General features: G+C 38.6%; 2 protein-coding genes and 1 pseudogene across 2 annotated transcripts; 1 reads left to right on the top strand and 2 right to left on the bottom strand.

Annotated features, from left to right (window-relative positions):
* Nucleotides 1–28,286: 28,286 nt before the first annotated feature.
* LOC119523725 (eukaryotic translation initiation factor 2 subunit 3, X-linked-like) lies at nt 28,287–65,852 on the bottom strand. Its single transcript, XM_037822542.1, has 12 exons — nt 65,784–65,852; nt 65,137–65,200; nt 64,038–64,165; nt 63,820–63,941; nt 54,341–54,435; nt 52,900–53,058; nt 51,353–51,487; nt 49,991–50,085; nt 49,279–49,423; nt 39,872–40,041; nt 37,813–37,985; nt 28,287–28,359 (listed from the first exon to the last, which is right to left on the bottom strand). The coding sequence occupies exons 1-12, from the start codon at nt 65,850–65,852 to the stop codon at nt 28,296–28,298; spliced, it is 1,419 nt and encodes a 472-aa protein (XP_037678470.1). The 3' UTR covers nt 28,287–28,295.
* A 15,133-nt stretch (nt 65,853–80,985) lies between these two features.
* On the top strand, nt 80,986–119,907 carry LOC119523373 (kelch-like protein 15). The gene is given in 5 exon segments (XM_037822126.1): nt 80,986–81,654; nt 81,743–81,836; nt 91,918–92,618; nt 118,799–119,459; nt 119,462–119,907. Coding segments are annotated over 5 exon segments (2,571 nt in total).
* LOC119523874 lies at nt 105,368–105,466 on the bottom strand (annotated as a pseudogene).
* Nucleotides 119,908–144,179: the final 24,272 nt, after the last annotated feature.

The raw sequence follows: 144,179 nt of genomic DNA, 5'->3' as shown, positions 1-144,179 counted from the left end.
GATGACTGTATGGTATGTGAATATATCTCAATAAAACTAAATTTGATTAAAAAATTCTAAACAAAATAAAAACATGTGCTTTAAGATGCAGTTAAAGGATTTTTGTTTGTTTGTTTGTTTTTGGTCTTAGTGGTAATTTATGGCTTTTCTGATTTATGGCCTCACACTCTACCCCTCAAAAAACCCACTCTTACCTTCTACACACCCTTCTTCCATGAATATCCCTGAGCAGTAATTGAGAGGCACCTCTGGAGGCACAATCCACAACACTGGTACAATAATAGGTATAATATTATTATTTATTATTATATATACCAATAGGTATAATAATACCTATGTCTGCTAATGTAAAGAGAAAAAGTAGTAAAGCAGATACTCAAACCCCACTCTGTTAGGTTAAAAGGCAATATTGTCCAAGACATTTCATTTCCAGCAGAGGTTGGCAAATGTCCACACACCCAGCAGTCAGTCCAGTTATGAGTTGCAGCCATTTCAGCTGTCCATTTCAAGAATTTGTTTCCTTCTGTTTTAAAAACCAGAAACATCAACCTAGTGACAAAATACAAGATGCTTATTAGGAACTAACATGGGGAGGTCATGGTGCAAGTTACAGTTACATCTCCTGACAAGAAAGCTCCCACCACTGGTTTCTCTCCCTAGGAGGAATACCAAACTTTAGCCTCCAAGGGTTCTGTGGCATTGGGTAGGACATTTTATAAAGGAGTCTGTGTATTAAGCCATAATAGGACTGCAACTTCTGCCCTGACTTCTATAGAGGAGGCTGTCTGTAAACTAGAACAATGGGGACATTCTACATATAAAATAGGAGTCAGAGTTACTGCCAATTTCTTTCCCCAAAGAATAAGAATACTTTCCCAGCATAAGCTCCACCAAATTTTGTGGGTGCCTTTGTGTATGGTCTGTGTCAATGTCAGTACAAGTCTCTGTTTTAATCGGAGGAATACCTTGTTCTGAAGTTACTTCTATTCTTATTGCTGAAGGAGTGGACATCGGGGTCCTGAAATGCTCATATGCTGAGGTTTGTCCAGTGTCAGTGCACTATTTATTAGCCTAATTGCTTCCTGTAAATGAGGTGCCCACCCATCCAATGAGTGGTTGGAGATAACTGTTGTAGCTGTTGTTTTAAAATACCATTCTTGCTTTCTATAAGGCCTGAGGCCTGGAGGTTGTATGGCAGAGGAAAATGCCAGGCAATTTCTCTTTCTTGCACTCAGTGTTGGACTTGGTGACCTGCCTTGGTCACTGTCAATGTGTTGTAGGTACCCATACACACAGGGAAGTTTCTCGAGTCCTTGTATTGTTGAAGCTTGATTTGCTTGGTGACCTTCAAAAGCCTGCAGAATGCCTGAAGCAGTATCTACACAGGTTAGTGCATACTTTTGCCGTCTGACAAAAGAAGGGGCCCTATATGGTCTATTTGCCAGCGTTGCCCGGCCTGCATTCCCCACGCTATGTGCCCCATATTACAGGGTAGGGGGCCCCGCTGTCACGTGCATATTGAACAGGACTCACAGGCCATAAAGCACATTGCTATATTTCAAAGGGAGAGGTAACATTTTACATAATTCCCATATAGTCTTAGGACCCTTAAGTCCTGATTTACAGTGTAGCCAATCTGCTTGTCATGGTTTTCATCAACCCATCTAATTTTAACTAAGGTGTCAGCTTCCAAATTGCCCAGAGGTGTGTGTGAAGTATGGGATAGAATGTGCCAGATTGTTATTTTGGTATTGGGGCTTTGTGCCTTAAATCAGATGTCTTCCCATCTGATGGCCCATTTCTCCTATTGCCACTGTCCCATTCAGAGAGTCAGACCACAATACACAGCCCAGCTGTCAGTGCCTATGGAGATTGGCAGAGGCTCATGAACTAAAACCATCCAAACAGCCAGTAGCTCAGCCCATTTACTGCTGTGATGTTCTCCTTCATCCATCCATATGGTGACTGTAACTATTTGAACTGCTATTGTGCGCCATTGGGGGTTTGTCCTCTGGTATACCATCAGTATACCAGGCATCTTCTGATGGGGCTCCTATACCCTCTATTATTGATACTACTTTCTCTATCGATGGATGGTGTAGGGGAGTTCGGATTCTCTACATACGTAACTGGCCCCAAGAATTTATGTAACTCAGTGGACTAGTAAGGAGAGATCTCCAATGTTGTAAATAAGCATGCCATTTTTGTAGTGTGCTAGCCTGTGTGCAAGCACTTTTGGGTGGATTACAAGTGTCTTTGACCCATCCACTTATTGGTAAAGACATTCACACAGTTATTGGCAAAGTCATTATTTTAGGCTTAGTTTGCATTAGAGCAAGTTACACTGCTAACAGCTGTTTTTCAATAGGACTATATCATTGTTCTATTCTTTTGCATAGCTGGGACCAGAAACCAAGGGGTACTCACTTCCAGTTTTGTTTTTGCCATAGGCCTCACCTGAATGAACCCTTCTGGGTAGCTGGCAACATCCAATTCACAAGCTTGCCCTGCTATTAAAGTACCTAGAGACTGGATTTGTTTTACAACTATTTCTGCTTGTTGAGATGCTTGCTCAGCCTTAGTGTCCCAGCACCAATGAGCTCCTTTATTTTTTCTTATCAATCTATATATTGATCAAAGTATTTGAGCTAGGAGAGTTATAAAGGGTCTCCAGTAAATTAATAAGCCTTTACAGTGCAGGGAGTTGGACACATTTGTACTGTATCTATGACCACTGCCAGAACGACCTTGACCAAACCATCCCTAGGAACTTTACAGACTGTCTGGGCCCCTGGATCTTGGCATCATTGATGACCCATCCTTGGCTCAATAAAAGGCACTGTAATGGTGGGGCTGCTGTTTCTAGAAATGTAATACTATCAGAAGTAAGCATATCTTCAATATAGTAACATTTGGTGGCTTTTCCTTTCTTGCTAGATCAGCATTCTGTGGCAGATGGTGGGGCTATGTAGGTGCCCTTGTGGCAAAACCTGAAAGCCCATTGCTGACCTCCCCACATGAATGCAAACTGATCTTGGCTATCTTCAGCTAGTGGGATACTGAAAAAGGCATTAGCTAAGTCTAATACATAATAGAACTCTCTTAATTTGGGCTGATAAGTTATTAAGAAGCATTGCAATATTTGGCACTTCTGCATGAATAGGAGGAAAAACCTTATTCAGTTCTCAATAACCACTCAGACCAGCTGCTGTGGCATCCTTCATCCATGCATTTTTACAACTTTATATGCCATTACTTCCAATCGTCCCTCTTGGGTCTGTGCCTTTTTTGCTAATACATTAGCATTGTCGAAACATGCTAATCTGATATCCTTTTCTGGAGTTAAAGCCTCTTCAGATCTGTTTACTTCAGACTCTTGTTTTTTAATCAGGCTTCAGTGGCATATCTAACAGCCCATAAGAATGGCCACGTGGTGGCTGCAAATGCTTCTTTTCCTTGTGATTTCCATTTGTCCCCCAGGTTCTCCTGCAGAACAAATAATACTCCTGGCTGGCGTTCTCAGGGCATCGCAATACCTCATGCACTGGGCCAAACTGTTTTAAAAAATGGGCTACCCCCACCCCACATGCTGGAAGTTGGCCACCCTGGGATTTCCCCTGGTGGATTCCTGTTTCCCTCAGCTTGTTTTGTTTTCAGTTTCCTGGCTGGCTCACCAATTGTCTGGCTGTGAACCTACAGAACAGGTTCCGCCAAAGTTCGTTGGGCACTTAAAACTGAAAACAAAGCAGGCCACTCCATATAGCAAAATAGTAACAGTTTATTAGGGAACTTATTATATTGGCAAAACAATGAAGGCACAGAATTGGTATTTGCAAGATAGTAAACATGTTTCTTTGAAGTTACTGATATGTAGCAGGAATAGTTTAGTACAGATAACTATTGCACTTAGGAATGTGCACATGTGCTTTAAGATGCACTTACAGGTTTGTTTGGTTTTTTTTTTTTTTTTGCTTTGTTTTGTTTTTTTGTCTTATCTAGCAATTTATGGCTTCTCTGGTTTATGGCCTCTTGGTCTATTTTATCTGATATTAGTTTAGCTACCCCAGCTGTCGTTTGATTAGTATTTGCATGGAATTTTTTTTTCCATCTTTTCACTTCCAACCTACTTATGTCTTTGAATTTAAGGTGGGTCTCTTATAAAGAGCATTTAGCTGTGTCATGCTTTTTTATCCATTCTGCCAATCTCTGCCTTTTGACCAGAGAGTTTAATTCATTTACATTAAAGTAACTACTGATAATGTTGGACTTTCTTCTGCCATGTTGTTGTTTACTCTTTGTAAGTCTTGTACCTTTTTTGAATCTTAATCCTTCCATTAATGCCTTTCTTCATATCTATTTGCTTTTTTGTATTTTTAAAACATTTTGTTGTGAAATATATACATACAGAAAAGTGATAACTTTCAAAAGTATGGTTTAAGGAGTAGTTATAGAGCAAATGTCAAAGTATGGTATGGGTTAGAGTTCCACAATTTCATTTATTTTCTTCTAGCTGTTATAATATACTAGAGACTAAAAAGAAATATCTATATAATGATTCAGTAGTCATAATCTTTTGTTAAATCCTATCTTGTCTGTTGCTACTCCTCCCCCTCATTTGATCGCTGTCTTAATCTTCGGGGATATCTATGCAATGACCCCTCTAACTTGTTCATATTGAAAAGAGGTGTAGACATTATGGGGAAGGGGGATGCAGCTAGTTGATGTTCTTGAAGAGGCTGATGCCTCAGGGTTTGGGGACATATCTGGCCTAGGAACAACCTGGAGGTTTTAAGTTTCTGAAGAATTTACTTAGTGAGTGAAACTTTTAGAGTCTCTGATAGGGACCTGGGTATTCTTTCAAGTTTTAGGGAATACTGTTGGTTGGAGCTTGGCATACTGTGGTAATTTGCAATATCTACCTGAAATTTGCATAAAAGTAACCCCCAGAACAGCCTCTCAACTCTATTTGAATTCTCTTAGCCACTGAAACCTTATTTCGTTACCTTTCTTTTCCCCCTTTTGGTCAAGAAGGCCTTCTCAATCCTATGATGACAGGGCCAGGCTCATCCCTTGGAGTCATGACCCATGTTGCCAGGGTGACTTACACACCTGGGAGTCATGTCCCACGTAGAGGGGAGGACAATGAATTTATTTGCAGAGTTGGGCTTAGAGAGAGAAAGGCCGCATCAGAGCAACAAAAGAGGTTCTCTGAAGTGACCCTTAGGCATAATTATAAGTAGGCTTAGACTCCCCTTTACAAAAGTAAGTTTCATGAGAGCAAGCCTCAAGATTGAGGGCTTGACTTATCAAGTAGAGAGTCCCTAATTTAATATCACATATATTCTATCTAAAATAAACAATCAATGTCTCACATCATCCTCACTTAGTTGTATAATCATCTCTCTCAATTTTAGACAATTATCATAACCCAAAACACCACCATAACTCTTATCCACCCCCCAATTATTTACCTCTAGTATTGGTGTGGTACTAGTAAGGTATTCCTATTGAATATAGTTCATAGCATGAAATGGGTAGTTTTACCCATGTACCACTCTGTTGTTAACTCTTTGTACAAGTGTAATACCTTTGAAGCAGATCATGCAGGAACTTATTTATATTTGTAGTGCTAATCTGTGAGATACGTGACATTAAACCCCTTTCCAATCATGTTCACTTTCAATACAGCACTGCTTCTTATAATCTCATTAATGAACTATCATCACCACTGTCCATTCCTATGCCTTTAAGTCCAACCTCATTAACAAGTCTGTACATATTAGGTAACTGCTCCCCCTTCTCCAGCTTCTATCTCTAGGTCCCCTATATTCTATACTTTAAGACTCTGATTTTACATTATCTAAGGGGTTCATATTAGTGAAATCATAAAATACCTCTCCTTTTGTGTCTGACTTATTTCATTCAGCATTAGGTCTTCAAGGTTCATCCATGTTGTCACATGTTTCAGGACCTCATTCCTTCTTACTGCTGCATAATATTCCATCGTATGTATATACCACATTTTGTTTATCCACTCTTATGTTGAAGGACACTTGGATTGTTTCCATCTTTTGGCAATTGTGAATAATACTGCTATGAACATCAGTGTGCAAACGTCTGTTCTTGTCCCTGCATTCAGATCTTCTGGGTATATATTGAGTAGTAGAATTGACAGGTCATAGGGCAAATCAATATTTAGTTTTCTGAGGAACCACCAAACTGTCTTCCACAGCAGCTGTAACATTATACATTCCCACCAGCCACAGATAAGTGCTCCAATTTCTCCACAACCTCTCCAGTATTTATAATTTCTTGTTTGCTTCATGGCTGCCATTCTTATAGGTATGAGATGATATCTCATTGTGGTTTTGATTTGCATTTCCCTAACAGAAAATGACGATGAACATTTTTAATGTGCTTTTTAGCCATTTCTATTTCCTCTCCAGAAAACTGTCCATTCGTATCTTTTGCCCATTTTATAATTGGGTTGTTTGTATTCTTATCATTGAGTTGTAAGATTTCTTTATATATACTGGGTATCAATCCTTTATCAGATATATGGTTTCCACATCTTTTCTCCCATTGAGTTGGCTGCCTCTTCACCTTTTTGACAAAGTCCTTTGAAGGACTTTTTGTATGTTTTGTATTGAGTACCTTTCCATTTCTTTTGGACGTATGTTTCATATATTTTCTTTGTGGTTACCATGGGGCTAAGATTTGACATCCTAAATATATAACAATCATTTTTTATTTGATACCAAGTTAACTTTAATAGTATACACATACACTATTCTTATACCCCTCCATCTCCCACCTTTTTTGTACTTGTTACAAATTATATCTTTGTACATTGTATGTCCAAATCAATAGATTTATCATTGATAATGCATTTTTCCGTATTTACTTTTTTATGCATTTGCATTTTAGCACCTGTAAGAAGTAAGATGTGGAATTACATAACAAAAAATATAATACTGGCGTATTATCCATATGGTAACCTTTACCAGAGGTCTTCCTTTCTTTATGCCACTTCAGTCCACTGTCTAGTGTCCTTTCCTTTCAATCTGAAGAACTCCCTTTATCACAGCTTGTAGGGCATATATAGTGGTAAAGAATGCCCTCAGTTTTTGTTTATCTGGGAATGTCTTAATCTTCCCTCATTTTTGAAAGAGAGTATCAATGGATATAAAATTCTTGGTTGGCTATTGTTTTATCTCAGCACTTTAACTATTTCATCATGCTGCCTTCTTGCATCCATGGTTCTGATGAGAAATTGGCAGGTAATCTAATTGGGACTCCCTTGTACACAACACATTGCTTTTCTCTTGCAGCTTTCTGAACTCTCTCCTTGTCCTCTGCATTCGACAGTTGGATTACTATGTGTCTGGGAGTATTTCTTCTCAAGTTTATCCTGTTTGGTGTTCATTAAGCTCCATACTCCCCTGGGGAAGGGCCAGCAAAGGTGTCAAGAGCTTCTCCTATTGCTCTTTGAAGCTGTGTTTTCTTGATTTAACTCTTGCCCAGTAAATGCAACACTTTAACTGCTTTCCATACTTTTGAGGAAGGGTAACTTTAAGACTCCTCTGCCACTTTTGCCTGAGGTTGGTTGGAACAATGTCTGCCCCCGGAATTAGGTCCCCAGTGCTCTGAAGTAGCTAATCAAAAGCAGTGATCAGCAATCAGAATGCACACCCCAGGATCTTGGAGAACCAGGTCTTTACATCCCACCCTGACACCAGCAAGTTGCACCAGGAGCCAGAGTTGAGGCCCTACGGCTGCCCACCACAAGTCTGGGGGATGGACAATGATAGCTACTGCACAGAGTGAAATTCACCAGTTTTTACTACAATTTATCAGCCTCTTCTTTCCACTTTTCCCTGTTGCTGCACAGTGTCCTACTAGACTCCAGTTTCCAAATAGTTGATTCAGACATTTCCTCTCTGTTAAGTAGTTGTTATGGTGGAGGGACTGATTCCTGGAGCTTAGTACTCCACCGTCTTCCCACAATCCTTCTGGCATGCATTTTTAATACAGTTAGACATTTTGTCACACTTTGCATTCCCTCTGGGATCACTGACATTCTGGTTGCATTTTTTAATTTGCATACAGTAAAGTTCACTCTTTGTGATGTACTATTCTGTGAGTTTTGACAATTGTAGAGTCATGTATCCACCATCACTCTTGTACAGACCATTAAGTACTCAACTCCTCCCTCTCCCAAAAGCCCTGGAAACCACTGCTGTTTTCTGTCCCATTGTAAGCTCAATAATGACCCCACAAAGATGTCCATGTCCTAATGTCTGAAACCTGTAAAAGTTACCTTATATGGCAAAAGAGACTTTGCAAATGTGATTGTTAAGGTTCTTGAAATAAGGAGTTGTGAGAATGAGATTAAGTTTAGCTTTTACATAGGACAGGTGTGCCTAGCAGGGTGGGGCAGTTAAGGAATTGGTAGAAGGTTAAAAAGACAAACTGTAATCCACAGTCAGTCCCCCTGCTTATCCGCCCACTATCCACAGTCAGTCCCCCTGTTTATCCGCCCACTATCTACTATCCTTGCAGGGTGGAGCCTCGGAATAGAGGTTCTCAAAATAGCCTCATAACTTGTTAACCAAACTAGCCCCCACTGGCTCTAAAGAGGTCTGGGGTGGGGATTGTTCCAACCACTCCTAATGTTGCAAATTTGTGCAGGAAAGGTATTTCAAATGTTTCCAATTTGGGTGGGCTAGTTGGGTTTGTTGAATAGAATGTAACCTCTGGAGTATCCAGCCAATGGAGAAACAGGGGAGGGACTTGCGGTTAGGTTTAGGGGATAAATAATGCTGAATCTATTGTTCTGCGCGCCAACCCCCACATTTTGGTTGGCTGTCCGTTCTTGCAAGACCGTGAATAAATTCTTTTCTTCTCCACAATCGGGTAAGCATTTATTCCTTTTTAGGAATAGTGCTTGTTTCTCACAGGAGTCACAAGCCAAAAATGCAAATGTTCTCCAGAAACTAGAAAAAGCAAGGAAACAGATCCACCCCTAGAGTCTCCAGAAGTAACCAGCTGTGCAAACACTGTAACTTTAGCCTAGTGAAATTGATTTAGGATTTATGGCCTCCCGAATTGTAAGAGAATAAATCTGTGTTGTTTTAAGCCAATAAATTCGTGGTAATTTGTTACAGCAGCAATAGGAAGCTAATATACATCTATATAGTTTTGCCTTTTTCAAAATGTCATATACATAGAATCATATAGTATAGCCTTTGGTCTGGCTGCCTTCAGTTGGCAAAACACATTTAAGATTCATCCATGTTGTTGTATGAATCAATGGAACATTCCTCTTTTATCAGTGACTAGTATTCCACTGTGTGCATGTAACATAGTTTGTTTATCCATTCACCTGTTGAAGAACATCTTGATTGTTTCCAGTATTTGGCAATTATTTGCATACAGGCTTTTGCGTACAGAAATTTTCAATTCACTTGGCTATTAAAAAAACTCATAGCTTTTAGGGCATGGAAATGTCAATTTAAATATCATTACCAAAGAAACATATTATTAAGTAATACAATTAAAAAGAATTACAGGCCATTTAAGGGCAAGGTTACTTTCACAGACCAAGCCAAAAGCTTTGGCTTCCAAATGTTTTATAAGATCCCTTTGTTAGAAGTAACATTTTCAAGGACATTTTAAGGGACTAGAAAGTCATCTTCTTTTTCTGTTGATGGGATTTCTTACACCTCCATTAGGAAAGGCCTGTAGTCTTCAAGACCAAATGCTGGAATTTCATTACTTAGAATTGAGAGAAACTAAGATCCAAGAAGCTTCAAATTTATTATGAAAAGGAAAGAGGCAAAATAGGATTAAAAACAACTGGAATAGAGGTATGTAATTTTTCCACCTACAATATGAATAGAAAAAATGATGACAAATAGTTGAATTTCTGAATTGTTATATTGGCAATCCATTTACCCCCAGTCCTTAGTGCTCTTTGCTATGAAATTTTGCCAAATAGTTTCGTGAAACCATTAAAATGTACCTATTTTATCCAAAAGATGTGCAGTGATGCCTCTAATACACCAATGGAGTTTTGCCTAAACAAAGAAAAAAATCATTCAAGTACAAAAGTGGCAAATGTTGTCCCTAAAGGGAGAAAAGGAACCAAAACCACAGAAGAGTAATTCAGAGTTGCATCTCTAAGTGCAAAACAAGACATAAATCACATAATGTCCAAAAGCTTGCAAAACCAACCGCAAAGTATATAACAAATATTTGTCGGGGTCTGGGATTTTCCACTAATCATAAGCTAACAAGTTAGCCTGTTACCATTTCATGGATGCTCGTAGCACAACGAGCAGCATGAACAACAATATATTTGTGTTCATTACCCCATCCCCAAGTCTCACAAAAGGCCATGCAGAAGAGCCCAAGTGGATGCTATGCACGCAGTGTGTTTTTGTGTCACAGCCGAGGAACACTGGTCGTGGGCTTGTCACATCCTTTACAGCAAGTCTGCTCTTTGTCCCAGAAGGAGATATTACTTCATCCCTCAAGGCAGCTGGCTCTCTACAATTGCAGCCCTGAGAACTGGTCCAGGTACAGGGTAGTCAGAGGCTTGCTTCCTTGGCATACCCACAAGAACACTCAGGAATGCTCAAGACCTTGGAAGACTGCATATCCCAACAACATTATACCCAGAGAGAAAACATCTCTCTCCTTCCATGTGAAGTGGACAAGCTGTACTGCCCAAAGTTTTGCCTCTAGGAATATTGTCCTTCACCACTGTCATTCAGGAGCTAAAATACAGCTACAATCCACTTTTAGCTGTTGCAGCAAACTGTCCATGAACCAGGCCTGCGATTTTTCTAACTGGTCATAGGGAATTCTCCAGGAAGCCATAGATGTGGTTAAGGGAGCGGTAAAGCAGTAGGAGCAAGTACCATGGGAGTCTGAGCCACCTCTTCATGCAGTTTACTTGTGCTTTCTAACCATCATGGCCTTATCTCATATACAGCATTATCATTTTATAGTGGAAAACTGCTGTGCACAACCAATTTCATATTACCACTAATCAAATAACACCTTGTTCCTGGTGGTCATTTCAAATGGTAAATCTCACACTCCTTCCATCTTCCAGCTCTCCTGCCTATGCTTTCCATTGAGTGAACGCACCCAGAAGGTGGAGGGCCAAGAACCTGTTGTTATAGTACCCTTGTATGGCACAGAGCATGTGGAGAAAGGTAAAGCATGAATCTGGAAGGTCAAATGGAAGATATTCAGCATAGCCCATAAATGGCATTGATATAAGCTGTGTGATATACTAAAACACTAAACTATTCTTGGCAAAGTTCCAAACAAAATAACACACAAGCCTCTTAATTTATACAGTAGTTTCTTTCCTGGAAAATTGGAATTGCTGTCATACGGTAATTCTATGTTAACTTTCTGAGGAAACACCCCACTGCTATCCATAGCAGCTGTACCATTTTACATTCCACCAGCAATGTACCAGGGTTCCTATTTCTCCACATCTTTAACAGCACTTGTTATTTTCTGTATTTTTTTAACAGCCATTCTAGTGGGTGTGATGCAGTATCTCATCATGGACTTGATTTGCATTTCCCTAATGGCTAATGATGTTGAACATCTGTTAGTGTGCTTGTTGGCCATTCATATATGTTGTTTAGAGAAATATTTATTCAAGTCCTTTGCCCAACTTTTAATTGGGTTGTTTGTTTTTTTGTTATTGAGTTGTAGGATTTCTCTATATATTCTGGATATTAAATTCTTATCAGACATGTGATTTCCAAATATTTTCTCTCATTCTGTAGGTTGTCTTTTCACTCTCTTGATAACGTCCTTTGATGCACAAAAGCTTTTAATTTTGAATAGATCCAATTTATCTGTTTTTTCTTTTGTTTCTCGTGCTTTTGGTGACTTATCAAAGAATGCATTGTCTTAATAGCAGTTCCTGAAGATATCCCCCTATTTCTTTAGGGGTTTTATCATTTAGTTCTGAAATTTAGGTCCTTAATCCTACAAATAAGTTTTTCATGTACATGACTGCCTAGAGGGAGACCTAAAAGTTATGTAAAATGTAGAAAAATTCTTCCTTGCAAGAATGTCACATACATTGAAGGACATATAACAATCTGACCTCCTGCCCACTAAATGCCAGGAGGGCCCTACCAGGAGATTCCTGTAATCACTGTAACAATCAGAATAGCCTCCCTTTCTTCAAAACACACCTTCAGGTGGTACTGCCCACAGTAAGTCCCATTCTCTTAAAGTAAAACATTCAACTTTGTGGAATTTGAGTGTGATACTTCATCTACTTAGTGTCTTGGTGCAGCACTAAATGTAAGAAATGACTTCTAAATTTGTCAGTCCATGTTCAAACCAATATACAGAACTCTCAGACCTGGCCACAAAACACTTGGCTGCCATTTCTGATGATATATAATTGTGAATTGAATTTTGATTTAGTATAAATAAAAAACAATAAAATGACTGGATGTGAAGCTATCTATCAAGCCAGACAAGTTTACAAACAACCTAATTTCATGTCACTTGATAGTAGACCGTAAAATTTAAAAATTTTTAATTAATACATGTTCATTACATAAAAATTCAAAATGTTGATGCAAAAACTAAAAAAATAAAAACACTACATTCTGTGATAGACAGAATAATGCACCCCCCCAAAAAAATACCCATATCCTAATCTCTGGAACCTTTTACAAGGAAAAGGTTTGCACATGTGATTAAGTTAAGGTTTTGAGATGGGGAGATTATCCTGCATTATCCAGGTTGGCCTAATGTAACCACAATGGTCCTTATAAAAGGGAAACAGGGAACCAGAAGGCAGAGGTGGTTATGTGATGATGGAAGCAAAGACTGGAGGGACGCAGCCATGAGCCAAGGAATGTCAGCAGCCTCTGGAAACCAAAGAAGCTAGAATGGGTTCTCCCTTGCAGACTACAGAAGGAACTAGTCCTGTCAACACCTTCATTTTGGCTCTGGAATATTAATTTTGTACTTCTGATCTCCAGAACTGTAAGAGGAAAATTTTGTGTTGTTGTAAGCCACTATATTTGTGGTAATTTTTTATGGCAGCAATAGGAAATGGTTTTAGTTTCCTAGCTGCTAAGATGAATACCATACAATGGGTTGGCTTAACAATGGGAATTTATTGGCTCACACTTTCAGAGACTAGAAGGCTTGCTTCCTTTTGGGGTTGATGTCTTCTGATTGGCTGGCAATCTTTGGGGTTCCCTGGCATTTCCATCACATTACAAAGCACATGGCAGAATCTTCTCTTTTCTCTTCCAGATTGTGTTGACTTCCAGCTTCTGGCTGCTCCCCATGGCTTCTCTCTCCATCTGACTCTCATTCTGCTGATAAAGGACTCCAGTAATCTGGATTAAAGCCTAACCTGATTAAGTTGGGACACCCCTTAACTGAAGTGACATCTTGAACAGATCTTACTTACAACGGATCCAGAGTCACCAGAATATGGATCAAGAACAAGAACATGTCAAATCTGTGGTACACTGTTCAATCCACCACAAAAACTAATACACATTCCCACCACCCAGAGATCCACCATTACTAACACTTACTATTTGTACTTCCAGATATTTTCCTATACTGTTACACACACACACACATGTATGCGTTCATGTCCACATTTTTTGCCAAATGGATCATAATGTACACACTATTTTATTTTAGTCAACAAACTCCATCTTCCCAATTTATCAAATACCTAGGCTATATTCAAAATTTCCCAAAGGGCACAAAAATGCCCTTAATATATGTTTGGTCCAAAACCTGTTTCAGGACTACACACTGCATCTGATTGTTAGGTCTCTTTTGTTATGATGTTGACTATTGAAATGATTATCCTACAGTTGTTCCGAGGAGTGTGCCACCTTCTGGGTTTATTTAGTCACTACGTCTTGGTAGTGTTCAGTTTCTTCTTCTATCTCCTGTACTTCCCATAAAATTTTTATTAAACATTTTTGACTAGAATATTCTATAGGTGAGAGGCATTTGTGTTGAATCACATGAGAAGACACTTAACATATGGTTAGTTCATTAATGATAAGAATGACTACTAGAATTCCGGGAAGATGGTGGAGTAGGTGAGGTGGAATGGGCTTCTCCTCCATGAAAGAAACTAGAAAGGGGCCGGAGGATGCCCAGTACTGTGGTTTCAGGGTGTGACCAGCCATAGAGGGTCCCCCAAGCACGTGGAGGGAATGCCAACAAAAACTGCGAGAGACAGTGGTTCCAGGGACGGGGTGAGTTTGTTCCCATTGGGTCTGCCTTCCAGTTGCCAGCAGCGAGACCACCACTGGGCAAGGCTCTCCACTCCCGCGCACCTACCTTGACAATTGGCTGGGGGGTGATCCTCCACAGTCAGATGGCAGGGAGCTCCCTAAGGGAACCCGGCAGCTAGCATTTACTCTCCTCCCACAGAAGGGGGGGGTGCACTGGCAAGAAGTGGGGAAGGGAGAGGCACCATACTGATGATCAGGAGCCCCTCCCACACCCCAGAGACTCGCAGGTGCAAGGCAGGCAGGAAGCTGGCAGGCAGGGCACACATTCAGTATGTGGGTTACCCTTGAACAGACCCTCTGCCTACCTGCTCAGGGCCCACATGGCAACCAAAGGGCAGGCAGTCCCTAGAGCACAGGAAGAACCAGTGCACTGATTGGTTCCACCCAGTTTGGACTCCACCCAGCACACAGGAGTTCAGGGAAGACTGGCTTGAGTACGCCACCTGCTGGTAGGTTGGGAAACTGCACACCAGCAAGCTGTACTTCAAGTGTGCCACCTGCTGGTAGGATTGGGAATCTGTACTCCAGCAAGCTGTAGCTTTACCAAATTACATGCTCAAATAAGCCTGTATTTCCCAAAATAATCTTATCAAGACAAGTAAATGCCAGGAAATGAACAGAAAACTACAAAGCACATGAAGAATCTAAAAGATATGGACAAGCCAAAAGAACAAATTAAAAATCCAGAAGACACACAAAATTTGGAGCAATTAAAGTAGAAATAAAATTTCAAAAGAACTTCAACGAGATGTCTAAAAGACATAAAGGAAATCAAGAAGACTACACAAGCATAAAGAAAAATTTGGAAGAGTAAATAAAAAAACAGCAGATCTTATGGAAATAAAATACACCGTGGATCAAATTAAAAATATATTAGAGACACACAGTAGCAGATTTGAAGAGGCAGAAGAAAGGATAAGTGAACATGAGGACAGCTAACTGAATGTGAGCACACTAAAGAACAAATGGGAAAAAAACTGAAAAACTGAAATGGATCTCAGAGAAATGATGGAGAACATGAAGTGAACAAATACAAGAATCACTGATGTCCCAGAAGGAGAAGAGAAGGGTAAAGGGTTAGGAAGAGTGTTTCAAGACTAGTAGGGGAAAACTTCTGAACCCTTCAAAATGACATAAATATGCAAATAAAAGATGCCCAATAAACCCCAAATAGAATAAAAAAATCCACTCTGAGACACATAACTCATCAGACTGTCAAATGCTGAAGAGAAGGAGAAACCACAGAAAGCAGCAAGAGAGTAACAATTCACCACATACAAGGCAACCGACATGAGACTAAGTACTGACTACTTAGTGGGCACCATGGAGGTGAGAAGTCAGTGGTATGATATATTTAAGATACTGAAGAAGAAAAACTGCCAGCCAAGAATTCTTTATCCAGCAAAGCTCTCCTTCAAAGTTGAGGGCAAGTTTAAAATTTTCACAAACAAATGCTGAGATAATTTGTTAACAAGAGACCTTCCCTGCAAGAAATACTAAAGTGAGCTCAATCAGCTGAGAGAAAAAAAGAAAGGAGAGAGAGCTCTGGAGAAGAGCACAGAACTGAAGAGTATTAATAAGGGTAACATAAGAAAAAATAAGAGAGAGAGAGAAAATAATAGATTTAACAACTAAAAACCAAAAGATAGGATGGCTGATTCAAGAACTTCCTTCATAGTAATAACTTTGAATGTGAATGGATTAAACTCTCCAATTAAAAGATACAGACTGGTATAATGGTTAAAAGTATGACCCATCAATATGCTGTTCACAAGAGACTCATCTTAGACCCTGCAACACAAAGAGACTGAAAGTGAAAGGATGGAAAAAATTATTTCACACAAACTGCAACCAAAAGAAAGGTGGGTTGCTATACTAATATCAGACAAAATAGACTTTAAATGCCAAGATGTCATAAGAGACACTATATATTAATAAATGGAACAATTCACCAAGAAGAAATAATGATCATAAATATTTATGCACTCAATCAAGGAGCTCCAAAATACACGAGACAAACATTGGCTGAACTGAATGGAGCAATAGACATGTTTACAATAATAGTGGGAGACTTCAATACACCTCTGTCTTCTATAGATAGAACAGCTAGAAAGAGGACCAACAAGGAAATTGAGAACCCAAACAATATGATAAATGAATTAGACTTAAGAGATATGCATAAATCGTTACATCCCAAAGTACCAGGAAATACTGTACATTCTTCTCTAGTTCCCATGGAATGTTCTTCAGGATACATTATACGCCGGGGCACAAAACAAGTATTAATAAATTTTAAAAGATTGAAATTATTCAAAGCACACTCTCTGACTACAATGGAATGCAACTAGAACTCATTAACTATCAAAGAAGTGGAACATTCACAAATGTGTGAAGGTTAAACAACACACTCCTAAACAAGTAGTGGGAAAAAAGAAGAAATTGCAAGAGAAATGACCAAATATCTAGAAACAAATGAAAACAAGAACACAACATATCAAAACTTACGGGATGCAGTGAAGGAGGTATTGAGGGGGAAATTTATAGCTCTAAATGCATACCTTAAAAAGAAAGAGCTAAAATCAAAGAACTAACAGAACCAATGAAGAAGCTAGAAAATGATCAGCAAACTAATCCTAAAGCAAGTAGAAAAAAAGAAATAACAAGAATTAAAACAGAAATAAATCATATGGAGAACGAAAAAACAATAGAGAATAAATAAAACCAAAAGTTGGTTCTTTGAGAAGACCAAGATTGAGAAACCCTTAGCTAGACTGACAAAGTAAAAAAGAGAGAAGACCCAAATAAACAAAATAAGAAATGAGAGGGAACCTTACTGTGGACCCCGAAGAAATTTAAAGTCATAAGAGGATACCATGAACAACTGTATGCCAACGAGCTAGACAATTTAGGGGAAATGGACAACTCCCTGGAAACACATGAACAACCTAGATTGACCCAAGAATAGAAGACCTCAACAAACCAATCACAAGCAAAAAGATCCAATCAGTCATCAAAAATCTACTTATGAATAAAAGCCCAGGTCCAGATGGCTTCACAGGGGAATGTTACCAAAATTTCCAAAAAGAATTGATACCATTCCTGCTCAACCTCTTTCAAAAAATGGAAGAAAAAGGAACACTACATAACTCATTTTATGAAGCTAATATCACTCTGATACCAAAACCAGATAAAGATACTACAAAATTTCCCTAATGAATTTCCCTAATGAATATGGATGCAAAAATTCTCAACAAATATACTTGTAAATTCAATCTAAAGACAACATTAAAAGAATCACACACCACAACCAAGGGGGGTTCATTCCAGTCATGCATGGGTGGTTCAACATAAGAAAATCAATTAATGTAATTCAACACATTAACAAATCAAAAGGGAAAAATCAAATGAGCATCTCAATAGAAAAGCATTTGACAAAATTCAATAACCCTTTTTGATAAAAACACTTCAAAAGGTAGGAATTGAGGGAACCTTCTTCAATATGATTAAAGGGTATATATGAAAAACCCACAGCCAGCACAGTACTCAACAGTGAGAGGCTGAAAGCCTTCCCCTTAAGATCGGAAACAAGACAGGATACCCACTGTCACCTCTATTATTCAACATTGTGCTAGAGTTCTAGCCAGAGCAATTTGCCAAGACAAGATATAAAAGGTATCCAAATTGGAAAGGAAGAAGTAAAGCTGTGTTTATTTGCAGATGATATGATCTTACATTTGGAAAATCCTGAGAATTTGATGACAAAGCTGCTTGAGCTAATAAAAAAATTCAGCAGAGTGGAGGGTGTTCTGGTTTGCTAATGCTGTTATGCAAAATAGCAGAAATTGGTTGGTTTTTATAAAGGGGATTTATTAAGTTACAAATTTACAGTCATAAGGCCATAAAAGTGTTTAAACTAAGGCATCAACAAGATGTCACCGTCACTGAAGAATGGCCAATGGCGTCTGGAACACCTCTGTCAGCTGGGAAGGCACGTCATTGGCATCTGCTGTTCCTGGGTTGCATTTCAAAATGAGTTTCTGCAAAACGTCTGTGGGCTTGTCTCTCTTAGTCTCTTCAGCTCCTGTGCATCTAACCATCTCTTAGTTTCTCTGGAGCAAACTCTGGGACAGCATCTCTTAACTTAGCATCTCCAAGCATCAGCTTTCAATGGACTTCTCCAAAATGTCTCTCTCTTACAGGACTCCAGTGATTTAATTAAGACCCACCTTGAATGGGCGAGGTCCATATCTCCATGGAGATAATTTAATCAAATGTCTAGCCTGCAGTTGAGTCATATCTCCAAGGAGACACTCAATCAAAAGATTAATGTCTGCCCTCACAAGATTGCATTAAAGAATATGGCATTTGGGGGGAAATGATATATCCAAACTGGCACATTCCATCCCCTGGACCCCAAAAAGACATATTCTTTCCAAGTGCAAAATACATTCATTCCATCACAATATCCCAAAAGCTTAAATCATTTCAGTAACAATAGGTAAATACAAGATCCCATCAAAATCAGTTACAGGCATGGTGTGTCCTAAGGCAAAATTCCCGTCTTTGGACCTGTGAAACTTGGAACAAGTTATCTTCCAATATACAAAGGATGGGCAGTCATAGGATAAATGTTCCCATTGCCATAGGGAAAAATTGGAAGGAAAACAAGGTTCATGGGAACAAAAGAACTCCTAAAACCCACAGGGCAAACTTCATTAGATTTCAAAGTCTTGACAGAGCAGGAGTCCAACCCTTTTCAAGGGCATTTGCAGCAACCCTTTTCTCTCCAAATACTGGGGTGAATGCTCCAACATATCCACACATTGGGAAGAACACTTTCTTCTCAGCCCCACCCTCCTCAAGCATTGGGGTGCCACCCAGACTCTGCCTCTCTGGGACAAAGGCTCTCCCCTCTCTAAAGAGTAAGGTGGTGGCCAGGCTCTCCCCAGTCCCCGGGGAATGTGCTCCACCCTCTTTGAGGCCTGGGGTGGCAGCACTCTTCCTGAGTATCAAGGCAGAAGGCCCAACCTTCACCTCTGGGGAAAACTCATCCTTTCGATGTGCATGGGTTGCTCTGCTCTCCTTGCCTGAGATTTCTTGATTCCAGGCCTCAACTTCCATATTTCCGTCTTTGAAGAAATTTTTCCATCCATTTGTCCCTTTTCCATCCCCTCCAGTTTAGACTTGCAGTGGTTCTATTTATACAAACCTCACAAAAAATTTTTTTGTTGGCTTGGCATAAAGCATACAGGGGTCAAAACCATCAGACAATAGGACTCACCACAAATTCTTTCTAGATAACTCCTTTTCCAATCCTGGCTTGTACCGAAATGGTGGTCAAGTTCTATATTTGGTTAAATTCTCACATGGGTCCTCTGGGGTCTCACTTTCTGGAAGCCCAGAGTTTTCCAGACCATCAGTTAAGGTTTCTTTGTACCCAAGAGTTCAGTTCTTAGCTTCTCTCTTTCCTCTTGCATTTTACTATAAGCTGCAAGGAGAAGCCAGGCTGCATTTTCAACATTAAGTTTGGAGATCTCTTCAGCTAAGTATTCCAGCTTGTTGCTATCAAATTCTGCCTTTCATCCAACACCAGGACTCAATTTTGCCAAATTCTCTGCCACTTTAAAACAAGGGTAGACTTTCTTCTAGTTTGAAATGACACATTCATCATTTCTGTTTATGGCCTTGTCAGAAGTATCTTTAGAGTCCACGTTTCCACCAACAGTCTCTTCGAAGCATCTAGGCATTTTCTATCAATAGCCTCACAATTCTTCCAGAATATTCCCCCTTATCCATTTAAAAAGCCTTTCCAACATATTTGGTATTTGCAAACTCAGCAACACCCCACTTCTCTGGTACCAAAATCTGTTCTAGTTTGCAACTGCTGCCATTATGCAAAATACCAGAAACAGATTGACTTTTATAAAGGAGGTTTATTTGGTTACAAATATACAGTCCTAAGACTATGAGAGAGTCCAAACTGAGGCATCAACATGAGCATACCTTTACTGACGAGTGGCCATTGGCATCCAGAACACCTGTCAGCTGGGAAGGCAGGTGGTTGGCATTTGCTGATCCTTTGTTCCTGGGTTCTGGTTTAAAAACAGCTTTCCCCAAAATGTCTCTGGGCTTTTCTCTTACTTCTTCAGCTCCTGTGCACCTAAGCATCTGGGGGTCATCTCTTAGCTTCTTCGGCACAAACTCGGGGCTAGCATCTATAAATGTCTCCAAGCATCTCAAAGTGTCAGCTCCCAAGCGTCTCTCCAAAAGTCTCTCTCAGCTGCTCTGCTGCTCCTTCTGTCTGAGCTCTCTTAGAAGACTCCAGTGATTTAATTAAGACCAACCCTGAATGGGTGGGGTCCATATCACCATGGAAATAATTTAATCAAATGTTTCCTCTCTAATCAACAGACTAATCAGTCTGCCCCCACAAGACTGCATTAAAGAATATGGTTTTTCTGGGAGATGTAATATATCCAAAGCAGCACACTGACTTAGAAGCCTACTATAAAGTCATGGTAGTCAAAACAGCATAGCATTAATTCGGCAGGTGAACTCACTGCCCTCCTCCCTGCATGGGATCTGAATCCCAGGGGTGTAAAACTCCCTGGCAATGTGGGCTATCACTCCCGGGGATGACTATGGACCCAACATCGTGGGATTGAGAACATCTTCTTGACCAAAAGGGGGATGTGAAATGAAACAAAATAGTTTCAATGGCTGAGCGATTCCAAATGGAGTGACAGGTCACTCTGGTGGACATTCTTATGCACTGTAAAGATAACCATTTTTAGCTTTTAATGCATTGGGAATAGCTAGAAGTAAATATCTGAAACTATTAAACTGCAACCCAGTAGCCTTGACTCTTGAAGACAATTGGATAGCAATAGTCTACAAGGGGCGACAGTGTGATTGTGAAAGCCTTGTGGATCACACTCCCTTTATCCAGTGTATGGATGGATGAGTAGAAAAATGGGGACAAAAAAAAACTAAATGAAAAATAGAGTGGGATGGGGGGATGATTTGGGTGTTCTTCTTTACTTTTATTTTTTTATTCTTATTTTCACTTTTTCTGGTACAAGGAAAATGTTCAAAAAATAGATTGGGGTGACGAAATGCACAACTATATGATAGTACTGTGAACAATTCATTGTACACTTTGGATGATTGTATGGTATGTGAATTTATCTCAATAAAATTGAATTTTAAAAAATCACCCTTTTATGGGCAGTTGTTTCACCTTTAGGTGAAATTTGCCTTTCCTCTGTTCCTTCTCCAGTAGTTCTGAGCTGATCTGTTCGTTTCTGTGCAGATTTTGCTCCCAGTGGCTATGATTTGCCCAACTGCTCTTCCACGCTTAGTGTCCCCTTTTCATTACAATTTTCAGTCCTCGGGCCTGCCATACCCTACAGCAGTTCTTTTCCCTCTTTTCCATGAGGATTTTCTGCCTCCAATAACTTTTGTGTTAGGGTATCCTGCCACAGGGAGCCAAAAAGGGCCAGCGTTCAAAACGCCCATTTTTAATTTAGGCATTCCAGCAATTAAGAGAGTGCTGGATATGTACACCACTTGCCAACAATTCTGCCATGGATCTCATTTCCTGGGGGCACTCTTCTATCCACCTGCTTCTGACTGCTTGGGACCCCGTGTTTAAAGGTGCATGGGGTTCTAACTCACTCACTGCTGTGACAGTCTCCTCTGTGGTCCCCAACCACAGAGGTGAGAGGTGCCTGGACTGGTATTTTTAAGTGTGGGGGTGGGGTCTAGACTCGCACATCTGAGCCAACCTCTTAACCTTTTTTTTTTACCTCTTCTATTCAGCATTTGCGGTCTTTCTCTGGTTTCTACAGTCCTCCAGAGTTGCAAGCAAGTGGGATTGGCCCTATTAGTTATTTCTGAGAGGAAACTTCCAGGGATGTCTTACATCACCATCTGGATGACATCACTCCACTGTTTCCTTTTTCTATGTTCTAGAATAGTTTAAATAGCAAAGGAGTTATCTATTGCTTGAAATTTGGCAGAACATGTGTTCGTGGAGACTTTTCAAAGCAATTTTTAAAACAACCTTTACAGTTTCTTGATTATCCAAGGGTATCTGCTTTTTTTGGTAATTTTTTAAAAATTTCATCTATTTCCAGAAAAGCAACCATTTCACTGGAATCTTCACCATATCAAGTTTTTCTGACCTGGGACTTCACAAGTTTTATGAAGAGTGTAGTTACTTGTGTACTCTTAGAAAAACAAGTTTTTTCCCTTGGGGAAAAAAAATCCCAAAAGCAAAAACAGTCACATTAGATTTGGAGGTTGCATACAATAAGTGAAATAGTGGGGAAGAGTTTTCTAGATCAGCATGGAAATCATTTGCATGATGTCACAGACTGTCTTCATGTCTTCCATTTATGTGAGACTAACATTACAATTTATCATAAAGCTGTACATAGCATTCTCTTACAATACTTCAACATCCTTATTATAGCCCCTTCTTCAATCCTGTTTTTGTGGTGTCTCCTTTTTAAATTTCTACTTGCCAGAGGTTGATCTGTTTAATTACCTTTTTCAAAAAACAGATGTTTTACAAGTTTTAAAAATATTTGTTCAAAAAGTTTCATCTACGGAGAGGCAAGATGGCGGCACAGAGAAGAGTAGAAGCTAAGTAGTCCCCCTGGAACAACTACAAAAGCCAGAAACAACTAGTAAATAATCCAGAATAACTGCAGGGGGACAAACGAGACCATGCACTCATCATACACCAACCTGAATTGGGAGGAATGCCCGAGAACACAGCATAAAATCTGTAAGTAAAACCTGTGGAACCAAGTCATGGGACCCCCTCCCCCATAGCCCAACCTGCAAAGCCTCGTGGTGCCAGAGAGAAGCTCTCTCCCAGCAAGCGAATATAGCTCAGCTGAGCTCCAACTGGGGTTTTAAAGTAGCGAGTGTGAACTGCTCACTACAGGTACGCAGCCCCAAAAAACAGACAGAGGCTTTGGGTGACGACTGACCTGGGAGAGCCGGAGGGTCGCCTTGGACTGGGTCTGAAGGGGACTATCTGTTTCTTTTTTGGCTCAGTGGAGAAAGCCCCAGTCATTTTCAGTTTCCAGGGCTGTGAAGCGGAAAAGGGTAGAGACAGCACAAGCAGAGAGAGAGACCATTGAAATGCTAATGACCTCCAGCTGGGAGCTCTGTCTTCTCTAGGAGGAACGGGGTGGGGCCCTTTCCATTCAGAACCAGACCCCAGAGCCTGGGGGAACACAGCCACACCTCCTCACACCAGTCAAGAATTATAGGCTAACAGGCATCAACTGCTGGGCAGAAAAGCACAGTGACCCAAGGCATCAAAGGGTGGAGCAATTTTCTAAGACACACCCTCAGGGAAACCAGATACTGAATATTTCTTCCCTCTGGGACCTGAGCCTGTTCTGGTCTGGGAAAACCTGGTTTGGATAACCAAGGAAACCATGCCTAGACAACAGAAAATTACAACCTACACTAAGAAAAACAAAGTTATGGCCCAGTCAAAGGAACAAATGTACCCTTCAACTGAGATACAGGAATTTAAACAACTAATGCTAAATCAAATCAAAAAGTTTAGAGAAGATATTGCAAAAGAGATAGAGGCTGTAAAGGAAGCACTGGGCATGTATATGGCAGAAATCAAAAGTTCAAAAAAACAACTAGTAGAATCTATGGAAATGAAAGGCACAACACAAGAGATGAAAGACGCAATGGAAACATACAACAGCAGATCTCAAGAGGCAGAAGAAGACTCTCAGGAACTGGAGAACAAAACACCTGAAAGCCTACACGGAAAGGAGCAAATGGAGAAAAGAATGAAAAAATATGAGCAATGTCTCCAGAAACTCAAGGATGGAACAAAGTACAATAATGTACGTATCATTGGTGTCCCAGAAGGAGAAGAGAAGGGAAAGGGGGCAGAAGCAATAATAGAGGAAATAATTTATGAAAATTTCCCATCTCTTATGAAAGACATAAAATTACAGATCCAAGAAGTGCAGCGTACTCCAAACAGAAGAGATATGAATAGACCTACGCCAAGACACTTAATAATCAGATTATCAAATGTCAAAGACAAAGAGAGAATCCTGAAAGCAGCAAGAGAAAAGCGATCCATTACATACAGAGGAAGCTTAATAAGACTATGTGCGGATCTCTCAGCAGAAACCATGGAGGCAAGAAGGAAGTGGTGTGATATATTTAAGATACTGAAAGAGAGAAACTGCCAACCAAGAATCCTGTATCCAGCAAAGCTGTCCTTCGAATATGAGGGAGAGCTCACAATATTTTCTGACAGACAATGAGAGACTTTGTGAACAAGACACCTGTCCTACAGGACATACTAAAGGGAGCAATACACAGTGATAGACGACAGGAGTGTGTGGTTTGGAACACACTTTGGGGAGATGGTAGGACAACAATGTAAGTACACTGAACAAAGGTAACTATGAATACGGTTGAGAGAGGAAGGTGGGGAGCATGTGAGACACCACGAGAAAGGAGGAAAGATAAAGACTGGGACTGTGTAACTTGGTGAAATCTAGAGTATTCAACAATTGTGATAAAATGTACAAATATGTTCTTTTACGAGGGAGAACAAGCAAATGTCAACCTTGCAAGGTGTTAAAAATGGGGAGGCACTGGGGAAGGGATGCAATCAGCATAAACTAAAGACTGTAACTAATAGAATCATTGTATTATGCTTCCTTTAATGTAACAAAGGTGATATACCAAGGTGAATGCAGATAGGAGGGGATAGGGGAGGCATGTTAGACACTTGACATTGGTGGTATTGTCTGATTCTTTATTCTACTTTGATTTAAGGTTATTTTTCCTTTTGCTGCTTCCTAGCTATCTTTTTTTTCCCTCTTTTTTTTTGCCTCTCTACTTTCTTTGACTCTCCCTCCTGCCTTGTGGAAGAAATGTAGATGCTCTTATATAGATAATGGTGAAGGTGGTGAACACATAAATGTATGACCATGCAGAAAACCATCGATTATTTACTTGGGATGGAATGTATGGTGAGTGAACAAAACCATATTAAAAAAAATGGGTTGATGACAAAACCTTGAGGGCAATATACTGAGTGATATAAGCCAGACACATCAGGACAATTATTGCAGGATCTCACTGATAGGAACTAATTATAATATGTAAACTCATAGACATGAAATATAAGGTACCAAGATATAGGACAAGGCTTAAGAATGGGGAGTGGTTGCTCAGTATGAGCAGAATGTTCAATTAGGATGAACTTAAATGTTTGGAAATGAACAGGGGTGTTGGTAGCAAGATGTGAGAATAACCAACAGCGCCGAATGGTGTGTGAATGAGGTGGAAAGGGGAAGCTCAGAGTCATATATGTTACCAGAAGGAAAGCTGGAGGTCAAAAGATGGGAATGTATAAAACTGAATCCTATGGTGGGCAATGTCCATGATCAACTGTACAAACACTAGAAATCACTTCCATGAACCAGAACAAATGTATGACAATACAATTAGAAGTTAATAATAGAGGGGCATATAGGGAAGAACTATATACCTATTACAAACTATATACTACAGTTAGTAGTATTTCAACATTTTTTCATAAACAGTAACAAATGTACTATATCAATACTACGAGTCAACAATTGAGGGGGGCTGGTTAGGGATAGGGGAGGATTAGAGTTTCCTTTTCTTTTTTTTTTTTTTCTTTTTCATCTTTCACTTTCTTTCTTGTCTGGAGTAATGAAAAGTTTCTAAAAATTGAACAAAAATTAAGTGTGATGGATGCACAGCTGTATGAGGGTACCCAGGGGCAAGTGATTGTACACTTTGGATCTTTGGATAATTGTACGGTATCTAAACAATCTCAATAAAAATGAAAAAAAAAGTTTCATCTATTTTGTCTACAATTTATTTCTGATTTTATCTTCTTTTCAGTGTTCATAAACAACTCCTTATTTTTATAAAATGTGAGATCAGATCATGTAGGGCCTTTGCACCATTGCAAGGACTTGGGCTTTTTGAGTGAAATGGGAGCCACTGAAAGGTTTTCAGCAGTGGAGTGACATAATGTGACAAGTTTTAAAAGGCTAATCCTGGCTACTACGTTGAAAACAGACCGCAGCGGAGGCAGGGAGGGAAGCAGGGAGTTAGAAGGCTATTCCAGGTAAGAGTGCCCTGGTGGCTGTAACCAGGGTGACAGAAGTGGAGGTTGTGAGAATTGGTCAAATTCTGAAAACACCTTGAGAGTAGAGCCAACAAGATTTACATATGCAATATACTCTCATCAGTAACATCCTGTTACAGGCTGTGATTCTCAACCAGGTATATCTTTTGTTAAGAATCACTACAGATTGAACGTTCTGCAAAAATAAGGTCCACTGTTTTCACATCTGTGTATACCCACTACATTAAGCCCAGTGCTTTGCAAATAACATGTTGAAATCCATGTGGATATTTGAAATTAATTACAAAAGACTTTTGGTTTCAGCTATGATACAAGATTAGTTTCAAAAAATTAGTCAACTACTGCAAAGCTTTGGGTCTTACATTATTCCAGAATTTCTGGTAAAGATGTTTACAAAATACTTGGGGACACAGTAGATATAAATCAATGTTTGGACTAGAACCTTGCTTCCTCAAAACTTATAAACTTAAGCAATAACAACATATAACCACAGCTTCCAAACTCCTACAAGGCAGATTCAGTGCCCCAAAGAGCATAATAGCATGACTGTGGCATCAAATCCCACCTTAAATGCATATTTAGAAAAGCAAAATAAAAAGTGTCACCCAGACTACCAAAACTCAAAAAGATTCTGTTTTTTAAAACATACCTACTCCTCAACATGAACCTTGTTTCTCAACCATGGGGAACTTTTCAGAATATTAATGCCTGGGTTCTACCTCAAACCAATTAAGTCAGAATCTCTGTGGGGCATCTATTTCTTTAAAGCATCCTCAGCAAGTCTATTATCAACCCACAGTTGGGAACCACTGCTTTAACAGAAACTCTTACGAAGCAAGAAAAAGTAATAATTAAAAATAAAAAAACCACAGCACAGGAAAAATGCAAGAACACGGAGAGTAAGTTAAAAATGAAGGGGCTTATCCTTTCCCTTCTAACATGTTTTATCTCTTGAAAAGTCTAAAGATTACTAATATTAGAATTTATGTCATAACCGTATCAATTAAACAGTTAAGAAAAAACATAAAATAAAGCCTGGAAAGCTTACTCATCTGGAATTACTTGGTCCACCAATATTTGACATGGAGGAAGATTGTGTTTCAGGGATAACCAATGCAGAACTAACCACAAGACAACACAGGGAGAGAGGGAGTAGAACTGACTCTAGTTTCCTGTGTTCCAGTCCAAGATGAGAGTAAGGGGAAAGAAAGGTTTGTCCATAAAAACAAGCACTCATGTTCTAAAGGAAAATTTAATTTAAGCCTATTAATTTCCTTTTCATTCTAAATTACAAAGATAAAGCAACATCAACAATGGAGCAGAAAAGGAGCTGGTCTTCAAGAATTTGTATCCAAGTTTTTACTGGTGCAAAATTCCTTTAAGCCTGGAACTACTCAAAGATGAATCATGAAAAAATAAGAAGAAAAACTTTATTTTCAAACAAGTTCAGTGCTATATATGCTACAGCAAAAGCTGACTGTAGCAAAGTTTCATTTAAGACCTGCATTGATGTATAAATTAGACATTATTTGGGAATGATTCATTTCAGCTAAAATGTAGATTAAATCCAACATTATGCCAATTTTTACATTTATTTTAGATCCTATTTGAGTACCAGAGGCTAAATTTTCATCACCTAATAATGAGAATAACCTTATAGCTACTACTGAGGTAATGAGCTGTGAAATTAATTCCCCAATATTGTTTTTGCAAATATACCCCTAGTTGTTAAAGAGAAATTCTGACTTGACCCAAATGTATTTAAATGGGATTCTTCAGTCATCATCTACTGTTGGCTTGATTGTCACTCCTCTTCTTATCTGGCCCCAACCAATTAAACTGCAAAATAAAAATAAAAGAAATCATAACTTTTACATCCATTTTATTATTATTACCACATAAATCATATGATGTAATTGGTTTTACTTGCCTCTCTTCTAAATTCAAATTTGTTCCCATAACCTGCCTCCTCCATAAAGAGAGTCTACACTATCTTCTGAGATACCTAGAACCAGATACATGGGCTCTGGCTAGCATAAATGAGAGGAAAAGCCAGCAGAAAGTTACTACCATAAATATGCTCATCTTTAACAAAATATACCTACCTCTTCAGGACCACCAAATAAGAGCTCTTCAGGCCCACCTAAGGAACCATGCTGATACACAAACTACTTCAGTCTAATTACTCAAAAATAAAACAAATAAAAAATAAAAATAATAATCTAATCTATCTTTTTCTTCCTGAAAAATGCTTTCCTACCTTTCATAGTAACTCAACAGATCACAATGGCTTTAGCATGACTTTAGCTCGTAAAGAAAAATAAGATCATATTGGACTTGAGGTGCCAGTAGAGCAGCCAAAAGGAAAGGTCTAGGAGAGAGTTGCAAATGCAACTCGGGTGCTCAGGAGAGGTCAAGAAGCAAGAGACAGAAAATCCCCCAACAAGGAGTAACAGGTGCACAGAGGGAAACTGAGGCAAACGGAGGACTAAGGAGGGCAAGAGACAAGAAGGAACAGTCACAGGTAATCTAGGAGGCAAGAGAACACGGGTGGTCACGGGAAAGGTGGCTTCTGGGAAAATCCAAATAAAAAGAAACCAAATTTAGCTAATTCTAGGCTAGAATACCTGTAACAGTACATGAGGTTATTTATGCCTATACCAAAGGCCAATCCTCTGTCTTAAATTCAAAGTAATAATTTACTGAAAAGTGGTTATTTAAACTTGCCCACGGAGCTCATTAAACACAAACTTCTGAAACCACAAATAATGTTTAACCATCAAACATAGCATATAACAATGAACTACTAGTATATATTACTGATTTCACAGAAAATCTCTCTGTACTTAGGTCTGATGGAACCACCGATTATTAATGTCTGTCCAGGGATTTTAGCAACATGTCCCTTAATCTACTGTTTTTTGAACTTAGATTTGCATGAAAAAAGAAAAGATCCTGACATCTTTAAAGAATCATTAATAAATCGCGCATTTATTTAAAAAAAAAAAAAAGAAAAATGAGAAGAACTAGAGGAACATACAGTCTATAAGCAGATTACTCTCAATGGAAGAGGGGGCTCTGTTCTTTCTTTCAATGTATGTTCTACTTAAGGAACAGGCTGGCTTGCTACCTCAACTAGTTTGCAGAAACATACATGTAAACATGGGTTAAAAAAAGTCACAATTATAAGGACTGTTAGGATCATTCAGAAGCTCCCTTATTTCCTTTAAGAATTTTAACATATTTCCCAATTTTCAAGCAAAGTTAAATTTCATTTGGATAGTATCCCCTTAAAATATTGGTGAGCAGACAAAAACTATCCTTTATTTTAAAATCACACAGAAGAGGGAAATCAATGGGCATAAATCACCAAAAAAACAGGATTATTTACTTAAAAGACAACAAAAAGTTTAACTCTCTTTAAACTAGAGAGTAAGAAGTCAGATAAATCTTCCAGACAGAAAGTGATGAGAGATCATCATGGAGCACTATATTAAGGGAAGGCTTAATTAGGGAGGTAGGAAAGAATAAAGAGCCAAAGGTGGTTTGCAAAATTAGAGGGACAATTAGGACACAGACTAGCTAATTTAGAGGGTTTATATTAAACAAAGGAAGAAGAAAGGTTAAACAGATTGCAGACTGCCAGAAAGTTCTTGAAAAGAAATAGTGAGAAGCTACTACAAATTACTGAACACAGCATGATGACAATGTTTTACAAGAATTAACTTCGACCAGACTTTTACGTAACAAAAAGAGGCAAACTAGGAGTCTTTTGCAATAATTTTTAAGTGTGAAATGAAGATGGTATGGGCTACAATGAGGTCGCACAGAATGGAAAGGAAGGGACAGATTCATTCATTAACCTGGGGAAGAGCAATTAAAAAAAAAAGTCAGGAGTCAAAGTTGTATGTGTGTTTCTTAGCTCTGTCCAAAGGGCCTAGAAGCAACAGCATCCTAGGAGCAATGAGACAACAAGCTTGTAGATCTTCATTTCTAAATACTATCTCCCACTAAAAGGAACCAGGGTTTCTTGGAGAAACAGCCAATTATAGAACTGGGAGAGGGAAGATACAAGGTGAGACTGGAACATCTTGTGACAGAACATAAGAAGTGCTCAAAAACTGATGGAGGCATGTCAAAGGACACAGGAGCCAGCTCGAAGGCACTGCACTGGTCAAACTTTGGACAACCTGAGTATCAAAATAAATAAGAGCAGTAATGGATCATAACTTATTGAATAAAATAGGATCTCCAAAAGTCCACATTATAATTAGGTAAGTAAATAGTGAGGAACAAAGAATGCCAAATGATAAATGTTAACTGATGGAACTGGAAAAACAGAATTACCATTTTGTAATCATCAGTCAAGTTCAATTCAGGCAAAAACTGACAGTGGATGCTAAATCCGGGGTTTAGGTTAAGATATTTGATGAGTAGCAGGCTATTCGTAGAGTCTCAAAGAGTCTCCCCACAGACTGGTTATTAGTTGCAAGGGTTAAAAAGGTAATTATACAGCAGAGAAACTGGACAACACGTTGACTATGATCAAATCGAACCCGTCACCAATATAGAGCAATCAATTATCATTTGCCTCTGGATATAATAATCTAAGGACATATATAACCTGAATCTAATTTTAGGAAACAGATAAACCCAAATTGAGGGACATTCTATAAAATAACTACCCTGTATTCTTTTTTTTAAATTAAATCTTCATTTTATTGAGATATATTCACATACCACGCAGTCATACAAAACAAATTATACATTCGACTGTTCACAGTACCATTAGATAGTTGTACATTCATCACCTAAATCAATCCCTGACACCTTCATTAGCACACACACAGAAATAACAAGAATAATAATTAGAGTGAAAAAGAACAATTGAAGTAAAAAAGAACACTGGGTACCTTTGTCTGTTTGTTTCCTTCCCCTATTTTTCTACTCATCTATCCATAAACTAGACAAAGGGAAGTGTGGTCCTTATGGCTTTCCCAATCCCACTGTCACCCCTCATAAGCTACATTTTTATACAACCGTCTTCGAGATTCATGGGTTCTGGGTTGTAGTTTGATAGTTTCAGGTATCCACCACCAGCTACCCCAATTCTTTAGAACCTAAAAAGGGTTGTTTAAATTGTGCGTAAGAGTGCCCACCAGAGTGACCTCTCGGCTCCTTTTGGAATCTCTCTACTACTGAAGCTTATTTCATTTCCTTTCACATCCCCCTTTTGGTCAAGAAGATATTCTCCGTCCCACGATGCCAGGTCTACATTCCTCCTCGGGAGTCATATTCCACGTTGCCAGGGAGATTCACTCCCCTGGGTGTCTGATCCCACGTAGGGGGGAGGGCAGTGATTTCACCTTTCAAGTTGGCTTAGCTAGAGAGAGAGGGCCACATCTGAGCAACAAAGCGGCATTCGGGAGGAGGCTCTTAGGCACAAATATAGGGAGGCCTAGCCCCTCCTTTACAGCAACCATCTTCCCAAGGATAAAACCTATGGTAGGGGGCTCAACCCATCAAACCACCAGTCCCCTATGTCTGTGGTCATGTTAGCAACCATCGAGGTGGGGTAGGCCAATACCCCTGCATTCTCCACAGGCTCCTCAAGGGGGCTCTACATATTTTTTTCCCTTTTATTTTCCCCTTTTTTTTTCTTTTTTAAATCAACTGTATGAAAAAATACAATAAAAGAACATTTCCAAGAGACCATAACAAGGGAGTAAGAAAAAGACAACTAACCTAAGATAACTGCTTTACTTCCAACCTGTTCCTACTTTACCCCAAGAAAGTTACCTAGTATAACGACATTTCTGTGAACTTCTTCCTACTATATCCATCAGAAATTAACAGACCATAGTCACTCCTGGGCATCCCCAGAACGTTAAATAGCTTATCTGTTCTTCTTGGATTATTGTTCCCCCTTCCTTAATTGCTCTCTATCGCTAGTTCACCTACATTCTACATTATAAACCATTCGTTTTACATTTTCCAAAGTTCACATTAGTGGTAGCATATAATATTTCTCTTTTTGTGCCTGGCTTATTTCGCTCAGCATTATGTCTTCAAGGCTTTCAGTCTCTCACCATTGAGTACTATGCTGGCTGTGGGTTTTTCATATATGCTCTTTATCATGTTGAGGAAGTTTCCTTCAATTCCTACCTTTTGAAGTGTTTTTATCAAAAACGGATGTTGGATTTTGTCAAATGCTTTTTCAGCATCTATTGAGATGATCATTTGATTTTTCCCTTTCAAATTGTTAATGTGTTGTAATACATCGATTTATTTTCTTACGTTGAACCATCCTTGCATGCCTGGAATGAACCCCACTTGGTCATGGTGTATGATTTTTTTAATGTGTCTTTGGATTCGATTTGTAAGTATTTTTTTGAGGATTTTTGCATCTATATTCATTAGGGAGATTGGCCGGTAGTTTTTCTTTTTTGTAGCATCTTTGCCTGGTTTTGGTATTAGATTGATGTTAGCTTCATAAAATGAGTTAGGTAGTGTTCCATTTTCTTCAATGTTTTGAAAGACTTTGAGTAAGAGTGGTGTCAGTTCTTTCTGCAAAGTTTGGTAGAATTCCCCTGTGAAGCCATCTGGCCCTGGGCATTTATTTGTGGGAAGATATCTGATGACTGATTGGATCTCTTTGCTTGTGATGGATTGACTGAGGTGTCCTATTTCTTCTCCGGTCAGTCTAGGTTGTTCATATATTTCCAGGAAGTTGTCCATTTCCTCTACATTATCCAGTTTGTTGCCATACAGTTGTTCATAGTATCCTCTTATAATTTTTTTAATTTCTTCAGGATCTGCAGTTATGTCACCTTTTTCATTCATTATTTTGTTTATATGGGTCTTCTCTCTTTTTGATTTTGTCAGTCTAGCTAGGGGCTTGTCAATCTTGTTGCTCTTCTCAAAGAACCAACTTTTGGTGATATTTATCCTCTCTATTGTTTTTTTGTTCTCTATGTCATTTATTTCTGCTTTAATCCTTTATTTCTTTTCTTCTACTTGGTTTAGGATTGGTTTGCTGTTCGTTTTCTAGCTTCTTCAGTTGATCCATTAGTTCTTTGATTTTGGCTCTTTCTTCCTTTTTAATACATGCGTTCAGTGCTATAAATTTCCCCCTCAGCACTGCTTTTGCTGCATCCCATAGGTTTTGGTATGTTGTGTTCTCATTTTCATTCGTCTCTATATATTTAGCAATTTCTCTTGTTATTTCTTCTTTAACCTACTGATTGTTTAGGAGTGTGTTGTTTAACCCCCAGGTATTTGTGACTTTTCTAAGTCTCTGATGGTTACTGACTCCTAATTCTATTCCACTGTGGTCAGAGAATGTGCTTTGAATAATGTCAATCTTTTTAAATTTATTGAGGCTTGTTTTATGTCCCAGCATATGATCTCTTCTGGAGAAAGTTCCATGAGCACTAGAAAAGTATGTGTATCCTGGTGATTTGGGATGTAATGTCCTGTGTATGTCTGTTAAATCTAATTCATTTATCAGATTGTTTAGGTTTTCAATTTCCTTATTGGTCTTCTGTCTGGTTGATCTATCTATAGGAGAGAGTGATGTGTTGAAGTCTCCCACGATTATTGTGGAAACATCAATTGCTTCCTTTCGTTTTGCCAGTGTTCCTCTCATGTATTTTGTGGCATCTTGATGGGGTGCATAGACATTTATGATTGTTATTTCTTCTTGTTGAACTGCCCCTTTTATTAGTATGTAGTGGCCTTCTTTGTCTCTCAAAACATCCCTGCATTTAAAGTCTATTTTATCTGAGATTAATATTGCTACACCTGCTTTCTTTTGGCTGTAGGTTGCATGAAGTATTTTTTTCCATCCCTTCACTTTCAATTTCTTTGTGTCCCTGTGTCTAAGATGAGTCTCTTGTATGCAACATATTGATGGTTCATTTTTTTTGATCCATTCTGCGAATCTATATCTTTTAATTGGGGAGTTTAATCCATTTACATTCAACGTTATAACTGTGAAGGTATTTCTTGAATCAGCCATCTAATCCTTTGGTTTATGTGTGTCATATGTATTTTTCCCCTCTCTCTATTAATATCCTTTATTGTACCCATACCGAATCTCTTTAGTACTGAACCTTTCTCCAAATCTCTGTCCTTTCTTTGTTTCTCTGTCTGTAGGGCTCCGTTTAGTATCTCCAGTAGGGCAGGTCTCTTGTTAGCAAATTCTTTCAGCATTTGTTTGTCTGTGAAAAATTTAAGCTCTCCCTCAAATTTGAAGGAGAGCTTTGCTGGATAAAGTATTCTTCGTTGGAAATTTTTCTCACTCAGAATTTTAAATATATCGTGCCACTGCCTTCTCGCCTCCATGGTGGCTGCTGAGTAGTCACTACTTAGCCTTATGCTGTTTCCTTTGTATGTGGTGAATTGTTTTTCTATTGCTGCTTTCTGAACTTGCTCCTTCTCTACCGTGTTTGACAGTGTGATCAGAATATGTCTCGGGATGGGTTTATTTGGATTTATTCTATTTGGAGTTCGCTGAGCATTTATGATTTGTGTATTTATGTTGTTTAGAAGATTTGGGAAGTTCTCCCCAACAATTTATTTGAATACTCTTCCTAGACCTTTACCCTTTTCTTCCCCTTCTGGAACACCAATGAGTCTTATATTCGGACATTTTATATTATCATATACCTGAGGTCCGTTTCGATTTTTTCAATTGTTTTCCCCATTCTTTCTTTCATGCTTTCATTTTCCATTCTGTCATCTTCCAGGTCACTGATTCATTGTTCAACTTCCTCTAGTCTTGTACTATGAGTGTCCAGAATCTTTTTAATTTGGTCAACAGTTTCTTTAATTTCCATAAGATCATCCATTTTTTTATTTAGTCTTGCAATGTCTTCTTTATGCTCTTCTAGGGTCTTCTTGATATCCTTGTATCCCATACTATGGTCTCATTGTTCATCTTTAGTTCTTTGAGTAGCTGCTCTAGGTGCTGTGTCTGTTCCGATCTTTTGATTTGGGTGTTTGGGCTTGGGTTATCCATATCGTCTGGTTTTTTCATATGCTTTATAATTTTCTGTTGTTTTTGGCCTCTTTGCATTTGCTGAACTTGATAGGGTTCTTTTAGGATTTGCAGACCAATTGAAGTCCTTATCTCTAATTTATCAGATCTACAGCTTCGTGGAGTACACTTTCTCTAACTAAACAGCAGGTGGCGTCCACGAGCCACCTGTTCTCCACAAGCCAGTTCTCCCCTGCTTTGCCTTTGTGGTGAGTGGGGGAGTGTCTTGTGGGGTCCAATTGGTGTACCAAGCTTGCGTGTGTAGTTGGTGTTGCCTGCCCTGTATATGGAGCGTGTTTCTGGGCAGTCAGGGAGGGGGGTGGCTCTAACAATCAAACTCCCTGGTGATCCTAGAGTTTTAAAGCTGCTGCAATAGTCTAATCCTTCAGTTCAGTCCTGCCACAGTTTGTCTCTGCCACTGACCCACAAGTCCTTGGTATTGGAGTATGGCTCCCGAGACTTGCAAGTGGGTCCCTCTTCCAGGCCGTGCACCCAGTGGTCCTCTTTTGAGGGATGACTGTGCTATGTCACAGGTGAGTGTCGTCCCTCCAGGGCGGTTCTGGGCTGCTGGGCTGTGTAGGGAGGCTCCCAGTCTGCTGAAATGATGGCTGAACGGGGCTTTGTTAATTCACACTGCTCCACCTTCCCAACTCTGGGACAATCAGCTGAGGTTGCAGGGAAGGCTAATGTCCACGCCCAGTTTTGTGGTGTGTGCCTGTTATCTGAAGCACTTCAGTCATACTGGGTTGTCTGGGGCAGCTCTGGGCTATGGGGCTGGCGATGGGCAGGAGTGTTTCCTGTCCACCAGGATGATGGCTGTGAGCAGATACCCTCCTTTTCTTGGGAAGTTGTGGTGTTTAGTGAATTTTCTCAGCCACTGGATTATTGCCTTTTGTCTCAGAGCTCTCTTAGTTCTGCTCTTGTCTTGACCTGCCCAAACTGCAAGTCTTTGAAGCTTTCTGTATTGGGCTTCTTAGAGTAATTGTTTTAGAAAAAGAGAAAAGGATTAAAAAAAAAAAAAAAGAAAGGGCCCTCCTCACAGATCTAATGGGTTATTGAAATGGTAAGAGACAAAGCATCCAGGGCCATTAAGGAAAGGTCCACAGGGCAGAGAGATCAGCTTTTCTTCGGGGTTTGAATATGAGCCTCAGGGCCTGAGCTCTGCCCTTCCCCTTTCTATGTTCACCAGAACTCCAAAAATCCTCTGCTTTTATTTTGGAGTTTTTCGTGCTGTTTTTTTTCTATGCCTGTCTCCTCTCTGCTGGGCTGGCTGCTCTTAGATTCTCTGGTGTCTGGTCTCAGTCTATCTATGGTTGGAGTTTGGATCAGTAGAGTGAGTTTCCGATAAGAACTGCTACTGCAGTTCTCCCTTCTCCTTCCCGGAGCTGACAGCCCCTCCTCCCACGGGACTGAGCCTGGCAGGGCGGGGTGCGGGACCCCTGGCCGCAAAAACTTACAGATTTCACTGATCTCAGCAGTTCCACTTTTTTCATGAGTGTTGTATTAAGTATGCCCAAAGTCAGATTGCTCTGTGGTGTCCAGTCCACGCAGTTCCTGGTTTTCTACCTACTTTCCTGGAGGAGTAACTAAAACATACCTACCCTGTATTCTTTAAAATTATCAGTGACAAAGAAGGCAGAGGCAGCTCCACATCAGAGATCAGACAGACATGAAAACTAAATGCAATGCATGATCCTAGACTGGTGGGACAACAATGCTATAAAGGACATCATTGAGAGAAGCAATAAAACTACAACATGAACTGCACATTTCAATATTTTATCAGTGTTAAGTTTCTTGATTTTCTTTTTTTTATTATCTGTTTTTAGGAAATATACACTTTAATATTAACAGGTGAAGGGGCATGATATTTACATAAAGAATCTGGGTAAAGGTATAAAAGGTTCTCTGTACAATTCTTGAAATTTTCCTGTTAAATCTGAAATTATTTCAAAATTCAAAAATTTTTAAACATCAAAGACAGCTGAAATACTGAAACTAAACTCACTGGTTCTTACATGGTTGCCTGAGGTGAAAGGCAGCCAATAGAAATCAGGGGTAGAAATAAAGATTTCAAAGTCATCCAAATAAACAGATTAGTATTAAAGGCACAAGAACTACTGTATTCAAGGAAAAGTGTCTGTGTGCGTGTGTGTGTGTGTGTGTGTGTGCACATGCACCAAGAACTCAACCCCACAAGGAAACACTATCTTTTTCATTAGAAAGAGGCTAAAGCTAATAAATAAACTTACCGCCAGTGTTTCTCAACTCTTCGGCTAAGGGCTATTTTTTCTCCTACTTCAGTGCACACAGGATTAGTCAAAACAATTTTGCCCAAATCAGCCTTGACTGCACTAACTCTGCCTCCTGTAGACAGGGATCCTATGTTTACCATGAGCACTTCATTCTTAGATAGCTTTTGCACCTAGGGAAATAAATTGGAGAAAAATAAACACCACAATCAAGCAAATAACTTTCCAAAAATGAGTGGGAAATTACTAAATATTTTTGGAAATAATGAACCGTAAAAGAAAAAAAACTACAGAAATTCACTGTAATGGGATTTGAACTATATACAGTCCAAAAGTGGCAAACAAGGTTTATTTAGCACCCACTGAATTTACACAAGAGCTACCTCTGAAATAAACTAGGAACTATAGTATAGAAGCTCTTAAAATTCCTGTTGTGGGGAAGGGGTCATGCAAAAGGAGAACAATTAATAAGAGTTAACAGTGTGGGTTCTGGAGATCCAATTCCACTCCTGTACCCTAAGCTGGTTACAGAAACTCTCTGAGCCTTTGGAAAATTGGGTAACACCTAGCACACATGGTTGTTGTGAGGACTAAGTGAATTATTAGCTACTATTCCCGTTATTGCTATTTTCTCCCACTTTAAAGCCTAATTCCCAAACTCAGATGATTGTTTTTAATGGCTTCATGCTTTTATTAAAAGTCAGATAATGAGAAAAAAGTCCTTATTAAAGGAATTCTGAAAAACATAATAAACATGTCAGTTTTACAAGCACTGACTCACACATGCTTATAAATGATTTCTTAAAATGATTTCTTTCCTTATAGCTTTTTCATAAAATTAACTTTTGCCTGGTGCATCAAGTTAAACATTAGTAAGACTTGAAGGAAAACTGGGGAACAGAATTTTAATTGAGGGTGGGTGTTATATGGATTTATTTACTGTGGCACTTTGTGCTGTCTGAATTTCTCACGGGACTCTTATAACTTTGTAATTACCAAGTTCAGTATTAAAACAGGTAATAATTCAATAACTTTTCTACCACTTTTTTCTCTTTCCTAGTATAATGTATCTTGGAGATCTATGTCAATATATTTAGCCTACCTCATTCTTTTTCAAGTGGCACATTTCCACACTGAATGAATATTCCCATAAATGTTTTTGCTATTAAAAAATAATGCTGCAGTGAAATGTGCTGGAACAGGGCTATCTTTTAAATGCTGATAAATATCACCAAATATGTCTCCCAAAAAGTGCTACCAATTTACATTTTCCAACAAACATATGACTGATTATTTCCCTTCATTCTTGCTAAGAGGGTATCAGCAAATTCCATCTTTGCCAATCATATTGAGTAATCATACTGAGTCTCTTAAAAGGCACATGTATATAAGGAATATTACATCTTTGTCATGTGTGACACAAATACTTTTTCCCTAATTTTTTTACTATTTGCCATGCAGAGGTTTTCAATTTTCAGGAAGTAAAATTTATTCAACTTTTAAAAATGTTATTGTGGTAAAATATATATGACATAACAGTTGCCAATTTAACCATTTTTAAGTGTGAAATTCAGTGGCATTAATTACATTCACAATATGTGCTACTATCACACTATCTAATTCCCAAACTTCTTCATTACCTCAAACAGAATCTGTGTACCCATTAAGCAATCACTCCCCATTCTCCCTTCCCCAGTCCCTGGTAACCTCTAATTTCATAAAACTAGAATCATATTTGTCCTTTTGTGGCATATGACATTTCATTTAGCATAATTTTTAAGGGTCATCCACACTGTAACATATGTCAGAACTTTATTCCTTTTAAAGGCTGAATAATATTCCACTGTATATATTTTATCAATTCATCTGTCGATGGACACTTAGATTGTTTCCACCTTTTGGCTATTATGAATAATACTGTATGAACACTGATATAGAAGTTATTCACTGTCTCTTTTTTCTTAATCTCACATTGACCATAAAAGAATAAAAGTGAAAAGTGGCTGTAATATCACTATTTATCCCTTTTTCTGAAACAGGAATTATAAAAAGCATTTACCTTTGCTGCTTTCTTATCTTCTTCAGTGCGGACACCTAGAAGCCGTCTAAGAAGGAAACAGGAAATTTCCAGTTCTGTGAAGATCTCAGGTAGAGCTCCAACGGCACCAAGCACCTGTCCCACCATTCTGTCAGCCCGGCACAAAGTGGGGTCAATTTTTGTTCCAACTCCTAATGTAAAATAAGATACTATAGTTCAACATTTGATTTCTTAAAATACTTATACAGTTCATTGCTTACCCCCAAACTCAAATACAGCATATATCTCTGCATTTTAACAAACATTTATATTTTCATACTCATGCCGCAACTGTTGGTGTGACAAAATACCTGTCTTATCTGAAGAAACAGAACTATAAACTCACATTAGTTGGGTGAGACAAAAATTCTCTTGATTTAAATTATAAACAAAGGGCAAGCAGAGATAAAAGCCTAATTAAAAAATGAGTCAGAATTTCCTTAATGAAAGATGAAATGATATAAAATTCATAATGAGTAATGTGCTGGTATGAATCTATTATGTATCCCAGAAAAGCAATGATCTTTTATCCAATCTTGTTGGGGCAGACCTACCGTGGGGGTGGGATCTTTTGATTAGGCTGTTTCCATGGAGATGTGACCCCACCCACCCAAGGTGGGTCGTAATTGGTTTACTGGAGTCCTTAAGAGAGCTCTGAGTGATCACAGACCCAGATACTTAAAGATGCAGACAGAAGGATGTTTGGAGAGGCTAAACTAAGAAGTGAAGCCCAGAGTTTGCCCCCAGAGAAGCTAAGTAAGAACCCAGAAACACTTAGTGAGAAAACACCCAGAGATATTTTGGAGACAGCCATTGAAACCAGAACCAGGAAAGAAACTAAGAGATGAAATCCAGAGTTTGCCCCAGAGAAGCTAAGAGAGGACCCCAGAGGTGCTTAGAGAGAAATGTGCTGGGAGAAACAAGCAAGGACATGCAGGAGCTGACAGGGAGAAGCTAAGACAGAAGCCCAGAGACATTTTGGAGAATGCAACAGAAACTAGAAGCTAACCCCAGGAGAGGCCCAGCAGACTCCAGCCATGTGCCTTCCCATGTGACCAAGGAACCCCAGATGCCATCGGTCTTTTTTCAGAGAAGGTACTGTCCTACTGATGAGTCAAGGAAAGTTCTAACACTAGCTGGATACAAGCTTAAGGAACAGATGCCTCAAGGTATAAATTCCAGCAATAACAAACTAAAATATCAAAATGTCCAGGTTTCAGTAAAAGATTGTGAAACATAAAAAGTAACAGGAAAAAAAAGTAACAGGAAATGATGGCCCAGGCAAAGGAGATTAAAGCATTAGAAACCATCAGTGAGGATGAGACATAGGACATTCCAGACAAAGACTTAAAAAATGGTCCTAAATATGCTCAAAGAGCTAAAGGAAACACAGACAAAGAACTGAAGGAAATCAGGGAAAAAACAGATGAACACAAAGAAAATATGAAGATACAGAAATTATGAAAAGGAATCAAACAGTTGAAAATCACAGTAACAGAAATTAAAATTCCCTAGAAGGATGCAACAGCAGATTGGAACTGGCAAAAGAAGATAACATAATTTATATCATTGAGCCTGAGAAGAATGAAGAAAATGAACAGAGCCAGAGGAACCTGTGGGACACCATCAAGCATACCAATTTATGAACAGTAGGAATCCCAGAGGTAAGAGACAAAGGAGCAGAGAGAATATTCAAAGACATAATGACTGAAACCTTTGCAAATTTAACTAAAGACATGGATATACACATCCAAAACACTCAACCACGCCATATTATAATAAAACTGCTGAATGTTAAAGAGAAAGAGAATTCTGAAAGCAGCAAAAGAGAAGCAATAAGTCACATACAAGGAAGCCTCAAGAAGATTAAGTGCCAGTTTCTCATCGGAAACCATGGAAGCAAGAAGAGAGTGGGAGGATATGTTTAAAGTGCTGAAAGAAAAAAAAAACAACCAAGAATTCTATATCTGGCAAAACTGTGTTTCAAAAATAAGGGAAGGATTAAGACATTCCCAGATAAACAAAAGCTGAGGGAGTTAGTCAAGCCATACAAGAAATGCTCAAGGAAGTTCTGCAGGTTGAAAGGAAGAGACACTAGATAGGTGACTTGATGCCACATGAATAAATGTCCACAGAAGATAATGACATTGATAAATATAAATACAGTACTATTTTATTTTTGGTTTGTAATTCTTTTTACTTCCTAATGGACCTAATAGGCAAATACACAAAATGCAATGATAAATCAGTGGTTCTGAACTCATAATGTATAAAAATGTAACTTGTGACAAGAACTACATAAAGATGGGGGATGGAGGGTTATAGGAACATAGTGTGTGTATACTATTGAAGTTAAGTTGTTATCAAAGTAAAGGAGATTGTTACAGATTAGGATACTAAACATAAGCGCCACGGTAACCACAAATAAAATACCAGAGATCATGCAAATTTAGAGAGATAGAAATAAGAGTACAGGGTACCAGGAGCGGGGAGTAGGGCAATGGGAAGTTAACACAAAGTGAGAGCAAGGTTCCTATTTGAATTGATGGGAAATTTCTAACAATGGAAGGTGGAGAGTACTGCAACACTGAATGTGATTAATCCCACTGAGTGGTATGCTTAGAAGGGACTGAAATGGGACGATTTATGTTGCATCTATGTTTACACAATTAAAAGAAAGAGAAAATGACAGAAACTTTTGGGGAAGATGGTGGAATAGGGAGCTCCAGGACTCAGTCTTTGCACCAAAACAGCTATTAAACAAACAGGAACTGCCTGAAACAACTGTTTTCAGGCTTCAAAGGCAAGAACAACACTATACAGCATCCGGGAAAGAGCAGGAGAAAGAGGCTGGTAAACTATGGTAAAGAACAGTGAGTTGCTCTCACCACAGCGGCTAAAAGCGCCCACCTCCCACTCTCATAGCGGGCTGCCCTGGGGTCCATTCCCTGGCTAGCTCGTTGGGGATAGAAAGGGATGTAAAAATCCTCTTCCCCAAGAACAGGTGTGGGAAAGGTGGATCACTGATCATGGTTTTTGATTAGCGAATTTGGATTGCTGGGTCCTGGCTCTGAGTAAGTGTTTCAATCCACCCCGGACAAAGGCCACAAAGGCCACAGCAATCACTATTTCAACCGCGCCCCGGACAGGGGAGGAAGCGGTAGAGATTTAAAGACACAGTGCCTGTTCAAGGCTTGGGGAGACAGCTGAAGAGCTGCATTTGCTGGGCAAGGCAGGATTGCCCATAAAACATCAAAGAAGCTTTGGGTGCCCTTCCTGATCCCCTCTCCAGGGCACTCTGAAGACAGTCTGCACCCCCTGCATGGATCCCTGAGCCGGTTTTGGCTGGGAAATACTGACTTGTGAAATTACTCTCTGGGGGTCACCCTCCTCCCAGAATTTGCCCTCCAGGGAAAAGGAGCTAGACAAAAACAACTTGTGAAATTACTCTCTGGGGGTCACCCTCCTCCCAGAATTTGCCCTCCAGGTAAAGGAGCTAGAGAAAAAGAAAGGAGTGCAAAAAATACAGAGAGGCAAAACAAAAACAAACAGAACAGATCAAGATTCCTGGAGAAGGAACAGAGGAAAGGAAGCTTTCTCCTGGACATGAAACAATTGCACAAAAAGTGCAATCATAAAATTGTAACAGGTATCGAAGTCAAGGATCAGGTGAAGAAGAGCTGAAAATACTTGATTGGTTAAACACAGGTTATTCTAAGGTACAGAATAAGGTAAACTGAGCATCAAAGACGACCCTTAACACAAAACCAAACAACAACAAAAAACTCTAGACAAGAGAAGAGAAAATGACCCTCAGAGCGAACCCATCAAGATAATCAGATGTCTAGACACCAGCAAAAAATTACAAGCCATACTAAGAAATAAGATATAGTCCAGTCAAGGGAACAAATCAAAACTACAGAGATGACACAAATTTGGAAAAACTAATCAAAGATTTCCAAATCTCCTAAATCAGTTCAAGGAGACTGAAGGAAAATATGGCTAAAGAGATCAAGGTTATTAAAAAGACCATGTGTAAGCACAAAGAAGAATTTGAAAGTATTAAAAAAAACCGTAACAGATTGTACAGGTTAGTGTGAAGCCACGATACACTGCAGAGTAATTTGGGCAGCGGATAAAAAAGTATCTGAAAAGACCACTTGAGGAACTGGGGAAAAATATGGAAATATTAAATATATCCACTTGGGGAATTCCTTATATTCTAGCAAACATTGGGGATGACCAATTTAGTAGGCCAAGCCCTCGATCTTGGGGCTGTAAAGGAGAGGCTACCCCCCAGAGGACCTCTTTTGTTTTTCAGATGTGGCCTCTCTCTCTAAGCCAATTTGGCAGGTGGACTCACTGCCCTCCCCACTACGTGGCACATGACTCCAAGGGGTGTAAATCTCCCTGGTAACGCGGGACATGACTCCCGGGGATGAGTCTGAACCCAGTATCGTAGGACTGAGAAAGCCTTCTTGACCAAAAGGGGGAAAAGAAATGAAACAAAATAGTTTCAGGGGCTGAGAGATTTCAAATGGAGTCAAGAAGTCATTCTGGAGGTTATTCTTATGCATTATATAGATATCCCTTTTTAGTGTATCAGAATAGCTAGAAGGAAATACCTGAAACTGGTGAACTGTAACCCAGTAGCCTTGATTCTTGAAGACAAGTGTATAACTACCTAGCTTATACAGTGTGACCGTGTGATTGTAGAAAACCTTGTGGCTCACACTCCCTTTATCCAGTGTATGGACAGATGAGCAGAAAAATGGGGACAAAAAGTAAATGAATAATGGGGGCTATGGGTTGTTTTGGGTGTTCTTTTTTACCTTTATTTTAATTCTTATTTTAATTTTTTGGAGTAATAAAAATGTTCAAAAATTGACTGTGGTGATGAATGCACAATTATATAATGATGATAACGTGAACAACTGGTTGTACACTTTGGATGATTGTAGGGTATGTGACTATCGATAAAACTGCAAGGGAAAAAGAAGAAACAAAACAAATTATGGGGATGAAAGGCATAATAGAAGAGATTAAATCAGAAGAGATTAAAAACAACAGAGTTGAACATACACAAGAAAGAATCAGCAAACTAGAAGACAGGACAACTGAAATCTTAACAAGCAGAAGAACCCCTAAAGAATGGAAAAAAACTGAGCAGTGTCTCAGGGATTTGAATGATAGCACAAAGTGCACAAACATAGGGGGGCTGCAAGGAAGGGAAAGGGGGCAGAAAGAATATTTGAGGAAATAACGGCCCCAAAGTTCCCAATTCTTAGGAAAGACATAAATATACATGTACAAGAGGCACAATGTACTCCAAACAGAATAAAGCTTAACAGACCAACTCTGACGCACATACTAATCAGAATGTCAAATGGCCAAAGATAAAGACAGAATTCTGAAAGCAGCAAGAGAAAAGCAATTCATCATAAACAAGGGACTTTCAATAAAACTAAGTGCCAATTTCTCATCAGAAACCATGGAGGTGAAAAGGCAGTGTTGTAGAAAGAAAACTGCCAGCCAAAACTTACTTACCTGGAAAAACTCCTTCAAACACAAGAGATAAATCCACGAGCTAAAAATATCAGGAATTTCCTGAGAAACACAGTTTCTTAAAGGATTCATTAAAGCAGGTTCACTCACCCCTTTTGCCTCCCTCCCAGAAATTTAGATGTGTCAAAGAGAGTTCCCATCCCCGAAAAGAAAAATATTAAATAATCACTGGTTTTAAGGCAGAACAGCTATGTTACCAACCATTAATTAAGCAATTAGTTTTTGGAGAGTGACAGTGAAAGGGGACTTACCTAGGCTTAGGAGTAAAGAGGGGTCTCAGAAATAATTGATTCTGATGTATATTAGGCCTATTTTCCTTCTTCCAGATAGAGAATAAATTCTCATACTCCTTCAATACAGTGTATAGCCCTGACAGCTGTGGAAAAACTAAGGCCTATCTCCAGGTGACCTCCTACCAATGCCCCTGCACTATACCCAGCCCCTTCTGCAAATGTTCAGAGGACACAGACCTTGCAGCCTTATCCCTGGTATTGCTGCCTCCATCCTGAGAAAGATAATGCCTATCCTGTTTGTGGGTTCCATTTTCATTGAATAACCCCCTCCCCCAAAATAAGTACACCTGCTTCACCTACCCTTAGCTGCAGAGACAGTTACGTAAAGTACCTACAGCGCATGGCTGCCCAGCTTCTTGGAAAAGAGAGGACTAATGACAAAGAAACCCAGGGCAGGCCAGGGCATGAGCTTTGTCAATGCCTGAGCCCTCAAAGCCCCCTAATATATCACTGCACTCCTGGGGAAACCTGCCTGCTCGGTATTCATGGCTTCTTTTTCTCTTAGCAAAGGCCTCATTTTCCCAGCATCAGCTACTTCAGACCTAGGCAAGACAAAGCAAATGAGGTGATGTTGGTGAACCAATCTGTGAGTTACCCACTCATATCCAGTGGTCCCTGAAGTGGCTCCCTGAAAGGGAGGTCCACTCTGAACAAGAGAGTTAATGTCAGGATAAGCCCCTAAGTGTGGGCATTTTCTCAGACTAGCGGGTAAAAAGTGGCTTTCCTTAGGCTATTGTATACAGTAGCCTTCAAAGGCAGTATCACAGAAAAGCCTTGAACAAAAAGTTTACAAGTTTAAATAGAATGTCAAAGTTAGATTTGCATCCTAACTTTGAAAATCCATTAGAAAATTTGCAGATTTAAAAAGACTTCTAGCCATACATTAACTACCTAAAAAAAAAAAAATTTTGTTTTAGTGTCCGGCTGTTAAAATTTGTCATTTCAAAACAAAGAGTTGTAAGATTAAATTTATAATTTCATTAAACATAGAAAGGACAAAGGGAAAATGAAATATATTAATATGCAGTAAAATATCCATGTTAATGGAAAAATCTTCAAAAAATATTCTTAATCCTTGAAGTTTGCTTCTATTAAAAAAATCTTTTAAACATCAAAAATTAAAAATGAGGGAGAGTTGAAAATATTCACAGATGAAGAGAAACTCACAGTTCAACAAGAGACATGCCTTACAAGAAATACTAAACTGAGTCCTGAGGCCGAAATGAAAAGACAGGAGAATGGCTTGGAGTAGTGTGAAGAAATGAAGACTACTGGTAAGGGTAAAAAGAGAGACAAAAAAGAATATATAGCATATAAAAATCAAAGGATAAAATGGCTGAAGTAAATACTGCCTTTACAGTAACAACACTGAGTGTTAATGGATTAAACTCCCCAATCCAAAGACAAAGAACGTATAAAAAAGCATAATCCAACTATATACTGTCAACAAGACACTCACCTTAGACTCAAAGACATAAATAGGTTGAACGTGAAAGGCTGGAAAAAGACATTTCATGCAAATAGTAACCAAAAAAGAGCTGGGGTAGCTATACTAATATCGGACAAAACAGACTTTAAATGCAAAACTGTTACAGGAGACAAAGAAGGACACTGTGTATTAATAAAAGGGGCAATCCACTTATAAGAAATAACAATCATAAATATTTATGCACCTAAGCACAGTGCCTCAAAATACAAGAGGCAAACACTGGCAAAACTGAAGGAAAAAATAGATGTCTCTACAATAATAGATGGAGACTTAAATACACCACTCTCATCAATAGATAGAACATCTATACAGAGGATGAGTAAGGAAATAGAGGCCTCAAATAATGCGGTAAATGAACTAGACCTAACAGATATATACAGAACACTGTACCCCCAAACAGCAGGATATGCATTCTTCTCAAATACACATGGATTGTTCTACAGGACAGACAACATACTGGGTCACAAAACAAGTCTCAATAAACTTAAAAAGATTGAAATCATGCAAAGCACTTTCTCTGACCACAATGGAAAGAAGCTGGAAATAAATAACGGAAAGAACACTGGAAAATTCACAAATACATGGTAATTAAACACTCTCTTAATCAGTGAGTCAGAAAAGAAATTGAAAGGGAAATCAGTAGATATCTTGAGATGAATGAAAATGAGAACACAACATATCAAAACTTTTGAGATCCAGCAAAGGCAGAGCTGAGAGGGAAATTTATAGCCCTAAAGGCTTACATTAAAAAAGAAAGAGCTAAAATTAAAGATTTAACTGCATACCTGGAGGAACTAGAAAAATAGGAAACTAATCCCAAAGCAAGCAGAAGGAAAGAAATAACAAAGACTGGAACAGAAATAAATGAAATTGAGAATGAAAAAAAAATAGAGAATGAACAAAACCAAAAGTTGGTTCTTTGAGAAGATCAATAAAATTGACAAACCTTTAGAGAGACTGACAAAGGAAAAAAGAGAGGATGCAATTAACGAAAATCAGAAATGAAAAGGGGGACATTATTACCAACCCTGCTAAAATAAAAATGACTATAAGTGGATACTATGAACAACTGTATGGCAATAAAATAGATAAATTGGATGAAATGGATAAATTCTTAGAAACACACAAAGTACCTATATTGACTGCAGAAGAAACAGAAGACAAGAAGAAATAGAAGATCTCAATGAACCAACTGTGACAAATGTTCCACACAAGTGCAAGGTGCTGGGGTTGGGGTGGTGCATGGGAACACTGTATTTTATGCATGACTGTTTTATAAACCCACAACTTCCCTAATAAACAGAGACAGAGATAATGACAAGTAAATGTGATACATGATACTGGATGGGCTCTAAGATTGGAGGTATACAGACTTAAAGAGACATTATTGGGACATAAGACAAAATCGGAATACAGATTATAACTTTATATCAACATTAAACTTCTAGAACTTGATAACTACCCTTAAGGTGTTTACATAGGTGAATATAGACTTGTTCATGGGAAATGTATATGGAAGTATTTATTATGTGTTCAAGGAGTATGATGTGTGCAACCTGCTCTCAAATGTTCAGAAGACAGACATAGACAGAGTGATATGGCAAAGGGGGCAAAATGTTAAAATTGGATTTGGGGGTAGTGGGAATATGATAGACTTCTCTGTATGGGGTTTATACTATTTTTACAACTGTTCTATAAGTTTGAAATTATTTCAAATTAAAAAGTTTAAAAAACTTTTTAAAAAGTAGACAGCCAGGCATGTTAAATGTTAGGTCATAAAACTTACTGTTATTGTTAAAACAGAGTAACTCTATATACTAAATGAAAATGTACTCTTCTTTATGCTTTAAAATAGTTTTACAAACACATGAAACTATCTTATAACCTAAAATCAACAGCTTAACTGTATGAATGTTCTCCCACCTCATTTATTAAAATATCTAATGAAAAATTTACCATTAACATATCTTTTCAGGTAATCCATTTACCACAAAAAGTACCATGAATACCCACACATTAAAAAGCTCAGGGACACAGCTTACCAATAAGACCCCCAGGAGCAGCATACTGAAGATCATTATGTTCCGCAAAAAGTGATACAATTTTGGAAAAGATTGGTTTACACATGAGTTTTCCTTCACTATCCTTGGAAACAATACCAGGCCTGACTTCCATCTCCTGGCCCACCTGTAAATAGATAAATTAGCTATTAGAAATACTTGGGACAACACAATTAACTTTACAGATCAAGAAGCAGCACAAAACTGAAAAGGAAATCTTCTATTTCAAAGATCATTGTTAAAGAAAACAAAACAAAACAAAAACCAAACAAAAAAAGAAGAGATCTTTAAAACCAGAAACATCCATAACAGTTACAGAATAATGTGGTACACGGCCATATGTTTCTTTCATACTTATTCATTATCTGAATGGTAATTTTAAAATGTATGAAAATATAGATTATTCAATCATGCTAATAAAAAATATCAATTAAAAATAAACAAAACCAGAACTCTTCATCTGTTACTAATACCTAACATACAAGCCTATCACCATATAAAATGTGCTCCATATTCACAAGGAGCCTATAAATGTAGAACAAAGACATTCAAAAGACATAATAATAAACAAAAAAATATGTATCAAGTACTAGACACCATGAATTATTTTACTTTTAAGTTTGGACTTCCCATACATTTTTTTCCCTGATTAAGACAAAGCCAAAAAACCAAACCAAACCCAAACCCAGTTTACCTTTAACACTCCTTTTAGAATACTGCCACCAGCTACACCCCCCTTAAGGTCATCAACCTCACAGCCAGGTTTGTTGACATCAAAGGATCTAATAACTAAAAGAAAGTAGAACCAATTAAAAGCAATTCTGTTAATTTTAACTTCGGAAATTTTTTTTTTCTAAGTTAAGTTTCCTAAATCAGTAGCCACATAAGATGTATACCATAGGGTGACTTTATGACAAAATTTAATATTCATTATTACTTCAATACTTACTGTAGCCTTACGTATGGCAGAAAAAATGGAAATAACTTGGAAGTCCATTAATAGGTGGCATAGTATTGTATATCCATACTGTGGAGTATCATGAAGGTATTAAAAAAGAATCTTAGAGCTGTATGTAATGTTCTGGAAGGATAACCTTCATATACTGGTAAGGACAAATAAAACTAGTTACAAAAGTAGCAGTCATAGTACGGTCTCACCTCCATAAGGAAAAAATAAAACAGTAAACGTATGTATATATTTATACATGATGATATAAATAAATAGAGGTGTAGGAATATACATACCAACTTGCAACTTTGATTATTTCAGGGCTAAGGGGCTAGAAATGGAAGGCAGGGAGACTGTGGACTTTTTTCTTTATATATCTATATTATAAGACTTCCGTAATAAAAATTTAGTTTTAAAAATAGAAAAGAAATCTAGGACTTCGTAACTCGCACTTGGGTGCTGAGAGCTGTGATCCTTAACAAGGGGTGTACATCACAATTACTCAAGAGAACATTTCCCACAAACCACATAGGAGGCCTGGATGAGGGCCTGGGGAGGCTCAAATGTCTGTTCTCAACAGGCTCCTACATCCCTTTGTAGGAACCACAAGCTTAGATGATCAAATTATACCAATATTTGTACTGCAAACTTAAATTAAGATAAAGGGACACGAAAATCTTCATTCATGTACACTGAAATCATTTGTGCAGAAGTTATAACATCTTGTTCCGGACTAAAACATTGTAATTCCATAGAGACCAGTATATTGCTCTATCTTGATTACATAACATACCATATGCTGAGCACAAAAAAGATTAACAGTTCCTACTGTATTAAGGACTCTGACTTTCATCCAGTGATATATTCTAGCACTGTCACTACAATGTTGGAATTAATTCATTTCAATTTATATGTAAATTTTAATTTAACTCCACTGAGTTCAAAATGGAATACTGACTTTGGATTTCACAAATTTATTCCTTTTTTATAAATTCAAAATTGTTTTACAGAGATTATAATTAATAAAGAGGACCTATTATTAAATACCCATAAAGGGGAATCACCAATGTGGAAAAGACAAATTAAGAGGCAAATCCTATCACTTACCAATAAGTCGAGGTTCTGAAGTAAAGTCTCTTGGGGGTAGTGGAATTTTCTTTACTATATACTCACAGACAACTTCAATATTGTACTTCAGCTGAGCAGAAATTGGAATAATAGGAGCTCCTTCTGCTACTGTACCTATATGTCAAAATTCAGAAACATCAAATCTTTCAGTTTTACAGATCTTATTCTACGAATCTGTTACATAAAACTGATGCCTGAATATCCCCATACAAATGCAGCAACAGGTGTAAAGTGATAATTCTGTTTAGAAAGATGGTAATATTCTAAGTTTGTTTTTACTCCTGAAAATGAATACTATTCCCTTTAAGGGCAAAAATGTTAAATCATATTAGGAGACATATTTAATAGTAAAATGGTAAAACTGTTTAAAGGAATAAGACACTAACACTACCGGGAAAGAGTACTTTACTAATTGAAAAGATTTCCAAAAACATGTAATTAATCTTCCAATAAATGTCAGGATAAAATTACAGACTCTTTCCTAATCAAAGACTGCTGGCACATAGAATATTCACTCCTTATTAATTATATGTTGCACACGCTGGCCAAAGAAATGGACCAAACATAATGAGATTTTTTTTTATCAAAATGGCTATTCTTTAAAAGAACTGGGTTCACAGGAAGTCAATCTTTTTAACAAGAAAAACAAGGCTAAGCGACAAGCAAGATGACAGGACACCGCAGCTGTGTTGGTGTGCCTCATCCTGCCCCCCTCAGAGACACTGGCACTGTCTTGGCCCCCGTGCCCATGCTGCTGCTGCTGATAGCTGGTATAAATTACTGCTACTCCTTGGCCAGGGGCTGCATGACCACCCTGGGCACCTACACCAAGGCCACCTTCAATGGCATATCCAAGACCTACAGCTACTTCAACCACAACCTCTGGAAAAGAGATCATGTTCGCCTAGTCTCCCGATCAGAAATTCACCAGCTATCTTGTAAAGACTCATGCCAGAGTCTCCATGCAGAGGATCCAGGTCCCCGCTGTGGGTACCACAAAGGGTTTTCACCCAAGAAAAATAGTGAATTAAGCAAGCATGGGGGTGGGAGGGGATGATGGATGACCAAGGCTAAGAAACAATCAAATGTCAACAGTAAGAATCATTATGCCTCCTCTTCCCTAAAATGAAAAACACTATGCTGCTAGAGAAAGGGACACTATAAAAATTAAATAAATCACTGTCAGTTACAATTCTAGAAATAGCTACTCAGTTAGAATAATGTCATGTTAATTTTCTTAAACATGCTTTTATTCATTTTACTATCACTAGGGAGGATCTCAAAAAAAAGTTTCCATAATACAACTTCGATTCCATCTATCAGGCAGCAAAAAAGTACTCTGGTGTATCAAATTAAGAAACATAGATTTCACTACTTATAGCAGGAGGCTAACAAATAGTAGCTGCAGCTATAAGGCTTAAGCCCCATAAATTTACTCTGTTGTAGATAATCTATTAAATCAAAAATTAATCTAACATCTGGTATCTGGATTAAATGCCTCTCACAATGATATTACAGCTTCTTACCTTGTACAAATGCAATTATCTGTTCGTATTGTTCTTTAGCCTGGCTTTCTTTTACCAAATCAATTTTATTTTGTAGAATCAAAATATGCTTCAGTTTCATGATTTCTATAGCAGCCAGGTGTTCAGAAGTCTGAGGCTGAGGACACGATTCATTACCAGCTGGATGATGAAAAATAAAAGAGGCATAAGAATTAGCTGAAATATCCAGAATAGGCAAATCCTTAGAGACAGAAAGCAGATTAGTGGTTGCCAGGGGCTGAGGAAAGGGGGAAAATGGGAAATCATTGCTTAATGGGTACGGGGTTCCTTCTGGGGTGATGGAAAAGTATTGGAACTAAATAGCTGTGACAGCTGTACAAAACTGTGAATGCACTTAATGCCACTGAATTCTACACTTTTAAATGGGTAAAAAAAATGATAAAGTTTGTTGTATTTTATATCAACCCCACAATAAAATCAGCTGGCACCTAATAAAGGAGACTTTTGGATGTTCTAGCCCTACTCAAAGCAGAGGTCTTGGGTATCACTGCCAAACGTCCACCTTTTGCCCCTGCTTCATTCTCTGTGCCTGCATTCACTGGATCCTCCCACTCTTTTGTTTCCCATTTCTAGTCCTAAGCAAAAAGCTTGAAATCAACAATTTTGGCTTCTCAGGGTCTACCCTCAGCTTTTACTCAGGCTGGTTCTACTCAGCCTTAGAAATGTCCTGGCCCAGCCAAGCTCCTGAGAAGCAGAAACTAGTTAAGAAATAGACATCTAACACAGTCTATGAATTATAACTACCAAAGGGTACTCCTTAACAAAGGGGTGAAGAACACTACCTGTGAAGGTAACCAACAGTGTATTACAAAGAAATAGGCATGTGTTGGTTAGCACTCCAACGATCATCCTCTCTGAGTTGTGATGTTCATATGTCCTGTACTAAATCCACTGCCATGCTTTAGGAAAATTATACCCCATAGCAATAAAATCTCTCAACACCCCTCACAAGGAAGCACAATCCTAGCCTTGAAAACTGCTACGTAGTTCTAGACTTCAGCACTTCATATGAATGAGATTTGCATCTAAATAAAACCATTACCAGTCAATGTTGCAGTAAACAACTCAGGGACATAAAAACACACATTTACTTTTATATATAAATTTGAAACTAAAATGATAAATCACCTCATGATTTTAGTGGGAAAAAATGCACTTTCTACTTTTTTTTGGCACATTACCATAAAAATTCCCAGAAGACATTAACCTCAGGTACATCTTGTTTAATATTTTGTGAAAGTTGGCAGGCAGGGATGTTGTCCTGGATCACCTGGTAGTTCCCATTTATGTCATCCTTAGGAGGTAATGGATATGACCCTTAAAGGCCCCAGTTTCCCTTTAAATATGCCATCTTGGATTTGCTCCATAATGATTTGTCCAAAACAATTCCAATGTTGTTTACCTATCAACAGAAGAGCTGCATCCATCACTGCCGCACCGTTCAGCATAGTAGCCATCAAAATATCGTGGCCAGGACAGTCAACAAAGGAAACATGTCTAACAATTAAGAAATAACAATCAGCCTAAGCTCAATCAATACTTAAACATACAAGTCATATATTTCCTGAAGTTAAATCACTTAGGAAATAATTCTTATTGCTATAAAGTGGTTACAAGACTTGTTGCTTCCGGAATTCAGAAATAAGATTACCAGCTAAAAGTAAAATCACTGCAGATCATTACAGAGAAAATGAAATTAGCCACGTATAGAAATAACTTACTTAAAGAGACAGAAAATCCCAAATCCAATCAAACTGAATACATTCAGAGCATATATTGGGAATGTCACTGATATGAAAGCTAAAATCTAGTAAACTGCAAAAGCTGTGTTAAAGGGATGAGAATTGTCATTTGAAAAAATAATTTGCCATAAGTATCTTTAGCACCTTGAAAAACTGGTATTGCCTATCTTAAGTGGAGAGGATGGCACTCTTTTAATAAAACTACAGTACTCATTCAGAACCATTACTAATTTTTAAAACTGTCCACCCACAATGCCATGATATAAAACAAGGGTCAGCAACCAATGACACTTAGGCCAATGTGACCTAAGGCCACATCCATTCGCTGACCTATCATCTACATCTGCTTTAGTGGTACGAGGGCAGAACTGAGTAATTGCAACAGAGAGCCTACACTCTGCAAGGCCAAAAACATATATTCTCTGGCCCTTTACAGAAAAAGTTTGCTGATCCCTAATCAGAGCCAGGACTAGGGTTAGACAAGTAAGGCACTCACTTCAGGTACATAATTTAAGGGGATTGTCAAAAAACTCAGTGAGCAAGACAAGTACTTAAGTTCAGTATTTTAAAAAACCAAAATTAACAAAAACAAAAAAAAAAATCCACAATGAATAAAATATCAAAACCTTAAATGAAGACAGGATCAGTAACAATGCCACACCAAGCCAAGAGGAAAAACCAGTAACAGTGAAGCAAGAGGAAAAATCACTAATATTCATCCTGTCTTTAAATTTGATATTCTGTTGTAATTTTGGGGGCATTAATTTCCAAAACACATGGCATGAAAAAAGCTTTTCTTGATTACCGAGTTTTTTGGTACCCCTCTTCAATTCTACACCAGAGGCGAGTGTCTCACTCACCTGTCCTTTGTCCCAGCCCTGCCCTGATCTAAAATTGCCTTGTAAGGCATCGCAACCACCATAAACATTACTTGGTAGATGTCATTAGTCTATGATGAAGAACCAGGATAAGCAAAAACAGATGGGGAACAAGCCAAAGGTGTTAAGAATAGCTTTGTTCCTCTCCCATTTAAGAAACAGAAACAGGGAGGCGGAGCAAGATGGCGGACTGGTGAGCTGTATGTTTTAGTTACTCCTCCAGGAAAGTAGGTAGAAAGCCAGGAACTGCGTGGACTGGACACCACAGAGCAATCTGACATTGGGCATACTTCATACAACACTCATGAAAACGTGGAACTGCTGAGATCAGCGAAATCTGTAAGTTTTTGCAGCCAGGGGACCTGCGCCCCTCCCTGCCAGGCTCAGTCCCGTGGGAGGAGGGGCTGTCAGCTCCGGGAAGGAGAAGGGAGAACTGTAGTGGCAGCCCTTATCGGAAACTCATTCTACTGATCCAAACTCCAACCATAGACAGACTAAGACCAGACACCAGAGAATCTGAGAGCAGCCAGCCCAGCAGAGAGGAGACAGACATAGAAAAAAAACAACACGAAAAACTCCAAAATAAAAGCGGAGGATTTTTGAAGTTCTGGTGAACATAGAAAGGGGAAGGGCACAGCTCAGGTTCTGAGGCTCATATGCAAATCCCGAAGAAAAGCTGATCTCTCTGCCCTGTGGACCTTTCCTTAATGGCCCTGGATGCTTTGTCTCTTAGCATTTCAATAACCCATTAGATCTCTGAGGAAGGCCCCCCCTTTTTTTTTAATCCTTTTTTCTTTTTCTAAAACAATTACTCTAAGAAGCCCAATAGAGAAAGCTTCAAAGACTTGCAATTTGGGCAGGTCAAGACAAGAGCAGAACTAAGAGAGCTCTGAGACAAAACGCAATAATCCAGTGGCTGAGAAAATTCACTAAACACCACAACTTCCCAAGAAAAGGGGGATGTCCGCTCACAGCTATCATCCTGGTGGAAAGGAAACACTCCTGCCCATCGCCAGCCCCATAGACCAGAGCTGCCCCAGGCAACCCAGTGTGACGAAGTGCTTCAAATAACAGGCACACACCACAAAACTGGGCGTGGACATTAGCCTTCCCTGCAACCTCAGCTGATTGTCCCAGAGTTGGGAAGGTGGAGTAGTGTGAATTAACAAAGCCCCATTCAGCCATCATTTCAGCAGACTGGGAGCCTCCCTACACAGCCCAGCAGCCCAGAAATGCCCTGGGGGGATGGCACTCACCTGTGACATAGCACAGTCATCCCTCAACAGAAGACCCGGGGTGCACGGCCTGGAAGAGGGGCATACTTGCAAGTCTCAGGAGCCATACGCCAATACCAAGGACTTGTGGGTCAGTGGCAGAGACAAACTGTGGCAGGACTGAACTGAAGGATCAGACTATTGCAGCAACTTTAAAACTCTAGGATTACCAGGGAGATTTGATTGTTAGGACCACCCCCCCTCCCTGACTGCCCAGAAACACGCCCCATATACAGGGCAGGCAACACTAACTACACACACAAGCTTGGTACACCAATAGGACCCCACAAGACTCACTCCCCCACTCACAAAAAAGGCTAAGCAGGGGAGAACTGGCTTGTGGAGAACAGGTGGCTCATGGACGCCACCTGCTGGTTAATTAGAGAAAGTGTACTCCACGAAGCTGTATATCTGATAAATTAGAGATAAGGACTTCAATTGGTCTACACATCCTAAAAGAACCCTATCAAGGTCAGCAAATGCCAAGAGGTCAAAAACAACAGAAAATTATAAAGCATATGAAAAAACCAGACGATATGGATAACCCAAGCCCAAGCACCCAAATCAAAAGATCAGAAGAGACACAGCACCTAGAGCAGCTACTCAAAGAACTAAAGATGAACAATGAGACCCTAGTACGGGAAACAAAGGAAATCAAGAAGACCCTAGAAAAGCATAAAGAAGACATTACAAGACTAAATAAAAAAATGGATGATCTTATGGAAATTAAAGAAACTGTTGACCAAATTAAAAAGATTCTGGACACTCATAGTACAAGACTAGAGGAAGCTGAACAATGAATCAGTGACCTGGAAGATGACAGAATGGAAAATGAAAGCATAAAAGAAAGAATGGGGAAAAAAATTGAAAAAATCGAAATGGACCTCAGGGATATGATAGATAATACGAAAGAAACGTCCGAATATAAGACTCACTGGTGTCCCAGAAGGGGAAGAAAAGGGTAAAGGTCTAGGAAGAGTATTCAAAGAAATTGCTGGGGAAAACTTCCCAAATCTTCTAAACAACATAAATACACAAATCATAAATGCTCAGCGAACTCCAAATAGAAAAAATCCAAATAAACCCACTCCGAGACATATACTGATCACACTATCAAACACAGAAGAGAAGGAGCAAGTTCTGAAAGCAGCAAGAGAAAAGCAATTCACCACATACAAAGGAAACAGCATCAGACTAAGTAGTGACTACTCAGCAGCCACCATGGAGGCGAGAAGGCAGTGGCACGATATATTTAAAATTCTGAGTGAGAAAAATTTCCAGCCAAGAATACTTTATCCAGCAAAGCTCTCCTTCAAATTTCAGGGAGAGCTTAAATTTTTCACAGACAAACAAATGCTGAGAGAATTTGCTAACAAGAGACCTGCCCTACTGGAGATACTAAAGGGGGCCCTACAGACAGAGAAACAAAGAAAGGACAGAGAGACTTGGAGAAAGGTTCAGTACTAAAGAGATTTGGTATGGGTACAATAAAGGATATTAATAGTTAGAGGGGAAAAATATGACAAACATAAACCAAACGATAAGATGGTTGATCCAAGAAATGCCTTCACGGTTATAACGTTGAATGTAAATGGATTATACTCCCCAATTAAAAGATACAGATTCGCAGAATGGATCAGAAAAAATGAACCATGAATATGTTGCATACAAGAGACTCATTTAGACACAGGGACACAAAGAAACTGAAAGTGAAAGGATGGAAAAAAATATTTCATGCAAGCTACAGCCAAAAGAAAGCAGGTGTAGCAATATTAATCTCAGATAAAATAGACTTTAAATGCAGGGATGTTTTGAGAGACAAAGGCGGCCACTACGTACTAATAAAAGGGGCAATTCAGCAAGAAGAAATAACAATCGTAAATGTCTATGCACCCAATCAAGGTGCCACAAAATACATGAGAGAAACACTGGCAAAACTAAAGGAAGCAATTGATGTTTCCACAATAATTGTGGGAGACTTCAACACATCACTCTCTCCTATAGATAGATTAACCAGACAGAAAACCAATAAGGAAATTGAAAACCTAAACAATCTGATAAATGAATTAGTTTTAACAGACATATACAGGACATTACATCCCAAATCACCAGGATACACATACTTTTCTAGTGCTCATGGAACTTTCTCCAGAATAGATCATATGCTGGGACATAAAACAAGCCTCAATAAATTTAAAAAGATTGAAATTATTCAAAGCACATTCTCTGACCACAATGGAATACAATTAGAAGTCAATAACCATCAGAGACTTAGAAAATTCACAAACAGCTGGAGGTTAAACAACACACTCCTGAACAATCAGTGGGTTAAAGAAGAAATAGCAAGAGAAATTGCTAAATATATAGAGACGAATGAAAATGAGAACACAACATACCAAAACCTATGGGATGCAGCAAAAGCAGTGCTAAGGGAGAAATTTATAGCACTAAATGCATATATTAAAAAGGAAGAAAGAGCCAAAACAAAGAACTAATGTATCAACTGAAGAAGCTAGAAAACGAACAGCAAACCAATCCTAAACCAAGTAGAAGAAAAGAAATAACAAGGATTAAAGCAGAAATAAATGACATAGACAACAAAAAAAAAACAATAGAGAGAATAAATATCACCAAAAGTTGGTTCTTTGAGAAGATTAACAAGATTGACAAGCCCCTAGCTAGACTGACAAAATCAAAAAGAGAGAAGACCCATATAAACAAAATAATGAATGAAAAAGGTGACATAACTGCAGATCCTGAAGAAATTAAAAAAATTATACGAGGATATTATGAACAACTGTATGGCAACAAACTGGATAATGTAGAAGAAATGGACAATTTCCTGGAAACATATGAACAACCTAGACTGACCAGAGAAGAAATAGAAGACCTCAGCCAACCCATCATAAGCAAAGAGATCCAATCAGTCATCAAAAATCTTCCCACAAATAAATGTCCAGGGCCAGATGGCTTCACAGGGGAATTCTACCAAACTTTCCAGAAATAACTGACACCAATCTTTTTCAAACTCTTTCAAAACATTGAAGAAAATGGAACACTACCTAACTCATTTTATGAAGCTAACATCAATCTAATACCAAAACCAGGCAAAGATGCTACAAAAAAGGAAAACTACCGGCCAATCTCCCTAATGAATATAGATGCAAAAATCCTCAACAAACTACTTGCAAATCGAATCCAAAGACACATTAAAAAAATCATACAGCATGACCAAGTGGGGTTCATTCCAGGGATGCAAGGATGGTTCAACATAAGAAAATCAATCAATGTATTACAACACATTAACAAGTCAAAAGGGAAAAATCAATTGATCATCTCAATAGATGCTGAAAAAGCATTTGACAAAATCCAACATCCCTTTTTGATAAAAACACTTCAAAAGGTAGGAATTGAAGGAAACTTCCTCAACATGATAAAGAGCATATATGAAAAACCCACAGCCAGCATAGTACTCAATGGTGAGAGACTGAAAGCCTTCCCTCTAAGATCAGGAACAAGACAAGGATGCCCGCTGTCACCACTGTTATTCAACATTGTGCTGGAAGTGCTAGCCAGGGCAATCCGGCAAGACAAAGAAATAAAAGGCATCCAAATTGGAAAAGAAGAAGTAAAACTCTCATTGTTTGCAGATGATATGATCTTATATCTAGAAAACCCTGAGAAATCGACGATACACCTACTAGAGCTAATAAACAAATTTAGCAAAGTAGCGGGATACAAGATTAATGCACATAAGTCAGTAATGTTTCTATATGCTAGAAATGAACAAACTGAAGAGACACTCAAGAAAAAGATACCATTTTCAATAGCAACTAAAAAAATCAAGTACCTAGGAATAAACTTAACCAAAGATGTAAAAGACCTATACAAAGAAAACTACATAACTCCACTAAAAGAAATAGAAGGGGACCTTAAAAGATGGAAAAATATTCCATGTTCGTGGATAGGAAGGCTAAATGTCATTAAGATGTCTATTCTACCCAAACTCATGTACAGATTCAATGCAATCCCAATCAAAATTCCAACAAGCTGCTTTGCAGACTTGGAAAAGCTACTTATCAAATTTATTTGGAAAGGGAAGATGCCTCGAATTGCTAAAGACACTCTAAAAAAGAAAAACGAAGTGGGAGGACTTACACTCCCTGACTTTGAAGCTTATTATAAAGCCACAGTTGCCAAAACAGCATGATACTGGCACAAAGATAGACATATAGATCAATGGAATCGAATTGAGAATTCAGAGATAGACCCTCAGATCTATGGCCGACTGATCTTTGATAAGGCCCCCAAAGTCACTGAACTGAGCCATAATGGTCTTTTCAACAAATGGGGCTGGGAGAGTTGGATATCCATATCCAAAAGAATGAAAGAGGACCCCTACCTCACCCCCTACACAAAAATTAACTCAAAATGGACCAAAGATCTCAATATAAAAGAAAGTACCATAAAACTCCTAGAAGATAATGTAGGAAAACATCTTCAAGACCTTGTATTAGGCGGCCACTTCCTAGACTTTACACCCAAAGCACAAGCAACAAAAGAGAAAACAGATAAATGGGAACTCCTCAAGCTTAGAAGTTTCTGCACCTCAAAGGAATTTCTCAAAAAGGTAAAGAGGCAGCCAACTCAATGGGAAAAAATTTTTGGAAACCATGTATCTGACAAAAGACTGATATCGTGCATATATAAAGAAATCCTACAACTCAATGGCAATAGTAGAGACAGCCCAATTATAAAATGGGCAAAAGGTATGAAAAGACAGTTCTCTGAAGAGGAAATACAAATGGCCAAGAAACACATGAAAAAAATGTTCAGCTTCACTAGCTATTAGAGAGATGCAAATTAAGACTACAATGAGATACCATCTAACACCGGTTAGAATGGCTGCCATTAAACAAACAGGAAACTACAAATGCTGGAGGGGATGTGGAGAAATTGGAACTCTTATTCATTGTTGGTGGGACTGTATAATGGTTCAGCCACTCTGGAAGTCAGTCTGGCAGTTCCTTAGAAAACTAGATATAGAGTTACCATTCGATCCAGCGATTGCACTTCTCGGTATATACCCGGAAGTTCGGAAAGCAGTGACACGAACAAATATCTGCACGTCAATGTTCATAGCAGCATTATTCACAATTGCCAAGAGATGGAAACAACCCAAATGTCCTTCAACAGATGAGTGGATAAATAAAATGTGGTATATACACACGATGGAATACTACGCGGCAGTAAGAAGGAACAATCTCGTGAAACTTGTAACAACATGGATGAACCTTGAAGACATAATGCTGAGCGAAATAAGCCAGGCACAAAAAGAGAAATATTATATGCTACCACTAATGCGAACTTTGAAAAATGTAAAACAAATGGTTTATAATGTAGAATGTAGGGGAACTAGCAATAGACAGCAATTAAGGAAGGGGGAACAATAATCCAAGAAGAACAGATAAGCTATTTAACGTTCTGGGGATGCCCAGGAATGACTATGGTCTGTTAATTTCTGATGGATATAGTAGGAACAAGTTCACAGAAATGTTGCTATATTATGTAACTTTCTTGGGGTAAAGTAGGAACATGTTGGAAGTTAAGCAGTTATCTTAGGTTAGTTGTCTTTTTCCTACTCCCTTGTTATCGTCTCTTTGAAATGTTCGTTTATTGCATGTGTGTTTTCTTTTTAACTTTTTTTTCATACAGTTGATTTAAAAAAGAAGGGAAAGTTAAAAAAAAAAAAAAAAGAAAAACAAGGAAAAAAAAGATGTAGTACCCCCTTGAGGAGCCTGTGGAGAATGCAGGGGTATTCGCCTACCCCACCTCCATGGTTGATAACATGACCACAGACATAGGGGACTGGTGGTTTGACGGGTTGAGCCCTCTACCGTAAGTTTTACCCTTGGGAAGACGGTTGCTGCAAAGGAGAGGCTAGGCCTCCCCATGGTTGTGCTGAAGAGCCTCCTCCCGAATGCCTCTTTGTTGCTCAGATGTGGCCTTCTCTCTCTGGCTAAGCCAACTTGAAAGGTGAAATCACTGCCGTCCCCCGTACGTGGGATCAGACACCCAGGGGACTGAATCTGCCTGGCAACGTGGAATATGACTCCCGGGGAGGAATGCAGACCCGGCATCGTGGGACGGAGGACATCTTCTTGACCAAAAGGGGGATGTGAAAGGAAATGAAATAAGCTTCAGTGGCAGAGAGATTCCAAAAGGAGCCGAGAGGTCACTCTGGTGGGCACTCTTACGCACACTTTAGACAACTCTTTTTAGGTTCCAAAGAACTGGGGTAGCTGGTGGTTGATACCTGAAACTATCAAACCACAACCCAGAACCCATGAATCTCGAAGACGGTTGTATAAAAATGTAGCTTATGAGGGGTGACAATGGGATTGGGAAAGCCATAAGGACCACACTCCACTTTGTCTAGTTTACGGATGGATGAGTAGAAAAATAGGGGAAGGAAACAAACAGACAAAGGTACCCAGTGTTCTTTTTTACTTCAATTGCTCTTTTTCACTCTATTATTCTTGTTATTTTTGTGTGTGTGCTAATGAAGGTGTCAGGGATTGATTTAGGTAATCAATGTACAACTATGTAATGGTAGTGTAAACAATCAAAAGTACGATTTGTTTTGTATGACTGCGTGGTATGTGAATATATCTCAATAAAATGAAGATAAAAAAAAATAAACAGAAACAATGCTATTTAAAGCAAAAGAAATTTAGGAAGCCAGGCAAAAAGAATCCCTGAAATCTTACGTGATATTTTTAATATGGAGAACTTGCAAGGCAGTATTTTACCTTAGATTTAAATGTTTAACTTCTCAAATTATCTTTTTGTAGGCAATAAAAACAAAATGGAAAAATAAAACCATTCAGCAAGTAGACTAAACTCACTGTTTAATATATGAAATATTTTAAAAAGCACAAGACAATAAAATATGCAGTGTGAACTGAAAAGCACAAAAGAGGTCACCTGATTAATCTGAAGTTCCCTTTGGTCCCTGGAATGTCTGTAGGAAACTCATCAGGTGTACTACTTCCACAGGATCTGTAACATTCTGGCCGAGGACAACTTGGGTCATCAAGTTTATAAATCTAAAGTTTTGATTTAAAAAAAAAAAGTTTAGATTTGTTATCTGCATATTCAACAAGTAAAGTTAAATGGTTTCTAGTTCACAGCACACAGCTCACCTTAGCATTAGCATACCCAAGCTTGATTGTAATATTTCTTTCTAATTCGTTTTTGAACCTGACAGTGTGAACTCCAGAAATGGCCTTTACAACTGTGGATTTCCCATGAGCTACATGACCAATTGTACCTACAGACAAAGTATAAAAAATTAATTAATGTGCACCCAATTATACCAAATATTGCTCCAAATAGTGTTAAACCAGTAAACCCAAAGCTGTAATACTGTAATATCAATGGAAAACCAATAGTGACTTCAGTTTTTCCTTCTACATATCCTTTCCTACTAAAACTTATCTGACATAGGATTGGAGAACTTCCCATGTAATTGACAACCTAGTTCAAAAACCATACTCAGCATAATAAGAACAATTCATTTCATGCTATTAATTTCAGAAATGACCACCTTCATTTAAAATAAACACTTACTAAAAAGTATATAAAATCCTGAATAAGAAACTTTTCAGCAATTTCAGAGTGAGATAGATAGGCATGACAAACCCTGACACAACAAAAAGGAATCCATGAAAACAAGAAGACAACCCAAGTTTAATTACAATAATGCTTCAAGGGAGACATATGTTCTATAAGTTTTTAATGGCCTCACAGAAAATCTTACTTTTAACTAGATTTGACTATGCTGTTTGTACAGGCTCTCCAACATTCAAAATTTACATTTAGTCAACATAACTTATCTAAAGTTCTGAGCGTGCCAATTAAGGAAAAAAGTACACTCTACTTAATTACAGCTTATATGTCAAACAAGACTTTCATAAAGCCCTGCTCAGGCAATAACCCTCTGTGGCAAGTACAGTCACATTCTTACCTCTCTCTTAAATGTCTGCTACATATAACTCCATATTGCCTTATGCTATTTAACTTTTCATATGTCTGTATCTTTCCTTTTTATAGAATCTGTAAGCTAGGAATGAACAGCATTCTTCGTGTTTCCCAAAAATCTAGCAAGTGCTTTGCTCACAAGGGCTCAATATTTATTTCTTGAGTACGTGAATTCTTCTATAAGTGAATTAATCACACAAATGGAAAGACTAAAATTACTTGCCAGAGATCAAGCAAGTCAGGACTCCAAATTATTCTTACCTATATTAATTGTGGCTTGTCTGCTGATAACTCCATGCGAAAGTGGCGTCAGCTTGGTAACATCCTGCAACGAAACATTTTAAACCACTGCACATAAGGCAATCCAGGCCTTTTTCTTTGACTTGATGTTTGCTATCCATAACTCGACATCATCTGTACAGCGCTCTACTACTTCTAAAACGCCTTTTCCCTACATAAGCAATCCTATTGTAATGGCTAGGAAGCGTTAAGAGCCCTACATCTTGAAAAGAAAAAGAAAAAAAGAAAAACCGAAGACAACACCTCCACTCACTGTGGAAGACTGGGAGGCCCGAGGCCCCCAACGCTGGAAGCATTAGCACCCAATTACACCAAATATTTCTCCAAATAGTGTTAAACTAGTAAACCCAAAGGTGTAACACTGTAAGTATCAACGGAAAACCAATGGAAAATATCATTTATGACATGTCACACAGTGACTTTCCCGCCGAAGCCTTCAGAAGCTCCAGTTCCCAAGAGAGCACACCTCCACGCCCAACTCGCGGACTGGCCCAGGTGCAGGTTGCCAACGGCCCAGCACCGCCTCGTCCCAAAGCCTCCCGGGAGGCTGGTCCACTTCCCACTCCCGAACGCGCTGCGCTGCTCGTCCCACCCAAGCAAAACCTCACCAAAGTGGCGAGATCCTGGCGAGAAAGGTGCGGCTGACCTAGCGTAACACCGGTATCGACTCCCGCCATCTTGAGTGGAGAGGAAGGAAATTGCCCCGGCTCCCGCCTGATGAAACGCAGGACCCTTCGTGGGCGGGGCGTGGCAGCGGAGGCGGGGAAGGCAAACGAGGGCCTGTATCTGGGGAAGGCGGGCGACCGGTACAGCAGGGGACTCACTGCTTGGGCTTCTCTCCGCTTGGGCTCATTCAGTGGCGGCCGGTTTACCAGACAGCACACTGCAAATTTTCGGAATCTATTAGTGGAAAACCTATTGGATTTTTTTGCAGGCAACGCTGAGGGAAGTCCCAGAAAAGGTTCCCTGCGAGGCGGATGACGCAACCCGACACGCGCGCTAGCTAGGGGAAGCCATTTCTGTTTCCCGGGAGTTTGGCCGGGGGAGTTACGCCAAAACCTGGGAACTTTATCTGGGGCGTGAGAGCAGAAAAAGGAGGAAATGACCTTGTTTTACCGTTTCCCATAATTGAATAAGGCGAGGTCAGCTCGGGGTTCGCATCCGCCTGTGACGAGACTTGGCGGTAAGCACGCTCACGGCGCCGGGTGTCTCCGCGGATTGGCGGGGAGGTCGCCTTCGCGCGGAAGTTTGGAGTAGGGCTTAGCGGCGCAGGGTTCGCAAAAGCAAAATCCTAGCTGGTTCCAGGAAGAGGTTTCTGGGGCCAGGGAAGTTGTCCGTGGTGGCGTTAGATTGCACTGCAAATGGATATGGCTTAAGGGAGAAGCTGGATGTCATAAGAGAGCCCGAAGTTACAATTTTTTTTTAAAGCAGATCCAAGAAACTCTTTTAAAGATTACCAATAAAACGGTATTTTAAATTTTAACGATTTTTAAGACTTTCTTAACCCTTTTTTAACCGTGTGTTTAAACAGAAGTTGTGATTTTTGTTTTTATCCATGTATTTCTATACTTTACAAATTTTCTGTCATAAACAGGTATTCATTTCTAACTAAAAAAATGTAAAAATTGGTAAATAAGAATTTAGATTATCTGTGTTCATTGAGTACTTAAGATTAAAACATAAATTTTAGGTAAATCAGTTTACGTAAAATGGAAGTTATACTTCAGTAAGTACATTCATTGGTTAAGTGATGGTGGAAATTGTATATATTTTACTGGGATGCAGGTATTTAGCTCCTATTTGTCTCACATTCTAAATAGTTATACCTGTGTCTTAGTTTCGCAGGGTGGCCATAACATAGTACAGTACCACAAACCGGGTTGCTTAAAACAACAAATATATTGTTTCATAGTTTGGGAGGCTAAAAGTATGAAAGCAAATTGTTGGTAGGGCGATGCTTCAATTTAAGTCCATAGGGAAGAACCTGTTCCATGCCTCAGAAGTTTCTGGCAGTGGTTTGCCACTAATCCATTGTGTTCTTCTCAGTCATATTGGATTGGGGCCTCATCTTAACTAACAACATCTTCAAAGATCTTATTCCAAATAGGATCACATACATTTACAGGACTGGGGGTTAGGACTTGAACATATCTTTCTAGGAGACACAATTCCATTCACCCAACTAAGAAAACCCATTAAGGTGATGAAAATTTCTGGAATGAGATAGTGGTAATAGCACATACTTGGTGAATGTACTGAAAAGTACTGAATTGAACACTGAGAGGGTGAATTTTGTGCTGTGTGAATTGTATATCTCTATAAGAAGATAAATCCCATTAATAAATAAAACAATTCAATAGTAGGCTTTATTATCAAAACTTGCTGGAAGTAGAAACATCACAGGAAACATTAATACATTTATTAATAAAAATAATAGTTAACATTTGTTGACACCTACATAATAAGTACTAACTTTATTTAATCCTCACAATAATCCAATGAGGTAGATAACATTATTCCCATTGTATAGGTGAGGAAACTGAGTACCAGAAAAATTAAATAGCATGTCCAAGATTCCACAGATAGTAACTAGCAGAGCAGGGATTCATAGCCAAGTATGTGTACACTCTCTCTCTCTTTTTAAATCTGCTTTATTGTGGTAAAATTTACATACCATAAAATTCACCTGTTTTTTTTAAATTCATCTGTTTAAAGTGTACAATTCAGTGAGTTTTAGTAAATTTACAAAGTTGCTCAACCATCACTAAAATTCCATTTTAGAACATTTACATGATCTCAAAGAGAGCACTAGTGTCCATTTTCAGTCAGTCTGAGTTCCCACTCCCAGCCCCAGGCCACCACTAATCAACTTTTTGTTTGTATAGTCTTTTCTGGACATTTCATATAAATGGAATCATACAATATGTGGTCTTTTTCATGTGGCTTCTTTCACTTAACCTAGTGGCTTTGAGGTGCATCCGTGTTATAGCGTGTTAGCAGTAGTTCATTCCTTTTTATTGCTGAATACAATTACATTGTATGGACATACCACATTTTGTTTATCCATTCACTGTTGAACATTTAGATTGTTTCCACTTTTTATTATGAATAATGCTGCTATGGATATTCATGTACAAGTTTTTATGTGGACATGTTTTCACTTCTCTTGGCAAATATCGAGTGCAATTGCTGACTTCTATGGTAAATCTATGTTTAACATCTTGAGAAACAGACAAACTTTTTCCAAAATAGCTGCATCGTTTTACATTCCCATCAGCAATGTTTGAGAGCTCCTGTTTTACCACATCCTGGCCAACACATTACTGCCTGTCTTTTTGATTATAGCCATTCTAGTGTGTGTGGTTTTTTTAAATTTGCGTTTACCTAATAACTAATGATATTGAGCATCTTTTCATGTATTTATTAGTCATTCATACAGTTGTGCGTTCATCACCAGAATCAGTTTTTGGACCTTTTCCTTACTCCAAAATAAAAATAAAAGCAAAAAAGAACACCTAAAATATCTCATCCCCCCCCATCCCACCCTCTTTATCTCATTTTTGTCCCCATTTTTCTACTCATCTGTCCATATATGGGATAAAGGGAGTGCGAGCCACAAGGTTTTCACAATCACACATATAACTGTGCAAGCTACATGGTTATACAATCGTCTTCAAGAATCAAAGTCACTGGGTTGTAGCTCGATGTCTTCAAGTATTTTGTTTCATCTCTCTTCTCCTTTTTGGTCAAGAAGGTTTTCTCAGTCCCACAGTGCTGGGTCCAGGCTTATCCGCAGGAGTCATTTCCCATGTTGCCAGGGGGATTCACACCCCTGGGAGTCATGTCCCACATAGGTGAGGAGATGTGAGGTTTTAAATTCATCCTTTTGCATGTAGATATCCAAATGTCCCAGCATCACTTGTTGAAAAGAGAAAAGCCTATTCTTTTCCTATTGAATTGCCTTGGCACCTTTGTCGAAGTCAATGGACCATAAATGTAAGGGTTTATTTCTGTGTTCTCAATTCTGTTTCATTAATGTACATGTCTATCCCTTTGCCAATACCACACTGTCTTGATTTCTATAGTATTATAGTATGTTTTGAAATTGGGAAGTATAAGTCCTCTAACTTTGTTCTTTTTCAAAATTCTTTGGTTATTCTAGGGCCTTTGCATTTCCACATAAAATTTAGGACCACCTTGTCAGTTTCTGCTGAAAAAGCTTGCTGGGATTTTGACAGGGACTGTTTTGAATTTGTGGCTCAATTTGGGGAGAACCACTATCTTAACAATATCAAGACTTCCAATCCCAAGAGTGCTATACTGCCTCACTCTAGGTGTTGGCAGGCTAACATCCCTCATTGCGGCAGTGCTTCCTCTACTCCCAAGTCACTGGCAAACGTGAAACTCAGCTCTGCTTTCAGCCAGGCCTGAGCCCGGCTATTCATGTGTGAAACTACCCGTGCTTCTCCTTCAGCTCTCCCCATCCAAAGCTGAGGAGGCCAGAACTGACTCACCTAAGGTCCCTCTCTGCCCTTTATTTACAAAGAAATTTTTACCCAAGATAGTTATGTGATCACTGTTTTTTTCAGGAACTTAGTTTTAGAACCAATAAATGATCTCAGAGCCCATAGTCAATCCTGTCTCTATTCTTAACTACAGTCCCTAAACCCTAAAGTGCGCTTCTGGCAACAGCAGTCATTGAGGGCTTTTTCCACTTCCTTCATCACACAAACACTATAGTAGTTCTTCATCACCACCACTCACCTCAACCCTGGCGCCCATGCTTAGGATGTGTGTGTGTGTGTCTGTGTGTATGTCTTCTGAAATGCAGTACTTATGAATAGGTGGCTTGAACCTTGAGGCTTCTCAAAATATAGTGTTATGTTTCCGTAGTTCTTAAAGAGCATAAAAATTATTAACCTTTTGGAATATTTGTTCTTTTTAACGTTTTCATTTACAAGGGGTTCTTGTCTACATTGTGTTCAAAGTAAATCTATTCCGTTAAAATGGAGACATTAATTTCATCTTTTATTGATAGTGCATGTTTAGCAACTTACAGTATTTTCCTGTCTTACTGGTAGCTTACCACACTCTTCGTTTTACTCTCATCTCACTGGATACTCCTCCGTCTTCCATCTTTTCCCAGATGACTCCCTAACATTGGCAGGCCCCATGTTACAGTCCTTCCTCTTTTTGCACTCAGCCCTTTGCTAGTCTCATAAATACCTCATGAATATGTGACTTGCATCTTGGGGATTCTGAAGCATAGTGTTACTTTTCATTGGTTCATAAAGAACACAAACATGATTAACTTTGGGGGGGGTTGTTTTAGTTAATGTCTTCATTTACAAGGGGACGTTGTCTACACTCTGTTTCCAAGTAAATATATTCATTCTAAATGGCGATGTTCATTGCATTTTTCATTGATAATGGATGTTTAGCAACTTGAAGTATCTTTCTATCCAACATCTAGCATGCCACACTCTTCGTCTGGTCTCCTTGAGCAGTTCCCTGTGTTCTCCCAGATAATCCCCTAATGGTGGCATGCCCCATGGCCCAGTCTTTGAACTTTGTCTATTCTCACCTACCACCTCAAACCTGCTCCTCTTGCAGCCTTTCCCATCTCAAGAAATTACACCTCCATTATTTTAGTTGCTCAGGCCAGAAACCTTGGTATCATTCTTTGTTTTTTTTTTTAATTCAGCTCTACTGAGATATCTTCACATACCATACAATCATCCACAGTGTACAGTCAACTATGTATTATAACATAGTTGTGCATTCATCACCACAATGAATTTTTGAACATTTTTATTACTCCAAAAAAATAAAAATAAAAGTAAAAAAGAACACCTAAAATATCCCATCCCACCCTATTTTTCATTTAGTTTTTGTCCCCATTTCTCTATTCATCTTTCCATACACTGGATAAAGGGACTGTGAGCCACAAGGTTTTCACAATCACATAGTCACACCATGTAAGCTACATAGTTACACAATCGTCTTCAAGAATTGAGGCTACTGGGTTGCAGTTTGACAGTTTCAGGTATTTCCTTCTAGATATTCCAATACACTAAAAACTAAAAAGATATATATGTATGTCACATAAAAATGCCTTCCAGAGTGACCTCTTGACTCCATTTGAAATCTCTCAGCCACTGACTCTTTGTTTCATTTCACTTCCCCATTCTGGTCAAGAAATTTTCTCAATCCCATGATGCCAGGTCAGGTGCATCCCTGGGGGTCATGTTGTGCGTTGCCAGGGAGATTTACACCCCTGGGAGTTATCTATATAGTAGAGGGGAGGGCAGTGAGTTTACCTGGCGAGTTGGCTTAGAGAGAGAGGCCACATCTGAGCAACAAAAGAGGTTCTCTGGGGATGACTCTTAGGCACAATTATAAGTAAGCTTAGCCTCTCGTTTGCAGTAACAAGCTTCATAAGGGCAAGCCCCAAGATCGAGGGCTCGGCCTACTAAATTGGTAGTCCTCAATGCTTGTGAGAATATCAGTAATTTCCCATGTGAGAAAGTTTAATATTTACGCATTTTCCCCCAGTTCCTTGGGGGGCCCTGCAGACACATTTTTTTTAATTCAGTTTTATTGAGATACATTCACATACCATACAATCCCATACAATCATCCATGGTGTACAATCCACTATTCACAGTACCATCTTATAGTTGTGCATTCATCACCCCAATCTATCTTTGAACATTTTCCTTACACCAGAAAGAATCAGAATAAGAATAAAAAATAAAAATAAAAAGAGAACACCCAAATCACTCCCCTGTGAGAATTAGATTAAGTTTAGCTTTCACACAGGGTGGGGGCAGCTCAGGGGAATGGCAGAGGGTCAAGAAGCCAAGCTATAATCGGTGGCCAGTCCTCCTGTTTATCCGCCCACTGTCTTTGCAAGGTGGAGACTGGGGGAAGGGGCAAATGTTCCTTAAACAGCTTCATAAGTTGGTACCAAACTAGCTCAGCCTGGCTCTGTTGTTCAAGAACAAAGGAAAGAGGGGTAGAGACTTGTTTCAAATGTTCCAAGTTTGCACAAGAGACTTTTTTTTCAAATGTTTCCAATTTGGGCAGGCTGCATATTTCAAATTTGGGCAGGCTAGTTAGGCTTGTCAAATAGAATGTAACCTCTGAAGTATCCAGCCAATGGAGAAACAGGGGAGGGACTTGCGGTTAGGTGTAGGGAATAAATACTGCTGGGTCTATTGTTCTGTGTGCCAACCCCCCACATTTTGGTTAGGCGCCCGTTCTTGCAAGATCGTGAATAAATTTTTTTCTTCTCCATAATCGGGTGAGCATTTATTCCTTTTAGGAATAGTGCTTGTTTCTCACACCCCCATCCCACCCTATTTTTCATTTAGTTTTTGTCCCCATTTTTCTACTCATCCATCCATACACTGGATAAAGGGAGTGTAATCCACAAGGTTTTCACAATCACACTGCCACCCCTTGTAAACGACATTGTTTTTTAATTGTTTTTGAGTCAAGGCCACTGGGTTGGAGTTTGATAGTTTCAGGTATTTACTTCTAACTATTCCAATCTATTAAAACCTAAGAAGTGTTAGCTATATAGTGCATAAGGATGTCCACCAGAGTGACCTCTTGACTCCATTTGAAACCTCTCAGCCACTGAAGCTTTATTTTGTTTCATTTCACATCCCCCTTTTGGTCAAGAAGATGTTCTCAATCCCATGATGCCAGGTCCCATCCCCAGGAGTCGTATCCTGTGTTGCCAGGGAGATTTACACCCCTGGGAATCAGGTCCCACGTCGTGGGGAGGGCAGTGAGATCACCCGCTGAGGTGGCTTAGTTAGAGAGAGAGGGCCGCATCTGAGCAACAAAGAGGCACTCAGGGGGAGACTCTTAGGCACAATTATAAGCAGGTTTAGCTTCTCCTTGCAGCAACAAGCTTCATAGGGGCCAGCCCCGAGACAGGGGGCTCAGCACATCAGGCCATCAGTCCCCAGTGTTTGTGAGAACATCAGCAGCAATCCAGGTGAGGAAGTCCAACACCTCTGCATTCTCCCCCAGCTCTTCAGGGAGGCCCTGAATATATATTTTTATTCTCCACCCAAATTACTTTAGGATGTGTTGCTATTTCATTCTAATCTATACAGACCTACTATAGCTCAATTCCTATTCAAAGTTCCACGTAATTGTAGTGTTTGAACAAACTGACTGTAGAAGTTATATTGTTTGGAAAATGCAGATCCTACACCAAATAAATATCTCTTCCCTTGGTCTCACATGGAAGTTGAAGTTTGAACATAGTCAGTTTCAATCTTTACCCTTTGGCCCGATCCTGCAAATACATTTTTTTTTTTAAATTCAGTTTCATAGAGATATATTCACATACCATACATTCATGGTGTACAATCAACTGTTTACAGTGCCATCATATAGTTGTGTATTCATCACCCCTATCAATTTTTGAACATTTTCCTTACTCCAAAAAGAATAAAAATAAGAATAAAAATAATAGTAAAAAAGAACACCTGAAGCATTCCATCCCCCTTATCCCACCCTATTTTTTATTTAGTTTTTGTTCCCATTTTTCTACTCATCTGTCAATACACTGGATAAAGGGAGTGTGAGCCACAAGGTTTTCACAATCACACAGTCACACCACGTAAAGTACATAGTTATGCAATCATCTTCAAGAATCAAGGCTACTGGGTTGCAGTTCGACAGTTTTGGGTATTCTAGCTATTCCAATACACTAAAAACTAAAAAGGGATATCTATATAGCATATAAGAATGCCCTCCAAAGTGACCTCTTGACTCCATTTGAAGTCTCTCAGCCACTGCAAGCTTATTTTGTTTCATTTCGCTTCCCTCTTTTGGTCGAGAAGATTTTCTGAGTCCCATGATGCCAGGTCAAGGCTCATCCCCGGGAGTCACGTCCCGCATTGCTGGGAAGATTTACACCCCTGGGAGTCATGTCCCACATAGGGGCGAGGGCAGTGTGTTTACCTGCCGAGTGGGCTTAGAGAGAGAGAGAGGGTCACATTTGAGCAACAAAGAGGTTCTCTTGGGGACACTCTTAGGCACAATTATAAGTTGGCTTAGCCTCTCTTTTGCAGTAATGAGCTTCATAAGTGCAAGCCCCAAGATTGAGGGCTTGGGCTACCAAATTGGTAGTCCTCAATGCTTATAAGAACATCAGTATTCCCCAGGTGGGGTAGTACGACATTTCTGCATTTTTCCCCAGTTCCTCAGGGGTCCCTGCAAATACATTTTTAGTCTCTGCCCAAATTACTTTGGGATGTATCAGGATTTCACACTAACCTGTACAAACCTACCAGATCTCACTTCTTAGTCAAAGTTCCATGTAATATGGTGTTTGAATAAACTGACCATACAAGTTAAATTATTTAGTGTACTACAGAAAATACAGATCCTGCACCAAAGAAACATCTCTTCCCTTGGTCTCACACAGAAGTTGAAGTTTTAAAACAGAGTCAAAGTTGTATAAAAATGTAGCTTATGAGGGGTGACAGTGGGATTGGGAATGCCATAAGGACCAAACTCCACTTTGTCTAGTTTATGGATGGATGTGTAGAAAAGTAGGGGAAGCAAACAAACAGACAAAGGTACCCAGTGTTCTTTTTTACTTCAATTGCTCTTTTTCACTCTAATTATTATTCTTGTTATTTTTGTGTGTGTGCTAATGAAGGTGTCAGGGATTGATTTAGGTGATGAATGTACAACTATGTAATGGTACTGTAAACAATCGAAAGTACAATTTGTTTTATATGACTGCATGGTATGTGAATATATCTCAATAAAATGATTATTAAAAAAAAAAAAAAAAAAAAAAAACAGAGTCAATATCATCCTTTGCCCTTTGGTATGATTTGCATTAGTCCTAACCAGATCCTCTTCATTCATGTCTCTAATTGAAGTCTGGACTCTTTTTTTGGCTTTTTTAACAGTTGCCATATGAGGTAATACTGACATTCATAGCTGCCAAACTCTACCTCTGAGTCTCAGGTGTGGCACAGATACCTAAAGTTGCAGAGACTGACCAGGTTATACACAAAGAGCTCAGCACCTCAGAATTTAGAGATAACCATTACAACTCAGGAATAGATGTGACTGATGTAAGAGCTTACAAATCGGGGGACCTTTACAATAAGAGTTCTCCTGATAACCTGTGCTCTAAGATTCAATTCTCAGAGTTTACACATTATAGTTAGTCCATATTAGTGAGGCATTATAATGTTTGTCTTTTCATTTCTGGTGTATTTCACTCAAAATGCTGTCCTCAAGATCCATTCACCTAGTTGCATGTCTCACAGCTTCATTCCTTCTTGCAGTTGCTCAATATTCCATTGCATGCATACACCACAGTTCACCATTCTGTTCATCATCCAATGTACCCTTAGGCCACCTCTACCCATTGCAAATCATTAATACTGCTGCCATAAACACCAGTGTGCAACTGTCCATTTGTGTCCCTGCTCTTAGTTCTTCAAAGTATATAATGAGGTTGCAGGACCTTATGCCACCCACATACTTAGCTTCTTGTGGAACCACCACACTGTCCTCCAGATAGGCTGCACCAACTCTATCAACAGTGAATAGGTACATCCCTCTCTCCACATTTTCTCCAGCACTTGTATCCCTCTGTTTATTTTTTACCCTGCAATCATATAGAGATATACTCACATACCATAGAATCATCCATGGTGTACAATCAGTTGTTCACAGTACCATCATATAGTTGTGCATTCATCACCACAATCAGCACTTGAACATATTCATTACTCCAAAAAAAAAAAAAAAAAAGAAAAGAAAAAAGATAAAAGGAAAAAATAACTTGGTGTCTGTGCTGGTTTGAATGCATTATGTCCCCCAGAAAAGCCATATTCTTTGATGCAATCTTGTGGGGCTGACATACTAGTGGGGATTAAGTTGGAATGTTTGGATTAGGTTGTTTGCATGGAAATGCACCCCACCCAACTGTAGGTGATAACTCTGATGAGATATTTCCATGGATCATTGGAGTCATATAAATGGGCTGACAAACAGAAGGAACTCAGTGCAGCTGAGAGTGAACTTTTGAAGAGGAACTACAGCCAAGGGGGACACTTTGAATAGAGCACAGGAGCTGCAGATGAGAGACATTTTGAAGACAGCCGTTGAAAGCAGACTCTTGCTCTGGAGAAGCTAAGGGAGGACAAATACCCCAAGTGCAACTAAGAGTGACATTTTTGAGGAACTGCAGCCTAGAGAGGAGCATCCTGGGAGAAAGCCATTTTGAAACCAGAACTTTGGAGCGGACGCCAGCCACATGCCTTCCCAGCTAACAGGTTTTCTGGACACCATTGGCCATCTTCCAGTGAAGGTACCCAGTTGCTGATGTTGTTACTTTGGACACTTTATGGCCTTAAGACTGTAACTGTGTAACCAAATAAACCCCCTTTTATAAAAGCCAATCCCTCTCTGGTGTTTTGCATTCCAGCAGCATTAGCAAACTAGAACAGTGTCATTCTTGACTTCTGTCTTTCCTTTTATCTACATCCGAGAAATCTTCCTGGCTCTACTTTCAAAACATTTCCATAGTTTGGCCACTTTTCACCATCTCCACTGTAGTCACCATCATCTCTCATCTGGATTGTTGTGATGACCTCCTTATCTTTCTTCCTGCTTCCACCTGTACCTGCCTAAATTCTATTATTTAACATAGCAGCCTGAGTGTGTTAAATCATATCACGCCTCTTCTCAAAACCTTTCAATGGTTCCCCATTTCTCAAAGGCCAAGGTCTATACAATGGCCTACAAGAGTTTACACAGTCTGGTCCCTCATCTCCTTCAAGTCGATGCTCAAGTGACACCCTCTACCCCAGTCATCCCAGTTAAAATTGGAACACCCCCACCCCAGCACTTCTACTCCCCTTACTCTCCTCTCAATACTCCTACTCCTCTTACTCTTACTCTCATAGCACTCTTCACATTTAACAGGTTATGTCATTTGTTTATTTGTTTTGTTTATTGCCTGAATCCCCCTAACAGAATCTAATCTCTAAGAGGGCAGGGATTTTTATATGTTTTTTCACTGATAGATCACCAGTACTTAGAACAGGACTTGGCATGTAATGGAAACCCATAGATACTGATGGGAGAATAAGTAAATTAGTGCAGCAGGTTTAAAATTAACAATTTATGGAATTAAGTATCAATAAAAATGGAAGAGTGTGAAGATCATTTAATATGTTAATCAGCATAATAACAAGGTACAGTGGAAAGAGCAATGCAGGAGGGTAGAAGCACCAACTGCCACAGTCTACACTCTGCAGCCTTCCTGATCCTTTGCTTCTTTCCCCTCCCCACTTTGTCCTACCCTGCAAGTCTACACTGTGATCATACTGAATTATCAGCAGTTCCTTAAAGGTCCCTTGCTGCCTCTCCCAGGCCTGCAACACCTGCCCTGTGGGTACTCTATACTCTCTCCCTTTTCTGCTCTCCTTTTTCCCTTTGGACTGAACTTAGAGATCACCACCTCTGAGAAGCCTTCCTTGATTTGGCCCAGGTTAGGGCCCCCTCCTTTGTGCTTGCTCATATGGCATCCCAGATTGCGTAAACCTATCATAGTGTGTTCGGGGAGGGGGGTCTCTGAGACCAAACTTGAATGTTTCTGAATTCTCAAAGGCTGGTGGGCAACAGAAGCAAAGCAGTTATTCTAATAACTGCTGGCAGATATTTGCTTGCTAGGGCTTTAAGGGTGGAAGTGAATTGTGTTGAGGCACTTCTGTCCAGGTGGAATTACATGGTTGAGTCCTCTTAGTCACGTAGATATGTCAAGTTATCAATTAATTTTCCTTGAAGTAGCTCCCCATTTTGGTGAAATAATACAAATATAAATATTTCAGATGCTTTCTGTTTTGTGGGGGGTACTCCTTGGTTGTGTGTGTGTGTGTGTGTGTGTGTGTGTGTACGTACGTGTGCACTCCCATTCCTTTTGGATGTTTAGGGATTTCATATTCTCCCAGATGGGTATGGATTTTGTGCTCAGGGGATTGGGGAAGAGAAGAGATGAGAGAAGCGATTGATATGCTTTAGAGGGGGTTCCCACCAATATGGCTACAGATATGATTGAGATAAACAGTGCAGAAATCCCTATATAGAGATCTCTAGAAGCCTCGACCTGTTTAAAGAGTTGCTTCTTTTTTCTTCATCGGAGTTGCCTTGTGATAGCCTTAGTTTTTTGCATTGCCTAGGGAAGTGGAGGGAGAGTCGGGTTCATGAATAGGGAAGAAGTGGACTGAGAGAGCTGGAGAAATGTGGAGGGGTGGTGACAAACCGAAGCCACAGGCAATAGGAGAGAAGCCAAGAGGAGGCATTCTGAGTGAGAGGTGACCAATGATGACAAAGATGTGTAAGCATTACCCAGGAATCCTCCAACATTTACGAAGGTACTGATTTCCCGTTAGTCATACAACTAAGGGCTCAAGTTATTCTATTTGGCTGTTAGAACATGAACTTAAAAGGCTGGGAATTTGGGGGACCCTGAAGTTACATTTTGGAGGTTCCATCTGGAATAGGGAACAAGAAGTAATGGACTTAGAGTTTGCTAAAGATATTACTCTTTGGTGCTCAGAGACTGGGGCTAGTTTGATGAAAAGTGATTACCAAGGTAACTACCACAGACTGTGGATTTCTGAAAAGCCTCAACTTCCTTTTTTTTTTTTTTTAAAAGACAAAAAAAAAAAAAGGAAGTGGGAAGGGAACATACAGTATCCTATATCCTCAGTATCTGATAAGACCCTCCCTCCATCTCCATCACCACTCCCAGTGCTTAACTTAGAGTATACGTCTGGACATCCACTGCTGCTGAATAGATAGTGGATTGGAGGAATGTGTATTCTCAAGTACTTAGGCTAGAGGGCTAGGAAAAGACGGCTTCCATCTGCCCCGTGGGGCTCTACCGGTGTGAAAGGATGCCCTTAAAGTATTTAGGAGCCCCCATTGCTTTCCAGAAATCGGTGGGAAAAGTGATTGAAAACAAGAAATACCTAGAAGGGTTTATTTAAATGACATGGTTTTACTTTTCTTGGTTTGGAGGGGCAAAATGTCTCTGTACAGTACTAGGCCCTTCTGTAAAACACTTTTTTTAAAATGAAAGCACGAGAAGCATCACTGATTTAAGGATAGCTTTTGGGGATGTGTGGTCTGTACATTTTAAATGTAGAAATTGACTGTAAGACACATCCCAGTTTCAGAAACAATAAAGTTTCAAAGGACAGCGCATTTTAAGTCACAATGAAATGTTGTCTATATAGATAGTGTCATAATGAGTGTCATAATGAGGGGTAGACACTGATCATAATGGCTCATGTTATCACTTACTGTAGTATTCAACTTGCTCCAGGGAACAGAAACATTGTAGTTCCTACTTGAATCAAGGACAGAAGCATCTCTCCTATCAGGTTAGTGACACACTATGTAATGTATAGCTCAAAATGTCTTTCCGTCAACTAATGTACCAAAGTCAAAATACAATGCTTTGTAAATGTCCAAGAATCAGGTACGAAAATTCAAATGTTGAAAAGTTAATGTATACAATTTTAAAGTTTACTTTATGGTTTACAGTGGTGTTTTTTTTTAAGGCTTATTTTATAGTTTAAATCAGAGAAGGGGGATCTTAAATTTTTTAACAACTGATTAAGGTGCTCCTCTTTATTTTCCTCACGAAAGAAGTAGTCTACTTCAGCATAACAGTGCACAGTGTGCTATTTTAGCCTCTTGGGAAACATGGCATGTTCAAGTTTGCTAGAAAGAGATAATTGCTTTTAGCTTCATATCTAATTTAAAGTTCATCTAGATAGTGGTCTAGCGAGAAAACGGCGGCGGGGGCTGGGGATGGGGGAAAGAGAAATGCTATGATACCTCAGTTTAGGATCAGAAACAGGCAGTGGATACCCTAATTTAAGGCTAGTTGCAGAACCACTGGCCTCCAACTGTTTATTTCTGTTATCTCCACTTTTTCCACAGGGATTTCACAACAATAAATTTAAAAAAGTTTTACACTGTAATTTTATATTTCTAGATCAGGAAAATATGATATTCAGAAAGCATTAACCAGAATTCGATAGCTGTTTGGTTGAAAACATCAATGTCCTCCGAATGTTCTTGCCATTTTATTTTGACGCAAATAGAAACAGAGCTGCTTTTTTAGATCCGGCATTTCTTTGTGGTGCAGACATGCCATTTTCTGTGAATTTTCCCACCTCTGGTAAATGTACGTCTGAAACATGTACTTGTGTAATAAACGAAGTGGCCCTATGATGCAATACTCCACTGTAAGTTGCCTTACAACAATGATGTCATTTGGCGCAGATATAGTCACTTTAATAACGCAGATATTTGTAAAGCTCCCTCCACGTTGTCCGCGGTTCCCCCACCTCCACCGTGTCTAAGATGCAGACATTTTCCGGGCTTCCTAACTCTCATCTGGTTGCGGGCGGGTGCACTGCACTAGCCCGGCCCATCGCTCCTGCAGGCGGACGGAGACCCCTGCCGGGGCACGAGCCCAGCCGAGCATCCCTTGCCCGAGGGCAAGGCCGCGGGGGAGCCGCAGCAGGCCAGGCCCGCGGCTGCAGCGCCGGGCCGGGCCACCTAATTTCGTCGGCAAGGGACCGCTGTCTGGGCGGGCCACCAGTCAGGACTTGGCGGGCCGGACGGCGCGGGACGCCGCGGGAGCGGTACAGCACAGCACAGCCCTCCCCCAACCTGGCTCCCAGTCCTGCGGCGCCGGAAGTGACGCGCGCCCAGCCGGCGCTAGGCTGAAAGATGGCGGTACTGGCGCTCGACCAGGGGCAAGGTAAACACCCACTGGACTGCGGTCCCCGCACTCGCGCTCAGTGCCTGGGCCCCCTGGAGGCGCCAGCGGGAGCCGAAAGCCCCTCCCCTGTCCGCCCCCCATCCCCCGGGGTACCATCCCAGCCTCCGACCTCCCCGCGTGGTGGACTTCCGCGTCGCGAGGAGAGCCCCCCCTCTCCGACGGCCCCGCCTCCCCGGGGCGGCTCCCGCGGCCCGCAGGGGGCGTGCGGTCCGGAGTGTGCCCTGTCTCGTGGCCCCACACGCCCCGTCCTTTGCCCGCCCTTTGCCCGCCTTCCTCCACCCCCGGCGTGGGTGATCGTGAGGCTCGGGGCACTTCGGAACAGAAGCCCGGAGACGCCGTCGTCGACGTCGCCACCGTTGGTGCTTCTCCCGCTGCCCCCGGCCCCCCAATCTCCTCCTCCGCCCTCAGCCCCGACGCAGTCCTCTCTCCGAGCCCAGCTAGGCTCTCGGTGTTGGCCCGGCCCCGGCGCCGCGCCGCCTCTCGCCGAGTCCGATCGGTTCGACTTGCGACTCTGCGTTGTTTTCTTTCCCAGGACTGGTTCCGAGGGGGCCGCAGGCGCGCAGACTCGCCCCTCTCGGGAGCGCCCCTGTCCAACGCGGGAGCGGCTCCTCGTAGAGGTGCGAGGAGCCTGATTTGTGCCGTCCCGGCGCCGCGACCGTCCACCGACCGTCCCGCTTCTTCCTGATGCTTGCTGCCGTCCACTAGAGGCTGGACAGGACCCCAGAGGTGCGTACCCGCCCCTGCTCGGCCGGCGGGGGGGTGGGGGAGAGCCCGGGCTTGGTCCGCGGCCCCGTGCTAGGCACGGATTCGGTGGCCTCTGCGGAGTCTCACCCTCATCTACAGATCTGAGTCTGAAAACATTTGGTAGACGCCCCTACCTAATCTGTCTTTTGAGTTTACTTAAATTGTTTGAATTTTTTTTTTTCAGAGAGAGAAAAAAAGCATAATTCAGCCATTTTTTGCAGCACACAGCTGCAGGTACCATGATTATTTTTTTTCCGCAACCCGTTTCGCTCCTTTACAAATTCTGTTTATGCCTGAAGTGAAATTCGAGGCATAAAACGTGGAATCGGAAGGTCTGGGTTCGACCGTGTGATTCTAAGAAAATCCTTACCAAGTCAGGGTTTCCTTATCTATGGAATCTAGGCAGTAGTACCCACATCACAGGATAGTGAGGACTATATGAGGTCATACGTGTGAAAATAATCTATAGCCATAAAGCGTTGTAAAAATGCAAGGCGATTTTTAAAGTCATCTTTCCAAAGTGTTTAATGTTGTAGTGGCTAACTATTGCTGCTATTTAAAATTTTCTTATCATAATTATAAGCAATAAGTACGGAATAGCAAAGCAGTGCTGTGAATCGACGTGTAATAGTCCTTTTGCTTGGCCTTCCTCCTATGAAATGCTAACTGCTTATTTAAATAACAGTATTCTTTAATTCAAATTTAACATTACTGTAGTGCTTTGCTATTCATCTTTCTAGGCCACTTAATGCCGTTTTTCTTCCTCGGAATATTTAACACCTTACATTTGTCTGGTTTCTTATATTTTTCAATATAATCTCACCTTGGTTATTCTGATTAAATTCTAATTTAGAAAATGCCTTGTAGGTGTACCCTAATTTTATTGGCTATCTTTCATACCTAGGGAACAGAATACCTCTACTAATTTGAAAGTTGTTTTTGAAAAGCTTGTAAATACTTACTCGTATTTTTGTAATTCTTAATAGATCTGGAAATGTATAAAGATTTCAACTTTTTGGCCCTTTATTTATATAATGCAGTTCTCAAGTTTATACAATTTAATCATCACAACACTTAGTAGGTGCTTACAGTCACAGTTTATGAGTGGTAATAGATGTTAATTTTCTCCCTTTAATGTTGATTAACTTGAGAAGAAAATAGGGTAGTAAACATTTCTGGTTTGAAAATTGACTTTATTTGCCAGATTTTATATTAAATATGTGTAACAGATCACTATGGAATCATTTCATACCTGGATGTCAAAAATGTAGCATAGTTTGACTTTAGAAAATGGTGCACAAAATTTGAAAGAGAAGCGTTTTTTATTATATAATTTTTTTAGCTAACATGGTTTTCTGAGTAGTTAGATGTTTTATTAAATTCATAATCCTCTAGTCCAATGCCAGTTGTCTTTCAGACTATGCATTTGTATTAAAAAGAGTAATGTAAAGTGGGCAGAATTAAAATAGCACAAGGAAGAGCCTCCTTACTTTAATATGGTAGCTTTTGTACATTGGACTTAGCACTCGTTCTGAAGATAAAATTTTGGCAAATCACTGCTTTATTGGGAATTTCAGGGTTTGACCTTTTGTCTGCCTTGATTTGGGGTATCTGGTGCTAAAATCTTGGAACCAAGTCCGGCTCTGTGGATGCTCATAAGGGTGCCACACTTCATTTAATAATCTGAATTTAAAACTGGCATCACACAGTAAAAAGGTGAATGGTGAAATTGCTCATAATTTAAACAAAACTAGTAATTAAAAGTTTTAATTTTGCTTTACTTAAAATGACATTAAACAGCCACTTAAAAAACATCATGACAAGTTGAAAGAGACCTCTGAAGAAAGGAAAAAGCTTTATATTTTAGTAATTTTAATGACACTTTTTCCCTGCTCTTTGAACAAGGAGCCCCATGTTTTCTTTTTGCATTGGACCCTGCAAATTATGTAGCTGGCCCTACTTGAAACTGTTGTCAAAGCTTGCCCTTTCCTGTTGTAAATGTTTTGAGAATGAATAATGTTAAATGTGAGGAGAATGAATCTTTAGCTTATGGGGGGTGGGATTTGTATTAATGTATTAGTATATATTTCCCTTGAATTGGAGTGCTATAGCTGGTGTGAGCTTTTTTTTTTGTTGAAGATAAATGAAAGTTATTGGTGAGGCAGTATAATATAGTGGTCAAGTCTGAAGGCTCCGAAGTCAGGCAGACCCCCAACTCCACCACTTAAGAATCGTAGCTTTGGGCAAGTTATTTAGCCTCTATGAGCTTTGATTTCCTCTTCTTTAAATCAGATGGTAACAATATGAAGGGTTGCAAGGATTAAATCTTCATTTATCCAACAAATATTTATTAAGCACTTATTATGAGCTAAGTACTCTTCTGGGTGCTAGGGATACAACAGTCAGTGAAACAGCACAAAAAATTTTTGAAGCAGAAAGTAAGTAAGTAGACTTGATAGCATATATCGCCATTTAATATTCTGTAAAGAAAAATAAAGCAGAGGGAGGCGGGGCAAGATGGCAGACTGGTGAGCTGTAAGTTTTAGTTACTCCTCCAGGAAAGTAGGTAAAAAGCCAGGAACTGCGTGGACTGGACACCACAGAGCAATCTGTCTTTGGGCATACTTCATACAACACTCATGAAAATGTCGAACTGCTGAGATCAGCGAAATCTGTAAGTTTTTGCGGCCAGGGGACCCGCGCCCCTCCCTGCCAGGCTCAGTCCGGGGGGAGGAGGGGCTGTCAGCTCCGGGAAGGAGAAGGGAGAACTGCAGTGGCTGCTCTTATCGGAAACTCATTCTACTGATTCAAACTCCAACCATAGATAGACTGAGACCAGACACCAGAGACTCTGAGAGCAGCCAGCCCTGCAGAGAGGAGACAGGCATAGAAAAAAAACGACACGAAAAACTCCAAAATAAAAGCAGAGGATTTTTGGAGTTCTGGTGAACACAGAAAGGGGAAGGGCGGAGCTCAGGCCTTGAGGCGCATATGCAAATCCCGAAGAAAAGCTGATCTCTCTGCCCTGTGGACCTTTCCTTAATGGCGCTGGTTGCTTTGTCTCTTAGCATTTCAATAACACATTAGATCTCTGAGGAGGGCCCTTTTTTTTTTTTTAATCCTTTTTTCTTTTTCTAAAACAATTACTCTAAGAAGCCCAATACAGAAAGCTTCAAAGAATTGCAATTAGGGCACGTCAAGTCAAGAGCAGAACTAAGAGAGCTCTGAGACAAAAGGCAATAATCCAGTGGCTGAGAAAATTCACTAAACACCACAACTTCCCAAGAAAAGGGGGATGTCCGCTCACAGCCACCATCCTGGTGGACAGGAAACACTCCTGCCCATCGCCAGCCCATAGCCCAGAGCTGCCCCAGAAAACCCAGTGTGACGGAAGTGCTTCAAATAACAGGCACACACCACAAAACTGGGCGTGGACATTAGCCTTCCCTGCAACCTCAGCTGATTGTCCCAGAGCTGGGAAGGTGGAGTAGTGTGAATTAACAAAGGCCCATTCAGCCATCATTTGAGCAGACTGGGAGCCTCCCTACACAGCCCAGCAGCCCAGAACCGCCCTGGGTGGACGGCACTCACCTGTGACATAGCACAGTCATCCCTCAACAGAGGACCCGGGGTGCACGGCCTGGAAGAGGGGCCCACTTGCAAGTCTCAGGAGCCATACGCCAATACCAAGGACTTGTGGGTCAGTGGCAGAGACAAACTGTGGCAGGACTGAACTGAAGCATTAGACTATTGCAGCAGCTTTAAAACTCTAGGATCACCAGGGAGATTTGATTGTTAGAGCCACCCCCCACTCCCTGACTGCCCAGAAACATGCCCCATATACAGGGCAGGCATCACCAACTACACACGCAAGCTTGGTACACCAGTTGGACCCCACAAGACTCACTCCCCCACTCACAAAAAAGGCTAAGCAGGGGAGAACTGGCTTGTGGAGAACAGGTGGCTCGTGGACGCCACCTGCTGGTTAGTTAGAGAAGGTGTACTCCACGAAGCTGTAGATCTGATAAATTAGAGATAAGGACTTCAGTTGGTCTATAAATCCTAAAAGAACCCTATCAAGTTCAGCAAATGCCACGAGGCCAAAAACAACAGAAAATTATAAAGCATATGAAAAAACCAGACGATATGGATAACCCAAGCCCAAGCACCCAAATCAAAAGACCAGAAGAGACACAGCACCTAGAGCAGCTACTCAAAGAACTAAAGATGAACAATGAGACCATAGTACGGGAGATAAAGGAAATCAAGAAGACCCTAGAAGAGCATAAAGAAGACATTGCAAGACTAAATTAAAAAATGGATGATCTTATGGAAATTAAAGAAACTGTTGACCAAATTAAAAAGATTCTGAACACTCATAGTACAAGACTAGAGGAAGTTGAACAACGAATCAGTGACCTCGAAGATGACAGAATGGAAAATGAAAGCATAAAAGAAAGAATGGGGAAAAAATTGAAAAAATCGAAATGGACCTCAGGGATATGATAGACAATATGAAACATCCAAATATAAGACTCATTGGTTTCCCAGAAGGGGAAGAAAAGGGTAAAGGTCTAGGAAGAGTATTCAAAGAAATTGTTACGGAAAACTTCCCAAATCTTCTAAACAACATAAATACACAAATCATAAATGCTCAGCGAACTCCAATTAGAATAAATCCAAATAAACCCACTCCGAGACATATACTGATCACACTATCAAACACAGAAGAGAAGGAGCAAGTTCTGAAAGCAGCAAGAGAAAAGCAATTCACCACATACAAAGGAAACAGCATAAGACTAAGTAGTGACTACTCAGCAGCCACCATGGAGGCAAGAAGGCAGTGGCACGATATATTTAAAATTCTGAGTGAGAAAAATTTCCAGCCAAGAATACTTTATCCAGCAAAGCTCTCCTTCAAATTTGAGGCAGAGCTTAAATTTTTCACAGACAAACAAATGCTGAGAGAATTTGCTAACAAGAGACCTGCCCTACTGGAGATACTAAAGGGAGCCCTACAGACAGAGAAACAAAGACAGGACAGAGAGACTTGGAGAAAGGTTCAGTACTAAAGAGATTCGGTATGGGTACAATAAAGGATATTAATAGAGAGAGGGAAAAATATGGCAAACATAAACCAAAGGATAAGATGGCCGATTCAAGAAATGCCTTCACGGTTTTAACGTTCAATGTAAATGGATTAAACTCCCCAATTAAAAGATATAGATTCACAGAATGGATCAAAAAAAATGAACCATCAATATGTTGCATACAAGAGACTCATCTTAGACACAGGGACACAAAAAAACTGAAAGTGAAAGGATGGAAAAAAATATTTCATGCAAGCCACAGCCAAAAGAAAGCAGGTGTAGCAATATTAATCTCACATAAAATAGACTTCAAATGCAGGGATGTTTTGAGAGACAAAGAAGGCCACTACATACTAATAAAAGGGGCAATTCAGCAAGAAGAAATAACAATCGTAAATGTCTTTGCACCCAACCAAGGTGCCACAAAATACATGAGAGAAACACTGGCAAAACTAAAGGAAGCAATTGATGTTTCCACAATAATTGTGGTAGACTTCAACACATCACTCTCTCCTATAGATAGATCAACCAGACAGAAGACCAATAAGGAAATTGAAAACCTAAACAATCTGATAAATGAATTAGATTTAACAGACATATACAGGACATTACATCCCAAATCACCAGGATACACATACTTTTCTAGTGCTCACGGAACTTTCTCCAGAATAGATCATATGCTGGGACAGAAAACAAGCCTCAATAAATTTAAAAAGATTGAAATTATTCAAAGCACATTCTCTGACCACAATGGAATACAATTAGAAGTCAGTAACCATCAGAGACTTAGAAAATTCACAAATACCTGCAGGTTAAACAACACACTCCTAAAGAATCAGTGGGTTAAAGAAGAAATAGCAAGAGAAATTGCTAAATATATAGAGACGAATGAAAATGAGAACACAACATACCAAAACCTATGGGATGCAGCAAAAGCAGTGCTAAGGGGGAAATTTATATCACTAAACGCATATATTAAAAAGGAAGAAAGAGCCAAAATCAAAGAACTAATGGATCAACTGAAGAAGCTAGAAAATGAACAGCAAACCAATCCTAAACCAAGTAGAAGAAAAGAAATAACAAGGATTAAAGCAGAAATAAATGACATCGAGAACAAAAAAACAATAGAGAGGATAAATATCACCAAAAGTTGGTTCTTTGAGAAGATCAACAAGATTCACAAGCCCCTAGCTAGACTGACAAAATCAAAAAGAGAGAAGACCCATATGAACAAAATAATGAATGAAAAAGGTGACATAACTGCAGATCCTGAAGAAATTAAAAAAATTATAAGAGGATACTATGAACAACTGTATGGCAACAAACTGGATAATGTAGAGGAAATGGACAATTTCCTGGAAACATATGAACAACCTAGACTGACCAGAGAAGAAATAGAAGACCTCAGCCAACCCATCACAAGCAAGGAGATCCAATCAGTCATCAAAAATCTTCCCACAAATAAATGCCCAGGGCCAGATGGCTTCACAGGGGAATTCTACCAAACTTTCCAGAAAGAACTGACACCAATCTTACTCAAACTCTTTCAAAACATTGAAGAAAATGGAACACTACCTAACTCATTTTATGAAGCTAACATCAATCTAATACCAAAACCAGGGAAAGATGTTACAAAAAAGGAAAACTACCGGCCAATCTCCCTAATGAATATAGATGCAAAAATCCTCAACAAAATACTTGCAAATCGAATCCAAAGACACATTAAAAAAATCATACACCATGACCAAGTGGGGTTTATTCCAGGCATGCAAGGATGGTTCAACATAAGAAAATCAATCAATGTATTACAACACATTAACAAGTCAAAAGGGAAAAATCAATTGATCATCTCAATAGATGCTGAAAAAGCATTTGACAAAATCCAACATCCCTTTTTGATAAAAACACTTCAAAAGGTAGGAATTGAAGGAAACTTCCTCAACATGATAAAGAGTATATATGAAAAACCCACAGCCAGCATAGTACTCAATGGTGAGAGACTGAAAGCCTTCCCTCTAAGATCTGGAACAAGACAAGGATGCCCACTATGACCACTGTTATTCAACATTGTGCTGGAAGTGCTAGCCAGGGCAATCGGGCAAGACAAAGAAATAAAAGGCATCCAAATTGGAAAAGAAGAAGTAAAACTGTCATTGTTTGCAGATGATATGATCTTGTATCTAGAAAACCCTGAGAAATCAACGATACACCTACTAGAGCTAATAAGCAAATTTAGCAAAGTAGCGGGATACAAGATTAATGCACATAAGTCAGTAATGTTTCTAGCATATAGCATATAGCCATAATGGTCTTTTCAACAAATGGGGCTGGGAGAGTTGGCTATCCATATCCAAAAGAATAAAAGAGGACCCCTACCTCACCCCCTACACCCATACTATCCTAGTGGCAGAGAGATTCCAAAAGTAGCTGAGAGGTCACTCTGGTGGGTACACTATCTTCTAGGAGTTTTATGGTACTTTCTTTTATATTGAGATCTTTGGTCCATTTTGAGTTAATTTTTGTGTAGGGGCTCCATGCCTGGAGTGTATAATGGTTCAGCCACTCTGGAAGTCAGTCTTGCAGTTCCTTAGAAAACTAGATATAGAGTTACCATTCGATCCAGTGATTCCACTTCTCGGTATATACCCGGAAGATCGGAGAGCAGTGACACGAACAGATATCTGCACGCCAGTGTTCTTAGCAGCAGTATTCACAATTGCCAAAAGATGGAAACAACCCAAATGTCCTTCAACAGATGAGTGGATAAATAAAATGTGGTATATACACATGATGGAATACTACGCGGCAGTAAGAAGGAACGATCTCGTGAAACATATGACAACATGGATGAACCTTGAGGACATAATGCTAAGCGAAATAAGCCAGGCACAAAAAGAGAAATATTATGTGCTACCACTAATGTGAACTTTGAAAAATGTATAAGAAATGGTTTATAATGTAGAATGTAGGGGAACTAGCAATAGAGAGCAATTAAGGAAGGGGGAACAATAATCCAAGAAGAACAGATAAGCTATTTAACGTTCTGGGGATGCCCAGGAATGACTATTGTCTGTTAATTTCTGATGGATATAGTAGGAGCAAGTTCACAGAAATGTTGCTATATTAGGTAACTTTCTTGGGGTAGAGTAGGAACATGTTGGAAGTTAAGCAGTTATCTTAGGTTAGTTGTCTTTTTCTTACTCCCTTGTTATGGTCTCATTGAAATGTTCTTTTATTGTATGTTTGTTTTCTTTTTAACTTTTTTTTCATACAGTTGATTTGAAAAAGAAGGGAAAGTTAAAAAAAAAAAACCAAAACAAGGAAAAAAAGATGTAGTGCCCCCTTGAGGAGCTGGTGGAGAATGCAGGGGTATTTGCCTACCCCACCTCGATGGTTGCTAACATGACCACAGACATAGGGGACTGGTGGTTTGATGGGTTGAGCCCTCTACCATAGGTTTTACCCTTGGGAAGACGGTTGCTGCAAAGGAGAGGCTAGGCCTCCCTATAATTGTGCCTAAGAGCCTCGTCCCGAATGCCTCTTTGATGCTCAGATGTGGCCCTCTCTCTCTGGCTAAGCCAACTTGAAAGGTGAAATCACTGCCCTCCCCCCTATGTGGGATCAGACACCCAGGGGAGTGAACCTCCCTGGCATCGTGGAATATGACTCCCGGGGAGGAATGTAGACCTGGCATCATGGGACGGAGAACATCTTCTTGACCAAAAGGGGGATGTGAAAGGAAATGAAATAAGCTTCAGTGGCAGAGAGATTCCAGAAGGAGCTGAGAGGTCACTCTGGTGGGCACTCTTACACACTTTAGACAACCCTTTTTAGGTTCTAAAGAATTGGGGTAGCTGGTGGTGGATACCTGGAACTATCAAACTACAACCCAGAACCCATGAATCTCGAAGACAGTTGTATAAAAATGTAGCTTATGAGGGGTGACAATGGGATTGGGAAAGCCATAAGGACCACACTCCACTTTGTCTAGTTTATGGATGGATGAGTAGAAAAATAGGGGAAGGAAACAAACAGACAAAGGTACCCAGTGTTCTTTTTTACTTCAATTGCTCTTTTTCACTCTAATTATTATTCTTGTTATTTTTGTGTGTGTGCTAATGAAGGTGTCAGGGATTGATTTGGGTGATGAATGTACCACTATGTAATGGTACTGTAAACAATCGAAAGTACGATTTGTTTTGTATGACTGCGTGGTATGTGAATATATCTCAATAAAATGAAGATAAAATAAAATAAAATAAAATAAAATAAAAGTAACGTTAATGGGTTAAGTAAAAAGATTTTTCAGGAAAAATCTCCTGAAATCCCATTACCTAGAGACATCAATTTGGTATATATTCCTCCAGACTTTTTCTCATATAAATGTGTTTTTGAAAATATACTTGGTGTACTGCGGTCGCCTTTTCTCATATAACAATATCTAATAAATATGCTTTGTTATAAGAGGTAGATTATTGCCAAACAGTCCATTATAGGACTGTACCATATTTATTTAATAATATATTGTTGGACTATTTAATGCTTCCAACTTTTATTATAAAGCTTTGAAGGAAAAAACCTCATGTATGAACAGTTTTGAATATTTATCTGATTGTTTTCTTTGGATAAATTTCTAGAAGAAATTTTCTAGGTGTCAGCAGTGTGGTTTAATTTATTTTTTGTCTCCTTTTCTCATAATTTAGTATTTGTGAAATATGTTTTGTGTTGCTAGTTTGGGGTCATGTTTAAATATATTTCATGAATGGTTTAAAATCAGTAGAATAAGTATATATGGTTTATAAACTAATAATTTACCATTGTTCAATAGACATTTAATAGATTTTTCCCCCAGATAGGGAAGCGAAAATTGTTAGTCTGCAAACCTTTATGTTGTCTTCTCCCAGAGGGCTTGTACATTTAGGACTTAGGCAGTGGAACTGAGATAATTATAAAAATTGTTTAAGCACTAAGTTAATCATGTCTTCAGAATGCGTGGAAATGATTAACACAGTTTTCTTTGATTACCTTTTTCCAGGTGATTCATAGCAGGGGATGTGGAAGGATTCTCTTCCTCCATTCATGACACCAGTATTTCTGCTGGGTTCAGAGCACTATACGAGGAAGGATTGCTTCTTGATGTTACTCTGGTCATTGAAGATCATCAGTTCCAAGCCCATAAAGCGCTCCTGGCCACCCAGAGTGATTACTTCAGGATAATGTTTACTGCTGACATGAGGGAGTGAGATCAGGACAAAATTCATTTAAAAGGTCTTACTGCTACAGGTTTCAGCCATGTTCTGCAGTTTATGTACTATGGAACCATAGAACTGAGTATGAATACTGTTCATGAGATTCTTCAGGCTGCCATGTATATCCAACTCATAGAAGTGGTGAAGTTCTGCTGCTCTTTTCTATTAGCAAAAATCTGCTTAGAAAATTGCGCAGAAATTATGAGACTCTTAGATGATTTCGGTGTAAACATCGAGGGAGTCAAGAAGAAGCTGGACACCTTTCTGTTAGACAACTTTGTGACACTCATGTCCAGGCCTGACTTCCTGTCTTATCTAAGCTTTGAGAAGCTCATGTCTTATTTGGATAATGATCATCTGAGCAGGTTCCCAGAGATAGAGCTGTACGAGGCTGTGCAGTCTTGGCTGCGGCATGATAGAAGACGCTGGAGACATACTGATACCATCATTCAGAACATCAGGTTTTGTTTGATGACACCATCCAGTGTTTTTGAGAAGGTTGGTGCATTTGAAAGCAATAGACAGGACTCATCATTTAGTTAAGGCAATATGTCTTGATAGATAAGATTCCCAGACTGGTCAGGAGCCAAAAAGAGAATGCATAGTTCATAAAAATAGTTCATGTATAAGAAGCCTACTTTGTTGTAGTTTGTGCATTTAAGTTTTTAAAAACACATTTTATGGGTGAAAGATGAACCAGGTAGGTAGTAGCATAGTTTTGTTTTCAAGTACTTTTAAAGTTGAAGGGTAATTAACCCAAAATATTAGAAGTTTGCTTCAGCTTTTCTTTTCACAAGTAATTAAATTTGAACCGGGTCAGACTAGCTCTCTTTTTTGTAAAAACGAATTTGAATAACACATGCTGAAATTGGAGTTGAGAAGAGGTTTATAGTTCTGAATGATGTGCATTAATACAGTTTCTTATTCCTCTAAAATGTAGTAAGGATATATAAACTAGCTCTTGAAAATCAGTAGGCACTAGTAGTGATTTTTCTTCCCACTTTCACCCTAGTTCTGTTTTTCCTCCCATTTCATGTGAATACTAACTAAATTTGATGGTGAAAACATATTTTATGTGTCTGAAAACATGGTTTGGCCTTTCTAAACCAATAGACTGTAAACCTTTTGTCTACACTGATCAGACATCCCGGTACATATTATACCGTTTTCATAGTTCTGCTGTTTTAAAAATAGTGTTTCTCCAAGACAGCCTTGACCTTTTTACATGTAAGCATTTTCAGTTTTGTATCAGTTTCACTTGTGATCCTTTCTTGCCCAAAGGAGAGAAAGCAGTTTCAGTAATTGCTTAGCTTAATTGGTTTCTAAATCACATGGTTACCTCTGGAGCTCTGTTTACCTCTTACATCTTTTCTTCTTTCTAGAAAGCACATTTAAAGCTTTGGTAGACACCCTTTATGTTAAACAGTTCCTCAGCTTTAGTTACCAGTCCTGGTGATAAAAATATAATATCTGTAGAGGAGGGTTGTGCCTTTGAATAAAACCCAGCAGCTTGGCATGCGCCCCCACCCAGAAATGCTGTGAAATGTCAACTTATATTTTCCATAGAGAACTCAGTTTTATGGGATTTTATCTTTATTCTAGCGATGTATTGATTTGACAGAAGTAATTGAAACTAAAGAATATATTTCTTTTAAGTGTTTCCTTTTATTGTGAAATGTACACATAAAAGTGATAACTTTCAAAATATGATTTAACAAGTAGTTATAGAGCAAACTTCAAAGGATCTTAGGGGTTAAAGTTCCACAATTTCAGTTTTTTCCTTATTGTGCAATATAACATATATACAAAAAAGTGATGACTTTCAAAAGTACAATTTAACAAGTAGTTATAGAGAAAATTTCAGAGAATGTTACGGGTTACAGTTCCACCATTTCAGTTATTTTCTTCCAGTTCTAATACCCTAGAGACTAAAAAAAAATTTATATAAAGATTCAGTATTCATAATCCTTTGTCTTTTGCTACTCCTCCCTCTCTTTTGATCACTGTCTCAATCTAAGAATACATTTCTTAATTATTCTTTGTTCAGTGATACTCAGCCCCACATCAGCTATGTAAATCATTTGTACCTGATGTTTTTATTTTTTTTTCTTACTATTGTTTTTATTGCTCTCTTTCCCTGGGGAGCCCTGTTTTGTCTTTATACATTTAATTCAAGTGCTTTTCTGCTACCAAAACAAACAAAAACCCTGCAGCTTGAGTCTAGATGGAAGTACTCATGGAATAGAAAGTAATATTTCCCCTTTTGTGGGGCAATATGATGGATCATTGATAGCTGTGAATGATTTTTAAGTGCTGATCCGGCAGAGCCTTTTTATATTCCAATCATCAGATTAAGGTAGAAGATAGCAACAGTGGCTGAAAGTGAATACTACTGAGTAATTTTTTAAATTGTATAAAATAATGCTGGTACATCCAATAGATCACTTTTGCATATACGGCATCAGGAGTGTTTATTGCCCATTGGCCAGGTATTGATTGGGTCATCAGAATAAAAATGGTGTCAAGGCTTCCTTCTTGAGTTAATTTCTTAGGGAAACTTAATAAAGATGTAGCCACAGAGAAATTTTTCAATTTTTTTATAATGTAATATAAATAGTTCAGTTTTTAGTAATCCTGGTAAGATAAGTATGGCGGAAAGTATTCTTGCCCTAGTGGTGTGTGAGATTGTAATGTTTATCAAAGGAGTCCATGGCTTTCTAAGTACTGAGAAAACACCGAGTTAGGCAGATTTGGGGCTTACCTTATAGATCATCTCTAGAAACAAAACTTTAGAAACCAACTTAAAAAAAATAGAAAATTTGATTGGGAAAGGAGAGAATTAAGACTAATTTACACCATACTATTTTGAACTCCTTGAAAACAGGGCCCATCTTTTTTTCCTGTACCCAGCTCACTGCAGATCTCAAACAAGGACATCTTATTACCCACTACATATGCACAGCACCAGAGAGTGCACTGTAACATAAAGACATGTTTCATCTTTGCTGGTCCTTTTTCAGTGAGAGAATCTACCAGAGAAAAGTGGAGGCAGTTTTCAGTTGTGGTTTTATTCTATTTGCTGAAATTTAGAAAAATGGAATTTTGATTCATACTTTTTATTTTTAGCCTTAAATTTTAAAAACATTTTTCTATTATTGGATTTTCTAAACATTGAAAGGATAGTAGAATGACCACCCAGATACTTCCACATAGGTTACTAGTTGTTAACATTTTGCCATATTTACTTTAGCAAGCTAACAGGTAGACAGTGTGTATGTATGTATAATTTGTTTTGTTTCTTGTTAAACCATTTCAAAGAGTTGTAGACAGTATGACACTTCACCCCTAAATATTTCAGCAAGTGTCTCATCTACCAAGACTGAGGATATTCTCCTACATATAACCATAATACCATTGTCACACTAAGAAAATTAACAATAATTCCTTAATGTCATGTAATATCCAATCCATTTTATGATTTTCTCAATTGTCCCAAGAAATCTTTTTTAGCTGTTTTTCATGAACCAAGATTTAAACAGGGTTCATACAGCACATACATATCTCTCTCAATCTGTAATTGTCTCTCTTTTACGTTTATCATGAGGATGTTCAAAGGTAGAAAAAGTTGAAAGAATAGTATAACTGTATAGCTATTACCTAGATTAAAGAACCATTACTAACATTTTGCCATATTTGCTTTAAATAGATTTTTTTTCTTTTCTGAACCTTTGAAAATAAGTTGTAGACATGATACCTTACCCTTAAATACTTAAGCATGCCTCTCCTAAGGATACAGACTTTTTCCTACCTAACTACACTGCCATACCATGTAGGAAAATTAACAATAAGACCCGATATTATCTAATAGCTAGTCCATGTTCAGATTTTCCCAGTTGTCCCCAAAATGCACCAAAATCCACTCAAGGTTTATATATTGCTTTTAGTTACCATGTCTGTTTAGTCGTTCTTAGTCTAGTGCAATCCTCCACCTTTTTTTCAGAAAAGACCAGATGACCAGCCATCTCACAGTGTCCCACATTCTGAATTTATCTGAGTACTTCCTTGTGTTGGTGTTAACTTAGTTCCTTTTCCTCTATTCCTTTTGTTTCCTGTGAGCACATATGCTTTTTTTTCACATTTTTCTATTGCTATGAGGTAACTAAGGCATTTTAGGAACAATTATAGAAGTATTGTTATAGTGGCAGAGGAAAACTTGGAAAACAATATAGCAACTCTTTGATCGAATTTCAAACTTCTTTGTGTTAAGAAGCTAAGTGGCTCAATCGTGGCTAAAATCAAGCATTTTATTCACACTGTTCTGTGTATGTTTCTTTTAGATTTATAAGATCCAAGATTCCCTCCCCCTTTTTTAATTTAGAGTCCTTTCATTTCTGTTTGTTGGGATTAAAACTAGCTGAAGTATTAAAATCGAAAAGTTATTAGTGCGTATCTGTTGACTCTGGAACTGTGCTGTCCAATATGGTTACCACTTGTGGCTATTGAAAACTTGAAATATGGGTATTCTGAGTTGAGATTTCAAAGACTGAAATGACAAAAAGGATGTAAATTACTTTATTATATTGATTATGTATTGCAATTACAGTATTTTGGGTTAAATAAAAGATTATTGCATTCAGTTTTACCTTTTTAATTAAAACTTACACCTTTGGCTTGTATGTGTGGCTTAGGTTATATTTCTATTGCACAGCGCTGCTCTGGAAGTTCAGGAACTAAGTTGTTCATTAGAAACTCTGCATATGCATACATATTCTTACATTTCTGTAAAAAGAAATGTAGAAGCCTTGTACAAAGCTTCTGTACAAAGTTTGATGAAGGAACCCATGGAGATTTTAATTCTTCCTTTGGTGGTAATGATCAGATCTGAACAGTGGCTTCAGAGTAAGGGGAAGGAGGTGTTCTGCCTCTTCCTGGGGAAGAGCCCCCACTGATTGTAGCAACCTGTAGCTGTGCTGAAATCTTTGGGTTTATTCTTTGGCATTATCTTTTTCCCTGGTCCTCTACTGGACTTTCTCATCAGCTGAAAACAGATTGTCTTAACTCTTTGAGTACTTTCTGGGACCATTATCAAGACCAAGGCTTCCACATTTCCTCAGTGAGTGTTTTAGAGGCAGTGATAGTATTTATTGCTATATATATGTGAAAGGCTGGGAATCTTATCCCACAACAAATGGCACCATCCAGACTGGAACCCAGGTCTGCTTGCTTCCTGGTCCAGGGGCGCCTTAGTGCGGCTGTCAGATGCAGGAAGCATGCAGTTAACCTGTGGCTCAGCCTGTGTCTTTTAGAAGTTGTTAGAGTTGTGAAAATTCTGATGTGTTCACACGAATGAAACCTTATAGCCTAATTTAATGGCACTGGAAAAAGTATAAGGTGTGGGGAAATTTTTAAGATGCGAAAGCATAATTCTGAGGTTTTCACTGTAATAATCAAAGAAATCTGAAAATAAATTTTTGAAGGATCTTGTCTTTTGAAGTAGTTTCTAAAGACTTCGTTTGATTCATTTTTTTTTATCTGTAGCGGATTCCTAGTTTTAAAACTAGACAACAATTTCAGTTTTTACTTATGCAAATACCCGTGGCATGTTTTTCTACTAGCTCTGATGGTCTTTGCAGAGATAAGGCTTGACGTTTGTTGTTCTGAATTTCAGTGATGTGAAGATTTAAATAGTTTCAACTTTGCTCTCTTTAGTCTTCTGGTTTTTAAAAAACAATTGCGCTATTGAAAACATTTTATGAAGTAAATGTATATTTGGTGAAATGTGTATTATACTTCACTTTTTTGTATGGAAAAAATCTTTTTAGCAAAATTGTTAAATTATTCATTAAAATACCCATATGTTGATTCTTTAATAATATCATAATATTTTTGAATCCAGGGCATCTTCAGTGTCATAAGTATACATAAGGTAAGGCTCAGCATACCAGTGATCCCCTTAGAAACTGTATTAGTATGTAAAGTATCTTTAAAATTATCATAATAAAAACTTCCATTTTTTTAAAAGGGAAAGGAAAAAATCTATTTAAAATCCTATAAAAAACACACATTAGATCAGCTTTGCATTTAAGATTTTATAGTTGATTTTTCATTGGCTGTTTATTCAGGAAGCAGATTAAAATTTTAATTCTCAAATTTATTATTGAGAAAACACCGTGTGAACATGGCTCAAGAATCTTCAGAAGTTAGTCTTATGATGAAGTCTTTTATTTGGCTTTCCTTCTGCTTTACCATTTTTATAAATAATGTTATTTACATAGTAGAGATTACATTTATTTTTATAAATGTTTACCATTTTTATAAATAATGTTATTTACATAGTAGAGATTATTTTCATAAATAGGAAAAAATCCCTATGTATTGTGAATTCTAGAAGTTAGTTTTACCATCTGAATACTACTGTGATCAGATAATAAAAAGATGGCCTTAAATCTTTTTAAAAAATTACATGTTCTTCTACCTTTTAGTGCTTATGCACTGTTTATTTAATTTCTAATAGTACTCTATTACTATTGTACCACAATTGGTAGGAAATTAAACTTTCTAAGTACATTCATTCATTCATTCATTCATTTATTTATTGCCACAACTTTAAAGTGCATTTATTTTTGAATTAAATATTTTTCACTTTACGGGAAAGTTGAAGAGATAGAGGGACTAACCAAGTTGTGGTGAAACTCTAATTATTAGAGTGTTGTCCTGAGGCCACCGTGGTCACTTTACTTCTAAGGTTCAGTTCAGTATTTTAGCTTCTTGCCTACTCAGAGAAAAGAGGATGGGTAAACCCTTATCAAATTTCTCTTTACCGTTTGGTATTTGACTATGATTATAGTATTACTGAAAGGATTTGTGTTTAGCATGAACTGATTTTTACATAGCCTTATCCCTGGTCATTATCTCAATTTTTCAGGACCTAGGGATTAATTAAGGACAGTTTGCACTTAGCTTTTTTGGTGATGCTTTGTGTTTTACCTAAGTCAGTATAAGCTTTAGTTTTTAGCATGATTTTATAAAGACTTCTCATACCAGGGTAGATGCTTTTACAATACAACATATAAAGACTGCTCCACATTTTACTGAATATTGAAATTATATCACATGTAGCTGTGGTTCCCAAAAGATATGTTAGTTTTAGAACTAATGTTAAAGTGAAGCTCCATGAGAGTAAATGCTTTGTTTCTGGATATTTCTTTTGAGAAGATTGGGTCACAGTGGAGGAGGGATGATAAAAACTGACCTCCAGGACTCAGTCATCTACATGATATCTTACACTCACCATTCTGAGAATTAAATTAGCCTTTTTGGATGTGAGAGGGGCCAGAGAGGGGTCTGCTTATACAACTAACTTCTTTTATAAAGGGGAAAATACCTAAATTGGAGGCTTGTCCAAGGTCACACAGGGACGTGCGAGCAGTGTTTAAGTCTGCTTAACCTGGGGACCTGAGTTCAGGGACTGTTCCTCTCCCACCTGGCTGATGGATAAATAAAAGGCATTATTTTCCCTTTGGTGTAGTATAAGTGTATTGGGCATTTTAAAACTCATTTCAAAAGGTGAAACAGCTGATAATATTTTAAATTGGCTGGCTGAAAGTCAAATAATTTTAGACTGTAGTCAGTTTGAGTAGATTTTTTTAAATTCCAGATTTTTAATCAAATAAAGGTAGTAAGCTCTGTGAAAATGCCCATTTTAATTTCATTGCAAGTTACATTTGAATTCTCTCAAAATGAAGAGTGATATATACACATTACTTTTAATAACTTAAGAGTTTAATAAATGAGTTATAACATTTTGACAGTGAATGGAGAAATAGATGGAATTTTTGCCCAGTGGAAATGGGCTAGCTATTATTTCTTTAACTTAATATATATTTACTGGAACCACATTTGGAATTAATCATTCCTCGCATTTTCTCCTTTGCTAACTACATGCTTATGTGCATGCAAAGTTACATTAAACTAAAAAGATTAGAGGAGCAAATGGGCAATTTAAATTTTCAGACCACTGTTTTAATTCAAGAGGTAATGTATATATTCTGGCATTTGGTATTCAGAATAAGACAAAATGTTTTCATAATACAATTTTTTTTTGTTAAGTATCAAAGCAAGGCAAGTGATAGAGTGACTGTTCTTCCCAAGTTCTAAAACAAGACAGCTTTTTAATCCTATGAAAAGATAAGGAAAATAATTCAGAACATGAGAGAAATGTCATTCTTTCCATATCTCTTTTGTGAGCGCCTGATACACAGATAGTTAAACTTTACGTGAATGGGAGAAATGCTTTTCCTATGAAAAGATGAGCCACACATTTCTTTTTGGATGGCTTCCTTCATTAATGAATTCTAAATGATTCCATTCACATGGGAAGTTTTAGCCCCATGCTTTTTGTTTTAAAGCAGAGTATTTCTGAAACTTTGTCCAGAATTGTCAGAGAGGTATTAATTCGCTGTTTCCATAATGAAAGAAGAAACTGATTTTGCTCATTTTTTTGTGGTTTTAGAGGAGAATTGCAACAATAAGTAGCAAAACAAGGCAGATCTAGAACTTCCCGCCATGGTGGAGAGAAGTAGGAGCTACATTTCTTGGTCAGAAGATTTTATATGGAAAAATCATCTATCTCAAAGACACAAATTATCGGGGGGCTTAGAAGTAGAAAAAATTGGATTAAGATATATAGCTTTGATTTGGACTTACACATGGATTTGAAATGACTCTGGTAAACTCTCTGGAACCCAGGTTTTGGAGGAGCACAATAGCATGAACGGGGAGACAACAAAGGAACCAGAATAGTGGGTGTAAACCTAAAGACAAGAAAATTATTAAGGGCAGTTAAGTTGAACCAATTTTATGGAATCTGCAAGAGCCTGAGGTTGGAAGGTGGGAGGCTGCCAGAGGCCTTCTTGCCTTGTCCTTGGTGTGTGACTTTGGAATCCTCTCCATTACCCCCTCCAGGGGCCGCAGGCTCGCTGACTTCAGAGGCAGACAGTTCATGACTTTGGGAGAAAGTGTGCCTTGGACCTTTTTTCTGATTACAGAAGAGATACATGGTCCTTGTAAAAGCAGACACAGACCTGTGTAGAACCTTTTAAAAAGGGAAAATCCCCCAAGAACTTGCTGGTAACTGTATGTTGTACATGTTTACAGATGTTTTCTCCTGCATCTATTGCTGACTGTAAAACAGTCCATTTTTATTTTTTGAGAATATTAAATACATGGTTCTGTAGTTTTTCTCATTTAATATTTTGAACATCTGTGTTAGTGCATATGGATTAACTTCATTTTTATTGTGAAATATACAGAGAGAAGTGATAACTTTCAAAGTACAATTTAACAAGTAGTTAGAAAGCAAATTTCAAAGAATGTTATGGGTTACAGTTCTACAATTTCAGTTATTTCCTTACTATGAAATACAGTGTATATACAGAAAGGTGATAACTTTCAAAGTACAATTTAACGAGTAGTTATAGAGAAAATTTCAAAGAATGTTTTGGGTCACAGTTCTGCAATTTCAGTTATTTCCTTATTCTGTAATATATATACAGAAAGATGGTAGCTTTCAAAATACAATTTAACAAGTAGCTGTAGAGCAAATTTCAAAGAATGTAATGGGTTACAGTTCTACCATGTCAGTTATTTCCTTCTAGCTGTTCTAATACCCTAGAAACTAAAAAAAAAAAATTATATAAAGATTCAGTGTTAAATCCTATCTTGTCTGTTGCTACCCCTTCCTCTTGTTTGATCACTTTCCTAACCTTCAGGAATATCCAGGCAGTGACTACCCTAACCTGTTCATATTGAAAAGGGGTGTCAACATTATAGGGAAGGGGGCTGCATCTGGTTGATGTTCTTGAAGAGGCTGTTAAACCTCATTATTTTTAATGACTGCATAAGTTGTGTACCAGAGTTTATCCAATGTCTTATGATAGATATTTGAGTTGTTTCCAGTTTTCTGTGCTATTGCAAATAGTAATACAGTGAGCATCTATTAACCTTGGCAGTTCTAATTACAAAGCTTGTCCTTATACTGACCTAAAATTTTCCTAACTTCCACTTACTGGTTCTGAAAACAGTTGCCATCTTTCTCCTGAGTCTTCTCTTGGGTTGAAACACTCCTCATCTGTTTGACCAATTCTTCCTGTGATTTTGGATCCCTTCATTGTCTTTCAGATGTGGTCGTGTAGTGATGGAACCGAACAATAGGTCTCAGTTGTGGTTTCACCTGAATAGAGAGGGTGGGACTGTATTCTTTTAATACAGTCCACAATTTTATCCAGTTAAAGCTTCACATTTGGAGTTCATGTATCCCTCGAGCATCTGATAAAAGCTGTGGACTCTCCACCACCCCACCTTACCCCCTCCAAATGCACTAGCACAATTATTGCTGCAATTTCAGGTGGTTCATGGGTCCCTGGTGTTTTCTCTTTTCTTTATGATTAGATTTTGTTGATTACTTTGTTGAAGTCATGGGTTCTCTCTTTCCCTACCAGTGCTGTCACATCGTCAAAAATTAAACAAGAAACAGTGTTGGTGTTGGCATTACTTAGTGAGTCTGTGCTGCCTCCTAGTGTTTAGCACTTTCTTATTCTAAAGTGCTCTCTATATATTTTTAACAATCCAGGATCAATCTCAAGCTATCCAATCTGTAGTTCAGAAATCTGTCTGTCTTCTAGGCCTCTTCCATTCTTCACTATTCCACACAGATTACGGAAAGCAATTAAGCTACCTTATCTGCAGAGCCTTTCAGTATAACAGGATGTGATTTGTGAGATTGAATGACTTGAACTCAGAATAACTAGATGGGCTCCCCCCCCCCCTCAGCCATTTTGGATTTAAGTTTCTTCCTAGTAGTTGTATTTGATGTTCAGATTGGAAAGAATAAAACATTCTTAGCCGAGAGTGGAAATGAAGTAGGAAAAAGAAGTTTCTCTTTGTCATTTGTTAATATTATGTTAACCACCCCGTGGTTTAGGGGTGGGGAAGAAGCTTCACTTTTTCCGGTACTTCTTTTTACTTTAACCTCTGAAGTGCCATTTATTCAATATTGGATCTTTGTAAACCCACAGTTCATCCCAAAGTTTTAGTCTTATTCACAATATTCTTAAAGCTCCATTTCACTCTTTATAATACTTGTTTTATGTGCCTATTAAAAAATGTGTTATAAATGGTTTCTTAACATCTGAATTCCACAAAGTTCTCTGCAGCTGTGTCCGATTTTTTAGATGCTTTCCCCTTTTCGTCCCCTTGTCAGTGTATTTTTCAGTTGTGCCATCGGTATTATGCCTTTGAGAGCCTCCAAGCCTTCTTGAGCTTCCTTACAGTTTCTGATGTTGGAATCCATCCTAATTTTTCTTTGAAAAACTTGAAATCTGTCTATCCAATATGTGCAGCATTCCCCTTCCTTTTTTGATTTCTAAATAACATGGCAGCTTTCTCTAAAGGTTTCTGCTATTTGCACTTTCCCCATCAAGTTTTACTGGGGAGGATTAGGTCTAAAGTAGCTGATTCCCTTGTTTCTCTTCTACTTTCTGAAAGACAGAATTTTTGCACAAACTGAAAACACGTCATCAGATGCACTGATTTAAGCTGAGAGACTCTACACAGATAACCCCTGGTCAGTAATAATAGCTAGTAACAGCTAATATTTTTTTGCATGTTACCACTTGACAGGCACCTTACTAAGTCCTTTCCTCATAGATTATCTCACTTGACTCCTGTCGGGTTATGAGGTATAGGTGCTCTTGTTATCCCAATAATACAGATTAGGAAACAGGCTTGAGGATGTTGAGTTTCATGCCCAAGATCACATAGCTTGTGAGTGGCAAAGTCAGATTTTTCCTGAATCAGATTCTTAATCACTATACTGTGCTGCTTGATGTGGTGCTTAATTACTATGTTGGACAAGATTCTGTTACTTCAAAATCTGTGTAGCTCTGAGACCACTGGCTGTGCACAGTAGGCACTTAAATATTTAATTTGAGGTTTCTGTTTCTTCTCGATTTCTAGGATATTGCCTCTTAGCTTCTGCAAGTCAGTAAGAAAAAGATGAGAAAAATGGGTCAGGTACACTATTAGGCAATTCAAAGAAGAAATGAACAAAGAGTGAAAATAGGCAAAGATGCTTATTTTTACTAATCATCAAATATATTTTTGGTGGTTTTAGGAGTCCTGTTTTTTAAATGGCAAGAACTCTGTTTTTCGCTTTATAACTGTGATACATGAGAAACAAAGAATGCAAAAATGTTTGTGAAATTCAAAATAGTCACTTATTAACACAAGCAAGCACACATAAAATTTTATTTAATTGGGATAATACCAGAGTATTGTTGCTTTTAAAAACTGAGTATATTGTGAACATCGTTTCACGTTAATACTCAACGATGTTATCCTCAATGGTTGTCTACCATTCCATTGTTTCTCATAAGAGATTGGCTTTCAGTTTGTTTCCTTTGTTCTTCACTTTAACTTTTTATATGTGAAGTAAAAGTTAAGATCTCAGATCTTCCTCAGATATTTGCTTTATTCTTATGTCATTTTCTTTATTGAAATTACTTGTTTACCATTAGTCAGTGTTTGCTTTGATTTCTCCCACAGTTGTTATTTTGTCTTAGAAAAATTGGACTGGATGCCCAATCATTGTATCCCATATGGTTGATTCTTTTTATTGATATAGGGACAGCTATAACATCTTTTGTTTGGGAGGGGTCATTAGGCTCAATTGTTGGACACATGAAGTATTTTTTTCCTTTATTAGAGAAGTTGGGGGTTCACCGAACAATCATGCATAAAATATAGGATTCCCCTGCACCACCCCACCACCAACACCTTGCATTGGTGTGGAACATTTGTTACAATTGATGTTAGCACATTTTATAATTGTATTATTAATTACAATTCATGGTTTAACTTAGGGCTCACTGTTTGTACAGGGTAGTTCCATGGATTTAAAATTTTTTTTTGTTTTGTTACCATATATGCAATCTAACCTTTCCCCTTTTGATACTATTCAGATATATATTTCGGTGCTGTTAATCACATTCGCGATTGTTGTGCTACCATCACCACCATTTCCAAAACATTTCCATCATTCCAAAATGAACCCTGTCCATTTTAAGCCTTAACTTCCCCATCCCTTGGTAACCTATAGTCTAGATTCTGACTCTATGAATCAGAATTGCTTTTTCTAATTGTTTCAAATCAGTCAGATCATACAGTATTTGTCCTTTTGTGTCTAGCTCAAAAATATGGAACGCTTGACGAATTTGCACGCCGTTGTGCAGGGCCATGCTAATCTTCTCAGTATCGTTCCAATTTTAGTATATGTGCTGCTGAAGCAAGCATGTAAAGTGTTTTTAATGAATATGTCATTTGAAGATTTTTCTAAGGAATAATGGACACTGTGTTATACTGGAAATTGCATGAGCTTTGGGGTAGATTGTCCTGGTTTAAGGTTCAGATCCTGGCTCTACTGGTTTTAGTCGTGTAATAAACTTGGGCAAGTCACATAACATTTTAAGCCTCAGTTTTCTTATCAGGAAAACAGGGATGGTTATTGCTGTTGCACAGGAGAAATAATTTAACATGAGATGCACATGTAAAACACCCAGTGCAGTAATAATGTCAGTTTTCTTTTATGTAGTTAGACGAGGGGTTCTCAACCTTTTAAAAACAATTTTATGGTGCTTTCTGTTTCAGATACTTTATTGGACTAACGTGGGAAATGAATGAATGAATAAAAGAGAGAGAAGGAGGGGAGGAAAGAGAGAGGAAAAGGAAGGAAAGAAAGCTTATAAGTATATATGCCTGGTCTTGACTCTGTCCCAAGCTGTCATCCTGGATTTCCAACCAGTTCCTAGGCATTTCCACCTCAGCATCCTACCAGCAACTCAAAATTCATCACCAGTGGTTGGATACTTGTCCCAAACCAGCTTGTTCTCCTTGTTTCCTTTAATGATAACTCCACTCTATCACCTGAATTTCAATCCAGAAATCATATTTGAATCCTCTTGTTTTCACCCTTTCCCTATTTCACATCAGTCAGGGAATTCTGTAGATTATATCTCTATAATATCTCATATATGCTTTCCAAATTTAAGACCCTCTTATGTCATTCTTGCCATGTTATGATACAGGCTTTTTCTGCTTGGTCTCTGACTTACTTCCTCTCTCTCAGAGTATCCTTTGAGTCTTTGGGGCCACGTCAGTTGGTTCTCCAACTGAAATTCTGTAGCATTCACAGATAACGCTGTACAGCTTCATCCTAATTGTCAACTGACTCATTTACTTTCAGTAAATTCATATTTGTTTTCAGTTCCCCAAATATATTCTAAGTTTTTTGAGGGAATGGACTACATCTTACATCTCTCCTCACAGCACTTGGGACAGTACTTAAAAGTGCTTCATAAGATCTTGGTAACAGATTAATCATAACTTGATAGTTCTCTTTCCATAAAGAAAAGGGAAAAATGTTGACCTATTCTTGTTAACTAAATTATTACTGTGGGAGATGATGGTGTCAGACTAAGTCTCTTTGTCAAAAACCTACTGGGAATTTTGTATATACTTAAATTTTCACTAAGTTTTCCCCAAATTATTCAGTCATGTTTGTTTTTATTTATTTATTTATTTTTTTAAATCATCATTTTATTGAGATATATTCACATACCACGCAGACATACAAAACAAATCGTACTATCGATTGTTTACAGTACCATTACATAGTTGTACATTCATCACCTAAATCAATCCCTGATACCTTCATTAGCACAAACACAAAAATAACAAGAATAATAATTAGAGTGAAAAAAGCAATTGAAGTAAAAAACAACACTGGGTACCTTTGTCTGTTTGTTTCCTTCCCCTACTTTTCTACACATCCATCCATAAACTAGACAAAGTGGAGTTTGGTCCTTATGGCTTTCCCAATCCCATTGTCACCCCTCATAAGCTACATTTTTATACAACTGTCTTCGAGATTCATGGGTTCTGGGTTGTAGTTTGATAGTTCCAGGTATCCACCACCAGCTACCCCAATTCTTTAGAACCTAAAAAGGGTTGTCTAAAGTGTGCGTATGAGTGCCCACCAGAGTGACCTCTCGGCTCGTTTAGGAATCTCTCTGCCACTGAAGCTTATTTCATTTCCTTTCACATCCCCCTTTTGGTCAAGAAGATGTTCTCCGTCCCACGATGCCGGGTCTACATTCCTCCCCGGGAGTCATATTCCACGTTGCCAGGGAGATTCACTCCCCTGGGTGTCTGATCCCACGTAGGGGGGAAGGCAGTGATTTCACCTTTCAAGTTGGCTTAGCCAGAGAGAGAGGGCCACATCTGAGCAACAAAGAGGCATTCAGGAGGAGACTCTTAGGCACAAATATAGGGAGGCCTAGCCTCTCCTTTGCAGCAACCGTCTTCCCAAGGGTAAAACTTATGGTAGAGGGCTCAACCCATCAAAACACCAGTCCCCTATGTCTGTGGTGATGTTAGCAACCATGGAGGTGGGGTAGGCGAATACCCCTGCATTCTCCACCAGCTCCTCAAGGGGGCACTACATCTTTTTTTTTTCCTTGTTTTTCTTTTTTTTTTTTTTTTTTTAACTTTCCCTTCTTTTTTAAATCAACTGTATGAAAAAAAAAGTTAAAAAGAAAACAAACATACAATAAAAGAACATTTCAAAGAGACCATAACAAGGGGGTAAGAAAAAGACAACTAACCTAAGATAAACTGCTTAACTTCCAACATGTTCCTACTTTACCCCAAGAAAGTTACATAATATAGCAACATATCTGTGAACTTGTTCCTACTATATCCATCAGAAATTAACAGACCATAGTCATTTCTGGGCATCCCCAGAACATTAAATAGCTTATCTGTTCTTCTTGGATTATTGTTCCCCCTTCCTTAATTGCTCTCTATTGCTAGTTCCCCTACATTCTACATTATAAACCATTTGTTTTACATTTTTCAAAGTTCACATTAGTGGTAGCATATAATATTTCTCTTTTTGTGCCTGGCTTATTTTGCTCAGCATTATGTCTTCAAGGTTCATCCATGTTGTCATATGTTTCACGAGATCGTTCCTTCTTACTGCCGCGTAGTATGCCATCGTGTGTATATACCACATTTTATTTATCCACTCATCTGTTGAAGGACATTTGGGTTGTTTCCATCTCTTGGCAATTGTGAATAATGCTGCTACGAACATTGGCGTGCAGATACCTGTTCGTGTCACTGCTTTCCGATCTTCCGGGTATATACCGAGAAGTGCAATCGCTGGATCGAATGGTAGCTCTATATCTAGTTTTCTAAGGAACTGCCAGACTGACTTCCAGAGTGGCTGAACCATTATACAGTCCCACCAACAATGAATAAGAGTTCCAATTTCTCCACATCCCCTCCAGCATTTGTAGTTTCCTGTTTGTTTAATGGCAGCCATTCTAACCGGTGTTAGATGGTATCTCATTGTGGTCTTAATTTGCATCTCTCTAATAGCTAGTGAAGCTGAACATTTTTTCATGTGTTTCTTGGCCATTTGTATTTCCTCTTCAGAGAACTGTCTTTTCATATCTTTTGCCCATTTTATAATTGGGCTGTCTGTACTATTGTCATTGAGTTGTAGGATTTCTTTGTATATGCAAGATATCAGTCTTTTGTCAGATACATGGTTTCCAAAATTTTTTTCCCATTGAGTTGGCTGCCTCTTTACCTTTTTGAGAAATTCCTTTGAGGTGCAGAAACTTCTAAGCTTGAGGAGTTCCCATTTATCTATTTTCTCTTTTGTTGCTTGTGCTTTGGGTGTAAAGTCTAGGAAGTGGCCGCCTAATACAAGGTCTTGAAGATGTTTTCCTACATTATCTTCTAGGAGTTTTATGGTACTTTCTTTTATATTGAGATCTTTGGTCCATTTTGAGTTAATTTTTGTGTAGGGGGTGAGGTAGGGGTCCTCTTTCATTCTTTTGGATATGGATATCCAACTCTCCCAGCCCCATTTGTTGAAAAGACCTTTATGGCTCAGTTCAGTGACTTTGGGGGCCTTATCAAAGATCAGTCGGCCATAGATCTGAGGGTCTATCTCTGAATTCTCAATTTGATTCCATTGATCTATATGTCTATCTTTGTGCCAGTACCATGCTGTTTTGGCAACTGTGGCTTTATAATAAGCTTCAAAGTCAGGGAGTGTAAGTCCTCCCACTTCGTTTTTCTTTTTTAGAGTGTCTTTAGCAATTCGAGGCATCTTCCCTTTCCAAATAAATTTGATAACTAGCTTTTCCAAGTCTGCAAAGTAGGTTGTTGGAATTTTGATTGGGATTGCATTGAATCTGTAGATGAGTTTGGGTAGAATTGACATCTTAATGACATTTAGCCTTCCTGTCCATGAACATGGAATATTTTTCCATCTTTTAAGGTCCCCTTCTATTTCTTTTAGTAGAGTTATGTAGTTTTCTTTGTATAGGTCTTTTACATCTTTGGTTAAGTTTATTCCTAGGTACTTGATTTTTTTAGTTGCTATTGAAAATGGTATCTTTTTCTTGAGTGTCTCTTCAGTTTGTTCATTTCTAGCATATAGAAACATTACTGACTTATGTGCATTAATCTTGTATCCCGCTACTTTGCTAAATTTGTTTATTAGCTCTAGTAGGTGTGTCGTCGATTTCTCAGGGTTTTCTAGATATAAGATCATATCATCTGCAAACAATGACAGTTTTACTTCTTCTTTTCCAATTTGGATGCCTTTTATTTCTTTGTCTTGCCGGATTGCCCTGGCTAGCACTTCCAGCACAATGTTGAATAACAGTGGTGACAGCAGGCATCCTTGTCTTGTTCCTGATCTTAGAGTGAAGGCTTTCAGTCTCTCACCATTGAGTACTATGCTGGCTGTGGGTTTTTCATATATGCTCTTTATCATGTTGAGGAAGTTTCCTTCAATTCCTACCTTTTGAAGTGTTTTTATCAAAAAGGGATGTTGGATTTTGTCAAATGCTTTTTCAGCATCTATTGAGATGATCAATTGATTTTTCCCTTTCGAGTTTTTAATGTGTTGTAATACATTGATTGATTTTCTTATGTTGAACCATCCTTGCATGCCTGGAATGAACCCCACTTGGTCATGGTGTATGACTTTTTTAATGTGTCTTTGGATTCGATTTGCAAGTATTTTGTTGAGGATTTTTGCATCTATATTCATTAGGGAGATTGGCCGGTAGTTTTCCTTTTTTGTAGCATCTTTGCCTGGTTTTGGTATGAGATTGATGTAAGCTTCATAAAATGAGTTAGGTAGTGTTCCATTTTCTTCAGTGTTTTGAAAGAGTTTGAGTAAGATTGGTGTCAGTTCTTTCTGGAAAGTTTGGTAGAATTCCCCTGTGAAGCCATCTGGCCCTGGGCATTTATTTGTGGGAAGATTTTTGATGACTGATTGGATCTCTTTGCTTGTGATGGGTTGGTTGAGGTCTTCTATTTCTTCTCTGGTCAGTCTAGGTTGTTCATATGTTTCCAGGAAATTGTCCATTTCCTCTACATTATCCAGTTTGTTGCCATACAGTTGTTCATAGTATCCTCTTATAATTTTTTTAATTTCTTCAGGATCTGCTGTTACGTCACCTTTTTCATTCATTATTTTGTTTATATGGGTCTTCTCTCTTTTTGATTTTGTCAGTCTAGCTAGGGGCTTGTGAATCTTGTTGATCTTCTCAAAGAACCAACTTTTGGTGATATTTATCCTCTCTATTGTTTTTTTGTACTCTATGTCATTTATTTCTGCTTTAATCCTTGTTATTTCTTTTCTTCTACTTGGTTTAGGATTGGTTTGCTGTTCGTTTTCTAGCTTCTTCAGTTGATCCATTAGTTCTTTGATTTTGGCTCTTTCTTCCTTTTTAATATATGCGTTTAGTGCTATAAATTTCCCCCTTAGCACTGCTTTTGCTGCATCCCATAGGTTTTGGTATGTTGTGTTCTCATTTTCATTCGTCTCTATATATTTAGCAATTTCTCTTGCTATTTCTTCTTTAACCCACTGATTGTTAAGGAGTGTGTTGTTTAACCTCCAGGTATTTGTGAATTTTCTAAGTCTCTGATGGTTATTGACTTCTAATTGTATTCCAGTGTGGTCAGAGAATGTGCTTTGAATAATTTCAATCTTTTCAAATTTATTGAGGCTTGTTTTATGTCCCAGCATATGATCTATTCTGGAGAAAGTTCCATGAGCACTAGAAAAGTATGTGTATCCTGCTGATTTGGGATGTAATGTCCTGTATATGTCTGTTAAATCTAATTCATTTATCAGATTGTTTAGGTTTTCAGTTTCCTTATAGGTCTTCTGTCTGGTTGATCTATCTATAGGAGAGAGTGATGTGTTGAAGTCTCCCACAATTATTGTGGAAACATCAATTGCTTCCTTTAGTTTTGCCAGTGTTTCTCTCATGTATTTTGTGGCACCTTGATTGGGTGCATAGACATTTACAATTGTTATTTCTTCTTGCTGAATTGCCCCTTTTATTAGTATGTAGTGGCCTTCTTTGTCTCTCAAAACATCCCTGCATTTGAAGTCTATTTTATCTGAGATTAATATTGCTACACGTGCTTTCTTTTGGCTGTAGCTTGCATGAAATATTTTTTTCCATCCTTTCACTTTCAGTTTCTTTGTGTCCCTGTGTCTAAGATGAGTCTCTTGTATGCAACATATTGATGGTTCATTTTTTTTGATCCATCTGCGAATCTATATCTTTTAATTGGGGAGTTTAATCCATTTACATTCAACGTTAAAACCGTGAAGGCATTTCTTGAATCGGCCATCTTATCATTTGGTTTATGTTTGCCATATTTTTCCCCTCTCTCTATTAATATCCTTTATTGTACCCATACCGAATCTCTTTAGTACTGAACCTTTCTCCAAGTCTCTCTGTCCTGTCTTTGTTTCTCTGTCTGTAGGGCTCCCTTTAGTATCTCCAGTAGGGCAGGTCTCTTGTTAGCAAATTCTCTCAGCATTTGTTTGTCTGTGAAAAATTTAAGCTCTCCCTGAAATTTGAAGGAGAGCTTTGCTGGATAAAGTATTCTTGGCTGGAAATTTTTCTCACTCAGAATTTTAAATATATCGTGCCACTGCCTTCTCGCCTCCATGGTGGCTGCTGAGTAGTCACTACTTAGTCTTATGCTGTTTCCTTTGTATGTGGTGAATTGCTTTTCTCTTGCTGCTTTCAGAACTTGCTCCTTCTCTTTTGTGTTTGACAGTGTGATCAGTATATGTCTCGGAGTGGGTTTATTTGGATTTATTCTATTTGGGGTTCGCTGAGCATTTATGATTTGTGTATTTATGTTGTTTAGAAGATTTGGGAAGTTTTCCCCAACAATTTTTTTGAATACTCTTCCTAGACCTTTACCCTTTTCTTCCCCTTCTGGGACACCAATGAGTCTTATATTTGGACGTTTCATATTCTCTATCATATCCCTGAGGTCCATTTTGATTTTTTCAATTTTTTTCCCCATTCTTTCTTTTATGCTTTCATTTTCCATTCTGTCATCTTCCAGATCACTGATTCTTTGTTCAACTTCCTCTAGTCTTGTACTATGAGTGTCCAGAGTCTTTTTAATTTGGTCAACAGTTTCTTTAATTTCCATAAGATCATCCATTTTTTTATTTAGTCTTGCAATGTCTTCTTTTTTTTTTTTTTTTTTTTTATTTTTTATTTTTTTTAATTAAATTCAGTTTTATTGAAATACATTCACACACCATACAATCATCCATGATATACAATCCACTGTCCACAGTATGATAACATAGTTATGCGTTCATCACCACAATCTATCTCTGAACATTTTCCTTACATCAGAAAGAACCAGAACAAGAATAAAAAATAAAAGTGAAAAAAAAACACCCAAATCATCCCCCCATCCCACCCCATTTGTCCTTTAGTTTTTGTCCCCATTCCTCCACTCATCCATACACTAGATAAAGGGGGTGTGATCCACAAGGTCTTCACAATCACACTGTCACCCCTTGTACTCTACATTATTATATAATTGTCTTCAGGAGTCCAGACTGCTGGGTTGGAGTTTGGTAGTTTCAGGTATTTACTTCTAGCTATTCCAATACATTAAAGCCTAAGAGGTGTTATCTATATAGTGCATAAGAATGTCCACCAGAGTGACCTCTCGACTCCATTTGGAATCTCTCAGCCACTGAAACTATTTCATGTCATTTTGCATCCCCCTTTTGGTCAAGAAGATACTCTCAGTCCCACGATGCCGGGTCCGCATTCATCCCCGGGAGTCATAATCTGCGTTGCCAGGGAGATTTACACCCCTGGGAGTCAGGTCCCACGTAGGGGGGAGGGCAGCGAGTTCACCTGCCGAGATGGCTCAGTTAGAGAGAGAGAGGGCCACATCTGAGCAACAAAGAGGCACTCAGGGGGAGACTCTTAGGCACCATTAGATACAACTTTAGACTCTCCTTTGTGGTAATGAGCTTCATAAGGGCAAGTCCCATACTCAAGGGCTCAGCACATCAAACCACCAGTCCCAATGTTTGTAACAACATATGCTAGGGGATCAGCATCTCAAAGTTTAGAGATAGGCCTTACAATTCAGGGATAGAGTTAACTGCTGTAAGAGCTTACAATCTAGGGACTATTACAATTATTGTGTCCACGTCAGGCTGTGTTCTAAGATTCAATTCTGAGTTTACACATTGTAGTTAGTCCATACTGGTGAGGCATCATCCTTCTCACCATGCTTTCTCCAACACTTTTACTCCTATATATATTTTTTCCTACAATTTTATAGAGTTATATTCACATACCATACATTTATCCACAGTGTACAATCAGTTGTTCATGGTATCATCATAAAGTTGTACATTTATCACCACAATCAGCATCTGAACATACTGATTACTACAAGAAAAATTGTTTTCTTTCTTTTCAGCAATAAGAAAAAATGTTAAAAAGAAAAACAACATGTCATACAATACAATACACTATCAAGGACAGCAAACAACACCACTACCAAGAATCCCACATTACTCCCCTATATCCCCCTCTCATATACATTTAGCATTGGCATATTGCCTTTGTTACATTTAATGGAGGTATATTACAATGTTACTGTTGACCATAGACTCCAGTTTGCTTTGATTATGTTTTTTCCTGAATACCATCCCTTATTCAAATTTCTACATGGTTGACATTCATTTGCTTTCCCACATGCAAAAACATTTTTATATTTGTATATTTAGTAACAGTCATTGGCCACTCCAGTTTTTGCCACGTTATACAGTCCCGGTCTTTATCATCTATCTTTACCTCTGGTGTCATACATTCTCCTATCCCACCTCTTTCAGCTTTACTCACAGACATCTTTGTTCAGTGTACTTACAATACCGTGCTACCATCACACAGTATTATGCTATCTATTTCTGGATCTATGCAATCAATCCTAAACATTCTGTAGTCCTTCAGCATCAAATGGCTGATCTCTGCCCTCTTTCTATCTCCTGGTCGCCTGTTTGTCAGCTTTTAACTCCCAAAGTTTGTTCATTAATGTCTGTTCATATTAGTGAGACCATACAGAATCTGTCCTTTTGTTTCTGGCTAACTTCACTCAACATAATGTCCTCAAGGTTCATCCACATTATTACATGATCCATGTCTTTGTTCTGTCTTACAGCTGCATAATATTCCACCATGTGTATATACCACAGTTTGTTTATCCACTCGTCCTTTGATGGACATTTGGGCTGTTTCCATCTCTTTGCAATTGTGAATAATGCTGCAATAAACATTGGTATACAAATGTCTGTTTGTGTCTTGAGTTTCAGTTCCTCTGAGTATATACCCAGCAATGGAATAGCTTGGTCATATGGCAAATCTATATTTAGCTTCCTGAGGAACCTCCACACTGTCTTTCAGAGTGGTTGCACCAGTCTACATTCCCACTAACAATGAATAAGTGTGCCTCTTTCTCCACATCCTCTCCAGCACTTGTCATTTTCTGTTTTTTGGATAATGGCCATTCTGGTAGGTGTGAGATGGTATCTCATTGTGGTTTTGATTTGCATTTCCTTAATAGCCAGTGAAGTTGAGCATTTTTTCATATGCTTTTGAGCCATTTGTATTTCCTCTTCAGAAAAATGTCTGTTCATGTCTTTTGCCCATTTTTTAATTGGATTGTTTGTCTTTCTGTTATTGAGATGCAGGATTGCTTTATATATTCGGGATATTAAACCCTTATCTGATATGTGGTTTCCAAATATCATCTCCCATTGTGTAGGTTGCCTTTTGACTTTTCTGACAAAGTCCTTTGATGTACAAAAGTGTTTAATTTTGAGGAGATCCCATTTGTCTATTTGTTCTTTGGTTGCTCGTGCCTTGGGTGTGAAGTCTAAGAAACCACCTCCTTTCACAAGATCTCTAAGATACTGCCCTACATTTTCTTCTAAGAGTTTTATGGTCTTGGTGCTAATGTTTAGATCTTTGATCCACTTTGAGTTAATTTTGGAATAAGGTGTGAGATGGACATGCTCTTTCATTCTTTTGGAAATGGATATCCAGTTCTCCAAACACCATTTATTGAACAGGCTGCTCTTTCCCAGTTGCTTCGGCTTCACTGCCTTATCAAAGATCAGTTGTCCATAGATGTGAGGGTCTACTTCTGAACACTCAATTCGATTCCATTGATCAGTATATCTGTCCTTATGCCAGTACCATGCTGTTTTGAGCACTGTAGCTTTGTAATATGCTTCAAAGTCAGGTAGTGTGAGACCTCCTACTTCACTCCTCTTTCTCAAGACATTTTTGGCTATTCGGGGCAACTTACCCTTCCAAATAAATTTAGTTATTGGTTTTTCTATTTCTGTAAAGTAAGTTGTTGGGATTTGAATTGGTATTGCATTGAATCTGTAAATCAGTTTAGGTAAAATTGCCATCTTAACTATATTTAGTCTTCCAATCCATGAACATGGTATGTTCTTCCATTTTTTCAGGTCTTGTTCAATTTCTTTTAGCAGTTTCTTATAGTTTTCTATGTAAAGGTCTTTTGTGTCCTTGGTTAAGTTTATTCCTAAATACTTGATTCTTTTGGTTGCTATTGTAAATGGGATTTTTTTCTTGATTTCCTCCTCTTGTTGCACATTACTTGTGTATAGGAACACTACAGATTTTTGCGTGTTGATCTTGTAGCCTGCTACTTTGCTGTATTCACTGACTAGTTCTAGTAGCTTTGCTGTAGATTTTTCTGGATTTCCTACATACAGAATCATGTCATCTGCAAATAGTGAAAGTTTTACTTCTTCCTCTCCAATTTGGATGCCTTTTATTTCTTTTTCTTGCCTAATTGCTCTAGCTAGAACTTCCAGCACAATGTTGAATAGCAATGGTGATAGTGGGCATCCCTGTCTTGTTCCTGATCTTAGAGGAAAAGCTTTCAGTCTCTCCCCATTGAGTGTGATGTTAGCTGTGGGTTTTTCATATATGCAATGTCTTCTTTATGCTCTTCTAGAGTCTTCTTGATTTCCTTCATATCCCGTACTATGGTCTCATTGTTCATCTTTAGTTCTTTGAGTAGCTTCTCTAGGTGCTGTGTCTCTTCTGGTTTTTTGATTTGGATGCTTGGGCTTGGGTTATCCATATCGTCTGGTTTTTTCATATGCTTTATAATTTTCTGTTGTTTTTGGCCTCGTGGCATTTGCTGAACTTGATAGGGTTCTTTTAGGGTTTGTAGACCTATTGAAGTCCTTATCTCTAATTTATCAGATCTACAGCTTCGTGGAGTACTTTCTCTATCTAACCAGCAGGTGGCGTCCACGAGCCACCTGTTCTCCACAAGCCAGTTCTCCCCTGCGTAGCCTTTTTGGTGAGTGGGGGAGAGAGTCTTGTGGGGCTCAATTGGTGTACCAAGCTTGCGTGTGTAGTTGGTGTTTCCTGCCCTGTATGTGGGGCGTGTTTCTGGGCAGTCGGGGAGGGGTGGTGGCCCTAACAATCAAATCTCCCTGATGATCCTAGAGTTTTAAAGCTGCTGCAATAGTGTAATCCTTCAGTTCAGTCCTGCCACAGTTTGTCTCTGCCACTGACCCACAAGTCTTTGGTATTGGCGTATGGCTCCTGAGACTTGCAAGTGGGCCCCTCTTCCAGGCTGTGCACCCTGGTTCCTCTGTTGAGGGATGACTGTGCTATGTCACAGGTGAGTGCCGTCCCCCCAGGGCAGTTCTGGGCTGCTGGGCTGTGTAGGGAGGCTCCCAGTCTGCTCAAATGATGGCTGAATGGGGCTTTGTTAATTCACACTGCTCCACCTTCCCAGCTCTGGGACAATCAGCTGAGGTTGCAGGGAAGGCTAATGTCCACGCCCAGTTTTGTGGTGTGTGCCTGTTATTTGAAGCACTTCCGTCACACTGGGTTGTCTGGGGCAGCTCTGGGCTATGGGGCTGGCGATGGGCAGGAGTGTTTCCTGTCCACCAGGATGGTGGCTGTGAGCAGACACCCCCCTTTTCTTGGGAAGTTGTGGTGTTTAGTGAATTTTCTCAGCCACTGGATTATTGCCTTTTGTCTCAGAGCTCTCTTAGTTCTGCTCTTGACTTGACGTGCCCAAATTGCAATTCTTTGAAGCTTTCTGTATTGGGCTTCTTAGAGTAATTGTTTTAGAAAAAGAAAAAAGGATTAAAAAAAAAAAAAGGGACTTCCTCAGAGATCTAATGGGTTATTGAAATGCTAATAGACAAAGCAAGCAGGGCCATTAAGGAAAGGTCCACAGGGCAGAGAGATCAGCTTTTTTTCGGGATTTGCATATGCGCCTCAAAGCCTGAGCTCCGCCCTTCCCCTTTCTGTGTTCACCAGAACTCCAAAAATCCTCTGCTTTTATTGGAGTTTTTCGCGTTATTTTTTTTTTTTTTCTATGCCTGTCTCCTCTCTGCTGGGCTGGCAGCTCTCAGATTCTCTGGTGTCTGGTCTCAGTCTATCTATGGTTGGAGTATGAATCAGTAGAATGAGTTTCTGAGAAGGGCTACCACTGCAGTTCTCCCTTCTCCTTCCTGGAGCTGACAGCCCCTCCTCCCACGGGACTGAGCCTGGCAGGGAGGGGCGCAGGTCCCCTGGCCGCAAAAACTTACAGATTTCGCTGATCTCAGCATTTCAACATTTTCATGAGTGTTGTATGAAGTATGCCCAAAGTCAGATTGGTCTGTGGTGTCCAGTCCACGCAGTTCCTGGCTTTTTACCTACTTTCCTGGAGGAGTAACTAAAACTTACAGCTCACCAGTCTGCCATCTTGCCCCGACTCCTCATGTTTGTTTTTACAGTGTTAATTGTGGTTAAAAAAAAACCATAGACATGGTTTCCTCTAGTGTGAAGCATCGTATTTGTCCTCATTTCCCCCCTACTTGTAGTCCACAACCTGATATAATAGCTACTAAAATATGTTTTGTTGAATGAATTTCCTTATGCCTGGAAGTACCATTTGTGTGTGAAAAATAACTCGCTTACTTTAAAAAGCTTGGGAATATGCATAGATTATTACAAATGCAAATTAAAAATGCAAATAAATGAAAAAATTTTAAAAAGCATGTGCTCTTAACAGGAAAAGAAGTTTTAGTAAAGTGTGCCTAAAATAATAAACTAATCATCTTAGTAGACTTTAATACTTTTCCATTGATGCTTTTTCCCTTGGTTAAATTCTTTTACTTGTATTCTTAGGTTAAGACATCAGAATTTTATAGATACTCCCGACAGCTGCGGTTTGAAGTTGACCAAGCTTTGAATTACTTTCAGAATGTTCACCAGCAACCTTTGATGGAAACAAAATCTAGCCGTATCCGTTCTGCCAAACCCCAAACTACAGTATTCCGAGGAATGATTGGACATAGCATGGTAAACAGCAAAATACTACTCTTAAAGAAACCAAGAGTGTGGTGGGAGCTGGAGGGGCCGCAAGTACCCCTACGACCAGACTGCTTGGCTGTTGTCAATAACTGTGTCTTTCTGTTGGGTGGGGAGGAACTGGGGCCAGATGGTGAATTCCACGCTGCTTCGAAAGTTTTCAGGTATGACCCAAGACAAAACTCTTGGCTACGAATGGCAGACATGTCTGTGCCACGTTCCGAATTTGCAGTTGGCATTATTGGAAAGTTCATTTACGCTGTTGCAGGAAGAACCAGGGATGAGACCTTCTATTCAGCTGAGAGATATGACATCACTAGTGACAAGTGGGAATTCGTGGATCCTTATCCTGTCAACAAATATGGACATGAGGGGACAGTGCTCAATAACAAGCTGTTTATCACTGGTGGAATCACCTCATCTTCCACTTCCAAACAAGTGTGTGTGTTTGACCCCAGTAAGGAAAGGACTGTGGAGCACGGACCAGGAGAACTCAAGTAGTTACCAACTGTTGGGAGAACAAGAGCAAAATGAATTACGCAAGATGCTTTCACAAGATGATTTCTTACAATGGCAAGCTTTATGTCTTTGGTGGTGTCTGTGTGATCCTGAGGGCCTCTTTTGAATCTCAGGGATGCCCTTCGACAGAGATGTACAATCCAGAGACTGATCAGTGGACCAACTTGGCATCCATGCCTATCGGTAGAAGCGGCCATGGTGTGACTGTGCTGGGCAGACAAATCATGGTTCTTGGAGGCCTTTGCTATAATGGCCATTACAGTAATTCCATTCTCACTTTTGATCCTGAAGAAAATAAATGGAAGGAAGATGAGTACCCTCAGATGCCCTGCAAGCTGGATGGTTTACAAGTATGCAACCTGCATTTTCCTGAATATGTACTGGACAAGGTTAGACGTTGCAACTGAGGATACTTCCCTTGCTAAAAAAGGCAAATAAAGCATCTGCTTGTGATATCGTGATTAACTTAAAAACATAAAGAAAAGCCTCACCAGTTTTACTATCAAAGCCATTGGTCTGATATTGTAGGAAGTTTTCATTTTATGCTAACATCCTTTTCTCCCTCCCTTTTTTTTTTCTTTTGTAGTGGCCTCCAACTCATGCAATAAGTTAATTCTACGTGCTAGCTCTTGAAACTACTTCCAGAAGCAGTTTAATAGAATGATCCACTTATCTGAGAAGTTGATTTTATGCTTTAAACATTTCTTCAAAATGTCAGTGTAGGATTCAAGAATCTTCTAAGAAAAGACCTGATAAGTGTTACTGGATGTGATTTCAGTTTCTATCTCTATCTGTAATGTTTTTGGACATTTATTTCAGTGTTTTTCAGTCTATTAGACTTTTTGGTTTTATTATTTAGAAGTTTAAAACTCTTGACCTTTTTTGCATGGCTTTTTGCTGAAAATGCAAAAATATAAATTTTCTACTAGATTAACTTTTATATTCAAAACACTGTTTCTAAGCTGCCTTCTCTTATCCGCATTGTGTTAGTGATAATATATCCATGCTTGCATACATCCTATAAATATATAAGGCACATCCCCTTTTATGTGTTGTTAGGATTCTGTATTTTTAAGCTAGTGCACTTGCACACACAGTTTGCCATACTTGTTGAATTTTAGATGTAACATCTTTTCATGTATTAATATTTTTAGAAAGTTAAAATGACTGGAGTCCTCATTTAGTATCAAAGTAGCGTATCTTCAGTCCATACTGATTCAGTGGTATTTCAGTTATCTTTATATTCCTGAAACATGTATGGATTTAAGAAATCTAACATTTTATGTTTTTATTTTCAAAAGTAAGCATTAATGTTTCTTATCGATGTTATGTCTTTTCCTTTTTAAAATGTTTTTCGTTGTAGTCTGTTTAATGTCGCTCTGTTTTTAGTGAGAATTGGAGTGGCATATGACAAGCCCTGACCCTGCAGCGTGCAAGCACTTATGAAGAGAATTTAGGTAATATCAGACTCCTAAATAAAGACCCCCTTAAAAGTAAGTGCAACTCCCATTCTTTGCATTAAATAAGGCTGCTCCATCTGTTAGTGAATGGAAGGTAGCAATCCTTAGAAAATTTGAGCTCAGTTTTTGACTTAGAGGTAAGGAAAAGAATTTTAATTCTACTGGTCATATCTACTTGTTTATTCAATACAGAATAACCAGTGGCATTGGGTATGTAAGCCGTCAGCTTTTGTTTTACTTACCAAAAGCTACTAGCATGAAGGAAACTAACCCCAAAGTACAGATGGATCAAGAATAGTCATTTAAAAGCATTTATAGTGTTTTAGGATTAACGGCACCTTTCAGCTCTTTGAACTCAAAGTCAAAAGTATAGTTGATAAAATTAAGTATAAATGGGGAGCAGATCATTCACATTGATTCCATTTTCTCCTCAGTAGAGACTGTCTGATACAGACTAGACCTAAACTGGCAGAACTTGCCAGATCTTAGGATATTGGTGCAATATTGCAATGCCTTCTATATGGCTGTTGTATAAATTTTCTAGTTTCACCTTTTTTTTTTCCTGCTGCCACCACTGAACTGAACATAAAATGGAAAAGTGAAGTCATGGAAATGTGAACATTTTTTTTTCAATTCAATTAGTATTATGAAGTTAAATCTGATTTTAAAACTTGAAAGCTGGAGACATTGGAGTTAAGAAACAGTCAGGTGTACAACCAGGTTTTGAAAAAGAAAAAAAATGGCATTGGTTTTAGAAATCAGTAATTATATTCTTTTTTTATAAGCAACTTAATTTTCATTAAGTGGACCCATCATCTACTTTCAGTTTCTAAAAATAAACTTTGATATTTTGTTTCCCAGGGTAATATGGATAAAAGTCTTTTCTACATTTTAAAAATATCTTTATTTTACTTTTGAAAACTAGGAATCAGGTTAGCCATTTGTGTTTTTTAATGTGTTAGTTGATTTGGTGTTTATGCTGTTTTGCTTTAGAGAAAATAGCATCTTCATTATTTTCCTGTTTGACGTCTTTTACAGGAAAAGACTGAAAGATTCATTCAACAGGGTACCCATAATCAAAGGCTTTTACACTCCAGTGGTGGTTCTCTTTTAATGCTAAAATGACTTCATGGTCCTGGTTAGGATAATATCTGGGAAAACAATTGAATATTCTTGGTCTTACATTTTAAAGATATAAGGCCAAGGTCAAAGTTCAATTTTTGTAAACTTTTGTGAAATCTTAACTTGAACTAACTCTGGGTTCAGCTTCACATAAGTCATGTCTGACCTGATGTTAGCTGTGATCAGTTTTGAGCTTTAAGAATAGTTGCTGTTTGCTTGGGTTCTGAATGTATGAGAAAACTATTCTGTTTATATATAGTTCTAATATAGGTTATTTTAAATCCATGATTAACTTACATTCCCTTTTAAAATTATGGTTTAATTGCTAAAAGAGATTTATTTTTGTTATACTAAACTATGGAAAATTTTTTCATGGAACTTTTTCAAGTTTATTTTTTGTGTGCTTTATTTGGCACCATTTTTGTTTTATACAATGTATGTGCTCAAAATAGTTTTTAAATTCAGTAGGAGATTTGAAACTATACAGTATAACTGCTCTGATCTTTATATGTGTTAATTTTTGCTTTACATTTTTAAATGCCAGATTTTACAAAAATAACTGATCTTCATTAATGGCATCTTAATTGGAAATGTTTGTTCTGTTTCCTTCCATGTCTTTGACCATCTAAATTTTTATTTGAATCTACTTAACAAAAATCCTTGCACTACAACCTTTTCATAAATTCTCACATCGAAGTTTGTATTGGAAGAAATACTACTGGTTTTTTTAAAAGCAAAGCTTAATTAATAGAAATATTAGTGTTTTTTTGAGACAGCTTACTCTGTATCCTCATTATTCTGCTCTGAGTGTTACTATAATAATTTGTGAACTATTGACTGAGCCCTTCATTTATCCTTTCTAAAGCAGCACCTTTGGACACCTCATTTTGGGAAGCCTGCTCGAGTCATAGTAAAGGACACACATAGATGTGTGTGGGAGAAGTGGTAAAAATGGAGAGTTTTGTCTTAATTACATGAAACTAAGCTTTAAAATATTTTATAACAAATTATTTGAGCTGCATAACCTAAACATGCCAAACATTCAGTGGGATTATTTTTATATATGTGTATGTGGTGGTAGGTCATAACATTTCAGTTTATAATATAAATTGTTATTTCAGTTTATAAGCTCTCTCTCAGAAAAGACTAGCTCTTCTGAGAATATATAATTTAAAGTTTTAGACTGAAGTAAAACACAACATAGATAATACTGTAAATTAGATAAAATTGAGGGCTATATGGCAGTAAAACTGCTAGTGCCTTTTCTTGTTTGCCTGTTATACATTTTTGATCTGTTTTTGTACTCTGAACATTTTTAGGGATCATAAATTCAACCAGATTAGAGTTGGTTTGGGAATAAATATCTTCTAAAAAAAGATTTATCTTAAAAATGAAAAGTCCTGAAAAATTAGTTTTTCAAGAGCTTATAAAGTCAAATATTCAATAGGCATAGGCTGGATAGATAAACTCATGGAAGTCAAATCCTTTCAGTATACCAGTATAACTTCAATATTACACATGTAACATTGAAAGAATGCCATCAGCTTTGTTCCCCATAATATTCTTGGATTTTCTTTTTACATCTTTGGGGACAATTACATTAAATACTTTTATTACAGTGTACCAGTAAGGATTGGATGTTTGCTTTCTGAAGGAATGTTCCAGTGAGGTGATTGGAGAGTTATTTTCTACCTAACTTGTATATACCCTATACCTCTTGGGCATACGTTGTCTATAGAAAAATATTTTGACCTTTTAGGTACATTTTGGGCCAGTAGTCAAATAATCTTTGAGCCAATATAAAAATCTTAGAATAATTTAAGGTTTGCCTTTTATACCTGTTTTGAAATCCTTTACATTTTTGTCAGGTAATTTTTCCCAAGCCATGGATATAACTATTCAGACATGTTTATGCTATCCATTCTGTTTTTAAATTGAAAAAAAAATGTTAAAAGTGTTTATGAAGAAAAGTTTAAATAAAATATTTTTAATCTTTAAATTATACTTTATCTCTATTATTTACTATCTTTTATATAATCCATCACTTTCAAAGTCACTAATGACTTGATTAGCAGTGTACATTTTGTTTTCCTTCAGCATGCCAAGGAAGTGCCATGAGAATATGATTTCTTCCAATCTTTCAGCCACAGATTCACATGAGGGCATTGGAGTGAAATTGTTTATACTCTGACATGCAGTGACAATTTTATAATGAAGCCAAATAATTGAAGTTCCACTAACAGAGTTTTGCAGGATTGAAATATAGAATTGAGAAAACACATTTACAAGTCTTAACCCTCATTGGTGGTTTTAAAATTGTCTTTAGCATTTTTTTAAAGGCATTTCTGAAGTTAGGCAGAAATTAATCTGCTGCATTGCAAGAACTTGTATATACACAGGTGCATGCCTTCTTTAAAGTGAGCTCCTAAGAAACCTCAAAGGGATTGCTAACCTGCTAATCCTGTCCTCAAGCCCCCATTCTAGTTTCAGCTCTCTCCATGGCTTCCTACACTCCATTCTGAAGCCACATCAAATTACTTGCCTTTCCTTCCCCTTCTGTGCTTGTCACAATCCACTTATTTTTCAAGCCCAACTGGAACCCTCAGGAAACCTGTGTTATCTCCCCTGTTGAATTAATTGCCTCTTCTACACTCAACACATTTATAGCTCTTCTTGCATTTCATTTGCAAAATAGTTGCATATAACTTTCTCTACAACTAGATTGTAGTCTCCTCGGATGAAAAGACCTTCTTTATTCTTCTGCGTACCCTCCCTATCTAGCATGATGCTTTGCACACACTAGGCACCGAGCTCTGCTTTCTTCTCAGTCTATACATTCCCTGCACAGCCTTGTCCACACCGATGGCTTCACCTACAACTTGTATTCTGATACCTGTCAAATCTGTATTTCTCAACCGAGAGTTCAACCATCTCCCCAACATCTTTCACATGTTTTATTGGAATCTCAAACTGAACAGGTGCAAACCTGAATACATTATCTCCCCATACCAAAAACAAACAAACAAACAAAACCTGTCTATCCCTTGTCCTGTATTTCCCATATTAAGTGGCTCCACCATTGCCTGGGGTTGTTCAAGTCAGAAACCTGGGAATTGTCTGCTAATAACTCCCTCTTAATCCCAACATTTTAGTTCATTGAGTCCTATCAGTTTCTCACCTCTCGATTTCCCTTCTTCATCCATACTGCCCTAGCTCACACCTCATCATTCTTGCTGGATTCCTTCTGAAACCTTCTTTCTCATTCTCTACCTCCACAATCCATTTTGTACACTGCTTTCAGAGGTAAATCTGGTCCTGACATTCCATGTTTGACAGCCTTTAATAATCCCCCTTCACTGTGAGAATGAAATCCAAACTCACTAGCATGCCATACAAGGTCCTTGAGCAGTTGTTTCCTTTGTATCTGCTCAGCTTCATTTATAACCTGTGCTCTAACTGCTACTTGGAGTTCTCTGAATATATCCTGTTATTCCAAACCTTGCCTTTTTACATGCTCTTCCCCTCTCCTTTTCTTGGCCTTCAAGAACCGACCCAGGCATCCTGGCCTCTGTAAAGTCTTTTTTTAATCCCCCAGTGTTCCGGTTTGCAAATATTGCCCTTTGCAAAACACCAGAAATGGATTGGCTTTTATAAAAGGGGGTTTATTTGGTTACAGAGTTACAGTCTTAAGGCCACAAAGTGTGGAGGGTAAGGCATTAACTATAGGGTACCTCCACAGAAGAACACTGTTGGCATATGGAAAGCCTCTGTCAGCTGGGAAGGTACAGGCACGTGGCTGGCATCTGCTCCAGGGTTCTGGTTTCAAAATGGCTTTCTCCTTTCTTAGCTACAGCTCCTCTTCAAAATGTCCCTTTCAGTTGCTCGGAGGCCCCTCTGTTTGTGAGCTGTTTTATAGGACTCCAGTGAACTAATCAAGACCTACAGTAAATGGGTGGGGCCACATTTCCTTGGAAACATTCAATTAAGAGGTCACACCCTAATCAAAGGTGTCACTCACAGTTGGGGTCACATCTCCATGGAAACAATCAGAAGGTTCCAACCTAATCAATACTAATACATCTGTCCCCACAAGATTGCATTGAAGAATATGGCTTTTTTTGGGGGACATAATATAACAAACCAGCACACCTGGGTTAGGTTAACTGTCCCCCTGGTCTTAACCCTTACACCTCGTGGATACCTAGACTATACCTCCTCTGACACCTGATTATAATTGTCTTCTATATCACTCTTACTTGTACTCCTTGAGGGTAGATCTGTGTCTTTATTTCCCAAGAATCAGACTTAATGTCTGGAACATGGTAGGTCCACCTTGATAAAAGTAAAACTCAGAAACCTGGAAAGTTACCAATAAAATGTTCCTGGAGAGGAGGGGCGTTTTAGAGGGTCTGATTGTCGAAAAATTGATCTCCCTGGGGGATTTCTGTCCATTTCCGGTACCACCACTTCCATATCTAGAAGGTTGATCCATACAGCTATCACAGTTGTCAACACATACTTCTATCATCCAGGCTGAAAATTTCAAGTAAAATAGACCACAGGGTGTTTTGCAGAATCCCACAAAATCTTCTGGTGGGGGATGGTGGTTGGGGCAGTGGAGTGCTCAGTGGTCACAGTAATTTTGGGAAATGTGACATATCTCTTTTTCTTAGAGAATCTCAACAAACAGCATCTTAAAGCCTCTGAGGTCCTGCTATTAGAAACTTTGGGATTTTGTTTAGCTCAGTGTAAGCCACACTTGACCATTGTGCTCTTGTTTTCATGGAACATATATTAATATCCTTTGAAATTAATGACCCCTGAATGTTCTTGAAAAAGCTGAGCTAAGGAATAATTTGAAAGAAAACAAGCACAGAGGACCGCTAATTCACGTAATCCGGTAAAAAAGAAAAAACAAGGATGTTCTCCTGCAGGTCCAGTTAGTTTCCAGGCTGAAGTCACAACATTTTACCAAGGTGACATTAGTCTGTGGATTTCACATCCCAAGGAAGGTCCCACCTCCCACCCCCACCCCCACCCCCAGGAGTAGGATAAATTTGTGTAATTTATTTGTATAACTTGTATGATTTAAGGAGGACGACTTCGGAATGGCTGAGTAAGGAGCTCAGCACATCTTCTCCCTAAAAAGCAATGATAAAGCTGAACTAACGTGTCAAATATGATCTATAGACTCTGGACGTTTACAAAAGGAAGAAAACACATTTTGAGAAGCATTTATTCAAGAAAATCTACTGGACCTCAGTAAGGACAGTGGGAGTCCGATGATTTGGCCTGAGCTGCTCCCATCCCATCTCCCTCTCCCCCAGCTTTGTGGTGCAAAAGTTCTAGGGCTGTCAGAGGGGACTGACTTTATTTGGAGTAGAGTGTGGAAAATTATGTATTTCATGACAAGCAGTCAGAGAAGCTCAGCATTGCAACTAGGCTGAGGTCTCAATACTGATTGACATTAGCAGACAAAATTTAACAGGGAGGTCTTGGGAATGAGGCAGCCAAAGGGGCCTTGAAAAGATCCTGTTCATCCCTGGTGGTCTGGAAGGCAATGCTCATGCACAAGGCTTCATGCACCTAAGAAGAAACTGAAGTGGGCCTGATGTGCTACTTGTCGCTGGCTGAATGTGAGGCCTTGCAAACCAGAAAAAAAAAAAAAAAAAAAAGCCAGAATAACATGGGAACTGCCCACATTTTGAATGTATTCCCCAAGCCACATAGATTCTTCAGCAAAGGTGGAAGACTTAACTGGCTTAAAGAGTTTAAGCAAAACTACTGACCAATCATTGGCTGACCACTAAGCTATGCTGACTCAGGGGTGATCCCTGGGAATCCAGACTTAAAAATACAAACAAGAGTAAAAACAAAAAGACATCAGTGGCTACACACTGAGTGGGGGAGGGGGGACAGACTCCACAGAATTAGTCCAGGCAAATCACTGAAACAAACAACAAACTAAAGAACAGCAAGAACCACCACCCCTGGTTTGGGGGTAGGGGGGGCCAGAATCCAGAATTCCTACAATCTGTTCTTGGATTATTGTTCCCCCTTCCTTAATTGCTATCTATTGCTAGTTCCCCTACATTCTACATTATAAACCATTTGTTTTACATTTCTCAAAGTTCACATTAGTGGTAGCATATAATATTTCTCTTTTTGTGCCTGGCTTATTTCGCTCAGCATTATGTCTTCAAGGTTCATCCATGTTGTCATATGTTTCACGAGATCGTTCCTTCTTACTGCCGCGTAGTGTTCCATCGTGTGTATATACCACATTTTATTTATCCACTCATCTGTTGAAGGACATTTGGGTTGTTTCCATCTCTTGGCAATTGTGAATAATGCTGCTATGAACATTGGCGTGCAGATATCTGTTCGTGTCACTGCTTTCTGACCTTCCGGGTATATACCGAGAAGTACAATCGCTGGATCGAATGTAACTCTATATCTAGTTTTCTAAGGAACTGCCAGACTGACTTCCAGAGTGGCTGAACCATTATACAGTCCCACAAACAGTGAATAAGAGTTCCAATTTCTCCACATCCCCTCCAGCATTTGTAGTTTCCTGTTTGTTTAATGGCAGCCATTCTAACCGGTGTTAGGTGGTATCTCATTGTGGTCTTAATTTGCATCTCTCTAATAGCTAGTGAAGCTGAACATTTTTTCATGTGTTTCTTGGCCATTTGTATTTCCTCTTCAGAGAACTGTCTTTTCATATCTTTTGCCCATTTTATAATTGGGCCAACTGTACTATTGTCATTGAGTTGTAGGATTTCTTTATATATGCAGGATATCAGTCTTTAGTCAGATACATGGTTTCCAAAAATTTTTTCCCATTGAGTTGGCTGCCTCTTTACCTTTTTGAGAAATTCCTTTGAGGTGCAGAAACTTCTAAGCTTGAGGAGTTCCCATTTATCTATTTTCTCTTTTGTTGCTTGTGCTTTGGGTGTAAAGTCTAGGAAGTGGCCGCCTAATACAAGGTCTTGAAGATGTTTTCCTACATTATCTTCTAGGAGTTTTATGGTACTTTCTTTTATATTGAGATCTTTGGTCCATTTTGAGTTAATTTTTGTGTAGGGGGTGAGGTAGGGGTCCTCTTTCATTCTTTTGGATATGGATATCCAACTCTCCCAGCCCCATTTGTTGAAAAGACTATAATGACTCAGTTCAGTGACTTTGGGGGCCTTATCAAAGATCAGTCAGCCATAGATCTGAAGGTCTATCTCCGAATTCTCAATTCGATTCCATTGATCTATATGTCTATCTTTGTGCCAGTACCATGCTGTTTTGGCAACTGTGGCTTTATAATAAGCTTCAAAGTCAGGGAGTGTAAGTCCTCCCACTTTGTTTTTCTTTTTTAGAGTGTCTTTAGCAATTCGAGGCATCTTCCCTTTCCAAATAAATTTGATAACTAGCTTTTCCAAGTCTGCAAAGTAGGTTGTTGGAATTTTGATTGGGATTGCATTGAATCTGTAGATGAGTTTGGGTAGAATTGACATCTTAATGACATTTAGTCTTCCTATCCATGAACATGGAATATTTTTCCATCTTTTAAGTTCCCCTTCTATTTCTTTTAGTAGAGTTATGTAGTTTTCTTTGTATAGGTCTTTTACATCTTTGGTTAAGTTTATTCCTAGGTACTTGATTTTTTTAGTTGCTATTGAAAATGGTATCTTTTTCTTGAGTGTCTCTTCAGTTTGTTCATTTCTAGCATATAGAAACATTACTGACTTATGTGCATTAACCTTGTATCCCGCTACTTTGCTAAATTTGTTTATTACCTCTAGTAGCTGTATCGTCGATTTCTCAGGGTTTTCTAGATATAAGATCATATCATCTGCAAACAATGACAGTTTTACTTCTTCTTTTCCAATTTGGATGCCTTTTATTTCTTTGTCTTGCCGGATTGCCCTGGCTAGCACTTCCAGCACAATGTTGAATAACAGTGGTGATAGCGGACATCCTTGTCTTGTTCCTGATCTTAGAGGGAAGGCTTTCAGTCTCTCACCATTGAGTACTATGCTGGCTGTGGGTTTTTCATATATGCTCTTTATCATGTTGAGGAAGTTTCCTTCAATTCCTACCTTTTGAAGTGTTTTTATCAAAAAGGGATGTTGGATTTTGTCAAATGCTTTTTCAGCATCTATTGAGATGATCAATTGATTTTTCCCTTTTGACTTGTTAATGTGTTGTAATACATTGATTTTCTTATGTTGAACCATCCTTGCATGCCTGGAATAAACCCCACTTTGTCATGGTGTATGATTTTTTTAATGTGTCTTTGGATTCAATTTGCAAGTATTTTGTTGAGGATTTTTGCATCTATATTCATTAGGGAGATTGGCCAGTAGTTTTCCTTTTTTGTAGCATCTTTGCCTGGTTTTGGTATTAGATTGATGTTAGCTTCATAAAATGAGTTAGGTAGTGTTCCATTTTCTTCAGTGTTTTGAAAGAGTTTGAGTAAGATTGGTGTCAGTTCTTTCTGGAAAGTTTGGTAGAATTCCCCTGTGAAGCCATCTGGCCCTGGGCATTTATTTGTGGGAAGATTTTTGATGACTGATTGGATCTCTTTGCTTGTGATGGGTTGGTTGAGGTCTTCTATTTCTTCTCTGGTCAGTCTAGGTTGTTCATATGTTTCCAGGAAATTGTCCATTTCCTCTACATTCTCCAGTTTGTTGCCATACAGTTGTTCATAGTATCCTCTTATAATTTTTTAATTTCTTCAGGATCTGCAGTTATGTCACCTTTTTCATTCATTATTTTGTTTATATGGGTCTTCTCTCTTTTTGATTTTGTCAGTCTAGCTAGGGGCTTGTCAATCTTGTTGATCTTCTCAAAGAACCAACTTTTGGTGTTATTTATCCTCTCTGTGGTTTTTTTGTTCTCTATGTCATTTATTTCTGCTTTAATCTTGTTATTTCTTTTCTTCTACTTGGTTTAGGATTGGTTTGCTGTTCATTTTCTGGCTTCTTCAGTTGATCCATTAGTTCTTTGATTTTGGCTCTTTCTTCCTTTTTAATATATGCGTTTAGTGCTATAAATTTCCCCCTTAGCACTGCTTTTGCTGCATCCCATAGGTTTTGGTATGTTGTGTTCTCATTTTCGTTCGTCTCTATATATTTAGCAATTTCTCTTGCTATTTCTTCTTTAACCCACTGATTGTTTAGGAGTGTGTTGTTTAACCTCCAGGTATTTGTGAATTTTCTAAGTCTCTGATGGTTATTGACTTCTAATTGTATTCCATTGTGGTCAGAGAATGTGCTTTGAATAATTTCAATCTTTTCAAATTTATTGAGGCTTGTTTTATGTCCCAGCATATGATCTATTCTGGAGAAAGTTCCGTGAGCACTAGAAAAGTATGTGTATCCTGGTGATTTGGGATGTAATGTCCTGTATATGTCTGTTAAATCTAATTCATTTATCAGATTGTTTAGGTTTTCAATTTCCTTATTGGTTTTCTGTCTGGTTGATCTATCTATAGGAGAGAGTGATGTGTTGAAGTCTCCCACAATTATTGTGGAAACATCAGTTGCTTCCTTTAGTTTTGCCAGTGTTTCTCTCATGTATTTTGTGGCACCTTGATTGGGTGCATAGACATTTACGTTTGTTATTTCTTCTTGCTGAATTGCCCCTTTTATTAGTATGTAGTGGCCTTCTTTGTCTCTCAAAACATCCCTGCATTTGAAGTCTATTTTATCTGAGATTAATATTGCTACACGTGCTTTCTTTTGGCTGTAGCTTGCATGAAATATTTTTTTCCATCCTTTCACTTTCAGTTTCTTTGTGTCCCTGTGTCTAAGATGAGTCTCTTGTATGCAACATATTGATGGTTCATTTTTTTTGATCCATTCTGCGAATCTATATCTTTTAATTGGGGAGTTTAATCCATTTACATTCAACGTTATAACCGTGAAGGCATTTCTTGAATCAGCCATCTTATCCTTTGGTTTATGTTTGTCATATTTTTCCCCTCTGTCTATTAATATCCTTTATTGTACCCATACTGAATCTCTTTAGTACTGAACCTCTCTCCAAGTCTCTCTGTCCTGTCTTTGTTTCTCTGTCTGTAGGGCTCCCTTTAATATCTCCAGTAGGGCAGGTCTCTTGTTAGCAAATTCTCTCAGCATTTGTCTGTCTGTGAAAAATTTAAGCTCTCCCTCAAATTTGAAGGAGAGCTTTGCTGGATAAAGTATTCTTGGTTGGAAATTTTTCTCACTCAGAATTTTAAATATATCGTGCCACTGCCTTCTCGCCTCCATGGTGGCTGCTGAGTAGTCACTACTTAGTCTTATGCTGTTTCCTTTGTATGTGGTGAATTGCTTTTCTCTTGCTGCTTTCAGAACTTGCTCCTTCTCTTCTGTGTTTGACAGTGTGATCAGTATATGTCTCGGAGTGGGTTTATTTGGATTTATTCTCTTTGGAGTTCGCTGAGCATTTATGATTTGTGTATTTATGTTGTTTAGAAGATTTGGGAAGTTTTCCCCAACAATTTCTTTGAATACTCTTCCTAGACCTTTACCCTTTTCTTCCCCTTCTGGGACACCAATGAGTCTTATATTTGGACGTTTCATATTATCTATCATATCCCAGAGGTCCATTTTGATTTTTTCAATTTTTTTCCCCATTCTTTCTTTTATGCTTTCATTTCCCATTCTGTCATCTTCCAGGTCACTGATTCGTTGTTCAGCTTCCTCTCGTCTTGTACTATGAGTGTCCCGAATCTTTTTAATTTGGTCAACAGTTTCTTTAATTTCCATAAGATCATCCATTTTTTTATTTAGTCTTGCAATGTCTTCTTTATGCTGTTCTAGAGTCTTCTTGATTTCCTTCATATCCCGTAGTATGTTCTCATGGTTCATCTTTAGTTCTTTGAGTAGCTGCTCTAGGTGCTGTGTCTCTTCTGGTCTTTTGATTTGGGTGCTTGGGCTTGGGTTATCCATATCGTCTGGTTTTTTCATATGCTTTATAATTTTCTGTTGTTTTTGGCCTCGTGGCATTTGCTGAACTTGATAGGGTTCTTTTAGGGTTTGTAGACCTATTGAAGTCCTTGTCTCTAATTTATCAGATCTACAGCTTCGTGGAGTACACTTTCTCTAACTAACCAGCAGGTGGCGTCCACGAGCCACCTGTTCTCCACAAGCCAGTTCTCCCCTGCTTAGCCTTTTTTGGTGAGTGGGGGAGTGAGTCTTGTGGGGCCCAATTGGTGTACCAAGCTTGCATGTGTAGTTGGTGTTGCCTGCCCTGTATGTGGGGCGTGTTTCTGGGCAGTTGGGGAGGGGGGTGGCCCTAACAATCAAATCTCCCTGGTGATCCTAGAGTTTTAAAGCTGGTGCAATAGTCTAATCCTTCAGTTCAGTCCTGCCACAGTTTGTCTCTGCCACTGACCCACAAGTCTTTGGTATTGGCGTATGGCTCCTGAGACTTGCAAGTGGGCCCCTCTTCCAGGCTGTGCACCCCGGGTCCTCTGTTGAGGGATGACTGTGCTATGTCACAGGTGAGTGCCGTCCCCCCAGGGCAGTTCTGGGCTGCTGGGCTGTGTAGGGAGGCTCCCAGTCTGCTCAAATGATGGCTGAATGGGGCTTTGTTAATTCACACTGCTCCACCTTCCCAACTCTGGGACAATCAGCTGAGGTTGCAGGGAAGGCTAATGTCCACGCCCAGTTTTGTGGTGTGTGCCTGTTATTTGAAGCCCTTCCATCACACTGGGTTGTCTGGGGCAACTCTGGGCTATGGGGCTGGCGATGGGCAGGAGTGTTTCCTGTCCACCAGGATGGTGGCTGTGAGCGGACACCCCCGTTTTCTTGGGAAGTTGTGGTGTTTAGTGAATTTTCTCAGCCACTGAATTATTGCCTTTTGTCTCAGAGGTCTCTTAGTTCTGCTCTTGACTTGACGTGCCCAAATTGAAAGTCTTTGAAGCTTTCTGTATTGGGCTTCTTAGAGTAATTGTTTTAGAAAAAGAAAAAAGGATTAAAAAAAAAAAAAAAAGGGTCCTCCTCAGAGATCTAATGGGTTATTGAAATGCTAAGAGACAAAGCAACCAGGGCCATTAAGGAAAGGTCCACAGGGCAGAGAGTTCGGCTTTTCTTCGGGATTTGCATATGCGCCTTAGGGCCTGAGCTCCGCCCTTCCCCTTTCTGTGTTCACCAGAACTCTAAAAATCCTCTGCTTTTATTTTGGAGTTTTTCTTGTTGTTTTTTTTTCTATGCCTGTCTCCTCTCTGCTGGGCTGGCTGCTCACAGATTCTCTGGTGTCTGGTCTCTGTCTATCTATGGTGGAGTCTGGATCAGTAGAATGAGTTTCCGATAAGAGCAGCCACTGCAGTTCTCCCTTCTCCTTCCCGGAGCTGACAGCCCCTCCTCCCACGGGACTGAGCCTGGCAGGGAGGGGCGCGGGTCCCCTGGCCACAAGAACTTACAGATTTCGCTGATCTCAGCAGTTCGACATTTTCATGAGTGTTGTATGAAGTATGCCCAAAGACAGATTGCTCTGTGCTGTCCAGTCCACACAGTTCCTGGCTTTCTACCTACTTTCCTGGAGGAGTAACTAAAACATACAGCTCACCAGTCTTCCATCTTGCCCCGCCTCCACCCATCCTATAGAATATTCACTTTTAATATGCACTCATGGTTAAAAAAAATTCCAACAGTGCTAAAGGACAATTAAAAGTAAGTCTCCCAGGCCCGCGGTTTCCTAGTACAGTTTCTCCAGAAGTTTTTTTGTGTATATTGTTCCAGAAATAGTCTAGATATATATTAACTATGTGTATGTATGTGTATGTGTAAATCTTCTTTTGTATAAACACTGTTCTCATTAATTTTTTCACATAACAATGTAGCTTGTAAGTCATTCCACGTTAGCACATATATAGCTACATATTTCTTCCCTTGTGATTTGCATGGAAGTCAAAAGCACAGATTCTGGAGCCACATTACCTGGGTTCAAATTCCAGCTCTACCACATTCTGGCTTTGTGACGTTGGGCAAGTTGCTTAGCCTCTCTGTGCTGGCAGAGCAGACTTATCCGTTAGGCACAGTAGACTCTGTTCCTAGGGCCCATTATACTTTGGGAGACCATGAAAATATTTTAATTTTAGTGGCTCACAAAAATGTTTTAATTTTCAATTAAGAAAGTCCTAAAAAAAAGTAAAAATAATGAATGTATAATAATGAATCCTGCATGGATTATAGTAGTCTATATACCAAAGCAGTTATAAAATATAATTTTTATTATTTTTTAGGGAGGAAAGGTCCTGCAAAGGCAAAGGTGCCTAAGGACCACAGAAGTCATAATGTGGCCCTGTGTACTTAGTTTTCATCATCTCTGAAAGGGGGATAATGATAGTGTCTACCTCATAGGGTTGTTATGAAAAATACTTGAGTTAATATTCAGAAAGTAAGAGTGCTTGGCACATAGTAATTTCTACATGTGCACTAAATAAATAAAATAGTTTAAAAATAGGTAAACCATACATGTAGTAAAAACACCCAAGTAGCACTAGAATATAGTGATAAGTAAATCTCTCTCATCATGATACCTCAGTTCCCTTCCTCAGAAAGAACCACTGATACCGTTTTTTATGTATCCTCCAGAGATTGCCTGAACAAGTATATAGATTATTTATTTATTTAAACAGTCCCCTAATCAATGGGTATTTGGGTGTTCGTAATCCTTGCTATTGAAACCAATGCTGAGATAAATATCCCTTTACATATGTCATTTTGCAAACGTGAGAGTATAACACTAGGATAAATTCCCTGAAATAAAATTACCGGATCAATTATTTTTTTTTTGATAGACATTGCCAAATTGATCTCCATACTGGTTGCACCATTTTACGCTCCCATCAGAAATATATGAGAGTGTCTGCTTTCTCATACCCTCACCAAAAATAGTGTCATCAAACTTTTGGACTTTTGACAATGTGATAGGTAAAAGTGGCATCTCATTGTAAATGTGCATCTCATTCATTATGAGCAAGCTTCAGTAATTTTCACGTTCTAAAAACAATATCTATTTCATTTATGTGAGTTTAGTCCATATCTTTTGTCTATTGATCTTTTCTTTTAGAGTTTTAGGAGTTCTTTATATATTAAGGAAATTAGCCCTTAATCTGTGATATGGATTACCAATATTTGTTCAGCTTGTCTTTTGACTTTTTTTTTTGTTTTTTTTTCCATGCAGATCTTAACAATTTTTAAAAACAGTTTTATTCACACATCATACAATCCATCCAAAGTGTACAATCAATGGCTCTTGATTAATCACATAGTTATGCATTCATCACCATATTCAATATGAGAACGTTCTCATTTCTCTGGAAAAATAATCCCATACCCCTTATACCACCCCCTCCATTATTTATGCTTAGCTTTGGTATAATGCCTTTGTTACAATTGATGAAAGAATATTACAATGTCACTGTTAGCTATAGACCTTAGTTTGCATTAATTGTGTTTTTCCAATATATCACCCTTTAATTACCACCTTGAAATAGTGATGTACATTTTTTCAAATTCATAAGTACTTACTTATATTTTACAATTAACCACAGTCATTGTCCAGTATAGGTTTCTCTGTATTATACAGACCCATGTTTTATTCTCTAGCTTTACTTCTAGTGACACACACGAACCTAGCCTTCCCCTTTCAAGCATACTGACACTCCACATTGTTAGTTATGCTTACAGAATTGTGCTACCATCACATAGTATTGTGCTATCCATTTATGAACATTTATAATCAACCTTATTAAACATTCTTTACAGATTAAGCATCATCTGCCCATTCTCTATCCTCTTTCTATCCCCTGGTAACCTATACTCTAGATCTTAACTCCCAGAGTTTGCTTACTATAATTTAGTTCATATTAGTGAGACCATACAATATTTGTCCTGTATCTGGCTTATTTCACTCAACATAACATCCTTAAGGTTCATCCTCATTATTACATGCATCAAGACTTCATTCCTTCTTACAGCTGCATAATATTCCATTGTGTGTACATACCACAATTTGTTTATTCACGTATCATTGATGGACACTTAGGCTGTTTCCATCTATTGGCAGTTGTGGGTAATGCCACTGTAAACATTGGTGTGCAAATGTGGGTTCAAGTCCCTGCCTTTTTAAATTTTTATGCACTCAAATTTGTCAATATTTTTTTAATGTTGTCTGCATTCTGGGTCTTTTTGAGAAAGACCTTCCCCACTTTGGGAATCTAAAAAAACCCATGTTTTTTTATGATTTTAAAAATGTATAAATATTTGATCCATCTAGAATTATGTTGGGGTAAGGAGTATTTTTCCCTGCTGAAAATTTTAATTTTTAGTGTAGTCAAACATATCAAATTTTCCTACATCTTTTGTATTTTGCATTCTGTTTAAGTGGACTGTCTTTATCCCAAGGTCATAAACATATCCACCTATTTTTTCAAATATATTTTAGCTTTTTAAATAAACTCTAATCCTATCTAGAAATTAAATGGTGCAAGGAATCTTGTAGGAATCCAGCCTTATTTTCCCTCCCAAATGTCTAGCCAGTTATCACTACACCATTTGTTGAATAAAACCGTTTCTTCTACTGATTTGAAATGTGGCTTTTATTCCTAAACTAAAATTCCATGTATATTTGGCTCTATTTATAGACTGCATTAGTTTCCATTGCTGTCTGTCTGTCTGTGCATCGGTAATCAAACTGTTTGAAATATTATAATGTCACGCAAGTATATCTCTCACTCTATTTTATTAAGAGGATTTAAAATCAGCATTGGATGTTGAGTTTTGCTAAACCTTTGCGGAATCTATGAAAATTATCATATTGTTTTTCTTCTTTGATTTATTAATATGATGAATTATATTAATGGATTTCCAATTATTAAAATAAATTTTGCCTTCCAGAAATAAAAACAAAAAAATATTTTATTCACCCTTTTCAAATGTGGTGATAAGAAAGTGAAACTGTTATTATCAAAATTCAACATTCAACAATCTAATGGCTGTGTAGCACTTTTATAAAAAACAAAATGTCCTTCTGTTATCCAAAGAATGAGAAATATAGAAAAATAAAAGGGGAAGAATTGTTAACTATTGTAGCATGCAGTGTTATTCTTTTGCATTGAATTAATATAAGAAAATGCACATACACAGTAAAATATATCTCTTATAAATATATAAAATATATACAAGAAAAAATGATAATTTGAAATCTTTAAAAATGTGTGGAAGAAATTCCTACTTCATGTAATAGCATCTTGCTCAAGAGGCAATTTTATCTTGAATGAATTTTGTTCTAGAAATAAATAATTATATTCACATCACATAATAATCACTGGCAACAAACTCTACTGTAATTCTTTCAATGATGTAGTCAGCTTTTGATTGACCATGGTATTTGATTAGATAATCTGAAGATATTCAGGACCTTGTTATAGGGTTATTCCAATGTAGTAGGCATTGTAAAAATTTAATAAGAATACTTTTTACATGACTAATAATTTAAAACTTCACCTGGTTTGTTTTAATATTTTTGCTAATAAAGCAGTTTATAATTAACTTTTCTTCATATTCAGATGTCATATATGCAATGACATGTTCACAAGTAGGCTTTGATTTCTGTAAAGTTTTTGTTTAAGTTTTCTTTCTTTATACTTAGTAAAGAAAATAGAAGAACATTGCAATGTTTCATTCCTTTGGAAATATTTAGAATAATTATCTGTTGCAGATAGCCATAAATGTTCTAATATACTATCTCTTTTTCTTTTTTGTAACTCTTGGCATAATGATCCAAAAGCATTAGGTTTCCTGAAGATGATGGCATTGTATTGATTAATAATACTTTTTTCTTTACTTGCTAGCCATTCCTTTTTTAAATGATCATAATTAAGTTTTAAAATCATTGTTTGGTTATATTGTTAGATTTGAGAATATAGTACTATGTGATTTGTAGTGGAAACTTCTTGCTTTGGAGAAGCAATTTCATGTGAAATTACATTAAGAGTAATTGTATTTAAAAAAAAAGGTGGCAAAAAGGAAACCAAGAAGACAATGGTTGATCCATTTTCTAAGAAAGATTGGTATGATGTGAAAGCACCAGTAATGGTTAATATAAGAAATATTGGGAAAACACTAGTTACAGGAACTCAAGGAACCAAAATTGCATCTGAGGGCCTTAAGGGTCATATTTTTGAAGTGAGCTTCGCTGATCTGTAGAATGATGAAGTTGCATTTAGAAAATTCAAGTTAATTACCGAGCATGTGCAGGGTAAAAGCTGCCTAACCAACGTCTATGGCATGGATCTTACTCATGACAAAATGTGTTCCATAGTCAAAAAAATGGCAGATCACGATTGACACTCATGTTGATGTCAAAATACTGATGGTTATTTGCTTCCTCCATTATGTGTTGGTTTTACTAACACAAACTAACAAACAGACAAACAAAAGAAGAATGCAACAGTCAGATTCAGAAGACCTCTTACGTTCAGTACCAACAGGCCTGCCAAATCTGGAAGAAGATAATGGAAATCATGACCTGAGAGGTGTAGACAAATGACTTGAAATAAATGGACAATAAATTGATTCCAGACAGCATTGATAAAGACATAGAAGAGGCTTGCCAATTTATCTATCCTCTCCATGATGTGTTAGAAAAGTAAAAATGATGAAGAAGCCCAAGTGTGAATTGGGAAGACTCATAGAGCTTCACAGTAAAGGTGTTGGTTCTAGAAAAGCAACTGGAGATGACCCAGGTGCTAAAGTGGAACGAGCTGATTATATGAGCCACCAGTCCAAGATTCTGTTGAGAATTTGCACTTTTAAAAGTGACAAATAAAAGTATTATTTGTGAAAAAAAGTAATTGTATAGTCTTTTAAAATTCAGAGAGGTGTGTCATCGTAGTACAGGGTTTTCCAATAGCCACACTGGTGACTTTTCTTTAACTTTTTATTTTGAAATGCTTTCAAACTTACAGAACAGAGCTCCAAGGTACCCTTACTCCTCCCCTTTATGTAGTTCTTGTCACAAATTATATGTTTATTCATCATGAACCCCAAACCACTGATTTCTCATTACATTTTGTGCATTTGCCTTTCAGATCCTGTAGGAAGTAAAAAAGTGGAGTTATAAATGAAAAATACAATAGTGCTGCCATTTATATTTACTGATGTCGTTATTCTCACCAGAGATCTTTATTTTTTCATGCACCTTTGATCTATTGTCTAGTGTCCTTTCTTGTCAACCTGCAGAACTTTCTTTAGCATCTCTTCTAAGGCTGGTTGAGTGGTGATGAACTCCCTCAGCTGGGAATGTCTTAATCTCTTCCTCATTTTTGAAAGACAGTTTTGCCAGATATAGAATTCTTGGTTGCAGATTTTGTTCTCAACACTTTAAATATGTTGTCCCACTGCTGCCTTGCCTCTGTGGTTTCCTGTGAGAACTTGGCACTTAATCTTATTGAGGCTCCCTTATATGTGACACATTGCTTCTTTCTTGTGGTTTTCAGAATTTTCTCTTTATTTTTGGCATTCAGCAGCCTGATTATAATATGCCATAGTATGAGTCTGTTTGAGTTTATCCTGTTTGGAATTCGTTGAGCATCTTGGATGTTTATATGCATGTCTTTCATTAAATTTGAGCAGTTTTCAGCCATTATTTCTTTGAATATTCACTCTACCCCTTTCATTCCTCCCTTTCTCCCTTCCTCCCTCCCTCCCTTCCTTCTTTCCTTCCTTCCTTCCTTTTGGCACTTCCACAATGCATATACTGGTATGTTTGATGGTGTCTCACAGGTTCCTTGGGCTGTTCACTTTTCTTCCTTCTTTCTTCTTTCTGATTCTCAGATTGAATGATTTCATTTGTCTTCTCTTCAAGTTCATGGATTCTTTATTCTGCCAGCTCTGACCTGCTCTCGAACCCCTCTAGGGAATTTTTCACTTTTTATTCAAAATTTAATAAACACTTATTAAGGTCTGTTTTCTGTCAAGCACTGTGCTTGGGGAATGCAGAAATAAATATGGTATAGTTCTTGCCCTCCAGGGACTTAGAGTTCAATATTACAAGCCTTTAAGGTTCTAGCTGTGGTCGGAAAGGATCCAGCCTCCTGGAGGAAAAGGATAGGAACAATCAGAATGGAGGGACAGATATACAGTTTCTACCCGTTCAGCATGACCTACCTCCTCCAGGCAGCTTCTCCCCTGCAAGAAGCCATGTTCAAAGGGAAGACTTCTGCCCATCACTCAGCTCAGAGATCAAGGCTCTAACTCCTCATAAATACTAAGGAAATCTGAAAAGTACAATCAACCATCCTTAGACCTCCTAAAGTATCAACTCTTTGAATCTTGGTATGAGGTTAGTCAAATCAGGTCATCTTAGAAAATAACTGCCTATTAGTGCACAATGTATAAGACACCCCCTCTTTTCCCTATCGCCTCTGGGTAAATGCAGCAGATTTTAACATTTAGAACCCAGCTTACTAATCTTTGTACCATCCATAAACTTGCAATTAAATGTTGACAGTGAATCAAGGAAAAAAGAGGATACTTAAAAGAAGGAAATGCAAAGGAGTAACTCTACCCAAGCAGTCTCTGTTTGGCCTGAGGAACAAGGATGTTTGACATAGTCTATTGGAGACAACAGAGATTGTTACCTGAGAACTCATTTTGGAGGTGGAGGATGTAGGGGTGAGTCATTCCTTTTGAGGGGATGATGGAGGTAGGAGAAGAGTGTAAGAAGATCAAAAAGTATGTTTGGGGACCCAGAACCACAGGGAGAGTTGGAATATGTTTTTTTCTCTATTTTTATTTTGGAATTTAACATGTATACATAGAAGTGATAACTCTCCAAGTGCAATTTAACAAGTAGTTAGGGAGTGAATTTCAAAGAATGTTATGGGTTACAGTTCTGCAGTTTTCAGTTATTTCCTTATTGTGAAATATGACACATACACAAAAAGGTGATCACTTTCAAAGCATAATTTAACAAGTAGTTATATAGGAAATTTCCAAAAATGTTATGAGTTACAGCACCATAGTTTCAGTGATTTCCTTATTGTAAAATATAACATATATGCAAAAAAGTGATAACTTTCAAAGTACAATTTAACAAGTAGCTATAGAGCAGATTTCAAAGACTACTATGGGTTACAGTTCCACCATTTCAATTCTTTCGTTCCAGCTATTCTAGTACCCTAGCAACTAAGAAAAAGAAAATTATATTTCTTTTTCTTAGTTCATCATCATGGTCAAAGTAGTAGGACATTGACAGGTAGATGTAAGAGGTGTAGAGCTCCAGATTGATCTGGCAGTTGATGGTGGCCTCTGAATCCTGGTTATAGTTCTGGTGCACCTGTGATGGGGACATGGTCATCATGGTGGGTGGTTGAGGAGAGGAGGAGTCAGCGGCTGTGTGGTGCTGGAGCAGCAGCAGAGGGCTGCTCAGAGTGGTGGGCCAGTGAGGGCAAGTGTCAGGTTCTGTTCAAGCACTGTTGATGCAGGAAACCACAGCAACTCTCCGAGAAGACATCTGGCCTGTCTCTCAATTTTGAAGGAGAGCTTTGCTTTCCCTTGTATGTGGTGAATCACTTCTCTTGCTGCTTTCAGAACTTTCTCTTCTTCAGCATTTGACAATCTAATCAGTATATGTCTCTGAGTGGGTTTCTTTGGATTTATTCTATTTGGAGTTCATTGGGCATCTTTTATTTGCATGTTTATGTCATTTAGAAGGATTGGGAAGTTTTCCCCAACTATGTCTTGAAACACTCTTCCTAGCCCTTTACTCTTCTCTTCTCTTTCTGGGACACAAATCATTCTTACATTTGTTTGCTTCATGTTGTTCATCATTTCCCTGTGATCCATTTCAAATTTTTTCGATTTTTTCACCATTGTTCTTTTGTGCATTCACATTCAATTGTTCTCTCCTCTAGTTCACCTGTTCTTTCTTCTGCCTCTTCAAATCTGCTGTTGTGTATCTCTAGTATATTTTTGACTTGATCAACAGTGTCTTTTATTTCCATAAGATATATTATTTTTTTTTTTACTGTTTCAAATTCTTCTTTATGCTCTTCTAGAGTCTCCTTGATGTTCTTGATGTTTTTAGCCATCTTGTTGAAATTGTTTTGGAGATTTGTGTGTAATTCTTTAATTAACTGCTCCAAATTTTGTGTCTCTTCCAGCTTTTTAATTTGTTTGTTTGGCTTGTCCATATCATCTAGATTCTTCAAGTGCTTTATGATTTTGTGTTGGCTTCAGGGCATTTGCTTGTCTTGATAAGGTTATTTTGGGAAATGCAGGATTACTTGAGCATTTATATATATTTTGGCAGAGCTACAGCTTGCTGGAGTGCAGTTTCCCTATCCTACTAGTAGCTGGCACTCTTGAGCCACCATTTACTTTCAAGCCTGTCTCCCCTGAACTTCTATGCACTGGACAGGGTCCAGACTGGGTGGGGAACCAATCAGTGCACCAGTTCTCTGTGTGTACTGGGGACTGCCTGCCCTGGGGCTGCAGTGTGGGCCTTGTGCAGTTCAGCTGAGAGTCTGTTCAAGGGCACCATGCAGATCAAACGTGTCCTGCTCCCTGCCTCCCCTGCACCTCTGAGCCTCTGGGGTGTGGGAGGGGCTCCTGATTCCCCCATATTGCACCCTCTCCTATCCCCACTTCTTGGTGGTGCACACCCCAGACTTCCATGGGGGAGAGTAAATGCTGCCTCCTGGGTTCCCTCATGGGAGCTCCTGGCCATATGGCTGTGGAGGATCACCTCACCAGCTTACTGCCAAAGTAGGTAAATGGGATTGGAGAGTTGCTGCTCACTACCTTGCCCAGCGGCTGTCTTGTCGCTGCTGACCCCTGGAGGCAGTCCTGGCCCGAACAAACTCACCCTGTCCCTCAAGGCACCGTCTCTCTGTTTTTTATTCCCATGTGCCCATCATATACTGTAGGGGTCCCCCTATGGCTGTTCACACCCTGAAACTGCAGACCCGGGTATCCTCCAGTCTCTATCTAGTTTCTTTCATGGAGGAGAAGCCTGCTCTGCCTCATCCACTCTGCCATCTTCTGGAATATGTTTTAAAGTAATCCTTAAAAAACTGGACTCTG

The sequence above is a fragment of the Choloepus didactylus genome, chromosome X (genome assembly GCF_015220235.1).
Source record: "Choloepus didactylus isolate mChoDid1 chromosome X, mChoDid1.pri, whole genome shotgun sequence".
NCBI lineage: Eukaryota > Metazoa > Chordata > Mammalia > Pilosa > Megalonychidae > Choloepus > Choloepus didactylus.
Note: the sequence above shows the minus strand (reverse complement) of the source record. Positions and strands in the feature narration are given on the sequence as shown.

Bases quoted from the DNA above. Each gene is read 5' to 3' on its own strand.
- LOC119523725 (XM_037822542.1), bottom strand. From the start codon at position 65,852: ATGGCGGGAGTCGATACCGGTGTTACGCTAGGTCAGCCGCACCTTTCT. The intron at 53,059-54,340 runs GTAAACAACATT...TTCATCATCCAG, and splicing joins TGCAGCTCTTCTGTTGATAG to CTGGTAATGAATCGTGTCCT. The intron at 50,086-51,352 runs GTAAGTGATAGG...ACTTTCTTTTAG, and splicing joins TTCAGAACCTCGACTTATTG to TTATTAGATCCTTTGATGTC.